Source organism: Lactuca saligna, chromosome 2 (genome assembly GCF_052625555.1).
Source record: "Lactuca saligna cultivar CGN05327 chromosome 2, ASM5262555v1, whole genome shotgun sequence".
In the NCBI taxonomy this organism is placed as follows: domain Eukaryota; kingdom Viridiplantae; phylum Streptophyta; class Magnoliopsida; order Asterales; family Asteraceae; genus Lactuca; species Lactuca saligna.
This window is the reverse complement of record NC_136418.1, coordinates 120,336,397-120,480,575: the sequence shown is the minus strand read 5'-3', so window position 1 is coordinate 120,480,575 and position 144,179 is coordinate 120,336,397. Positions and strand designations below refer to the sequence as shown.

Below are 144,179 nucleotides of genomic sequence, written 5' to 3'. Positions count from 1 at the left end.
TTCTATGTGACTTTCACTGATGATTATAGCAGATATGGGTATATCTACTTAATCAAACACAAGTAAGAGACCTTTGAAAAGTTAAAAGAGTTTAAACAAGAAGTGGAGAATTAGTTGGGCAGGAAAATCAAGATGCTTCGATCCGATCGAGGAGGAGAGTACCTAAGTCTTGAATTCCACTACTACCTCAAGGAATGCAGAACCGTTTCGCAATTGACGCCACTTAGGACACCATAGTTGAATGATGTGTCCGAGAGACATAATCGAACCTTGCTAGAAATGGTTCGTTCCATGATGAGTCGTGCTTCACTACCTATCTCATTCTAGGGGTATGCCTTAGACACTGCCGCCCATATCCTTAACTTAGTCCCAACAAAGAAGGTTGCCAAAACACCTCACGACATGTGGACAGGGAAAGCTCCCTCGTTGGCACATATCAAGGTTTGGGGTTGTGAGGATTTCGTAAGATGAGAGACTCACGACAAGCTCGATCCTCGTAGTGAGCGGTGTATTTTCATCTACTTCCCGCAGAGCCAAGGGGAAAGTGGGAGGAAAATCGATCTTGAAGTGCTTCAATAGTCGAGAGATGAAGGAACCTCTAACACTAGCGCTTAACCCGAGGAGGAAACTCCGATTGAACCGATTGACAAATCCTTACCTCTTAGACATTCCATTAGAGTTAGTGTTCTGCATGTGTTGTATGGTTTTCATATAACAAGTGAGGGTGATAAGTTTATTAGTCATATTACACTAGTAAATTTGGATGAGCCTAATAGCTACAAGGAAGCCATGGCAGGCCCAGAGTCTGCCAAATGGAAAGAGGCTATGGATGGAGAGATCCAGTCCATGAATGACAACCAAGTTTGGAAATTGGTTGACAATGTGCTAGGTCGTAAGACGGTTGGGTGCAAGTTGATCTTCAAGAAGAAGACCGAAATGGATGGGAAAGTACACACCTATATGGCGCGATTGGTTGCGAAGGGTTTTACTCAAACTCCCGGAGTTGACTATGATGAGACCTTCTCACCAGTTGCGAAGATAAAGTCTATTAGGGTGATCCTAGCCATTGCTGCATTTCATGACTATGAGATATGGCAAATGGATGTCAAAACCACTTTCCTTAATGGGAAGTTGGCTGAGGATGTTTACATGAGTCAGCCAGAGGGTTTTATCGATGCGAAGCACCCCAATAGAGTGTGTAAGCTTGAGAAGTCCATTTATGGATTGAAACAAACATATCGCAGATGGAATCTTTGTTTCGATGAGAAAGTCAAAGAGTTTGGTTTTCTGCGAAGCGAGGATAAATCATATGTATATGTCAAATCCATTGGGAGTATATTTAGCTTCCTCATATTGTATGTCGATGACATACTACTCATAAGAAACGACATCCCGACGCTGCACGAAGTCAAGTCCTGGCTTGGGAAGTGTTTCGCTACGAAGGACCTCGGAGAGGCTGCCTATATTTTGGGAATAAGGATAGTGAGAAACAGAAGTAAAACACTAATAGAACTTAGTTAGAATACTTACTTGGACAAGGTACTAAAGTGGTTTAGTATGGAGAATTCTAAGAAGGGGGAGTTACCAATCCAAAGTAATGTCAAGTTAAGTAAGACTCAAAGCCCGAGTACCAAAGACGAGATAGCTTAGATGAGCCGAGTACCTTACGCTTCTGCAGTTGCCTCGATCATATATGTGATGACTTGTACTCACCCTGATGTGGCCTTCTCTTTGAGAATGGTCAGCAGATATCAAGGGAACCCTGGCAAAGCACACTGGACCGCAGTCAAGAATATTCTTAAGTACCTTCGGAGGACCAAGGAATGGTTTCTAGTCCTCGGTAGGAGTGATGACTTAAGGGTGCGAGGGTATAGTGATTCTAGTTTTCAAATCGACAGAGACAACTACCGTTCGCAATTGGTTTGGGTCTTTACTCTGAATGGAGGAGCAGTGACTTGGAAAAGATCCAAGCAGGAGACCGTAACTTATTCAACGTGCGAATTAGAGTACATTGCAGCGAGAAAACTATAAAAGGAGGTGATATGGTTGAAGAACTTCATTGGAGACCTTGGCGGTGTGCCAGCCATAAAGGAGCCAATTGAAATTTTCTATGATAATGAAGGAGCGGTTGCCTTAACCAAGGAACCGAAGGATCATGGCATATCTCGACATATCGATAGGAAATATCATTTTATTCGACATCGGGTGGAAGAGGGAATCCTCATAGTGAAGAGGGTATCGTCAGAGGATAACCCAGCAGAGCCCCTTACGAAGGGACTGAGTAGGGTTAACCAGTTTCAGCACGCTAGGTGCATCGGGCTGAAGGATGATATTAGTTTAGATTAGATAGATTTGAAACGTGTAATAGATAAATATATTTGACATTTGATGATTAAATAAAGGAGCATTATTTATAAGTAAAGTTACTGTATTATGCTAATTGTTTAGCTATTGTTTCACTTTGCATGTTTGTTTCACTTTGCATGTTTTGACTTCCTGAATAATAAGATTATTCGAAATTTCCACAGTCACTCATAATTTGGGAGTAGGTAAGAAAGAAGATTTCCATGAATTGGTTTCTACATTGTCTAAAGTGTATTAGACATAGCAAAGGTTTGCTGCAACATTCATGGGTGCTTATGAATATGATTTGAGGATTGGATTAAACTCGCGCTTGCTGGCATCACTTCTTGGAATTTATCATGATTGATTGCAAGACGATAATATCATATAGTCTTAAGACCTAGATATATGGTTTATTATTTTCAAGTTGGTTGTGCATTGATAATGTGTAAATGCATTAGTAACTTGATGTTATAAAACACATTGTTGTGCATGATTTGATGAGTGAATGGTAAATGCATATAAGTCGAAGTTTATCTGTTCCTCTTATCCTAAGAGGGTATAAGTGATATCTGGGCTCCTCGATGATTTGGTTTGACTTATGTATCGGGACCAGTCAGGACTGAATTTATGTTCAATTAAGTTCTATGTCAGACCAATCAGAGATCGAGAAACAAACTGTTGCACAATAAGTATGACTATGTTCCATGTAATTGTCCACATGATATCTAGAACGGAGAACTATACGATCCCTTATCTAAAGGACATGTTACAGATAAGATCAGAGTTCGAGAGCGTCTTTGAGAGCTACGATTGAAAATCAGATTGTACTTACACTATAGTTACTAGACTTATCCAAGTGGTAGACTGTTGGATTAGTGTCTAAGCCCGTAACTATATTTAGTATGTACCTGACTCGATTGTGGATGGTCCTTTTGGGTTGCTTTCACCAAAGCAAAATTGATAGGATGATTTAAGGAGAAATAGAGGTTATTATGGTTTATTAATATATTATATGAATAATATATTAAAGGAGAAATCATATAGTTTAATTAATATTAGACAAGAATTAATTATGTGGCTAAAAGATATTAATTAAATAAAGGGGACTAGAACTGTCAATTGTGTGATAGTTGAATATTGGGCTGACAAGCCTTATGGATTAGGAATGGACGAAATTAAGGATGTATCCATCTTAATTGCGGCCATAAAGGCCCTATTCCAGAAGGTTCCTTGGACTGCTTAAGGCCTAAGCTGTCCATTAGGGTTTTGACTGAAACCCTAGCAACACAAGTACAAATAGACCACTAGGACATTAGTTTTCGGCCACTAGAATCCCTAGAAGAGTTCATAGCCGAAATTGTGCCTCCTCCCCTCTCTCCAATATCATTCTATTGCTTGTGGTGTTTGTAATCCATTAGAGGAGTGACATTTGTGACTTTAAGCTCAAGAAAAGAAGATTCAAGCCATTCTTGAAGAGGTAATCATCTAGATCTGATTTTATATGATAATTTCGAAATATGTATTCTAGATCTAGGGTTCATAAGTCTTGGATGAATTGCATGTACAATAAAGAAACCTAGATCCAAGCTTTAAGGTTTGCATGAGCACATAGGATGTTATTTTGTATAAAACCCATCAGATTATTCACAATTTCCAGTTTATTGTAGTGAGAGGATTTTATGATTCAGCAACCCGAGTGTGGTTTATTTATCTTCAGACTGAGGTGAGTTTCCATCACTGTACTAGTGGGTCGAAGGCACCAATGTCAGCCCACTGAATTTACATGTAACGTCCTAAAAATAGTAGTACCTTTTTTCTTTTCAAAGTTTTTCAAGCCATTCATTAACTGTTCAAAATCAACACCAAGTGATAATATACAAAACATCAGATGAAAAATATATCAAATGTGGAAATCATGAGGGGAGGATGTTGTGCCATCAAGTCGGGCCCTTCCGTTTCGAACTGGAAGTACCTAAAACCATCAACATAAACTGTAAGCATAAAACTTAGTGAGTTCCCCAAAGTACCACATACCAAACACACAATTAGGATTAAACTTGGGGTATAAACCAACCAGATATACACATATGGTCCCCGCCCTAGGGCCTCACTCTGGCTGTATTTCAACCCGAACAACACATATGGGCCCAACCCTGGGGTCTATCTCAACCCAATCATACTGTAGTGGGCCCCGCCTTGGGGTATATTTCAACCCAAACATAATATAGTGGGCCCCATCTTAAGGTATATTTCAACCTAGCAAACAATCACATACAAACCACATAATACTATCATCCCAAGTAACATAATAATGGGCCGACATTGGTGCCTTCGACCCATGAATACAGTGAGAAAACTCACCTCGCAAACAGATAGGCAACAAAATAGCACTCTTGTAACATCATGAATCTTAGGTACAAATTTAATTAATTTAAATTCATGTTTTCAGAGTAAGTCAACGAGTTGGAGGCCCCAACTCGCCGAGTAGAGGGATAAATGGCCGTTTTATTTTTAGAGTCTACTCGACGAGTTGGTGGGCCCCAACTCAACGAGTAGGAGTTGAGTGTGAAAACACTAATTTTTAGGGTTTGTGTTTATTTAAAGGACCTTAAGCCTTCATTTCCACCTCCCTGATCATTTTGACACACTGAGAGAAACGCTAAACAAGTTGTAGTAGTTGTAAAAGATAAAGTAAGGCTAAGATTTTGTGTTCTAGTGCATTTTTGAAAGGGGATTGAAGAGAAACTAAGGCTTGGAACGAGGAGAAGCCTTTGGATCTGGTGTTCTTTTAGTGCTAGCTTCTTTTTGGAGGTAAAAAGCTTTCACCTCGATCATTGTTTAGTTAGATCTCATCATTAGGTAGTTTAGGGCCACTTCCATCCTTTCTTTAGGCCCTTAAGTTGTTTGAGCTTTCCATGGAGTTAAGAATTCAGATCTAGACAATATGGGGTCCCTTGGTCCTAAAGATTCAATCTTTATTAAGCTATTGCCTAGCCTTCATGCATCAAACCCTCTATAGAGCTTGTCTTGGCATTTTAAGCCCTAGATGTCATGTATGGACGTAAAGCTTGCAGCTTTACGTGATACTTCAGCCTTAGAAGGCTATATCTAGAGTATGAGGCTTTATTTATGCTTAAAAAAGTCTAAATGAGAGAATTGACTGAAGGGACTCGACGAGTTGATGAGCCAACTCGACGAGTTGGCTAGGGTTTTCCCCGATAGTTTGGACACGCTACAACTCGGCGAGTTGATGAGACAACTCGACTAGTTGAGTTGGATTTTTCCGATACTTCAAAGAGAACAAAGGAAGTCGATGAGTCACATAGGTGCACTCGACAAGTTGGGTCAACATGGACTGTTGACTCGAGTGTTGACTTCCGTTGACTTGTAGGGTTTGGTTAAGACATGAGTTATGGAGACCATTGAGGGGTAAAATAGTCTTTCAGCCTTTTCGAGAGTTAGAGACGGGGTTAGCCTAACTTTTTAGAGTTGTGGTTATAAAGCGTTAATTAGAGATGATTATATTATGTAGGCGGAGTCTAGATTGTTCGTGGGGTACTAGATCTACTTGTTTACTTATGAGGTGAGTCTTATCACAGTACTTACCTGAGTGCTAGTACTATGTGACCGAAGGGTCTTATTTGAGTTATCGACCGCAGGATCCTATGTGCTTATACTGAGTTATGTGATACTACGCATTTTGTCTATGTGATTTATTCTATATTATTCTGCGCCTTACTGAGTTAGGACTGGAGGGTCCAACCGAGTTGTGAGACCAGAGTGTCTTTGCTGAGATATAGGACTGGAGGGTCCAACCTGAGTTGTGAGACTAGAGGGTCTTCACTGAGACACATGACCGGAGGGTCCACACCGAGCCTTGAGACCGGAAGGTCCTCACCGAGACGCATGACCGAAGGGTACATGCCGAGCTATAGCCATCAGAGGTTTATTATTTGTATATGTGGTATTTTGGGGAACTCACTAAGGTTCGTGCTTACCGTGTTGTGTAATATGTGTTTCAGGTACTTCTCAGGATCGCGGGAAGGCGTCGGCTTGATTGTACACACCAGTAAGATATTATGTTTTTGAGGATTCTAGGATATTATCAAAATGTGCTAACTTGTGTTTTGACAAATTATACATCTTGTGGTTTTGATAAATGTGATATTGGGTTTTATGTGATATTAAAAAATTAAAATTTTATTTGAAAATTTACAGTGTTACAAGTTGGTATCAGAGCCTTGGCTTGAGGGATTTGGATGTACTCTCGGGTCTGTCTGGACTCAAACTGAGGATTTGAGAAAACTTTCTAAAAAGAAATGATTTTTCTAAAATGAGTAAGAGTTTAAAGCGAAAACGAGACATAATAGTGTGTACAATCAGCTAGAGCTCGAGCGGTGATTTCCCAAAATACCATTACTTGTTTACATTATGAGATATTAGAGCTGTATTTTTTAATTAGGATCTTAGGAGGAGGACTTGGCGAGAGGGGGGAATATAGGTTGGTGTGGAAGGTAGTAATTGGCCCGTACTACTGAAAGCACCAGATCTGTATGTGACCCAAGTAAAAATCATAGGATGCTAAGGAGCATGTAGGGGTAGGTAACCGAGTGTGTGTATGTGTGTGTTTGTGTTTTTGTGCTAGTCTCTGATGATTTTGTGTTTGCGTTTCAGAGACACTATGGTGGTTACCCGCAATAACCCCAGGGGCAGTGGTACCAGTGACGAGGAGATTCGCAGGATCATCGCGGAGGAGGTGGCTGCAACTATCAGAGAGGTTGTACCTGAGATGTTCGGGTCTATAAAGGCCACACTGATTGAGACATTTGACAAGCGATATGCTGCTGTCACGGAGGCTACTACTGTCACAACCACCGCGGCCGTAGTTGCTGCTAGGCCATAAGGGGTGACTCGTTGTTGTTCCTGGAGTTCAGCAACACGAAGCCACCTGAGTTTGATGGACCCAGGACCCATCGCTTCCATGAGATGGATCTCCGACATTGAGGGGTGTTTCTATACATGTTCAATCCCGGAGCATTTGAGAGTTCGGTTTGCACTTAACCAACTTCGCTTGCAAGCGAAGGACTGCTGGAAGTTTGTGACGACTGACTTTACCCCTGCAGATCATGCTGCAGTGACTTGGGAGAGGTATACCCAACTCTTTAGAGATAAGTATGTTCCCCCGGTGGAGAGGGAATGTTTGGCCCAAGAGTTTCTGTCTCTCAAGAAGAAGTCAGAAACTATGATAGATATTACGTGGATGTTGTTGGGTTATGAGCATTCTAACACTCCTAAGTGTACATGCAACCCTAAATACCTTGGATCTATGTTTTCTCTATTATACATGCAAATATGAACATCCAAGGTATTATCCTAATCTAGCATACAAAATAATGGATATAACAAGATAGAATACATACCTCTTTGATAGTGCTTGTCTTCATGAAGCTTGAGTGCTTAGTGCCTCAAGTGTGACACCTCAAATGGTTCACACAACACCAAATACACTTGGAATAACTTGAGAGGATTCTACACTTCATAAAATCGGTTAGCCCTCTCTAGAATAATCTAGTGACCGATTTTGGGAAGAATAATATCTTTATATAGTGTTACAATTAGGGTAAACCCTAATTGTCATGACTTTCCATTTCCTTGGATCCATGGGTTCAAATACACCATGGAGCATCCATGGAGCATCATATGGGTTTTGGCCCAACTAGATAATCCATGGAGCATTAGCCCACTATATAAGTATGGATGATTTACACAATCAACCCATATATTTAATTAGTCTTCTTTTGATCACTTAATTAATCCTAGATTAATTCTTGATCAATACTAATTAAATAATCTTATTATTCTTATTATTAATATACTAGAACTTATAATATATTAATAACCATAAGTGTCTTATTTCTCTCATTATAGTCTATCCAAGTGCATGATGCCATGCAACCCAAATGGACCATGCCGGGTCGGGTCAAGTCTTACCAATTATAGTTATGGACTTAGACATTAATCCAACAGTCTCCCACTTGGATAATTCTAAAACTATTATTGCGTATGACTTCAGGAACCAACTAGCAATCGTAGCTCTCAAAAGCTTCTGTCGAACTCTGACCTTGTAGATGAACTCTGATCTTTGTCAACGACTTGTCCATTAGATAAGGGATCATATATTCCTCCATTCTAGATATCATATGGACTGAGACATGGATTATAATCATTCTCTCTGTCCATTAGTTGTTTCCCGATTTCCGATTTATGACGACTGACTAATTGAACAAATCAAATCAGTCCTGGCCCGGCCGAGCACTTCCATTTGTCATCATCAAATCATCGAGGGGCCCACAGATATCGCTTTCATCCCGAAGGTAAAAGGAATGGATAAACTTCGACTCATATGGCTTGTTCTACTACTTGTTGAATCATACATAAAGACACGTTTTATAGCACCGAGTTACCAAATGCAGTTTCGTGCAATTAATGTACAACCAACTCATAGTAACAACTCATATCTCTAGGTTTGAAGAATATAAGATATTATCGTCTCATGATCACTCGTGATAAAATCCATGAAGTGATTCCAATGAGCGCGGGTTGAATCCAATACTCAGAACTTATGAGCACTCATGAGTGTTGTAGCCATTTGTCCAACAACTTAGACCTCTACAAGCCAACTCATGACAGTCTTAATTCATATCTACTTCCAACATATGACCGACTGTGGATGGTTTGAATAACTTAGTCATTCCGGAAGAATAACCTAGTTTATTCGGTAAGTCAAAACATGCAAAGTGAAACACAATAATAATTGAATCCAATATGGTCTCAGAACTTATGAATATAAATAAAACTCCTTTTATTTATCACCATATGATTACACATTATTCATTGTATATTGTTTCAGCTATCAACATTATTCTTGAATTTGAAACAATAGTTGTCCCATGCTCCAAGCATGCACACTATGTTTTCTAAACAATAGTCATGCCATACACCAAGTATGCATACTATGTTTGTCTATGATCTTTATTTTGTGAACTAGATCAAATGAACATAACTTCAATGATTCTCTTTTCACACTCCCAAATCCTTACTGCAAATGCAAGAATTCCAAATTCATGTCATTTACTGAAATCTGTTAGATTCTAAACTTATATGCATCGATCCTCTTGTAATGATTATGCACAAAGTCAGAAAGACTTAACAACAATCATTACAGAGCATTCCAAAGGAGATCAAGTCCTTGGAACCATCCTTCTTGCATTAAGTTTCCTTAATCTTACACAGATTGAAAAATCTAACTTTGAAACATTTCCAGATTCCATTTCGACTATCACTTCTGAACAAGAGTTGCCTCCTTACAGATTATGTCAACATGGTCCTTCCAGAATTATCACTATACTTCCAATTGTCCTTGAGCAACCAATCTTTGGTAAACCTTAGATTGTCCTCGACAATTGTTTAATCCTTTTTAGTTATATCCAGTTCTAAACCTTTTCCATTCTTAACGCCCCAGGCATTCGGAAAATTTTAGAAAGGATGAATATAGCACATGTAACCGATCCTATATCCGAAGTATATGGGACACGATTCATGATGTCTCACATAAAGACTAAACCAGTCTTTTGCTATAACATTTCCATTTCAATTTGCCAAGTTCTCATAATTCAGATTAAGAAAAGGTATGCCATAATCATAATCGAATTTAAGAACACAAATAATGGACCCATATACAGAATTTCCTTATGTTGAGCCATTCCAACATGAAATTCATATATATCCTTGACTAAATGATTAAAACCTCATGATCTAAGCTTATAGATTTGAGATGAAGTATAATTTCCTCTCCCTTAATTATAGCAAAACAACTTTTTCCTAGTTGAAACCTTTTTGTTTTCTATAATTAACATTGCTAGCTTGCAATACTTATCGTAATTATCATGCTCCCACTAACATGATGATTATTAGCATAACACTTATGCTCCCACTAGCTTTGACATATACTCAGAAAGCTCGACTTCTAGAAATCAATACTTTATTGACTTTCTTACCAAAGTTCAGATTTCTGATACTAGATTGTTTTGATAAGACTTTATCAAAAACATACACCTTCCTTAAATAGCTTGTGGGTGTGTCAAAACAATTTTAAGAACTATGAAAAGGGATGCCGTAATCATAGTCTTGATCGTTTTGACCTTTGCCATTTCTCACAAGTCCAAGTTAGTGTGCCGGTAAACCACACACGCTCCACTAACGACTTTGAGATCACAATTGCTATCTAGCTAAAATCTACTTAGTGGAAGTGTTTCCTCACCATCATTTTCATGAATCGGAGAGAAACCTTATGACACTTAGATTTAATGGTGTATGAGTTCCTATCCATGTGAATTGTCAAAACGATAGTCACAAGACAAGGATAATGACAAATCCAAACTCATATGGACTGAACTCAATCTTAATTTCTTGCCACCTGGCAGCTCAAGGGCCTACCATTGCTTCCAAGTTGTTGTGCAACACATTGAGAACTCTAAGAACTCATATGCGAAGCCAACTTTAACTAGAATGGGCACAGAATATGTCAACACGATAGGTTATAAACCTCAAGTCGTGTGCTAGTGAAGAACTTCAGGTTTCATTCTTGATTAGTTCTTGAGAATTTCAAGACCTTTAAGACTCCCACTGTCCTCTTGACCTATAAGACTTCCTTGTCAAACATCAAAGAGATAGTGTGGATTCTAATCAAGACAAACACTTCACACAATTGGCCGAAGTTGGTCTTTGTTTTATCCAAAACATCACAACTTACCAATTTCAAATGTACAAGAGTAGAAAACTTTTACTCTTACATTTGTCAAGTGTTTTAAACCTTATTTAAGACATGTCACTCATATTACAATCTTGGAGTATGACTCTAAGACTTGTATTGAAACGAAGTATGACTCATCTTCTTGATTTAACCATTTCAACAATTCAAGATCCCTTCTTCTTAGTCATAAGAATGAACTAAGACTTCCTTAGAGAACTAATTTTGATATGGTTTCTTAATCATTAAGATGATCACAAAACTGATACTAAAGTACTCTCCCATCTTTTCAGATTTGAGAAACTTTTATACTTCTGCCTAATTTGATTCTTCTTATCCGCTCTGCCTTACATTGGAACCTTTTCCAATGTCTCAGAGTTACACTTAAGCTTGTAAGTATAATCATATTTACTGAGCTTTAGTAAACTATGACGAATAGCCTTATATCTTTTGTGGTGGACTTAATCAGTGCACATGACAATGTGCTCGATCCCTTAGTCCATTACTTGACTCACACATCCATGTGAACAAGTAATTAGTCTTAATTTTTCCAATACTTGAAAGTTCTCATTCATCATGCTATACAACTTGCATGATTCCAAGTCCCGGTCCAATTGAGACTTGGGTGATGAGAATCTTTCCTTATTTGGTAAATTTAGACATTACCACAAATGAAGGAATCAATTTCATACTTCCACTCTTGCTATTCATGGAATCATATAAGCAACAATTTTTCCTCAAATGCCATTGTAAGGATATTTTAAAATAAATAAAATCAAAAATTTTCTTTTATTTTAAAACTATGCGGAAAAAATTATCCTTACAATCCATATGAAAACTTGTTGTTATCTATTCCTAAACAATATCTCATAACTCCTAAGAAGTAGCTCAAGAATCCGATTTTTCAAACTACGCGATAGAAATCCATCTATGCGATCAGATTCAGCATATTCTTTCTTTAAGTTCCTTTACTTTTTTTTGATTCTTAAAACATTACCATGTGACCCAGTCACAACATGTATCAGGAATCTCAGAATAGAAACTTAACAGAGTTAGATTTGTGGACTTTTACCTGAAGTAGAGTCAATCTTATTGACTTTAACATCCTTAGGTAAATTAGGCAGCTTCGCAACTAATGACCCTTTCTTTGGCAATATAAACATATGGACCCTTTGATAATGGTACACAGGACTATTACAGACTTAGCTTTTCTCTTTACCATTTGTTCAACCGAGTTGACTATGGCCGATCCCTTTCCATTGGGAAGAGAATGCTTTTTCTGTATTTCCAGTGTCACCATTGTCAATGTCCATAAAGTTTCAGGAAGTTGATCTTAACAATAGATAAGATCATTAAGGGTCTTGTCATAGTCTATTTCATAGGTGTCCCAAAGGAACTCACTATGTGACTTAGAAAGTGATTGAACCACCAACTTTCTCAAGACTTTGACACCCAACTCTCCCGGCTTGTCAATATGTGACTACATCTCCAAGATGTGACCACACCAAGACCTTGCCTTGCCAATAGGGCTCGAGTGACTTTAAAATTTTAAAGAACTTGTGGGGTAGGGAGAATAATTGGAGGAGGAGAGAGAAGTATGATATCCATGGGACATCATCTTCATTAGGAAAGCTTGTTTCAAGAGATTTGGAAAGATCATAAATGTCTAATTCAGACATGTTATGGAAGATATTCAAGATAGTTGATCTTTGAGTCCTTAATATGACACCCAATATGAAATATTAAGGCTAGGACCCAACAAATTATTTTATAACTTGGAAGAGGTATGCCGTAATCCAAGCTATAAAACAATTTGAAGGTAGGTGAATGACGATTCACCAATTTACACCAAGATAAACGAAATGTATTATTAGGTTTTAATTGGTTTTTGAAACTCCTAGATCTTTTGAGATTCATTGAACTGTTCAATGGCATGTTTCAATCTCGAGTGTGCCCTTCAAGTTTTGTGACTGGGATGCCGAGGATCACAAAACAAGGTGTGAAGTAACCATGCAAATTACTTGGTACCCTTAAGTGTTTACCCCTCAATCGATGTGCCGGTTAACCACACACGCTCCATCGATACTATGATAAACATTAAGTTACCCTTTGCCTACCTTGTTAAATACGAGTTAGTGTGCCGGTTAACCACACACGCTCCACTAACCGACTTAAACAAAGTGCAAAGTGTAATTTCATGGATTAGCACCTTATTCACATTTTCCTAAGTAACTAAGATTGGGAATTATTAAGAGTTTAGTTACTTAGTATTTATCATTAATACTTTTAATGAAGGGAGAATTATAGTCCTATCAAACCCGTTCGGCTAACGACCCTCCACCAGTCAAGCAAGCGGTGGGTGAGAGTGGACACCCATTAAGTTGCCATTTTATAGGCAACAACCTTATACCCACCTTATAGACCGGCTTCGTGAATGAGGCGTACTAGCGGTAAGACCGACTTTACTCTTATACATGTATATATTATTAACTTATAATATTATAAAGTATAAGGGTTGAATTTTAACTTTTAAAATTCTAAGGGCTAACTTGGAATTAAAGTATTCATAAGAGAAAACTTTAAAAATTCCAAAACTTGAGGACAAGTTTTGAAACTATTCAAAACTAATTAATTCCATAACTTATGTATTTAAAGTAGTTTTAATCCAAAAACTCTTCAAGTTCCATAACTTGTGGACAAATTATGGAAGACTTTAAACTAATAAAGAATTAATTTTTTCTTTATTTTATAACTTATGGAATTAATTAAGGTTACATATTTTATTTATTTATTTATTAATGAAGTGACTCTTGAACCTCCATAACTTAAGGACAAGACTCTTCATCTTTTTGTAACCTTTGCCAACTTTATGAGTTTTATGAGTCTTTAATGTGACTCTTCATGTAACTTAAGGATAAGTTACACAAACACATTTTATACTCAACTCTTAGATTAATTTGGATTGAAAACAACTTTTTTCACTCAACTTTTCTATTAATCTAAGCAACTCATAAGAACAAGATAATTCAAATCAAACTTTTTCATGTAATTAGTCTAACCTTTAAACTAATACAAAACATGAATCTATTGACAATTATCTTGAAAATGGATTAGCATGAACATTACCACATTTAAAAACAAGTTTATAAGTTCAAAAAACAACTTAGGGTAATGTTCCTAGTCCATTTCTAGCCAAAAACCTAGAAAATATGCTGTCTGGGGTCCAACTCGTCAAGTGCATGAACACAACTCGGCGAGTTGGATGCATTTTGCCTTGGACTCGTCGAGTCCCTTCATGGACTCGGCGAGTCAGCTGGGCTGACAGCATCAAAACTCGATTTTTCAGCTTCTATTGCAGGTATAACAAGAAAACAAGCCTAGGCTCTGATACCACTGTTGGGTTATGAGCATTCTAACACTCCTAAGTGTACATGCAACCCTAAATACCTTGGATCTATGTTTTCTCTATTATACATGCAAATATGAACATCCAAGGTATTATCCTAATCTAGCATACAAAATAATGGATATAACAAGATAGAATACATACCTCTTTCATAGTGCTTGTCTTCATGAAGCTTGAGTGCTTAGTGCCTCAAGTGTGACACCTCAAATGGTTCACACAACACCAAATACACTTGGAATAACTTGAGAGGATTCTACACTTCATAAAATCGGTTAGCCCTCTCTAGAATAATCTAGTGACCGATTTTGGGAAGAATAATATCTTTATATAGTGTTACAATTAGGGTAAACCCTAATTGTCATGACTTTCCATTTCCTTGGATCCATGGGTTCAAATACACCATGGAGCATCATATGGGTTTTGGCCCAACTAGATAATCCATGGAGCATTAGCCCACTATATAAGTATGGATGATTTACACAATCAACCCATATATTTAATTAGTCTTCTTTTGATCACTTAATTAATCCTAGATTAATTCTTGATCAATACTAATTAAATAATCTTATTATTCTTATTATTAATATACTAGAACTTATAATATATTAATAACCATAAGTGTCTTATTTCTCTCATTATAGTCTATCCAAGTGCATGATGCCATGCAACCCAAATGGACCATGCCGGGTCGGGTCAAGTCTTACCAATTATAGTTATGGACTTAGACATTAATCCAACAGATGTTTCATGAGAGGGCGTTGTTCTGCCCTGAGCATGTGTCTACTGAGCATGCACGTGTGAGCTGGTATTTGAGCATCTTAAGGAGAAGTATCTGGGAGTTCATGGCAAACTCGTCTTATCAGACATTGGCTGAGTTGCGGACCAATGCCCTCAAGAGAGAGATTGAGCTAGAGATTCAGACTAGGGAGGAGGGAGAACAGCATGGGAGGGATAGGAGACCATTGCAGTCACAACCGACGACAAAGCAAGCTAAGCCCACTGATTTGAGAGCTGGAGGACAGAAGGATCGCACTTGTGGAAGTGCGGAAAGACTCATGATGGGTCTTTTCAAGCAGGGATTTGCTACAAATGCGGCAAGTAGGGGCATATAGCGAGGGACTGCCCCAAGGGATTTTCGGTTTGCTTTCACTGCAACCAAACGGCCCAACGGTAGGTCGAGTGTCCTCAGCTCACTCAAGGATCAGCCCAGGCTTCTGCTCCTGCTGCTTTACGTGTTGTTGATGATCGGCTGGGGAAGGCCGAGCCTCCGAGGGCTCTTGGGACAGCATTTTAGTTGACTACAGAGGAGGTTCGTATAGCCCTGATGTTGTTGTTGGTATGTATCTCCTTATTTATGTTATTTTGAGATTTGTTTATGCTTATATTTTGTTGTATATAGGTACTTTTCTTATGAGTTTTATGTCTACCTTGGTGTTATTTGACTTGGGTGTGAGTCGATCTTTCGTGTCTTTATCCTTTAGTCATCCCATTAGTGTCAGACATGAGGCGTTGAGTCGACCACTGAAGGTTTCTATAGCCGATGAGCATGTGGTTTTTCCTACTGATGTATTTTCAGGGATGTGTATTAGAGATTTTTGGTGTTGAGTTCCCGATAGATCTGGTGCCGATAGCGATGGGTGATGTTTGTGGCATAGTGGGAACGAATTGGTTGAGCCAGTTTGGAGCTGTGATTGACTGTGAGCATCAGATGGTGACAATACGAGACCCTAATGGGAGAGTACTTACGGTGTATGGCGAGGGGACTAGATCTAGATCATCTTTCTACTCTGCACTAGGACGAGGCAAAGTTTACGGCAGGGATGCATGGGTGTCACACCCCCGAACCAGACGGCGGAAATGTCCGGGGGCTGTCGTGACTCAATTGAATACCATTACAATGAATATACATGAAACATAACATCATACATCACCAAGCATTGGAATAATACAACTGGTAACGTTTACATCCATTACATTGTCTCAAAATATTACATCCCCAAAATCAATTGTTCATTGTTACTTAATCAACCGCAAAACAATCATAGAGTACAGTCCTTTCTTCACTTATCTGTTACCTGAAAATACAAGTATTTTGGAAAAATGTCAATATATGAAATGTTGGTGAGTTCATAAATAATGTTTGAAATCCAATGTTTGTATTGTTTTGAAAACCGCCAGAAAATCCGATATTTTCTGAAAATAGTATAGCGTAAAAAAATATACGTGAAGATCCGTGAGTATGCTTGTTTGTTTTCTATACATGTAAGCGTACGAGTTGTGAAATTCGGCATGTAGTTCGTAAGTGTACTAGTTGAAAACCCTAGGAAAACCCGACGTTTTCCTATCACTTTGCTTTAGTTAGTTTATGTGTTATTGTTTCGTTACGTTAGAGATATTCGTTGAGCTCCGGAGGCATTGAGTATACAGTGAGTGGTGAATTGTTGTAATGTCCGTTAATGAAAACGTCCAGTCGACAACCATACTAGCGATTCCTTAGGTGTCACTCGCACTTATTCACACAACTCAATCCTCCTGGACTTGTGTAGTCCCACGACCGAAGAGAAAAAGAGAAGGTGCAAAACCCTCGGTATTTCCCTACGTCGTTCAAGACCATTGCAATTGCGAAGGGCCCGAAGCCCAACCCGCAATCATGAGTTCCCAACTTTACTAGCAGCACCGAAGGACCCTTGGGGACCAGCAGCACGTTTGCCATTGAAAGTCCTTTTACACGCGGTTAAGTCGTATTAGACCCAACTACATGTAAGCAAGTATCCTTTGGGCCTAAAGATCATGTCATCGGGCTAGCTAGGCTCAACAAGCATGATTTGCAACTTTTGGGCCTAAGGAATGTACGTCGACGTATTGAGTAATTCCACGAGAGTATAGAGTTCCGAGAGTTTCATATGTGTATTGAGCGTTGTAGTGTTAGTAGTTTTGGATTTGTTATTGATTCGAGACCGAATCAATTCGTATAACAACGATTTTTGGTATTGTTATGTATTGTGTCGGTAGTCGCGGTGCTAATATTCGATCAAGTTGTGTGTATTGAATTAGCCTTGAAAGTTTTCTGTTTTCAGCCCCTCATTGTTTGTAAAATTTACTTTTTCAACCCTCTAATTAAATAACTTTCCGGTTTGGTCCTTAAATCATTTTTCTTGACATTTTAATACCAACAATTATTGAAATTAATATTTTTCAGTATATTTTTCATTGAAAACAGTTTAAGTCCCTGAAATTGCAGTTTTCTCGGTAATAACCCCTCTTTTTCGCAGTTTTTACAATTTTGGCCCCAATTGGAAAAATTTTGCAACTTTGGTCCTTTTTAAATTTGAAAAGCATTTTAAACCTTTGAAAAGTACTTGTAACACTAGTAGTCCACTGTTTTACAGAAAAACACAGTTTTGGCCCTCCAAAACAGAAAATTTCGCATAATGGGCCCTATTGGGCCGAAATTGTCATTTTTAGCCCATTAAGCTTGAAATTTATGTTTTTAATCCTTCAAAAGAGTATATTTTCAGAAAATATATTATGGAAACTGTTTTGACTCATCTCACCCATCAGATTTCGAAATATTTCATTTTGGGCCCTTCAACTTTGTATTTTTAACATTTATGTCAAAAAAATGAGTTTTTAGCCCAAAGTATGTATTGTTAAGCCACTTAGCTATTTTTCTTGGTATACTTTGTATGTAGTAGTATGTTTTATGTTAGTATCATTTAACATAAAGTATATCTCAGTTTTTAGTGATTTATGACTAGATCCAACATCATAATCATACCAAACACACATATAAGCATAGAAATCATACAAAGCATACACATAATGATAGATCTACACCTTTGCTTGTATTCTCCCCCACAAAAACTTATAAAAACCGAAAATAAGGGGGTATGAAGCTCACCTTTGGATGTTGATTCGGTTTTTGAAGAAAGGATGGGAGAAAGCTTGGTGATTTTTTACCCTAGCACCCTTTGATGATGAATTCGGGTTTTTGGAGTTCTAAGACACAAGTTTATGATTTAATGAGAGTTAAGAAGAGATTTTTGAAAATAAGGAAGAGTCCAAAGCATGGATCCAAGCATTAACTTACCTTAGATGAAGAGTTTGTGGAAATATCCTCTTGAAAGCCTCCTAATTTTCGAGATTTTTGAGTGGAGAGGAAGGATGTGTTCTTGAGTATTCTAGAGAGAATTTGTGAGATATTTGTGTATGTGTGAGTGTGTTTCAGCTGAGAGTGAGTGAGAGAAGAGAGAAATAGACCCTTGAGGTGATATGCATGGAAACATGGAACATTTTGCATAGAGATCCTTTGGTTAATTGTGAGGTGGCATGCAAATAGTCAACACTTCTCCATTTCTTCTTGGACTTGGGCCTTGGGCCAAGAATGTGAAAGGAAAAAGAAAAGTTGGGCTTCAATGCCCTCAAGCCCATGTAAAGGTTGAGTTAGATGAGTTTTTAACCTAAAAAAATATAATATGATTTTTATACTTTGTTGGGCTAGTTTAGGTTAATCACGGATCAAAGCTTTTAATTCATTTCATTCTAGGCCCAACATGGCCCAAAATATTGAAATAAATAAATGTGGGTCCAATTAGAGCCCATATAAGGGTTCTAAGCCCATGATAGTCAAATTGGAGGCTTATTGGTCCATTTGGGTCCAATAAGGAAGTCCCAGTCCAAAATGGACTTAAACGAGAACTTCTAGGGTTTCCAATTTCTTGATGACCATTTGTAGTACTCGTACGATGTATTTGTTTGAAGTTTTTGATGTCATAATAATAGGTATCACACATGCTCTTAAGTTTTTGATTCAACCTTTACTTGAGTTTAGTGATTACAAGACACAAAATTTCTAGTTGTGACAATGGGTTTTTGGCATATGTGATGGATACTAGAGTTGCCACTGAGAGATTGACTTCTATCTCCGATGTTCCAGTAGTGTGTGAGTTCCCGAATGTTTTCCCCGAGAAATTGTTGGGTGTGCCTCCTGAGAAGCAGGTGGAGTTTTGGATCGATTTGATTATGGGTGCAACACTTATTGCCAAGTCACCTTATCGCCTTGCACCGCCCGAGATTCTGGAGTTATCCTCGCAGCTCCAGGAGCTGTTGGGAAGGTTTTTATTAGACCGAGTAGCTCATTATGGGTAGCAACCATTCTTTTTGTGAAGAAAAATAATGGTTCACACCGGATGTGCATCGACTACCGGAAGTTGAACAAACTGACGGTTAAGAACTGTTATCCACTACTGAGGATCGGCGATTTATTCGATCAGTTGCAGGCATCGTCTTGGTTTTCCAAGATTGATTTGAGATCTGGGTATCATCAGATGAGAGTTTCCAAGGAGGATATCCAAAAGACGGCCTTTAGGACTCGTTACGGGAACTACGAGTTTGTGGTGATGCCTTTCGGGCTCACCAACACGCCAACATCATTCATGGACTTCATGAACCGAGTGTGCATGCCCATGTTGGACAGGTCGTTGATCGTGTTCATTGATGACATTTTGGTATACTCAAGGTCTAGGGACAAGCACGATGAGCATCTACGGGAGATTCTTGGAGTATTAAGGATGGAGAGGCTTTATGCCAAATTCTCCAACTGTGATTTCTGGTTACGAGAGGTCTAGTTCTTAGGACACCTCATTAACCAGAACAGGATTTTGGTCGACACGACCAAGATTGAGGTAGTCATGCGATGGGGGGTACCGAGATCCCCATCTGAGATCATGAGTTTTTTGGTCTGGCAGGCTACTATTGGAGTTTTATTGGATATTTCTCCAAAATTGTCGTTACTCTCACCAGATTAACAGGAAAGGTGTTACTTTTGTTTGGGGACCCGAGCAGCAGGCTTCATTCGAGTCTCTTCGCCATAGATTGTGCGAAGCTCCATTGTTAGACCTTCCTGAGGGAGTGGAGGACTTCGTAGTCTACTATGATGCATCTATATCATGGATGGATGTTTTGTTGACGCAAAGGGGACACGTGATAGCATATGTGTTAAGGCAGTTGAATCATCATGAGACGAGGTATCCTACCCATGATTTGGAGCTGGTGGTGGTGGTTTTCGCCCTCAAGATTTGGCACCACTATCTTTATGGTGTTCGTTGTACCATATACATGGACCATAAGAGACTGAAGTACCTCACGGATCAACCCAACCTAAATATGAGACAGATGAGGTGGTTGGATGTAGTGAAAGACTATGACTCTGAGATTTTGTGCGACATCCCCATTTTCACGGCCATAAAAGACCGATTTTGTTTATGCTTTATAAAAATCAGAGTACCTTTTTAATAAAAATGTTGCGGAATTTGTTCCCAAAAAAACATGATAAATACGTTATCAAAGCATTTTCGAAGAAATGTATTTTCCATTTTATAACATTTGGGATGTCATCGTCAATACAGAAACATAAGCATAAATAGAACTTGCATTCATTTACAATAGTGATCTACATCTTTTTTAAATCCCTCAGTGTAAATTAGCTTCATATCGACACCTATGATACAAATAAGCTTGAGTGGGTCAGGGTGGGAAATCTGGTGAGTACATAGGGATTTCAACCCACAATAATATAATTATTATGTTAAACATCAAACAATCAACCCAATCACCCATCCCCATTATCTTCTTTACTCTTAAGGATCTACCCTAAGATTCAGCTATTCCTCGTTTATTCATTCCTAAAGAGTATCTTAAGGAATCGGCACTAAGTCTGCATAGTCGCCAGTGTTTATCCTGTTTATTGATAGTATTGTTTTCGAGAGTCCACTCGTAATACCTGTCAATGGGTTCTAAGAGTACACCGGGTGAACACATCGTTCACAACACCTACAAGTTGCGAGCATGCTAGTGTTCCACTAGACTATCTATAATAGTCCGTGGTTGTCATCCATACTCTGCTAGATGAAGGGGCCATCGCTAGGGTCATCATTTGGCTCATCGTTTTGGCTCATCGCTTAGGTTATCACTTCACACCATATTTTATCACTCATATATCATCGCTCATCATTCCTCTCAGCTTTCATCACTCATCATTTATCTCATCTTTCATCACTCATCATTTATCTCACCTCTAATCTATCCATGTTTTACCCAACACATTTTGTAGATATACAATACATATACAATTTAGATCATTTAAAACATGTATAAAACGTTTCATCCAGCTTAGACAACAAGTATTCAGGCAGTATACACACATAACACGTAATTTATATAAAATACTTCACATCTATGTGTAAGATGAAAGTAACTATGCACTCACTTGTTAAAGTGATGATACCAAACACGGGCAGCGCTTCGCTTTTAGCGATTCTATTTTCCTTCGACAAAACCTAGCATTATTATCACTAAGTTTTAGTCTAATATTTATTGTGACTAATTATTAGTCTAGGACCATATAGGAGGTAGGGTCCGTTTGGTATGCGAAGTATATTGTTTGAAAATATCACTCTAAACACTTTACTAAATCACAGCCTAGACATCATTCCCGTAAGTAGATCAATCAGTATAACGACTTTGAATCACTGATAAATATTATTTCTAGGTTCATAATAACGATATTATATTTAAATATAAGCTATATTTAACATATGGTAGGCTTATTTCACTTACAGCGGGTTTTATTAAAAATTGGGCTCTGCTGGAGCAGTGCTTCTGAGCCGAAAAGCTCTTTTTCTCGGAGCCTTCGTGCGCTCCGGGGCTTTCTCCTAGCCCTAGGGAAGTTTCCTAGGCTTTAGGGGGGAGGGGGGTTAGGGAGTCTAGAGAGAAGTTATAGAGAGAAAGAAAGCCTTATGGTGTGAAGAAAATATGAAGAGTTCATCTCTTATTTATATGGGTTTTCTCGTAGAGTAGGCCCTAAGTTTCGTCTGTATCTTCCGTGTATGAGCTCCGTTTTCTACGTTCTTTATATCCAAACGTTGGTATTTATGAGTACTACAACTTTCATTTAGATGTCTTCGGCTATTTCTCATTCTATCTCAGATTCACAAAATTGTATCGAATTTATCGTGCTCGAAGAGTAGGGACCAAGTTTCGTGCATATCTTTAACATACGAGCTCTATTATCGACGTTCTTTATATCCACACATTGGTATTTATGATTACAACAACTTTTATTTAGAATCCATTGGTTAATTCTCATTTTATCTCATATTTACAAATATGTATTGAATTTGCCGTCCTTGAAGAGTAAAGACTAAGTTTCATCCATATCTTTCTCATACGAGCTCCATTTTCGACTATCATTTTATCGTTGAGCTCCTATTAATGAGATCTTAAATTATCTTTTAGTCTATTTTGGTTAAAAATCGACCGATCTAAAATTCGAATTTCAGGCTATGCAATCCTATGCTAAATCTTAGAAAAATCTTAACTTCCTCATATGAAGTCAGATTTGGACTTCCTTTTTATGCACATTCTCAGTTTAACATATACTCTGACTTTCATTTAGATCGCTAAGGCTAGAAAGTATTTTATCGTAAATTCACTTTTTACGATTCCCGGTGTCGTGCCGGTTTTGCCGTAAAACTTCGACGGGTCATAACTTCTTCGTTATAACTCGGATTTCAGCGTACTTTATATGCATGGAAACCTTGTGACATATAATATAACTTGGTTAAGATTATTTTTTCTAAATAATGTTCTATTAAAAAGTCATTTTTGATGCTTATCGTCTCTAAATTGACTAGCCCGAATCTGTAGGCGTTACAATTATCTCCCCCTTAGGATGATTACGTCCTGGAATCATCAACAAAACATAGATTGTATAATGACTCCATACGTTATATCTTCATCCTAGGTAATAATCGTAACTTCTATATTCTTTCGAATCAGTATGTATCTCTTAGACTTATTGACTGCAAGCAATACTCGATCGTGCACCCACTCTCTATCTCACGTTAGTCTTCCAATCATGACCTTCGAATCACAATCTCAATTCCTTATTGGATACTCCTTCTTCTTAAATAACTTAATATAGCTTCTTTGATTATGACCATTGACTATTGGGTCATGTTCTAATGACCTCCCATCGCATGATGCGACGTTTAGACTCGGGTCTTTTAGAGTCAAATTCTAGAACATAGTATACCTTCCTTCATGTTCTAATGTGATATAATCACATTCTCGCATATAGTACTTCTCGATACAATCTTCTTACTTTAACAACAATCGCAGTACTTCTACCGATCGCTTCGTTTATCCTTTATTTCAACCTTTTGTCTTAAGTCAGACGCTACATCGATCTTGGTTCTCTGAACCATGTTACCCATCTTAGTCGGACTCGACATCATATGACCACTAGGGTCGGAATAATAATCATCTTCTTAGTCATTAGCAAAATGATGGTAACGACATACATGAACAAAACAGAATCAATTACTAGCGCCTTGGTAACCTTGTGACTTTCCCTGATCCAAGTGTGAGTCATGTGCTTCCGGTAGTATAGGCCTCTACTACCATTCACACCTACTCATACCCGTCCCAAGTATTGTCCTATAGTTTTCCACGTTACTATCACAAAAACAATTTTAACACATACAAATGTGTCCAAACAATCATATAATCTTCCCTAGACTCTACTAGGACTTCTTGCATGTGTATCTCCAATCATCAATTCAGCTTCAACTTGGTTGGTGATGGAAATGTCAGATGATGGGATAACTTCATGGATTATACCAAAAATCTTTCTTTATGCTAATCGAAAGTGTACTTCTCTTGTACTAGACGTATTATTTATTGGATGCATTCTAAAGGTAAGATATCACTCTTACGATATCTTCTGATAGGTACCATTCAGTATTGTAAGCCTTCTCATTTCCTCCATTTACTCAATTCATTACGAGTCTTCACCATGATGTTCTGCACACCAAAGCATTCGTTTGGTGTGTCGAGACAAGAATATAGACAGAGGAAGTATTAGACACGTATTCCTCCTTATTACTTCGAAAAATTACATGCCAATTCTAATATCGTAATTAAACGTTTAGAAATCTGAACACATAAAATTTCCAGATCCGATCAGCAATTGACCAAAGATCCGATCGGCAACTGACCAAAGATCCGATCAAGCAATAGCATAAAGTATCATAAATCATTTAGCACAAAAAAGCATTTTAGGCATCTTCCTTAATTAAGCTATTGCTTGTTTCTATTCAGGTGTACTTCCTAAAATATATTGGACACACTCCTCACGGTTATTTCTTAGCATCCTAAGTTTAAGTCTAGAAACAAATCCTTATTCCTAGTTTGCTTAAACTAATGCCTTGATACCAACTGTGACATCCCCATTTTCACGGCCAGAAAAGACCAACTTTGTTTATGCTTTATAAAAATCAGAGTACCTTTTTAATAAAAATGTTGCGAAATTTGTTCCCAGAAAAACATGATAAATATGTTATCAAAGCATTTCCGAAGAAATGTATTTTTATCTATTTTATAACATTTGGGAAGTCATCGTTAATACAAAAACATAAGCATAAACAGAACTTACATTCATTTACACAAGTCATCTACATCTCTTTTAAATCCCTCAGTGTAAAGTAGCTTCATATCGACACCTGTGATACAAATAAGCTTGAGTGGGTTTGGTTGGGAAACCTGGTGAGTACATCGGGTTTTCAACCCACAATAAAATAATTATTATGTTAAACATCAAACAATCAACCCAATTACCCATCCCCATTATCTTCTTTACTCTTAAGGATCTACCCTAAGATTCAACTATTCCTCATTCATTCATTCCTAAGGAGTATCCTAAGAAATAGACACTAAGTCTTCATATCCGCTAGGGTTTATCTCGTTTATTAACAATATCGTTTTCAACACTCCACTCGTAATACCTGTCAGAGGGTTTTTAGAGTACATCGGGTGAACACATCGTTCCCAACATCTACAGGTTGCGAGTATGCTAGTGTTTCACCAGACTGTCTAAAATAGTCTGCGGTTGTCATCCATACTCTCCTAGATGACGAGACCATCACTTGGATCATCATTTGGCTCATCATTTTGGCTCATCGCTTTGGCCCATCATTTTGGCTCATCGCTTTGTCTCATCGCTTAGGTCATTGCTTCGTACCATATTTTATCACTCATATATCATCACTCATCATTCATCTCATCTTTCATCACTCATCATTATCTCATCTTTCATCACTCATCATTTATCTCACCTTTAATCTACCCATGTTTCACCCATCACATTTTCTAGATATAAAATACATATACAGTTTAGATCATTTAAAACACGTATAAAACGTTTCATCCAGCATAGACAGCAAGTATTCAGACAACATACACACATAGCATGTAATTTATATAAAATACTTCATATCTATGTGTAAGATAAAAGTACATATGCACTCACTTGTTAAAGTGATGATTCCAAACTCGAGCAACGCTTCGCTTTTAACGATTCTATTTTCTATCCATGAAACCTAGCATTATTATCGTTAAGTTTTAGTCTAATCTTTATTGCGACTAATTATTAGTCTAGATTCATCATTAACTCAAAGTCTACTTTCATGATCTATCAAGTAAGGAACAACCACGTATGATCATATCGGAGGTAGGGTCCATTTGGTATACGAAGTATATTATTTGGAAATCTCACTTTAAACACTTCACTAAATCACAGCCTAAACATCATTCTCGTAAGTAGATTAATCAGTATAACGACTTTGAATCACTGATAAATATTATTTCTAGGTTCATAATAACGATATTATATTTAATTATAAGCTATATTTAAAGTATGGTAGGCTTATTTTATTTACAACGGGTTTCATTAAAAACTGGGCTCCGCTGGAGCAAAGCTTCTGAGCCTAAAAGCTCTTTTTTCTCGGAGCCTTCGTGCGCTCTGGGGCTTTCTTCTAGAACTAGGGAAGTTTCCTACGCTTTAGGGGGGGGGGGTTAGGGAGTCTACAGAGAAGTTAGAGAGAGAAAGAAAGCCTTATGGTGTGAAGAAAATATGAAGAGTTCATCTCTTATTTATAGGGGTTTTCTCGTAGAGTAGGCCCTAAGTTTCGTTTGTATCTTCCGTGTACGAGCTCTGTTTTCTACGTTCTTTATATCCAAACATTGGTATTTATGAGTAATACAACTTTCATTTAGATGTCGTCGGCTAATTCTCATTCTATCTCAGATTCACAAAATTGTATCGAATTTATCGCGCTCGAAGAGTAGGGACCAAGTTTTGTGCATATCTTTAACATACGAGCTCTATTCTCGACCTTCTTTATATCCATGTGTTGTTATTTATGAGTACTACAACTTTAATTTAGACTCCATTGGCTAATTCTCATTCTATCTCATATTTACAAATATGTATCGAATTCGACGCGCTTGAAGAGAAAGGACTAAGTTTCATCGATATATTTCGCATACGAGCTCCGTTTTTTACTGTCATTTTATTGTTGAGCTCCTATTAAGGAGATCTTAAATTCTCGTTTAGACTAGTTTGGTTAAAAATCGACCGATCTAAAATTCGAATTTCGGGCTGTGCACTGCTATGCTAAATCTTAGAAAAATCTTAATTTCCTCATACGAAGTCAGATTTGGACTTTATTTTTATGCACACTCTCAGTTTAACATATACTATGACTTTCATTTAGATCGCTAAGGCTAGAAAGTATTTTATCGTAAATTCACTTTTCACGATTCCCGGTGTCATGTCGGTTTTGCCGTAAAACTTCGACGGGTCATAACTTCTTCGTTATAACTCGGATTTCAGCATTCTTTATATGTACGGAACCCTCGTGACATATAATATAACTTGGTTAAGATTATTTTTTCTAAATAATGTTCTATTAAAAAGTCATTTTTGATGCTTATCATCTCTAAATTGACTAGCTCGAATCTGCAGGCGTTACATTTTGTATCATCCTGGCAAGGCTAATGTGGTAGCCGATGCCCTAAGTCGTAGAGCAGTTAGTGCTCTGATCCGATATGTGTGAATGAGGATGATGGTGATGACTCTAGTCTTAGATACCATCCGAGAGGCCTAGGTGGTGGCTTTGTGACCAGAGAACCGTAAGAGAGAGCGGGTGATCGGACAGATTTCTGAGTTTGAGTCGCATAGTCGGGAGCTTATAACCTTCCATGGGAGGATATGGGTGCCATATACGGGTGGAGCTCGTCCTATTTTGATGGAGGAGGCCCATAGGTCGATTTTCTTGATCCATCTGAGGGCCACCAAGATGTATTTGGACTTAAAAATGGATTATCGGTGACCCTAATGAAGAGAGATGTGGCATGGATAGTTGAGAGATGCTTGACATGTCATTACGTCAAGGCGGAGCGTCAACATCCTCATGGCCAGTTGCAGCCTTTATAGATTCCCCTGTGGAAGTGGGAACATATTTCCATGGGTTTTATCACCAAATTACCGAGGACCGCACGAGGTGTCGATGCGATATGGGTGATTGTAGATTGGTTGATGAAGAATGCTCACTTTCTGGCTATCAGTGAGAGCTCTTCTGCGGAGAAATTGGCCGAGATCTAAGTTCGAGAGGTGGTGGCATGACATGGGGTGCCACCATCGATAGTGTCAGATCGAGATGTGCATTTCACTTCCAAGTTCCAGAAGAAATTTCATGATGAGTTGGGTACCTGGTTGCATTTCAGTACCGCATATCGCCCACAGACAAACGGGCAGAATGAGCGAATGATTTAAACGCTCGAGGACATGCTACGTGCATGTTTTATGGACTTCGGTGGAAGTTGGGACACTTACTTGCCCTTGGCTGAGTTTTCGTACAACAACAACCATCACTCCAGTATCGATATGCCCCCTTTTGAGCTTTTATATGGGAGGAGGTGTCAGACTCCCATCTGTTGGGGAGAGGTAGGGCAGAGAGTGATAGGGAGCTAAGATAGTGCTCAAGATGACAGAGTCACCAAAAGAGTTACGCATACCGATGGCATTCAGAGCTAGAGTTCCAGATCGGGGATTTTGTCCTCCTGAAGGTATCCCCGTGGAAAGGGGTGATTCGGTTCAGGAAGCGGGGCAAGCTAGGCCCTAGATACATCAGTCCATTCTGAGTGATTGCCCGAGTGGGTAAGGTATCTTATCGGTTAGAGCTACCTGTAGAGTTGAGCCATAATCATAACACCTTCCATGTGTCCCAACTGAGGAAGTGTGTCGCCAATGAGACGACAATGGTCCGTTTAAAGGGCATTCAAATTTATGATTGCATAAAATACATTGATAAGCCGATAGCGATCTTGGATAGGAAAGTGAAGGTCTTGAGGAATAAAGAGGTTCCCTTGGTTCAGGTTCAATGGCAACATCGGAAGGGATCCGAGTGGACTTGGGACCCGGAGTCCGAGATGCGGGAGCAGTACCCAAAGTTGTTTACGGGGGATGACTTCGAGGGTGTAGTTTGATTCCAGTAGTGGAGAATTGTAACATCCTGACTCCGAGGTACAAATTTAATTAATTTATATTCATGTTGTCAGAGCAACTCGACGAGTTGGAGGCCCCAACTCGCCGAGTAGAGGGATAAATGGTTGTGTGATTTTTAGAGTCTGCTCGACGAGTTGGTGGACCCCAACTCGACGAGTAGGAGCTAAGTGTGAAAACCATAATTTTCAGGGTTTGTGTTTTATTTAGTTGACCTTAACCCTTCATTTCCGCCTCCCTGATCATTTTGACACACTGAGAGAAACTCTAAACAAGTTGTAGTCGTTATGTGTGTGTGTGTGTGAGAGAGAGAGAGAGAGAGTGAGTGAGAGAAAGAGAGAAAGAGAGAATAAAGGCTAAGATTTTGTGTTCTAGTGCATTTTTGAAAGGGGATTGAAGAGAAAAAAGGCTTGGAAGGAGAAGAAGACTCTAGATCTGGTGTTCTTTCAGTACTAGCTACTTTTTATAGGTAAAAAGCTTCCACCTCGATCATTGTTTAGTTAGATCTCATCATTAGGTAGTTTAGGGCCATTTCCATCCTTTCTTTGGGTCCTTAAGTTGTTTGAGCTTTCCATGGAGTTGAGACTTCAGATCTAGACAATATGGGGTCCCTTGGGCCTAAAGATTCAAGCTTTATTAAGCTATTGCCCAGGCTTCATGCATCAAACCCTCTATAGAGTTTGCTATGGCATTTTGAGCCCTAGATGCCATGCACGAACGTAAAGCTTGCAGCTTTATGTGATACTTCAGCCTTAGAAGGCTAGATCTAGAGTATGAGACCTTAGTTATGCTTAAAAACATCTGAATGAGAGAATGGACTGAAGGGACTCGACGAGTTGATGAGCCAACTCGACGAGTTGGCTAGGGTTTTCCCCGATAGTTTGGACGCGCTACAACTTAGCGGGTTGATGAGACAACTTGATGAGTTGATTTGGATTTTCCCGATACTTCAGAGAGAACAAAGGAACTTGACGAGTTGCATAAGTGCACTTGACGAGTAGGGTCAACATGGACCATTGACTTCCATTGACTTTTAGGGTTTGGTCAAGACATGAGTTATGGAGACCATGGAGGGGTAAAATAGTCTTTCACCCTTTCCGAGAGTGAGAGAAGGGGTTAGCCTAACTTTTTAGAGTTGTGGTTATAAAGTGTTAATTAGAGATGATTATATTATGCAGGCGGATTCTAGACTGTTTGTGGGGTACTAGATCTACTTGCTTAGCTACGAGGTGAGTCTTCTCACTATATTTACCTGAGTGCTAATATTGTGTGACCGGAGGGTCTTATTTCAGTTATCGACTAGAGGGTCCTATGTGCTTATACTGAGTTATGTGATATTATGCATTTTGTCTTTGTTATTTATGCTATATTATTCTATGCCTTACTGAGTTAGGACCGGAGGGTCTAACCGAGTTGTGAGACCGGAGGGTCTTCACTGAGATACAGTACTAGAGGGTCCAACCCAAGTTGTAAGACCGAAGGGTCTTCACTGAGACACATGACCGGAGGGTCCACACCTAGTCGTAAGACCGGAGGGTCCTCATCGAGACGCATGACCGGAGGGTCCATGCCAAGCTATTACCATGAGAGGCTTATTATTTGTGTATGTGGTATTTTATAGAACTCACTAAGCTTTGTGCTTACCGTGTTGTGTGATATGTGTTTTAGGTACTTATCAGGATCTCGGGAAGGCACCGGCTTAATTGTACACAACAGTTAGAGATTATGTTTTTGAGGATTCTAGGATATTATCAAATATTTGTTGACTTATGTATTGAGAAATTATACATCTTGTGGTTTTGAGAAATGTGATATTGGGTTTTTTGTGATTTTAAAAAATGAAAATTTTATTTGAAAATTTACAGTGTTACAACTCTACTCCGAGATCAACGCTACCAATAACCTTAATAAATTCCAAGACACAAAACTCAGCATATAGGTCAAAATACTAAAATACCCCTAGGTCAAACCCTATAAAATTTGGTCAAAGTCAACCGAGTCAACCAGACTGACTCAGTGAGGACGCAAGGCGTACTACATAGTTGACCGAGGATCAGGGAGTTGACCTCGTATGTGCAGCATACCCCTCGGTACGCCCAACGTATGCATCTGCTCACCACCTTTCCTATTAAGTGTTTAATTCCTTAAGCACTCACGTCTAAAATTCAGATAAAGAAGATGTTCTTAACCATAAAGTTTTCAACTTTATGGTTTAGCATGCCTATTAAGACCTTAACTCCAAAACCCTATTCTTTTAACCCATTAAGACAATCTAACACACACATGGAGAGAAACTAATGACCAAAAACACAACTTTATGACTTAACACCCCTCAAAACCTCTAAAAGGAAAACTCAAATGCCTTGGAGTACCTTCTACTCACAAAGACCAAGTTTGGGACAAAAAGGGGAACAACTTTGAGCTAAAACTAGATCCATAGGATTTCTACACCAAGGTTGAAGCTTTTTGTTTACCTCCACAAGGTGCACAAGAGGAACAAGATGTTGGATCCAAAGTCTTGAGTGAAACACCATAACCTCAATGCTTTTCCTTATACTCCAAAATCTTTAAATTGCACCAAAATGGCTCTACAAGCTTCACCTAATGCACTAACACTCTGTATGGTTGCGAAATGAGGAAGGATGTTGAAGATAAGAAGGTGCATGTGTCCATAAATGTGTTTAAATAGGGTCCAAACCCTAAAATTTTAGGTTTGCACCCTGGCTGTGTATGCCCTGTGTACCAACGTACACGTAGCATACTAATACGAACCCAGGTACGCCCTGCGTACGAAAGTGTACGCCCCGCTTACCCAAGTTGACTCTGAAATTACAAAATTGCTACTAGCGACTAATCTTGCAAATAAAGCACGATTCAAGGGTTAAAACGAATATCTAAATAATTAGACGTTACATTACGTGTAGAGGTTAACGTTTGTCTTTGTGACAATTTTCTGCTATGTCTGTATATGCATGTGATCTCTGTGACTCTTGTTGTTATGATTGTATGCTAGTTGTATGGGATGAAATAGACCTGATATCGGTAGAAAGAGACTGAAGGGGGTGAAATAGACCCGATACCGATTGAAAGAGACCGAAGGGGAGAAATATACCCTATACCGGTTGAAAAAGACCAAAGGGGGTGAAATAGACTCAGTGTCGGTTGAAAGAGACCAAAGGAGGTGAAATATAGCTAGTACCGGTTGAAAGAGACCGAACGGGGTGAAATAGACTCAATTATGTTTTGAATGTTATGCATGTATGGTATGGGGTATTTTGGGGAAGCTCACTAAGCTTTGTGCTTATGATTTTCAGTTTATGTTTCAAGTACTTTCAGCTTGAAAAGGAAGGGCCCGACTTGATCTCACTGCATCCGCCCATATATTCCGTATTATGTGATTTTGGGATTTTGTACTTCGATGTTATTTCACTATGATACACTCTTGGTTGTTTTGACATGATTATTGGATATTTTTGAATGAACTAAAAACAAAATTTTTATCTGCAATTTTAGGATGTTACACCCTAAGCCCTACAGTTCCTTCACATACCTCTTAAGACGAATCTATTATCCCCAAATATTCTTACACTTTCATCGTACCAAATCCAAATGCTAAAAGCTTCACAGGATCATTTACACCATATTTATCTATGTTTTCTTAGGTTTTCACCGAGCCAAATTTAAGATATGTAGAGGGATGATGACCAAAGATATTCATTGATAGTGGTGGGTGTAGGTGAGGAGGTGATGTGGTGGGGTGGGGTGCAATGGAGGAGGTGAGATGATGGGTGCATAAGAGAAGGTGAGGGAGTATGGGTGTAATGTGGTGTAACCGGATGTCCGACAAGATGTTGTCATATATAGTCGGTGCTAGGAGGCTTTAAAGATGTCAGCGCCAAAAGGAAGGAGATATAACTAGCGTCGGTTACGAAGAGAGGAGTGGTGATCATCGATAGGGACAAAAAAGATGAACTTGTGGAGATAGACCTAACGATGGTGGATTGCATTGATTAGTCCAGATGCTTTCTCACATAGCATTATGCTAAGTTACCATGTAATATATGTTTGGTATCATTCTTGTTTGATTACCCTAATTTTTCTCATAATAGTTGTGTATAGCGTTTTCAACTCCTCTTTGTTTAAGAAGTATTGTTATATGCAAACTATTGTCAGTAAAATTATGAGAAAAGTAATAACATTTTCATAAACACATGCAAATATATCCATTCAAGAAACTCTAGTTAATAAAATAATCCATTTTGAATTTATTACGTGAGAAAAAAGATAAAGTTGTTAACAGTTGGTGCTCATACACTTGATCAACAAGTTACAAAGTAAGAACTTGTAAAGATAGTCATACTTCACGATTATCCAATTAATATGATGGAGCATGTTGGATTTAAAGGTTAATTTTCTTAACTCAGGTAACCCATTTTCAAGTGTGTTTTCTTACATATCATTGTGAGGCTATCATGGAGATTTATAAGAGTGGGAAAAATAAGATGAAAAAAAGGTTTTTAATGTGCATCAAGGCAGAATTGCAATGACAAGTAACATGTAGACAATCGACAACCAAAAAAGGTTACATGATAGAAACCACACATTATAACGACGCCTCATGGATTTTAGTGGAATAAAACTAAATATGTAAGTTACTAGTTTCTATTTTTATATTGTATATAGCTATCACTGATTATTTGTATAGTAAGTAAATTTCTTACATCATATTGATTATGATTAGTTGGTTTTTGATTTTAAACAGATAAAATATGTTTAATTTTCATATTTGTAGAATATAATATGGTCAAAAAGTTTCTTTTTCCATGTCTTTAATCTTTATAAAGAAAATTATTTGTTTTTTAAAATACACATATAAAAGATATCAATAGTGTTTGTGTTGGTACTGGTGTTGGAGACGGTGGAGATGGTGGTGGAGGTGGCAAACGTCTTGATGGTGGGGGAGGTGGTGATTGTGGCGCCAACAGTAGAAGTGGCGGCTATGGTTGTGGGCAGCGGTAGTGTGGCAACAATAGTGACAACATTGATGGTAACAAAAAATCATATATGGTTAGAACTTAATAAACATATTCCAAAATCAAAAGCTATCATTTGGAAAAAGTTGTCAAAAAAAAACTTTTTTATATCTTTTTCCTTTTGAAAAACTAACATTTTTTATAATGTCTTTCTACATACAAAAAAAAAAAAAAAAAAAAAAACTTTTTGCCAAGAAAACAAACACCACCTAAAACAGTAACAAAAGAGTTGATGAATCCGCAAGACTTAAGATGAACCTTATTTGATATTATTTACGGTAAGGAATACCGAAATGAAATGAAACAAATTAAAAGTTAACTTATGATTTAATAAGGTGTTGTTTGTTTTTTGGAAAAAAAACCTCTTCAAACCTCTTACTGCTGCGTGGTGCAGCACACGCGCAGCACTTTTTATCTCGCAGCTGTTTGTTTTTTAGAAGTCTTCTGAGTCAAAAACCTCTGCACAGGCTCTGTTTGGCGCAACACTTGTACTGCCTCTTCTAACCTCTTCCAACCTCTTCTTTTTCTTTTTTATTGCTGAAAATTTGATTATATGTTATTAAAATCGTATTTCACATTTTTTTTCCGTTTTTTTTTTTTGTTTATTCTTATTGAATTTATTTTTCATTTTTTATATTCAATAATGATAATTTCTTGATGAAATATCATTATTTTTTACTAAAATATCTTTATTTTTTGTTGAAATATCATTCTTTTTACTGAAATATCATTAATTTTTACCGAAATATTATACATTATTAACTTTTACGTATTAAAAAGCTATTCTCGGTTTATAAAATTAGTTTATTTTAATTTTTTAATATATGCAGCAGTATGCAGATGTTAAAAAAACAAACACGCTTCTTATTATAATCTGCAGCCGTTTGGTCCACCTTTTCTACTGCAGAGGGTTGTAGAGGTGGTCCGCAGACTTCATGAATTTTTACTTCAGAAAATCAAACAGCACATAAAAGAATACAAATCCAATACATAGATTTTGTGGATAGTCCTAATTTGTTTGTTAGTAACACTTCGTATCATACAAGTCCAAAAAAGATGACATATTACATGACATCCCTTTCCTATATAAATTGTAATAAACTTAGAAAATACATTAATGATAACCACAAATACATCTACTCCTAAAACCAATACAACGATGGTCAATTATAAAGTTGAAGGAGTCTTGATTTACTTAAATTGAATTTCCAATTGTTAGAACTTAAGTTAGCAATCCCAATTCCCAAGTGACCATGTGACTCCTCTACTTGCGACTATAATATTAGAAAACAAATAAAAAACAAAAGATAAAAATAAATAAATAAAGTCAATGCCATTCCAATCTCAATTACATTTGCAATTAAAACGGTCACATGCCACAAATTAGGTTTCATGTGGGTGTTTTATTCTAATCAACCAATCATTAATGCCACTTCTATTTGCTAATCTCCATAAACTAAATTGTACCTCAAAAGTACTTAACATATCTTATAAAATACTCAAAAAAGTCAATGCACTTCCCAATCCCCTTTTGCACATTTGTTTTCATCATTTACCTCTTCTCCTTGTTCATAATTACATTTACTATCCATAGTATCATCCATCTAAAAAGTAAAAACATCTTTGATCTTGACATATAAAATGTAGGTAATCTTTGATATATGAATAAAATAATCTCGTTTGGTTGTCATATCGGAATAGAATGGAGGATTATGATAAATTGTGATTAATTCTCCAAATAATATTGTTTGTTTGTTTGTTTGTCACATATAAAATAATGTATTATTTTTATTTATATAATATTTAATAACAATAATACTCTTAAAAAAAATAACTTCAGTCAAATTATTTTTTTCTTATTTTTCAAAAAAAAACTACATGTATTATAATTCAATTTCAAGATTTCATGGCATTTTATCTTACTATATATTGTTGTTGGAAACATCTTAAAGTGAATAAAAAATACCCTTAATTATTTGAAATATATATATATATATATATATATATATATATATATATATATATATATATATATATATATATATATATATATATATTTCAAATGACATGAAATATGTTAATATTTAATCTATTTATCAATATATTTATATTTAATTAAAGATTATTTTTACAAAATATTTTTTCCCTTTATTTATCAATTTAATTATTTAACTTTCTAATTATACATATCATACAAGATGTTTGAAGAACAAATACCATTGACCTTTCCTTCCAACCAATAGAATATAATACCTCATTCAATTACCTTCTTCGTTCCACCACTTTGTCCATTTCATTTTCAATTACCAATCTTTTCATATTATCAATAAAATATCATAAGATAATAGTAGGCTTCAAGCTTTAAACTTTTTAGGGTTTCTTGCAACTTACATACACTTTCTTGATTCATATTTATATAATACAACTTGAAACCACAAACACAAATCCTGTTTACAATCTTTCACTCTATACTTTCAAGTATAATGAGTCAACTTTATAGTTGCCTTTTTCATCACTCTTCCCACAGAATACGATTCTCTATTAACATGAAGCATGTGAAAAAAGGAGGCAAAACATATTTTATTTAACATTAACAACTTGTCATATGGTTAAACGCTTTAACTGCCATTACAGTTTTCTCTCTCATAAATTCTTTATATAAAGGTGTCATTCCCCACTTCCATCTTCATCCCTCCTCAAAACTCCCTCACAACTTATCTTTTTTCAGTTCTAAAAATGGGGTTTCTTGAAATCTTATTAGTTCTAACAATCACCACCATTGCAACACTACCACTAGCTAGCGGCATAGGTGGTGGTGGGTGGTCTAACGCCCATGCCACCTTCTATGGTGGTGCCGATGCTTCGGGTACAATGGGTAAGAAAAAGTTTTCACCTTTTTAAAGATTTCTGAATTATCTTTTATATCTTTTATCATATATATACTGATGTTTATATCTACATATGTGTAGGTGGAGCATGTGGGTTTGGAAATTTATATAGTCAAGGATATGGTACAAATACAGCTGCATTAAGTACTGCTTTATTCAACAATGGACTTGCATGTGGAGCGTGTTTTGAGATCAAATGTGTAAATGATAAAAGATGGTGTCTTCCAGGGTCCATTATTGTCACAGCTACAAACTTCTGTCCTCCAAATAGCGCACTTCCAAACAACAATGGAGGGTGGTGTAATCCTCCACAACAACACTTCGATCTTGCTCAACCGATTTTCTTGAAAATTGGTCAATACAAAGCTGGAATTATTCCCGTTCAATATAGAAGGTAATCTTTCCTCCTTTCATGACATATAACATACAAAAAAAAAAACATAAAGTTGACATTTTTATGTATCGAATTTGATAGGGTTGCTTGCAAGAAGAGAGGTGGAATGAGGTTTACAATCAATGGTCATTCGTATTTCAATTTGGTGTTGTTGACAAATGTTGGTGGTGCGGGTGATGTTGTGGCGGTGTCTATTAAGGGGTCTAGAAGCAATACATGGCAACCAATGTCGAGAAATTGGGGGCAAAATTGGCAAAGTGGTGCGAATCTTGATGGACAAGCTTTATCTTTTAAGGTTACAACAAGTGATGGAAGAACAGTCGTTTCTACGAATGCGGCTCCTGCAGGTTGGAGTTTCGGACAGACTTATGCTGGTAAACAGTTTAAGTCTGTCGGTCTTTAACTCCAAATTTTTAACTTGATAATTAAGTTAAAATACTTTTTTTTTGTTTTATGTGATTTATAGTTATAAGATTAAAGTATGGTATACTGATATACTATAGTAACTAATGTAATATAGTTATAAGATAGGCGAAACTCTATGGGCCCATTTTAAAGGGCCCATAATTGATGTCTAAACTAAACTCCAGGAAATCGGACGGTTTACAAAGATTTCCTGGAGTGTTTTTAGACAGCCCTGAAAAGAACATCAACAAGGGTTGGTGGACTAATGTGGCATTGTCTTTTTTTAGTATGTGTAATGCTCAAAGTTAAAGTTGTTATGTGTGTTCTTTTTTTGGAGGTCAAATGTGGTGTCAAAGATTCCTCAATGTATGTTTTGTTACTTGAAATGAAATGAGAATAACATTTAATGTTTGTCGATTTGCTTGTGCTGAATTGGTTGAGGTGTTAAAGATTTGTTCGTTAAAGCAATACAAAATACAGGCAACTAATTAACAGTTAATGAAATGACAGAAGAGGAAATTTTGATAGATGTAGCTATTAAACAGGTTCTAACATGAAGAATGAACAAGAGAAGAGACCTAATTCGCGAATAAACTAAAAAAAAAAAAAAAAAAAAAACTTTAATTTGTAAGAGAAGAAACCTAATCTACAACTGCGAGATCCAATTTCAATTTTTCACAATAAAATAACCTAAATGTAAAACTTATCTTATGATTAAGAGGATTGAAATCCCGCGAAGCCATCATCGCCCAATCGCACATGAACTGCGGGGATCGGAAAGCGGGCAATCTTCATCGTGATTACCGAGGGGATTCCGGCGGAGAATGGTGGGGTAGGCGAGTGAAAGGGGAAAATTAGACCGGAGGCTCCTTCAACCAGCAAATACCATGCGGATGGTTGGCTGCTTCCGTCGTACCTCTCCCTCACTACCATCGACACCGCCGCCGTCGTCCCTTTTCCGGTACCGCTCAGATAAGATCAAGTAGCGTTAAAACCTTTGCTACTAGGGTTTTGGCTTCCTTTCGAAAACCGGGAAGCGGGCTTTCAAGTTTCATCGACAGAGTTTCACTTAGCTCTTCATTTTCCGTGAGATGACACTTTACTATCTCAAAAATAGCATGTTTGCACTTTAGGCCCTGAAACTTTACACAACTTTCAAAAACTATGAATAGTTTAACAAAAATGTCATTCTATTTAGAGCGAACACTTTTATGTTACTAATAATTTCGAGCATGTATATATTGGTGTCAAATCATAGGGTACACATGGAGTTATATAGTTAGATATGCGTATTTATAGTTGAAAGACCAACACTAAGCGTACATTATACTTTTCGTGTTTGTCGTAACATCCATATCAATCTTATTATGTTTCACACAAAATTATATAGATCTGACATACCGGCTTCACATGATACTTAATAACATGTTAATCTAAGGATATGTGTGTTAGTACTTACAAGATTATTGCTAACTTTATCTTCATAGTCTATTTTTGAAATCCATTCACTGAATTTTTTTTTCAAACATGCATTTTCTTCTTGTCAGTAGCATTAGGCCGTTTTTCATTTTTTGAATTTGACGTACGATTTATCAAGTTACTAAAACATTTGTCGATGGACTTTACAATATTACTTTTGTTTATGTATACGTCTGATATGGGGTAAGGTATCATAACTTGATGAGTCAATACATGATGGTAAGGATGGGCTAATGATTGAAGAGTACAAATTTATGTATGAGACTAATCATTTCTTCATTTTAAAAGTATATGAGCCTATGAGGATGTTGTCTAGTACATTTGAGCTATTAAATTCATGATTTGAGGTAGCAATTGTAACACCTATTGCATGAGATTATTTGAAATAACCTTTAATAAAATCCTTTAAATAATTTTATAGTTTTAGTTTATGTCATAATATCACATACACACCATACACACCGAGTCTTGACTTGACACCATCCATAACATTCGAATTTTGGTATGTTTCCTTTTTAGCCCCATAATGTAAAATCTTTATCATTTTGGTCCCTAGCTAGTACATGAGGCGTCCTTTATGAGTACGCTCAGCATACTAACATATTTCTGGAACGTGGGAATCATCCACGTACGTGGGGCGTACGTGGAATACGTATGGCGTACATAATGTATGGAAAAACCCTAATTTTTAGGGTTTATGCTCTATTTAAGCATCTTATAACACACTTGGCCCCTTTATTGATCAGCCTCTACTCCCTATAACCTACGATCGAAACCCTAGCCTCCCATAATGTGTTTTTGAGCTTTGGAAGTGATTTTGTGTTGTTTTGTGTGCATTGAAGGAGGTGGTGCTTAGTAACCAAGCTTTGGTTGGACTTGAGGTTGTAGATCCGAAATCGTCATCAAGTTTGCTAGCTCGAGAAGGTATAAAGTTCTTATCTTGGAACCTCTTTGTGTTAGATTGATATTAAGGCTTGTTTTTTAGCTTATTATGGTCTTTTGGGGTTCTCTTTGGGAGTTTGAGTCCCTTCGTGAGCTAGAAATAATGTCTTGGATTTTTAAATATGGTTGAGAAAAAAGAACATGAAATGGGTGATCCAAGATGAGTTTACTAATGGGCAAAAGGTTTTTGGTTAAATTTGGGATGACAAGAACATCACACAATAATATTTTATTTGAAACTAATTAATTACCCATATGAGAAACATATAGTTTTTCACCATTACTAAAGGTTACATACATATTACCCAAGTAAGGAGTTGAGTGAGTGACATTCTATTATGAATGAGGCATATATGTAGTTGCTCCAGAATCAACATACCAATCTAGATGACATGTATAACATGTCATTGAGAGTGGAAGGTTTGTGCCAAGTTTTCATAGAGGTTTAAGCATTAGACACATAGGTATGAAGATTGGGACAAGATGAGGCATAGTGACCATTGGTTTGACACAATTGACAATAAGGAGGTTGACAACCCCCACAACCTTTTCCAGCATTCATGTTGCCTCTACCACCACCACAAAAATTTTGTTGGCGACCCCAGTAGGTGGTGGAATGAGTTTGCTGAGATATAAACGTAACATGGGGAGTGGGAGATCCATTAAGAGATTGTAAGAACATCTCATGGTTCTAAGCTTGAGATAACAAATCTCTAAATATTTAGCGATGGTTTGGAAGTCTGAATAGCAGTGGAGAAAGTTTCAAAAGCGGCTCATAAATTGTAGAGAGACCAATGGAGTTTATCCATCTCATCAACATGTTGTCCAACAGCTAAAAGTTTATCATAAATTCCCTTGAATTTACAACAATAGTTAGAGACCGATAGCGTACCTTTTGACATTTTTCTTACTGATTCACGAAGAGAATGAATGATTTTTCAACAATGGAGCTGATATATGCAGTTTCGAGGGTAATCCAAATCTGCTTGGCGGTGGGAAGACCAAGAACTTTAGAAGTCGCTTCTCTTATGAGAGAACAATAAAGAATTATAACAACTTTCTGATCAAGATTGTTCCATGTTGAGAGAAAAGATTTGGAGTGGGATTGTCTTCAACGAGGATGGTATCAGGGATGCTGAAGTAGTACCATCAATGTGAAGCATGAGTTTCTGATAAGAAAATAAAGGAAGCATTTGATTCTTCCATAGGACATAATTCGTGGAACACAATTTAATGGGAATCATGTGATGGTGAGTGTTCATGGTAAAAGGTGCCATCGAATGAGGAAGACGTCATAATGGAAAGGTACCAGTAAAAAAGTAGTGGTGGTTTTTAGGGTTGAGAAATGAGCGATTTGAGGGAGGAAAATAATTAGACCGATACCGTATATAATTAAATGAAATTAACCACACATAACATTGTGTTTTTTGGTATCTGTTTATAATAATAATAGTTATATATTACAAAGGTTAATCTCCTATTAATATGGAGAAGGATTATATATATATATATATATATATATATATATATATATATATATATATATATATATATATATATATATATATATGAATAACTCGTAATTATCTAATAGTATATAATGCCATATTGAGAAAAAGATCAACGTCTATGAAACAAAGCCTGCAACCATGTTCGATAATCCAAAATGGGACGAAGTGTTGGGGTTGAAGTTTGATGTTCCTCTTTCTCCGTACGAGAGTCCATAATTCCATATTAATGATTTTTTAAATGGTATCTTGGCTCTGCAAAATTACTTATCTATACGTATAAAGACCTTGAGTGTTCCTACATTCTTGAAAGTGTGTTCTCCCATGGAAAAAAGGTTGGAGACCTGATAATATCAATGAAATTTTTAGAATATGGTAAAGTTCTAGAGGATATGGCTTCTACTTCAACACAGACATCCACAATGGAGAACCAGAACATCTGTGACTACACTATAAAACTCAGTTCAATAAAAGAAATAGACTGCAAATATATTTTGTAGAAAAAGTTAAAATTCAAATCAAATGATGACATCATTCCACAAATAATGAATATTAGAGAGTAGCATTTTCAGAGATTTGGTGAAGAATTTTTAACTCATGTGATCTCTTTGTATGTGCTCTTCATCTTCACATGTGATCTCTTTTAAAATGGTGGCTTCGTTGTTATCAAAGGTATGTAGTTGAGTCTTAAAAGTTTCTTGTACAGAGCTAGTGATTAATTAGTATATACATTAGGGTGATATGAAATTAACATCTGACATGTAGTGGAATGTGAGTTCTCCACCTCATTTCCTGTTCCTTGTTTGGTTGTGGGATTAGGGCAGATCCACACAATCAACTGTCCGTTCGATATTGGTTTATATATAGCTAGTATTAACTAAGTTGTCATAGAAGGAACCGGTATTATCATATTCTTACTAAGAAAATATAGGATTTTTTGTAGGAACATATTCATTTCAACTTAAAGGACTATTATAGTTACTCTGTAAGTACCTAGTGAATACGTCAGGGTTATATACAATGAGGATCTGACAAACAGTGGGATGTGTGCCTTCCACCTCATTTCCTGTTCCATGTTTGGTTGTGGGCTTCGGGTAGAACCACACAATCGACTGTCTGTTCAATCTGGATTGTATATAACATGTATACACTAAGTACTCGTAGAATGAACTAGTATGAGACATTATACTTAACAATGATAACATCAGGAAATATAGGATTTCCTGAGGAAAACTCCATGTTTTATAAAGAACAAAGAAACTATTTTCTAAACAAAACACTTATGAACTCACCAACTTTAATGTTGACAATTAGTAGACAGGTACACGCCAGGGTTCCTAGAAGACGGAGCATAGTAGCTTCGAGTCTTTAGTTTGCTTCTTACTGTTGGAGTCAGTCATATATGATTCGAATACAATGTAAACGTTTTAATATTAATACAATGGTTGTTGTTGATTTGATTGCTATTATTCAATCGTTGTGATACTGTACATGACGTCCTCCGTCCCCGAGCATTTCCGTAGTTTCAGTTTGGGGGTGTGACAAATTGGTATCAGAGCATTATTTATAGTGAACTTAGTATATCACCCTATAAATGATATACAACTATAAATACATAGGGGCCGAAGTGCTCTGACTAAAAGTACACTTTTAAAATATAAGTATTTTACGAGAAATATACGAACAAGCACACATACTAAGAACAAGTATCACAAGAAGAACAAAACAAAAATATTTAGATGTTGGACACTACAGTCAAACCTAGGCAGTTATGTAATCATATCTGGGATAAATATAGCCTGATCAACTATATTTATTTGAGATACAAAAAACATGTGTTTGGGAGTGATAGATGTGTTGCAACGAGTCCAAAACTTACCAACCCTATATACAAAGGATCTCTAGAACAAAACATAAAGTAAAAATACTATAGGAGTATTTTATGGTACTATAAGATAACACCAAGTCTGAAAACTTACCTGGTCCATTACCAAGAAACTTTAGAAACAATCATACAATTAAAATACTATAGGAGTATTTTAAGTACTATAACTAACATATGTAAAAACTAAAAGACCCTTGCTGACAGGTCTATAATTGTGAAGTGTATGCTTCTAGAGTTATATATAATTGGGATCTTGTAAACTTAGAATTTGTGATATTCTCTCTACTACATGTTCCTTGTTTGGTTGCGGTTTTGGAGTAGGATCACATATTCGAATGTCTATTTGATCTTGGTTATATACAACTTGTATACACTGCGCAATTATAGGCAAACTTGGTAAGGATCTCTCCATAAAAATAAAATATTGTTTTATTTAAATCTCAAAGGATTCTTTTGACATACAGATTCTCACATGAACAACATAGATAGATATAGCCACTCCACTACAACATTCAACGGAAGACACAAGGAAGAATTGATAAGGAGGATTCCGAGAAGGAATCATTCGTGGATCATGCGAGAAGGCAAAGCACCTTAAGTGTCATACTAGGAACTAATAAACTTGTTATAACCTAGTGAGTTAGTGATTAAACTGCTCACACTATCTGTTAGGCATATTGCCTTTTTCATAACAACTAGTAACAGTAAATTGGGTCACAAAACTTCACTAAGAAGGTGGTCACTATCAAACAAATTCATAAGTCTATTTTGCATAGACCTCTGTTATGAATTGTTTTCAGAACACTATAAAAGTAGGAACATAACTCACTCAGAACTAAGATAACTTGGATTCAAATAGCACTCCACTTGTAACCACAACTAAAAGCTTACCCGTGACAACCCAAAATTTCTGTCTTGTACAACCATTCAATTCAGTCAAAGTTAGACTTGGTTCTGCTAACTTTTAGTACTGTTCAGAGTTTGTTTGAGCATTCTGAGCCTAATACCCTCTATAAGGATGGCTAAAAAATATATTCTATAGTTCAGTATGCTACATAAAGCCGGAACTCCAAGGATTGGAGTTTACGGTAATAAACTAGAGTTTACGGCCATAAACTCAAGGCTGGCTGTAAACTCTTGGTTGGCCGAGAACTCCCACTATATATATGATACTTAGCCATTTTTCCAACACTTTTACCATTTCCAAGAGAATAAATCGGGTTTTTCTATCAACCATCATCAAGAATCTTCACTTTTCTTCCAAAAATGTAAGTGTTTTATCCCTTGTCTAGTTGATACACCTTCTTATCTAAAAATACCCCTTGATTCAATCCACTAACTTCATCTTTTGGGGTTAGATCTTCAAGATCTTCAAGAACACCAAGAACACATTTGTGTTTTGGTCCAAAATCGCCCTTTTAAGCTCCTATATCGTAAGTATTACTTCCTTATACTCGATATCTAGTTGAATCACATGCTAAAAACTTTTGAAATCGTCCATTCCCAAGAACAAGAGGTATTTACGGCCAAGAGCATCTCCATTGGCCGTAAACCCTAGTTAGAGGTGCATATGAGCCTTAAACTCTTCCTAAGGCTTGGACATGAGGCTAGAACCCTTCCTTGCGGTTTGTAAGACCTTAAAACACCCCCATTGACACTTTTCATCATGAGTTTACGGCCGTAAGCTCCTTGGCCGTAAACACATGTAGCAGTGAACACTTGGCCATAAACTCCAAGTGTGACCGTAAACTCACCTTATACACAATCCTTTTTAATTTTTACCTCTCCATTAAAGTGTACCCTTGTCCCTAAGGTGTTTCCCTTAATTGATTAGTTGGATAAACACTAATTTTATACATATATGTGTCATTATACGCTAAATAGGATCCGTGTGTTCTCAAGTCTTCACCTGACACTTAGCATCCTATACCACTCTTTCATCCGAACCACTCACTACAGGTGAGTTCATACCCCCTTAATCTACCTTTTAAATGATTTTTAATGCTTTTAGGGGGGGGGGGAATACAAGTTAAATCATTTAAATCATTATAGTTATTATATCAATCACATATGATTAATAACAAGAGCAAATAGATAGATTTCTTATACTTTCAAATTGTGATATCCAACATCTATTTTAAAACACCTTTATCAAATTCTTTTCATTCTAAAACTATTTATTCAAACCCTTTTAACTTATATATTGTCAAAAATCATGTCTATATTGATATAGTTGTATAAGTAAGGTTGAAAGGACTTAGGACTGATGACTCGCTTTATTTCTTGTTCCTTGTTTGGTTGTGGACTTAAAGTATCCGGTTGTTTTCCGAGTGTCGTTTGAACCTTTGTTATATGTCGTGTATATGTATATAGATATAAAAAATTCTATTCCAACTCAATACATACGCAGCCATCCAAACAACATTACTAGTAAGCTGTAATATGTATAGTTTATGAGATTACTACTTACTATTACTAGTACAATGAAAGATACAAGAGTCAGTTCGTTTATGAGGCTATACAAACTTACTATAATGAGAATCAGAAAGAACATACTATAATGAGAAACTAAGAGAACATACAATATACTATAGAAGAGAATATACTATATAAACACTAGAATACGATAACCAGAATGTGAAATACTACTTCATGATACAACAGTACATTGTTTTATCACATTATAACCAGAGTCTCCTGGAGGGAGAGCGGGCATCGTGTGTATAGATCTATACGGGACAGACACTCCCACACCACGACTGCTAGCTACAGTCCCAGCCGGTAAGGCCAAAGGGTGACAAAATGTCACCTCGCTATTTTATGACACCGGAAGGTCATCAGGTATTCAGCCGTCAATCAATATGGTTACAAACTAATTCACATCTAAACCTTTAATTAACCAATTAGGCTATAAAGGCAATAAGACTCCCCAAGGAGTATAGTGCATTTAATACGACATTGAGTCTTCATTTATTCACTGTATAGTTAGTATATCACTACTGAGATAAAACGTTATGTTTTCCTAATAGATGATAGTAATAAATGGGTGAAAACATACTCTTACTCAGTAATAATGTACTAGTATATTTTTCCATACTATTACAAGTACATATGCAAACATTACATTTTATACAAAAACAAACATGAAAAACAGTCGAACTTCGGGTAGAAGACTACTTTATTTATAAGCAGGAAATATAGGATTTTCTGGGAAAACTTTACAAACTTTTCAAGGTTTTAATATAAACATTTCGAGGTTTTAACTACTAAATGACACTAAATACTTATGAACTCACCAACATTTAATGATGATACTCTATTTCAAAATAACTTTTATTCTCAGGGAACCAGTAAGATAGGTACACCCATGCATCTTTTGAAGGACGGAGTGGATCCAAGACTCATCTTTACTTTGATTGTACATTTTTGGTGTCATTTAAAACTTACAAAAGAACACACATGTATTTAACTATTCTATTAATGAAATGGATGTTGTTGCTTGTTTTTACTATTATGCATTGTTATGATACTGTGCATGACGTCTTTCACCCCCGAATGTTTCCGCCAATTCGGTTTGGGGGTGTGTCATTACCCTTGTTTGATCTTTTAAACCTAATGGCAAAAAGATGCCACCGATCTTGAGCAAAAACAACAGCTGAAGACATACGAAGTAAACTACACCACACACGATCTTGATCTAGGAGCAGTTGTGTTTGCTCTGAAGATCTGGAGACCCTACCTGTATGGTACAAGAAGCACTATCTTTATAAACCACAAGATCCTTTAACACATATTCAACCAGAAGTAACTCAATATGAGGCAACGACGGTTGGTCAAGCTACTCAATGACTACGAATTTGGAATTCGTTATCATATGGGTAAATCCAACGTAGTAGCTGACGCCCTAAGTCGGAAAGAATACTCTGGTTGTAGAGTCAAATCGTTGACTATGACTATCCATTCACACTTGTCCACACAAATTAAGGAGGCCCAACTCGAAGCCTTGAAACCTGAAAATGTGGCGGGTGAATCCCTAAGAGGGATGGATAAGAATTTGGAAGTCAAGGATGACGGAGCCTATTATCTCATGGACCGGATCTGGACTCCGAAACATGGTGGCTTCAGAGACTAGGTCATGACCGAAGCACACAACACTCGATATTCCGTCCACCTAGGTTCAGATAAGTTGTATCTGGATCTTAAAAAGTTATATTGGTCGCCTAACATGAAAGCAGAGATTGCTACCTTCGTGAGTAAATGCTTGACTTGCGCCAAGGTCAAGGTTGAATACCAAAAACCCTCAGGTTTACTACAGCAACCAGAGATATCGGAATGGAAGTGGGAGTAGATCACCATGGAATTCATAACCACGTTGCCCAAGACAACGGGTGGTCTCGATACCATATGGGTGATCATTGACAGGTTAACAAAGTCAGCACACTTCCTTCCCATCAAAGAGACTGACAAGATGGAGAAACTCACAAGAACATACATTAGGGAGATCGTACGACTGCATGGTGTTCCTATATTCATTATCCCCAATAGAGATAGTAGATTTACTTCGAGGTTCTGGCAGTTGCTACAAATTTCCCTAGGAATGAGGCTGGACATGAGCACAGCCTACCATCCATACACCGACGGACAAAATGAGAGAATTATGCAAACCTTGGAAGATATGTTGTGAGCCTGTGTGATCGACTTTGGGAATGCATGGGATACTCATTTAACCCTTGTAGAATTTTCCTACAACAATAGTTATCATACGAGCATAAAGGTTGCTCCATTCGAATCCCTCTATGGCCGAAAATGCAGATCCCCTCTATATTGGGTTGAGGTGGGTGACACACATTTAGCTAAAGGACGAATCCCTGACAACACTCTCACAGGTCCGGAAATCATTCGGGAAACGACAGAGAAGATCGTTCAGATTCGTGAATGATTGAAAGCCTCTAGAGATCGATAGAAAAAGCTACGCAGGCAAGCGAAGGAAACCTTTGGAATTCCAGGTGGGAGACCGCGTTCTTTTGAAAGTCTCACCCTGAAAGGGCTTGATACGCTTCGGAAAGCGTGGAAAGCTAAATCCAAGATACATAGGGCCTTTAGAGATTCTCGCTAGAATCGGCCCTGTAGCTTACAAACTCAACCTACCCCACGAACTTAGTACCATACATTCTACTATCCACGTCTCGAACTTGAAAAAGTGCCTATCCGACGAGACTCTTGTAATCCCAATCGACGAGATCAAGATCAATGAGAACCTCAACTTCGTGGAAGAACCGATAGAGATCATGGACCGTGAGGTCAAGAGAACGAAGAAAAGCCATATCCCGATAGTGAAGGTTCGTTGGAATGCCAAGCGAGGACCTGAATTCACTTAGGAGTGCGAGGATCAAATGAAACTGAAATATCCTCATCTTTTTGCTTAGTTATTTGTAACTACTTAATTCTTTAAACTCTAACTTCGGGATGAAATTCTCTCTAACGGGAGGATGATGTTGTTGGATATAGTGTCTAAGTCCATAACTGTATTTGGTATGTACTTGACCCGACCCGACATGGTCCATTTGGGTTGCATGGCATTGCAATACTTGGATAGACAAAATGAGAAAAATGAAACTTATGGTTATTAATTTTATAAGTTCTAATATATTAATAATAGTATTATTTAATTAGTGTTGATCAAAAATTGACTTAGAGTTAATTTGGAGATCAATATGAGACTAATTAAATATATAGGGTCAATCACGTCAATCATCTATTCTATCATAGTGGGCTAATGATCCATGGTTTATGAAGTTGGGCTATAACCCATTAGGAGCTCCATGGATAGTCCATGGGAGTTACAAACCCATGGATCATTATAAATGAAGAGTCATGACAATTAAGGGCATTCATGTGTAAACCCTAATTGTGACAACACTATAAAAGGGACCCTATGGCTAGCAAAATCGGATACTAGTTGATTCTAAGAGGGCATAACTGATTTTGAGTGATAGTGACATTCTCTCAAGTTATTCCCATTCTTGTGGTGTTGTGTGAAGTATTTGAGGCACAACATTTGGGGTGTTAGGCTCACAAAGTCATCAAGGAATTCAAGCAACAAGAAATGTATGTACTTCTACTAGTTTTTATATTACATGTTCCCCATGCCATGCTAGTTAGAAAGTAAACCATGGAAAATCAAATTTGCATGTATTTTAGAGAAAACATAGATCCAAGGTTTATAGGGTTGCATGTACACCATAGGAGTGTTAGAATGCTCAAAACCCATGTGGTATCAGAGTCTAGGCTTGTTTTCTTGATACTTGATGCAAACTTGTTGAAAAAGCTAAAAAAATCTGCCATCTGCAGCATGAACTCGCCGAGTCCATGGGGGGACTCGACGAGTCCATATGAAAATTCATCCTACTCGTCGAGTAGGTTCTTGCACTCGACGAGTAGGAGCCCCCGGATGCAGATTTTCGAGTTTTGTTGCTGGAAATGGGCTGGAATCATTACCCCAAACTGTTTGACTTGTAAAATCTGTTTTTCAATGTGGTAATGAATATATTAATCCATTTCAAATGACTATAATCAAATTTCAAGTTTTATATGTGTTAATATGATTTCTTGAAGTTGTTTGATATGAATATTTGTTCTTATGAGTTTTAGACGATCATAGGAATTGTTTGTAACTTGTATGGTTGATTAATTCATGATCTTAATGCTCAATGATGGTTTCCATAACTTGTCCTCAAGTTATGGATAACCAAAAGTCACTTCATTAAAATTTTCATTAAAGAATAAAAGGTTTCATAAAATGAAGAGTCTTCATTTTTATGAACCATTAAACTCATAAGTTAGAAACTGAAGAGTCTTGAAATGGTTTAAAAAACTTGCCCTCAAGTTTTGGAATTTTGTAAAGTCTTACACTTTAATACTTTAATTCCAAAATTAAACCTTAGAATTTTAAAAGTTTTAAATTCAACCCTTATACTATTATTATAATTTTAATTATATAGATATGTATAAGAATATATCAGTCTTACCATTAGTAGGCCTCATTCACGAAGCCGGTCTATAAGGGGGGTATAAGTTTATTTCCTATAAAATGGAGGTTTAATGGGTGTCCACTCTCACCCATCGCTTCCTTGACTGGTGGAGGGTCGTTAGCCGAAAAGGTAGGATAAGACCTTAATCCTCATTAAAAGTATAATGAAATTATAAAGTAATTATACATTATTAATTCCCAATCTTAGTTACTTTAGGAAAATGTGAAATAGGTGCTAACCCGTGAAATTACACTTTGTACCTTACCAAGTCGTTAATGGAGTGTGTGTGGTCAACCGACACACTAATAAGGACTAGTAAGAGTGGAAAAGGGTAACTTGACTTTATTATAGATCGGTGGAGCGTGTGTGGTTAACCGGCACATCGATTAGGTAATATAGTTAAGGGTACCAAGTCAATTTGCATGGTTCTTCACACCTTGTTTGTGATCCTTGGCATCCCAGTCACAAACTTGAGAGGGCACAATCGAGATTCAAACATGCCATTGAAAAGTTCAATGTATCTCAAAAGATCTAGGAGTTTCAAATCCAATAAAACCTAATAATAAAATATTTCCTTTTTATGGTGGAAATTGGTAAATCGTCATTTACCTACCTTCAAATATTTTATAGCTTGGATTACGGCATCCCTCTTCCAACTATAAATAGTTTGATGGATGCTAGCCTTAATATTTCATTTGGGTGACTTATTAAGGACTCTTTATCTAATAAAACTTGTCTTTCTTTCTTTCATATGTCTTCGAACAATGTTGTTGGCTCAAACCCTACAAGCTCCTTTTCCCTTATGAACTTGTGTAGGAAAGTCACTTTTGATGGATCCAACTTTAATGAATGGATCAGAAACATCAGAATGATTACCTGCTATGAGGACAAGGAGTATGTCCTCGATAGGGAGCTTAAGGTTGTGAATGAAGCCACTGCTACTCCTGAAGAGTTTGCGGAGTTTGTTGCACATGAGAAGGATGCTACTAAAGTGTCCTGCATCATGTTGGCTACCATGACTCCCGAACTTCAAAAATCTTATGAAGATTTCTACCCCTATGAGATGCACCAGGATCTGATGGATAGGTACCATTAGAGTGCGCATCAGGAGAGGTATGAAATCATCTCCTCCATGATAACATCCAAAATGAATGATGGTGAACCCATCACCGATCACTTGCAGAAGATGCAAAGGTTCGTTGACTGGTTTCTAAAGCTCAATGTTGACTTCCCTGAGGACATGGCGATTGATATCATTCTCCATTCCTTACCTCCAAGTTATGATCAGTTTCATATGACTTATTATATGAACAAGGAGGAAGTCACACTTAGCAAACTTTAACGACTCTTAAGGATAGCTGAAAATGGCCTTAAGGGTAAAGCGGTTGTTACTTCTACTCCTTCAATAACTCCTGTTCTGTCATTTGGGCAGGGAAAGGGGAAGAAGAGTAAAACCCCTTCGAAGGGTACCAAGGTAAAGTCCCTTGATGTTTCCTCTTCAAGTGGGACAAAGAAAGGTCCCATCACTCCTTCTTCAAACCTAAAGGAAGCACAATGCTTCTATTAACAAGAAAAGGGGCATTGGAAGCGAAGTTGCTCCAAATACTTGCAAGTTGTAAAGGATGGGAAAGTTAAACCTACCCATGCAGGTATTTATACAATATTTTCTAATAACTCATCTAATGATAATTCTTGGGTGCTCACAGGTTGTGGTATTCACATTTGTACTGATTTGTAGGGCCTAAGAAGAAGTGAGCAAGTAGAGCACGGGAAGATAAACTTAGTCATGGGCAACATGAAAGCATCACCTATTACCAAGATAGGAGTTTATTCTTTATTGCTTAATAATGGGTTAATGTTAGATTTGAATAAATGTTGTTACTCGCCTGAAATGGCGAGAAATATTATTTCCTTTCATGTCTTGTACAAACAAGGGTTTACATTTTCGTTTGATAATAATAATGGTGCTATTAATGCTTATCGCGATGATGTATTTTACTTTAAAGCATTACCTTATGATGGTGTATATAAAGATGTGAATGTTGTAGACAATCTAGGGAATAATTTGTTGTATATTGATTCTTCAAATAGCTTGGATAAAGCATCTTTGTGGCATTGTCTTCTTGGACATGTCATCAAGAAGCGCATATGCCAACTCCAAAAGGCTGGAGTCTTGGAATTGTTTGACCTAAAGTCAGATGATAGTTGCAAGTCTTGTTTACTTGGAGAAATTACAAAATCACCCTTCACAGGTACTTGTGATAGGGGTGAAGGTTTGTTGGACCTCGTACACACAAATGTGTGTAGGCCCTTCAAAGTGGTTACAAGGGATGCTAATCTCTATTATGTGACTTTTACTAATGATTATAGCAGATATGGATATATATACTTGATCAAGAATAAGTCAGAAACCTTTGAAAAATTCAAAGACTTTAAGTAGGAAGTTGAGAATCAATTGGCGAGGAACATCAAGATGCTCCGATATGATCGGGGAGGAGAGTATCTTAGCATTGAGTTCCTTGACTATCTTAAGGAATGTGAGATTGTCTCACAATTGACACCTCCTAGGAAACCACAACTGAATAGTGTGGCTGAGAGGTGCAATCGAACCTTGTTAGACATGGTTCGTTCCATGATGAGTCGAGCTTCATTACCAATCTCATTCTGGGGGTATGCCTTAGAGACTGCTGCCTATATCCTTAATCTAGTCCCTACTAAAAGGGTTGCCAAAACACCTCACAAGATGTGGACTGGGAAAGTTCCTAATCTAGACCACATCAAGATTTTGGGTTGCGAAGCTTTCGTGAGGTGTAAGACTCATGACAACCTTGAACCTCGAAGTGAGAGGTATATTTTCATCGGCTACCCACAGAGATCCTTTGGTTACCTCTTTTACAGACCCAGTGATAAGGTGGTCTTTGTAGCAAGAAGATGAGTCTTTCATGAGAGAGAATTTATAAGCCAAGGGGACAATGGGAGGCAAATTGACCTTGAAGAGATTCAAGAGTCAAGTGGTGAAGGAACCTCAAATACTACCGGACAACCTAAGGAGGAAACTCCAGTTGAGCCGATAGATGAGTCTGTAACCCCAAGGCGCTCCACAAGAGTTAGGAACACACTTGATTTTTATTATGGTTATCATATCACTACTGAAGGTGATACATTTATCAGTGATAGTACAATAATATATTTAGATGAACTTAATAATTATAAAGAAGCCATGGTAGGCCCTGAGTCTGCAAAATGGAAGGAGGCTATGGACAACGAGATTCAGTCCATGTATGACAATCAAGTTTGGAACTTGGTTGACAATGTACCAGGTCCTAAGACAGTTGGGTGCAAGTGGATCTTCAAGAAGAATACCGACATGGATGGGAAGGTACACACATACAAAGCGCAAATGGTAGCGAAGGGCTTTACTCAAACTCCGAGAGTTGACTATGATGAGACCTTATCACCAGTAGCGAAGACTAAGTCTATTAGGGTGGTGTTGGCCATAGCTGCATTTCATGATTATGAAATATGGAAAATGGATGTCAAAACCGCTTTCCTTAATGGAAAGTTGGCTGAGGATGTTTACATGGCTCAGCCAGAGGGTTTTGTCAATGCAAAATATCCTAATAGAGTGTGTAAACTTGAGAAATCCATTTATGGATTAAAGCAAGCATCTCGCAGATGGAATCTTTTCTTTGATGAGAAAGTTAAAGAGTTTGGCTTTTCGAGGAGCGAGGATGAGTCCTGTGTATATGTTAGGGCCAGTGGGAGCATAGTTAGCTTTTTGGTGTTGTATGTGGATGACATACTACTCATAGGAAATGACATCCCAACCTTGCAGGAGGTTAAGTCCTGGCTTGGGAAGTGTTTTTCTATGAAGGACCTTGGAGAAGCTGCCTATATCCTAGGAATAAGGATATTGAGAGACAAGAGTAAGAGACTAATTGGACTTAATCAAAGTACCTACTTGGATAAGGTGCTGAAGAGGTTCAGCATGCAAGAATCCAAGAAAGGGGAATTACCTATCCAGAGTAATGCCAAGCTGAGTAAGACCCATAGTCCGAGTATAGAGGTTGAGATAGCATAGATGAGTCATATACCATATGCTTCCGTTGTGGGCTCCATCATGTATGCTATGACTTGTACTCGCCCTGATGTGGCCTTTGCTTTGAGCATGGTCAATAGATATCAAGGGAACCCTTTCAAGGCTCAATGGACTGCGGTAAAGAACATTCTTAAGTATCTACGGAGGACTAAGGATTGGGTCCTTACTCTTGGTGGTAGTAATGACTTGAGAGTGGAAGGATATAGCGATGCTAGCTTTCAGACTGATAGGGATAATTTTCCGCTCTCAGTCAGTCTGGGTCTTTATCCTAAATGGAAGGGCAATTACTTGGAAAAGTTCCAAGCAGGAGACAGTAGATGATTCTACTTGTGAATCAGAGTACATAGCAGCAAGTGAAGCAGCAAAGGAGGTTATATGGCTAAAGAACTTCATCGGAGACCTTGGAGTTGTACTAGCTATAAAGGAGCCAAAGAAAAATTTTCTGTGACAGCGAAAGTGTGTTTGCTTTAGCTAAGGAACCAAGAGATCACAAAAGATCTAGGCACATTGATAGAAAATACCATTTATCAGACATCGAATAGAAGAAGGACTCCTCGTGGCAAAGAGGGTATCATTGGATGAGAACCCATCAGATCCCCTCATGAAGGGACTAAGTAGGGTTAAGAATCTACAGCATGCGAGGCGCATAGGACTGAAGGATGATATTAGTTTTAATAATTAGATAGTTTTCTGAAACTTGTAAAATGTAATTGACATTTGATGATTAAATAAAAGTTGTTATTTATTTATGAGTAAGTGTTACTATCTTATGTTAATCGTTTACTATGGTTTCAAGTTTGCATGTTTTGACTTCCTGAATAATTATGTTATTATTCGAACTCTCCATAGTCAATCATACTTTGGAAGTAGGTATTTATTTAAGATTGTCATGAATTGGCTTGTATGATTTGTCTAATGTGCATTAGACATAACAATGGTTGCTACATCATTCATGAGTACTCATAAGGCCTGAGTATTGGATTCAACACACGCTCACTTGCATCACTTCATGGAATTTATCTCGAGTGATCGTGAGATGGTAATATCATGCAAATCTTCAAACCTAGAGATATGGTTTGTTGACTATGAGTTGGTTATCGATTGATTGTACAAAAACACATTGGTAACTCGATGTTATAAAACATTCTTTTGTGCATAATTCAACAAGTAGTCAGTACAAGCATATGAGTCGAGGTTTATCTGTTCCTTCTAGAAATAGAAGCAATATCTGGGCACCTCGATGATTTGGTTTTGAATTATGTACCGGGCCCGGTCAGAACCTAATTGATGTGTTCAATTTAGTTCTATGTCAAAACAAATCAGAGATCGAGAAACAAATGTTGGACAATAAGTAAGACCATGTTCCATGTGTTTGTCCGGATGATATCTTGAGAGCAGGGGATAATATGATCACTTATCTTAAATGGCATATCATTATCATCTCAGTTCTGAGAGACTTTGAAAGAGCTACGATTTCTAGTCAGATTCTAAAGTCATATCTAAAAATATAGTTATTACGCTTATCCAAGTAGGATACTGTTGGATATAGTGTCTAAGTCCATAACTGGTTTTTGTATGTACTTGACCCGACCCAACATGGTCCATTTGGGTTGCATGGCATTGCAATACTTAGATGGAAAAAAATGAGAGAAAGGACACTTATGGTTATTAATATATTATAAGTTCTAATATATTAATAATAGTATTATTTAATTAGTGTTGATCAAGAATTAACTTGGAGTTAATTTGGTGATCAATATGAGACTAATTAAATATATAGGGTTGATTTTGTCAATCATCTATTCTATTATAGCGGGCTAATGATCCATGGTTTATGAAGTTGGGCTATAACCCATTAGGAGCTCCATGATAGTCCATGGGAGTTACAAACCCATGGATCATTAGAAATGAAGAGTCATGACATTAAGGGCATTCATGTGTAAACCCTAATTGTTACAACACTATAAAAGGGACCCTATGGCTAGCAAAATCAGATACTAGTTGATTCTAAGAGGGAATAACCGATTTTGAGTGATAGTGACATTCTCTCAAGTTCCAAGTCTTGTGGTGTTGTGTGAAGCATTTGAGGCACAGCATTTAGGGTGCTAGGCTCACAAAGTCATCAAGGAATTCAAGCAACAAGAAAGGTATGTACTTCTACTAGTTTTTATATTACATGTTCCCCATGCCATGCTCGTTAGGAAGTAAACCTTGGAAAATCAAATTTGCATGTATTTTAGAGAAAACATAGATCCAAGTTTTATAGGGTTGCATGTACACCATAGAAGTGTTAGAATGCTCAAAAACCATTAGATGTGACAACCCGAAATTTCTGTCTTGTACAACCATTCAATTCAGTCAAAGTCAGACTTGGTTCTGCTAACTTTTAGCACTGTTTGGAGTCTGTTTGATCATTCTGAGCCTAGTACCCTCCATAAGGAATGCTAAGAAGTATATTATATAGTTCATTACATTGCATAAAGCCGGAAAACTCCAAGGATTGGAGTTTACGGCCGTAAACTCAAGGGTGGACGTAAACTCTTGGTTGGCCGAGAACTCCCCCTATATATATGATACTTAGCCATTTTTCCAACACTTTTACCATTTCCAAGCCAAAAAATCAGGGTTTTCTCTCAGCCATCATCAAGAATCTTCACTTTTCTTCCAAAAATGTAAGTGTTTTATCCCTTTTCTAGTTGATAGACCTTTTTATCTAACAATACCCCTTGATTCAATCCACTAACTTCATCTTTTGGGGTTAGATCTTCAAGATCTTCAAGATCTTCAAGAACACCAAGAACACATTTGTGTTTTGGTCCAAAATCACCCTTTTAGGCTCCTATATCGTAAGTATTACTTCCCTATACTCGATATCTAGTTGAATCACATGCTAAACACTTTTGAAATCATCCATTCCCAAGAACAAGAGGTGTTTACGGCCAAGAGCATCTCCATTGGCCGTAAACCGTAGTTAGAGGTGCATTGAGCCTTAAACTCTTCCTAAGGCTTGGACTTGAGGCTAGAACCCTTCCTTGCGGTTTGTATGACCTTAAAACACCCCCATTGACACTTTTCATCATGATTTTACGGTCGTAAGCTCCTTGGGCGTAAGCTCATTGGCCGTAAACACATGTAGCCGTGAACACTTGGCCGTAAACTCCAAGTGTAGTCGTAAAGTCACCTTATACACAATCCTTTGTGATTTTTACCTTTCCATTCAAGTGTACCCTAGTCCCTAAGGTGTTTCCCTTATTGATTAGTTGGATAAACACTAATTTTATACATATATGTGTCATTATATGCTAAATAGGATCTGTGTGTACTCAAGTCTTCATCTGACACTTAGCATCCTATACCACTCTTTCATCCGAACCACTCACTACAGGTGAGTTCATACCCCCTTAATCTACCTTTTAAATGATTTTTAATGCTTTTAAGGGGGGGGGGGGGGAATAGAAGTTAAATCATTATAGTTATTATATCAATCACATGTGATTAATAATAGAGCAAACATATAGATTTCTTATACTTTCAAATTGTAATATCAAACATCTATTTCAAAACACCTTTATCAAATTATTTTCATACTAAAACTATTTATTCAAACCCTTTTAAATTATATATTATCAAAAATCATGTCTATATAGATATAGTTGTATAAATAAGGTTGAAAGGACTTAGGACTGATGACTCGCTTTATTTCATGTTCCTTGTTTGGTTGTGGACTTAAAGTATCCGGTTGTTTGTCCTAGTGTCGTTTGAACCTTAGTTATATATTGTGTATATGTATATAGATATAAAAACTTCTATTCTAGCTCAATACATATGCAGTCATCCAAACAACATTACTAGTAAACTATAATAGGTATAGTTTAAGAGATTACTACTTACTATTATTAGTACAATGAAACATACAAGAGTCAATTCGTTTATGAGGCAATACAAACTTACTATTATGAGAATCCGAAAGAACATACTATGAGGAGAAACTAAGAGCACATACACTATACTATACAAGAGAATATACTATATAAACACTAGAATAAGATAACCAAAATCTGAAATACTACTTCATGATACAACAATACATTGTTTTATCACATTGTAACCAGAGTCTCCTGGAGGGAGAGCGGGCATCGTGTGTATAGATCTATACGGGACAGACACTCCCACACCTTGAATGCTAGCTACAGTCCCAGCCGGTAAGGCCAAGGGGTGACAAAATGTCACCTCACTATTTTATGACACCGGAAGGTCATCAGGTATTCAGCTGTCAATCAGTATGGTTACAAACTAATTCACATATAAACCTTTAATTAACCAATTAGGTATTAAAGTCAATAAAACTCCCCAAGGAGTATAGTACATTTAATACGACATTGAGTCTTCATTAATTCACTGTATAGTCAGTACTATCACTACTGAGATAAAACGTTATGTTTTCCTAATAAATGATAGTGATAAATGGGAGAAAACATACTCTTACTCAATAACAAAGTACTAGTATATTTTTCCATACTATTACAAGTACATATGCAAACATTACATTTATACAAAAACAAACATGAAAACAGTCGAACTTCGGGTAGAAGACTACTTTATTAATAAGCAGGAAATATAGGATTTTTGGGGAAAACTTTACAAACTTTTCAAAGTTTTAATACAAACATTTCGAGGTTTTAACTACTAAATGACACTAAATACTTATGAACTCACCAACATTTTATGCTGATACTCTATTTCAAAATAACTTGTATTCTCAGGGAACCAGTAAGACAGGTACACCCATGCATCTTTTGAAGGACGGAGTGGATCCAAGACTCGTCTTTACTTTGATTGTACATTTTTGGTGTCATTTAAACCTTACAAAAGAACACACGTGTATTTAACTATTCTATTAATGCAATGGATGTTTTTGATTGTTTTTACTATTATGCATTGTTATGATAATGTACATGACGTCCTTCACCCTCGAATGTTTTCGCCAATTCGGTTTTGGGGGTGTGACATTACCCTCGTTTCATCTTTTAAACCTAATAGCAGAAAGATGCCACCGAAGAAGTCGAATAGACACAAAAAAATGCACCACCGCCACCACCTCCACAGTATGATCCGATTGTCTTTCAGGCTGCTGTAACATCCGAAGTGGCAACTTCCATGACACAAATCCACGCAAGTGATGCCAGCGGACCAAGTAGTGGTAGTAACAACTCTAACCACGGGGAAATTTGTAGATACCCAAGGGAGTGTTCGTACAAAGACTTCATGACTTGTGGACCCAAATCCTTCGATGGAAGTGGGGGGTCATCGCCCTAATGCTATGGTTCGAGAAAACAAAGTCGATCTTTGAGATATGCGCGTGCCCAAAAGGGAGAAAAGTGAAGTTTACTGCCTGCACCTTCTATGACAGAGCCCTTACATGGTGGAATAGCCATGTCAAGTCACTAACCCTACCAATGAAAAACGTGATGGGTTGGGAAAATATAAAAGAGATGATGCTGAAAGAGTACTACCCGAGGGGCGAGATACAAAAGCTAGAGCAAGAACTGTGGAACCTTACCATGGCACTATGCCCTGGAATGGTTACCCCGGAGAGCAGGAAGGTAGAGAAATACATTTGGGGACTACCTCCTCCAATCCAAGGAAACGTGATAGCTATGAAACCCCTTACGTTCGACAGTGCCAAATGCTTAGCTCGAATGCTGGTGGACCATGGAGTCCGTCAAGGCATAATGACCCCCGTTTCGGAATCATCTAAGGCGAGTAACACTAAGCAGAGATTCGGGAGCAAGAAGAAAATACAGTCGACACAAGAACCCTCAAATGGACAACAAATAGTTGCGGTTCATGCTGCCACGAAACCAACCACTCCAGCACCCGGTAGTCGATATGCTGGAACCCTCCCGAAATGTAATAAGTGCAATCTCCATGACACCGGAGGGTGTCGGAAGATGTATTGCAAGAACTGTCTCAGGAGGGGACACACTATCCATTTCTGCAGGGCACCGACACAACCAATCTCTCAGGTCCCATACAACGGAGTAAGCCATGCCTGTTACGAGTGTGGCAAAACGGGACACTACAGGAGAGATTGTCCATTGACCAGAAACCCCGACGAAGAGGGAAGAGTGTTGATGATCACCATAGGAGAGTCTATCCCGGAACCACTTAAGAACAATGATACGTTCTCCTAATAAAAATATGTTTAAAACTTACATTTTTACAAAACGATTACCAACTAAATCCTAACCACAAATTACCTCCTCGTCCAAACAACGTACACCGTTCATATACAATTAAGTATCCTTACAAGTAAGCTATAATGGCTTAGTGTAAACATTAGGGTCACATATAATTAAGAACCTATAGGCCTATGTTTTAAAACCCAGGTTTTTTGTTGACCCAGTGTGATGATCGGTTCACAGGTCAACCGGTTCAACCCGATTTATGGTCTTTTTTTATTTTTATATATTTTTATTTTTCTGCATAATGCATAAACATATAAAACCAATAATTTGATGTCCATAAAGTTTAAACATTGAAGAAACCGCAAACGACTCGTTGTTTTGGCATTCGCTACTTGTATCCAACTATCAAAGCCCTGTTAAAACGGGTCAATCCGGTTTTAACCGGTTTAACATAAGCTATCGAACCGCGGTTTAAGGAAAACCCGACCGGTTCAATCTGGTCCGTATTTTTACAAAAAACCGTTCTCAATTGACCTGCCTTCTACTTTGGTTCACGGTCCAACCGGTTGAATCGGCCGAGTCGGCCCGAGTTTTAAAAAATTACTATGGGCTTAGAGTGCGTGATTCCGCCTTATTTCCTGTTCCTTGTCTGATTGTGGATTTAGGGTAGAGTCACTCAGTCTATTGTCTTCTCGGTCTTAATTATATATGACTTGTAGACAACGAGCGATTATAAATGGACCTAGTGAGGATAATAATATTAAGTATCCATACCATCCATCGGAACAATTCTATGGTTAGTACTCGCATAATGCAGTACAAAATGTTCACAGTAGTAATAACAAGGTTAAAACAGAAAGCACTACAAACGTACACACAGATGTACTGTCGTTCTAACAAACACTCCTTCTGAACCAACTTAACACGTGTTCCGACGATGTCATCCGACCTAGATTGGCTTGGTCCTCGCCATACCAATCACGTGTATTACCGAATGACCCTTCACCTTGACCGACCAACTAACGAGACTCTCTTCACTCTTAACCGCAAACCCGACACCGAACCTCAGAATCGTCTCTCGCTTCAAACCTCCGAAGTACTCATGCGAAGAGTATTATATCTTTCCGTAACCTTCCCGAAGTATTCCCAGCAGACCTTTTAGGAATACCATATATGCAGCAAGTCAAGTTCAAGCACAGAGGCTAGGGACGGATACGGTTAGCCTATCACTGTTAAGTGTATACGCGATGGGTGGTATATAATTAAGATTCTACGGAATTAGGATGTGTGTTTCTGCCCTATCTCTTGTATCTTGTTTGATTGTGGACTTAGGGCAGAGTCACCCATCCGACCATCTTATCAATCTTAATTATATACGACTTGTATACGCGAGGCGATGACGGATAAACTGGGTATGATTCCTACACTGAAATTTAGGACAAAAGCTTCCCAGAACTATGAGTGGACATCCTACCAGTTGTATAAACATAAACCAGTAAGCCAAACCCACTTACTTTCTACCGATCAGAACATCAAACCCAAAAGTGAAGATCCGTTGGAATGTCAAGCGAGGATCAGAATTCAGTTGGGAACAAGAAGATCATGTGGAATCGAAATACTCACCTCTTTTCCTAGTTCCGAGTAACCATTTAGGACTCAAATTTCAGGACGAAATTCCCTCTAACGGGGGGATGATGTCACAACTCCAAATTTTAGACCTGACATGGTCTAAACCCTAATCTAGCTCAAGTAAATCTACATTGCACTCCTTGTTGCATTGTAGCCTATATAACCATTAGGGCTTGTTTATAAGCTAAATAACTAAGCCTAGATTGAAACCTAAGTTAAGTTAGGAAGGTATAATCCAACATTTGGCTAAAGATCAAGGTTTAAAACATAAATAATACACATTAGATGTGTTCACAGTGCAAAAAGTAATCCATAAGCTAGGTTCACGGTCATGGAACCTTCTAAACTTGTGTTTATGGCCAAAGTGAAAAAGGGAAATGTAGTTCACGGATTAGAGAGTCCTTTTATTTATTGTTCACGGCTTAAAAATCAAGAAACAAGGTGTTCACGGCAATGTTGTGACCATGGACATCAACCAAGGCCCAAATTGGACCATAAACCCCAAGGCCCAAGCCCATGTTAAACCGTAAACACCCCTATATATGTGTGTATTCAGCCGTAAACAAATCATTTCTCACATTTTCTTCCGTGAACCCTCCAATTTTGCTCTCAACTATCATCCGTGAACCTTCATAAATTCATGAGTTTCCTACCCAAATCTTCATAAATTTCCAAGAACATTCAACCATCTTCATATCATCTTTAAATCTTCATCACAATTCAATATCCAACCGTGAACATCCAAAGCCTCCAACCGTAAGCACCATTGTCAACCGTAAACCCCATTTTCCAACATTTCCATTTATTCCAAATTAATTCTTGTAAGTATTCTTTACTTACTTAATTAATTAACACTTGATTTAAATTAATATTATTATTAATTTAAATGTGACGTCAAACATAATTATTCTAGGGTAACGTTATTACCGCGTACGCTTACCTGGTGATCGTCTCTACAACTAGCTAATTCCAGCTAACGCACATTGAATGTGAGTTCATACCCCCATATTTTTCCAAGATTTTTATTGTATTTTTTTTTTTTTGGGGGGGGGGGGGGGAATACAAGTTAAACACAAGTAATCTTGTGTTTAAAAATATAATTTTGTTTATTATATTTTCTTATTGTTAACATGCATTTGAACGCGAAACTTATTAAACACGACAAACATTGTTACTATTAGACTTACGAACAATTTACAAAACACGTTAAGACTCAACTATTTTACAAGCACATATTTTAACACGGAAACAAAACTATAAACTATTTTAAGTATAGTTTATGGAACGAACGAACTATTTTTACAAAGTTACATGTTATTAACAAAAAGGGGTTTTCATTGTATTATTCATGAATTCGTTGAGGGAACCAATTTGTGAGACATGTCTTCGAGTACTTATCTAAGTACCAAGGGAAGTCTATCCTTAGGAACCATAGTCTCCTGGAGGGATAGTGTGGGTTTGTGTATAGATCTATATAGGACTAACAATCCCGCACACTGACTATTAGCTACAGTCGTTCTGGGTGACAAACGTCATTAACGTTTACGACATTCGAAGTACGTCATAGGTTTAACGTCAATCATCATGGTTATAAGAACTCACATGGATAAAACAACGAATCGTTCACGTAATAATATACTAATCAAACAGTCATCAGGGTTAATAACTATGTGATTATTTAGTATATACATTAGGGTGATATGAAATTAACATCCGACATGCATTGGGATGTGTGGTTTCCGCCTCATTTCCTATTCCTTGTATGGTTGTGGGCTTAGGGCAGAATCACCCAATCGACTGTTTGTTTGATCTAGATTTCTTTAACTCGTATGTACTAAGTGATCACAGGAGGGTATTAACGTCACTCCCAGTTTACAAAACAAACACGTTTTCGGCCAAAATGTTTTTGATTACTAATAAAGCTACACTTTAACAACTTAAGTATGGGGAAATACTTGTACTTTTTAGTTTCGGAATACTAGAGACAACAACTCACTATTTTGGAAAATATAGGATTTTCCAGGACAAACATCAGTACTTTACAAACAAACGGATTACCATTCAGTTATCGAATAACTATGGTTAATTCTATAATTCCTTAGTTTATGCATCCATGTTATGTATGAAGAATATCCGATAGAATGTAGAATGTGTGTTTTCCGCCTCATTTCCTGTTCCTTGTTTGGTTGTGGGCTTAGGGCAGATCCACACAATCAATTGTCCGTTCGATATTGGTTTATACATAGCTAGTATTAGCTAAGTGGTCATAGAAGGATCCGGTATTATCATATTCTTACTAAGAAAATATAGGATTTTCTGAAGGAACATATTCATTTCAACTTAAAGGACTATTACAGTTACTCTGTAAGTACCTAGTGAATACGTCAGGGTTATATACAATAAGGATGTAAAAAACAGTGGGATGTGTGCCTTCCGCCTCATTTCCTGTTCCTTGTTTGGTTTTGGGCTTGGGCCAGAACCACACAATCGACTGTCTGTTCGATCTGGATTTTATATAACTTTTATACACTAAGTACTCGTAGAATGAACTAGTATAAGACATTATACTTAACAATCATTACATCAGGAAATATAGGAATTCCTGGGGAAAACTTCATGTTTTACAAAGAACAAAGAACCCGTTTTCTAAACAAAACACTTATGAACTCACCAACTTTAATGTTGACACTTTTTCAAACCACTTGTATTCTCAGGACACTAGTAGACAGGTACACGCCAGGGTTCCTAGAAGACGGAGCATAGTAGCTTCGAGTCTTTACCTTGCTTCTTACTTTTGGAGTCAGTAATATAAGATTCAAATAAAATGTAAACATTTTAATATTAATACAATGGTTGTTGTTGTTTTATTGCTACTATTCAATTGTTGTGATACTATACATGACGTTCTCCGCCCGCGAGCATTTCCGCCGTTCAAGTTTGGGGATGTGACAAAGAACACTTAAAATTACCACAAAATTACTCATTTTAGAAAGAAGGTTTCAAAACAGAGATATAAACATAGGTATTCCCATGTAGTAGTTTTGTATGATGTAAAAACAATCTATTTCAAACAAGTGAGGGTATGCATATTTTTAAATGCAAATTCGAGGGAGAACATATAGCAGTGAGATATTGAGTTTTGGTTGAGATACAATTTTTTTGTATAATATTCATTTTGAAATTGCATAAAATTTCAACTTCTTATAGCCTAACGTTATTAGGTGTTGACATGGTGTTCTCAAGCCCAAGTAGTTGAGGGTTAAGTTCTAGGTAAAAAGTTGAAAAAATGATATAATTTAAGAGTAGATTAGAATGTGTATGTCGTTCTTACTGCTTCAAAGTTTTTGAGCTTACATCTTAAAGCTTAAACCACATTAAGTAGAGAAAACAAATACTTGATTGCATTAAAAAATGAATTCAATGCTAAAATTATTGAACTTTCAACTATTAATCAATCAATTAAAGTGGTTTTGTAAGTTATGATACTTAGTGGATATTTATGCATTAATCCCAAGGTAAATGTTCAAACTCATGTAATGTGAGGATCTAGGGTTTGGGACGAGCTTCAAAATCCAAAAAATGATGAACCCATGATGGTTAGATGTTGGATTTTGTTTTTTCCAGCATGAGAACTCATATACTTTATAGAATCAAACCCTAATTTATTAATGTGGAGTTTAGTGGGATATGGAGGTTTAGAACTTCATCCATGGTGGAAGACCTCATATGAATGGAATTTGGAGTGTTTGTAGGCTTGGGTTTGTTATTCTCTATCTTGGAATCAAATATCAATATGAATCAATCACCTTACATTAAGAATTATATACATTTAAGTCCACCATTAGTGTTGGATTTGAGAATTTAGGACTTTCATAAACAAATTGACCACATTGACTCCTCTCACCGCCACCTACTGGACTATCACTACTTGTCGGGCCACCACCATCTTGGCAAAACTTTCATTTTTGTCAGGCCACCACCATCTTGGAGGAGCTTTCATTTTGGTGGAGCACCACCATATCATCTTCATCTGTTTTCATGACAAACAACTTCTCGCCGGATCTGGAAAACGAAGAAGGGCGACGTTAGGGTTTGATTCTTGTGAAGACTTTGTAAACATGAGGATGGTGACGATGGAGGCTTGGCGATGGGAATCTGGATATGACGAATAACACATATAGACAATGATAACCGACGTTGTAACTCAAAAACCCTAGTATTATCCAATGTTGTAACTTGAAGAACACGACAAAAACCTAACACTATCCAGCTCAGACTTCGCCGCTGCCGCCGATTTCGCCACCACCTTCGCATATAAGAAACCTTATCTCACGACTTCACGTTTTTAGGTATACAAATTTGTTGTTCGTCGGGGGGATTCTGTAGCTCATAGTTCAACACTTCATCGAAGAAGGAGCGAGAGGAAGCCAACATTGTAACCCAGATCTATACGTTGTTGTTAGCGTTGCCATGTCGCCGCCACATCTACAAACTCGTTATGTTTGCAAAACTCCAATGGTTGGTGATGAGTCGGTAGGGGTAGGGCAGCACAAGTGATTCCCCAGAGGGTGTTAGCAGATCTCCGATGTTTGCAAATCGTCGCCGCCGGATCGTTCTAGATCTCCGATGACTGCTGCGGCGATCATTCGATGGTGAGGATGACAAAGATAAAGATAAAGATGATATATGTTTTAAAGATAAGGGTTAAATAGGTAGGGTGGTTTCGTTTAGTCTTTTTCTTTTTAAATTAGGAAAATGTTAAAAAAAATAATAAAATGGAAAAAGAAAATACCAATGGCAAGTCTGTTATTTAGATATTAAAAAAAACAAAAAAAAAGATAAAACGGCAACAAAAAAAAACTTGTTTTGGACCAATGATGCTAATTCAAAATGTTTTCAATCAACATAACAATTCTCCATTTTTGTAAATTTGTTTTATCCAAAGAACATGGATCACTTTTGAAAAAGAGAAGTAGTTGCATATTTGTATTCAAGTGTTGAGGGGCGGAAGTTTACGATTTAAAATAGTTGCTTACTTGACCACTATATCGTCCTCACTCGTTTTCGCCCTAACCCCAAATCTGACTCCAAATCTGCAGTTAAATCCAGTTTTTCATCATTTCATGAACCCTAATTCATATCGGAATATCCTTCAGGTAATGTAGATTGCATTTTTTTTTTTTTTTTGTCTTTTTTTTTTTTCCCAATCAATCGACACATAAACATGTACCTGCATTTCGCCATCTAATTCAAAATGTTGCATTTCTTTTCCAGTTCATCCCATTTCCACAAGATCACTTCAACTCATGAACTTGCGTTGAATTTATCTCATTGGTATTTTAGTAAAAACCAAGTAGTCCTTGTTAGGGCACAATGTTCTGAATTCATATTGAAGCTATTCAAATATCATGTTTATCTAAACCTGCTCATCTTACTGTTTTTTCATGTATGAAAACCTTGCTCATCTTACCAATTTATGATAGCGATTGTCGAAGTTTGCTGCTTTAGCGTATATTCAAAATCCCTTTTACAAGTTACTGGTATCCGTCTTTAGTTATACCTAATTTAGGAACAATAGAGGCTAAACAAATCAATCTTTACGCAATTCATAGCATTTAGTTTAGTTCTTGAGTGAAAATGACAATGATTGGCTACTGAGATCCCAACTGAAAACTTTATTTTCTTTGCAGAATGGCAGAGCCAGTATCTAGGTCAAAAACATCTAATAACAACCAAACTGATCTCTTCCCTTTTCCTGGTTTTACAATCAACAACAAAACTGATGTTGAAGATCATACTCCTCTCACCAAGATTCCATATGCTTCTGCTATGAAACATCCTGATTCTGCTAAAGAAAGCTCGAGTAGTGCTACTACAAAAACCCCTCCAGTTGAGCCATCTGTATCCCCTGAAATCCAATCCAGCTTGTATCGATCTGTTCATGTTTCAGGAGCTGCACCTTCTACATGTTATGCTGCTGGACATGTGATTTCTGGTGTCACTGACAGAAGAAAATGCAAAGCTAGAGGGATTCTTTCAGCTGGAAGAAGTAAACCCCCTGAACATGACATTTTTGAAAAAACTAGTCCTTCTTTGATGATTCCTTTTCCTACTGAAGCTTCAATTAGTTGGCATTTATCACCAATTTATGTACACAACAATGACAATGACAATGATGATGATGATGATGATGATGATGATGATGTTGGAAAAGGCGATTACTCAAAAGGGTTGTCTTCAGTTTCTCCTCATGATACACCACAAGAAGAGAGAATATTGTCATTGGATTTCAATGGAGAATGTTCTCCATTTTCAGCTGAAATTTTGAGTAGTGGGAATGTTATGCAAACTCCAAACTCAGATTCAAGCTTTGAAGGTGTTCAATTGAAGTATAAGTTTGAATCTGAATTTGATCAGGTGAAAGAGAAAGATGTTCTTGAACATGAAAGGTTAACTCCTAAAGGTAACTTATCACCATGGGACCCACCTAGGTCAAGTTCTGAGTTTTCAGATCTATCCCCACTTTCCAATCCTGCAAACACTAGTCATGAGTCATGGATTTCCAACTCAACTTTGTCAGAATCACAGATGCGTGTATCTTGGAGAGATGAAGTCACTTTTGATAAAGATGATTTAGATTGCTGTAGATTGTTGTCAGATGAAGAAATTGATGAGAATGGATTGCTGAAGTCTCCTAAGTTGTTTGAGCATCATGGAAAGGAGAAAGAAAGTTTGTTTCCTACTCGAATCAATCCTTGTGAGGAGTCTATATGCACTGATGATGGTGGATTGACTATATCTGTTGACTCAGACTGGAGTCTACACTACAAAAAACCAGTCATTTGAGCTTTAATGGTTGCCTTCGATTTTTATGTTCTTAATTATTTACATATCATCTTTTTAGAATATTAGCATATTGTATTTTCACCAACATTGATAAACAAGAATGAATTGCTTCAAAAATGTAAACAAAGTCAAGTTTCATTTGATCATTTCGACATTTCCCTCTTCGGTTATTTCCAAAATACAAGAAACAACATAGTGTAAAGATCTAAAAACTACATATCAAGAAACTTAAGTAATATACATGGTACATAATACATACACATTCACAGTTTACAAATCTATAGGAAAAGTAGGATCGAGGTCAGTGATAGGAAACAAAGTTGTTGTCTTATTGATATTGTAAGCTCGAGTTTCATCATGAAGAAGAAGATGATCCGTCTAAATTTAAATTTGATCTCCAATCAAGATTTTCTTCGGTATAATCTTTATGTAATTCTTCCGGAGGGATAAAACAGTCCATTGACAATCCAGGGACATTGAATGCCAAGTCATCAATTGTCCACTTCTCCTCCATCCTAGTGATAACGGGTCCCGCCCTCAAGTTATCCCCAAATCTTGTGATGATCACATCTGATTGACCCGAATGTGCGATCATTACACCTTCAGTGAGTCTATAGTCTTCAATTTTTGTTGCCATGTAGGTTTCCCAATACATAGGGAATGAACCAGGGGTTTGAACCCTAGTTAAGTAAGAGTCTTCTAAGTGCACTAGTAAACCGTTCTTTTGGCTAAAATAACCAAACATTACATGCTTGATCATTTCTGCTGTGTTGTCACTTCGGTCTGCCAGGTCAACATCATCTGCTGATATTTTTAAAACGAAGCAATCCACGTCACCAATTTGTTTTTCTCCCATGTATTGTGCTAGGGAGAATACACCTGCCACAGCCATAGGATCTAAGCCCTACGAGTTAACCAAAAAAACATGATTAATTTCATCTTTGATATAAGTTTTGGACCTTCGTGACCAAAGCTAATAGTCCAGGGACTAAAGTCGTATTAAGCAAAAGTGCAAGGAGCTAACATGAAATTTATACTTATTGCATGACTCATAGTCGAAAAGATAACTACTTAAGTTCTAGTACATCTTAATTTAAAAGATTAGCAAACTTTAGGGACTAAATCTGTTAATTGTGTAAGTATGCTTACCATCCTCATACATTGAACTTAATTTAAGAGATTGGTAAACTCTAGGGACTGAAGCTGTTAATTCGATAAGTTGGCGGACCATCATAGTCATTAAGCATTAATTTAAGAGGTTGGTAAACTTTAGGGACTTCATAATATATTGAAACTTTAAGAGATTGGTAAAGCTCAGGGACTGGATCTGTCAATCTGTAAGTATGTGGACCATCCTTGGACATTGAAAATTAATGCACGAGATTTGGAAAAAATTTAGGGACCAAATCTGTTAATTTTATAAGTATGGACCATCCTAAGATATTGATATATTAAGTTGATCCGACGACAACGAGAACCGTTTGGAAAAGAAAAGGTTGTTGAAGAATATTGATGTACCTTACAAAATGGGAAAATGACATATCATACCCACCAAAGTGGGCCACTTGCTAAAGCTGTTTCCCACTTTCCGAATTGCATATTAAAATATCTAGTTACACCATAACTGAAAAACCTGACTAGTCTTAGACTTATATTGATTCAATCCTAATCTGATTCGGTTCCATTAAATTAAAGATATTTTTAATGGAACCAAATTAAAAAAAAACCCGAATTTTATAAAATTTAGAGACGAGAATTGAACAAAATATAAAATGATTTTGTTTTTCGATTTTATCTATTCGAATTGATTTTTGCAAATCCCTAGGAATTATGTTAATAAAAGATGAGGGTCCCATAGTGACATTTCCCATTATTAGTAAAAGAAAAAAAAATTCCAACAATACTCAAACAACAAACATTTTTCGATTTTTTCTAATAATAAAATTTTGACGTTATGCTTATTTAACGCGTTTTATGTCGTCATCGGATATATATATATATATATATATATATATATATATATATATATATATATATATATATATATATATATATATATATATATATATATATTTGCTTTTTAAGGCATGAACTTTAGTGTTTGTTAAATAAATTTTCATCATGATTATTTATCATTTTCATCTCATAAAGAATTTGTAAAAATATTATTAAATTATATTCTTGCCTGAAGAGCACGGCGGAGAGGACGAACACCACCTTTGGCGGCATGAGAGCCTAACCACGGTGTATGCCGCCAAGCAACATTACCATCACTTCCGGCGACCACCTTATTTCCGCCAACAGCAAGCTCAATTAGCCACTTATTTGGCACCATTTGCCACATAACAAAGCAACCCTTTTGTGGCACTCCGATGTTACTAATGGTATTGGTGGTGGATCCATTTGGGCTGAGCTCCTCCACCATGGCCATGGTAACTTTTCCGGTGGCATACATGTTCCTTACTGTTCCTTCAAGTTTCCGGCAACCGGTGGCCGCCGTGAAATGTTGTATTATGTATTGTGCCGATGATGAGACCTTGTAAAACAAAAAGAATTAGAATGTCAAACTGATTTTTCCTATAAGTTCTGAATGGATAAAGTGGTAACTGAATAGATAATGATATATGTCAAGATAAAGTCTTTTATGCATAAATGTTTTTTTTCTCTAACTGTTTAAATGAGACTAAATAATTATACTGCCGTTACATTCCAATAAATGTTGTATAATATTTATCATTTTTAACGTAAGAGAAATTAAAGGGTTAAGACAAAAAAGAAAAAAGTTGAAGAGTAAAAAATGTGAAAAAATGCAAAGGGGTTGGTGTCCTCTAATACATTAAGTATTAGAATAAAAAATGGAAAAAGTTGAAGAGTAAAAAATGTCAAAGGGATAAACTGTTAGTGTCTTAATGCATTAAGCTATGTTTTTTTACTTACCTATTAAGTTATTATGATCAAATTAAGTATGTAAAAAGAAACAACTATATATAGTTACCAAAAAAAATCAAGATTACGTATTTAACACATTAGGGTTATTAAGTAACAAAAGAAACAACCCTAAATACTTTTAGTTTAGTTTGGTTTTTTCAAGTTTGTTTTCTACTTTTAAATTTGTATAGTCTTAGTTTTGTTTAGCAAAAATAAAATAGTTTATTTAGTTTTGTTTAGCAAAAACAAAATAGTTTATTGTAATTTATTGTTTGATAAAATCATAAAACTAGTTTATTTTATCTTATAATTTATCTTATAAGCTAATTTTTGATAAGCTACTTCATATTATTTTACATTGCAATTTAGTTTATTAATAATTTTTACCAAATATTATTAATTTATAAACTAATTAATCAGTTATGAGTTAGTTTTTCAATTAAAAATAGTTTTTACAGCTTAATTTCTTATTAGATTTCTTCATTAATATAAATACCACTCGCTTAAAAAAATAATACCCTGAAAAGTCAAAATGACTTGAATGTTGGTTGAAAAGTTAGGTTAAAAATTTATGTAGTTTTTTGGTTCATTTAATAAGGCACATATATTGACATTGACCGGTGGCCAGATGCAAAAAAACAAAAATGGTAGGGGTCTGAATTGCATTTATTAATACTTTACACAACCTCTTTCTCTCTCTATGTATATATATAACATTAGACTTTTAAGCCATGTCCAAAAATTGACTTCAAAGTTACCCTTTCTATTTATTTTCTTTAAACTTGCACATTTTAATTCTAATTTAAGATTCGGTAAGATCATCAAGATGAAGAAAATCTTTTTATATCTCATGCTTTTTCTATTGAACTTCGAATAAATTATGAGCACAAAAAGTGAAATGAAAGAACCAACCTCCCATAAAAAGAGGATCAAGATTCCTAGTCCATGATGATCAACAAAGTTTTCTAGTTTTCTTTTTCACCCAAGTATCATTTTATTTAACAAAACATGGTACTTGGTTCAATCATTGTGTTTAATTTTGTATAATATTAAGAAAAGATTACAGTTCATATAAAATTAATGATTTTTAGATAAATTATGAAAATGTAACAAAATAAGTTCTTTGTAATCAACTTTTTTTTTGTCTAACATTGTTTGTTTTTACAAAATAGGCTTTTTTTTTCCTATTAGATAATTAATTATTATACAAAATCAGTCGCCATTTATCAAAAAAAAAAAAAAAAAAAAAAAAAAAAAAAAAAAAAAGAGAAACGTCAAGATTTGTTTAGTTATAAATATCTAATATATAATATCCCAACACCTAAAAATGATTAATTGCATGTGGAAGAATAATAATTTAGGAAGATATATGCAAAGACTATAGAAGTTTACTTTCAAAGCTCAAAAGTCACTACAAAAGAATCATGGTTCCATAGAAAAATGCAACACCAGCAATACCAAACATTAAAAAAAAACGTTATAAACTTTATTTAAACAAATCTAAGAAAAAGATAATGTGAAAACATGGGATACATGAATAAAACATAACATATGATAATATTATTTAAACATAAATTACTTACACAAGAAGAAAATAGTTTTAAATTTTTACGAAATAAACCGAAAGTAGAGATTCGCATAACAAGACACGGTTAATTTGTCCGAACATGCATCCGTAAGAAGACATATATTCAAGAAATATTAATTGCGTAGCTAGATGATAATAACACAATCTTAGAAGAAGATCTAAACATTCTTTACTTTTTGCAAAACAATATTCTAGAAAATTAGAAAAAGAGAAATCAAACATCAAAACGAAGGGATCATACAAAGTTATAAACGATAAATATATTGGTTAATTTTATATGAACATGCATTAGATACCTGAGAAAAAGGTATTTTGGGAGGGAGGAGGGAGACAGGAACAAGAGGGCAACCCAAAACACTTAGAAGAATGTTATGATACTTGATGGATTTGTGTTTATTGGCCAAAAAGATATGAGTTTTGAGCCAATTACGCCATGTTTGAGCTTTCTTGGATGATGAGGACCATATGCTATGATGCTTGTACTCTCCATCTTCATCTACATCAATGGGTTCTTCTAATAGTGTTGCCAAAGGCATCCTCCTGCTATTACTATTACTCATCTCTCTCTCTCTCTCTCTCTCTCTCTCTCTCTCTCTCTCTCTCTCTCTCTCTCTCTCTCTCTCTCTCTCTCTCTCTCTCTCTCTCTTCTCTTTCTTTCTCTCTCTTGAATTGAATTGAAGATGCCTCAAAGTAGAGACCATCACTTAAATGCATCTCACCACTCCCTTTCCATTCCTTTGTGCACGTGCATCTCATCCCCCCTCACTCATAAATCATTTTAGTGAAAAGAATGAGGTTATTGTTTAATAGTATAGTTTTTATATTATATTTAATGTATAATAGTATCGTTTTGCATATTATTATTATTGTTATTATTATATAAGTTTTAATCTGTTATTTCCCTTATCTAAATGGGCCATTGAGTGTCTGGATTACGTGACACATGATATTCGTTCAGGTTAGGATAGTGTGGCTCAATTGGGTTGTCTGAAATCAATCTTTTCGGGATTTAAACAAAAAAATTGAACAAAAAAATGTTGGTGGACAAGAACATAACCAATTATATTTATCGAACATGTTTCAACCTACTATCATATTTTTAATGATATGTTGCCGAAAGAAAAGTTCTTAGATTTTATCAAGTGTTGTAAATATCTTGTTATTACGAGGTCTCTTTTGTATGTTGACAAGAGAAAGCATTGACAATCATGTATCATGTTTTTCAGTCCTGTTGTGTGTTTTAATTAAATTAATATGCATGTGTCGTCAAATTGCCAAGGGAAAAGACTAACTATTTATTATTTGTATTAAGTAACATGATTAAAATTGGACAAACGTTTTCTAGTTGATATGGGTTCGAGGATGTATGTGCATGATTAATAAATCATACATTTTAATCATGCAAATGAAGAAAGTACATAAGCTTTGGCGTTTTTATCTATTTTTGGCAATTTAATTGAAGTGAATTAGTCTTATAAATATCACATGTTTGGTTTTAGTGGCAACTAATCATTAACTTGTCAATTAACAAAAAGAAAACAAGAAAATGCATCTAGATAATTAGATAAACAACTTTTTGCAATTTTAAATTCTTAAACAATTGGTATAGGTTATCGGATCGGACAATTAGGATTGATAATCAAGTTAAAAATTTTAAAACAACAAAGATTTTGAATTTATATATCATATAAGATATTTTAGTTGACATGAAGTGATTTTTTTTGGAAAGAAACCTTCCTTAATGAGGGTTTCTATGTGCCAGCTTTCGCACCGACTAATCTTCCGCTACGAATATAAGGTTATCATTTATCATTTATGTTTTAAAATCATTGTAGAAGAACCTTTATGATCACATGGACTGAGTAGTGAATTTCTATTACGTTAAATGTAATCTCTTAGGTCATTTATAAATTAAAGCTATTGGATAAGAGTATTTGGGTTGTTGACTAGTACATCTGGACAATCTATGGTACATGATTTCGACAAAACGAAATGAATATGAGGATCTCTTTTGATACATGTGAAAAAATTGTACTCTTGTTACAATAATACATGTATGAATAGACAATCACCGAACAAAATGCAAATGACTATGTTGTTGATTTAAGTTTACATTATTTCTTTTAATGTTATTTCACTAAAGACCATTTTAAATATTTAATTAAAGGTTAGATAGTTTCATTAAACTACATAGGACGTTTATACTATAGTTTCCATGATACTTATTGTATACAAGTATATATATATATATATATATATATATATATATATATATATATATATATATATATATATATATATATATATATATATATATATATATATATATACTTATTAAAATGTCCAATTTTAACAACATATTTTACAAGTGATTGTGGATTATTATTTAAAAGATAGTTCCACCTTTTGTTAAAGACACAATGTAACTTTTCAATTTTGATGGAATATGAATATCGTTGGTGTTAATAATAAGTTCTATTGGTTTTGATAAGAAAAAAGTAAAAAGCAGGAACTTTTTGATATAAATTCGAGTTTATGGGTGTACTAGAAAAGGCACAACACCTCCCATATGCACATGCCCCACTCTAAGGACAAAATATGAAAATTAAGTAATACTATAAGGACTATTTTTGTAAATTGCTCAAAAACGACTTTTAGGATGCCTAGGAGACACACTCCAGAAGGAGAGTGACAAGAAAAAAAATAATTAAAATAATGATATTTCTAGGGGATGTCTATGGTTTCAATATCAAATCGAAATTGACCAAAACATGAAACCTATAAACCAAATCGATATTAGGAATGCGTTCTGGTTTAGTTTGGGTTTTTCAAGTATAGAACTGGTACGACCGAATTATAGGGGCTGTTTGTTTTAGCAGTGAAATAACTGATTTAGATTATGGAACCAGAAACCCATGGGGTTGTTTGGTATTTATATTTAAATGTAGGGGTTGTTTGGTCAAATGCATCAATATTGTGACATTCTTGAGGAAATACCGAAATAGACACAATAATCGCACATAATAGAGTTGGAGCATATTTAATTGTGATCGTTTAACAATAGGTTTGGAAGAGGGGTATAAGTCACATAAAGCAAAGAAATAAAACAAAGGGTTTGTACTTGGATGAAGTCGTAATCGATAAGGGGAATAAATAGAATGACTTTTAAAATTATTGTTCTGGTTCCAAGTCGAAAATATCCAATAACGAATGGGTCCAAACCGAAATAACCAATAATCGAAAATTAGGGTCTGAAAGAACCGATAATCGAACTAAAAGTTGTAGCTTGGTTTCGGTTCCTATTCCGATTTGTTTTTCGGTCAAAACACTTATAATCCGTGTTTAATTAATCGTAAATTTGTTAATATTTAAATGATTTTATCCTTACTGTTAATAAATAATTCAAAAAAAGAATAAAAACAAAAAACAATTTCTTTAAACACGTGTTGTGTTGTCGACATGTAATTGTTCATCAGGAATACTTGATACTAACAATTCATGGAATATTATTTAAAAAATACAAAATTACATAAATGGTTCATGAATTTTTTAAAATTATTAGTTTTTGTCCCTAACTTTTTTAGTTGCATGGATGGTTTCAGTGATTTTAATTTCTTAAGGATGTTTAGTTAAACTTTTAAAATAACTTCTGATTTTTCTTTTAGAAAAAGTCAAAAAGATGTATGAGAAGATGAAAATGACTTTTGAAAATGATTTTTTCAATAAAGTAAATTTGGTCTTTTTGAAAAATCAGGAAATCATGATTTTTCTAACTTTTCAACAGTGTTAAACATTAAAATTACTTTTATATCTCCATGCTCCCCAATAAATATGTAAACATGTTATTTTTAGTCATTTTGCATGTAAAAATTAAACCAAATACTTTAAATTTTGATTTTTTACTCTTCAAAAGCTAATCCAAACACATTTTAAAAAACAACTTTTGTAAAAAATCCTTTTACTAAAAAACTTTTACCACACAAAAACTACCCCAAACACCCTCTAAATCCTTAACCCATATAAAATGATGTTTATACCTTTTTATTTATCTTTATTTAATTGTTTGGAGACATATAATAATTATATATTAAACTTAAAAATCAGTTGGGCCCACTACCCTCACTCTTTCCCATCTAACCCCAACCTTCCCCTCCTTTTATTGACAATCAAATGTTTTCTCAATCCCATTTCAATTGGTCCTTCGATGAATCGATTCCTTCAACCCCGAATTGACGCCTTAATCTAACCGTCACTTTCAACCTCTGATGGATCGATTTGTCTGAACGTTATTTTTACCCTCTAACCGCTTCTTTCCTCTGATTGATGTCAATAATATCCACTCTTTTTCCATCACTAATGCCTCCTCCCACCACTGATAATACTCTTTTGGCCACCTCTCATGTTCTCTTTGCCTTCCGCTTCCGCTGATATGAGAACAAATGAAATTGTTACATTTATATGTATTTATTTGTATGTCTGGATGTTTAGACATCTGTTTAAAGACATATCACAATAAAGGATAATGAAATTGTCGGTGACCATGATGAAGAAGACGGAAATGAAGGTTGGGTGGGGGTGGCTCACAACGGTGAAAGGATGAGTGGTGTTGTTGATGTTCATGGTAACCAATTATGTAATTTCACTTAGTTCTAATATAAATTGCATTTTAAAAAAAAATATAAAAGTCTTTTTGCATGAGTCAGACACCAAACAGGCAAAAAATTCAAACCATTAGGATTATCCACCAATAATTAAAATGTTGGACTAAATACAAAAATTCAGCAATACTCTAAGGACTATTTTTGTAATCTTGATTTTAAAATGACCTTTAGAATGCATGCGAGGCACCTCAAGAAAGAGAATGTTAGAAAAAAAAATATTAAAATAATAATAATTTTACTGTTAATCAAGTTGTTAAATGTTAGTATTTATAACTACAACAATTTTTTTTATCATGAGAGACTAAAATGGTTTCAGTGGGAATTGATAACTTACAAAAAAGAAAAAAATGAAATTTTACTATAATAAAAATAAATAAACAATATTTACGGCATGCAATTGTTAACGAGCTTTCATGATGGATATCGCCATATCGGGTTCACTGTAAAGTAAACATCATGGTCAAGATCCACGAGTGACAACACTTCGTTTAAAAAGAATGAGTGATTGAACTTTTGGAACATTGTTTATGAGTATATTATATAAAACGTAAATATTATATTTAACAAAAATGAACACTTAAAGACAAAATAAAATAAATGACTGCTATGTTAGAAATACTCGGGAAACTACATATGAAAAGATAAAACTTGAACTTTTTGATTTTATTTTATTTTATTTATTATTTTTTTTAAGTTATTAGGATATAGTTTTAACCATATGGATATGTTGAATTGAACAAATAAAATGTGTTTTTTCCTAACATATATGACTTGTCACTCGTGTAAAATCATGTATGATTAGAAACTATAGCATTTGTTTGGATGAAAATTTATGTCAGACTTTATACATCGACTGTATAAGTCTTGCTTAAACAATATAACTTTTTAACTGATAAGGGTTGATAAGGGTTAATGTTATAAAAACCATCAAGTTTCCAGGTTTTTGTTGGTTTTATTCAAAGTTGAAATTTATATCCGGTTTTATCCAAACATTTTCGAAAAAATGTTCGGTTTTACCCTTTTACCGGTGATAACAGGTTTTCCAGGTTATCATTATATTAAATTCACAAAAAAACCCTTAAGTTTACCATTTTTTGTGTTTTATCCTTAAGTTTATAATTTTTTTACACTTTTACCCTAAGTATATTTTTTAATAATATACATATTTATATGATTTTTCTGCTTGAATACGTATAAAATGAAAAAAATACATATGGTAAAAGTGTAAAAAAAAATTATAAACTTAAGGATAAAAACGTAAAAAAACTGTAAACTTAAGGGTTTTTTTGCGAAGTTAATATAATGGTAACCTGTTATCACCGGTAAAAGGGTAAAACCGACCATTTTTTGGAAAATATTAGGGTAAAAACGGACATAAAATTCAACTTTAGGTAAAGCCGATAAAACCCTGAAAACTTGAGGGTTTTTATGACATTAACCCACTGAATAATTCAAGATTTTCCACAGGAACATGCAACATCAATTTAAAGGTTAAATATTCTTATTGAGTAATACAATAAATCATTTATTGTAAATATTCTTATTGAGTAATACGATAAATCATTTATTCTAAATCTGAATTTATTGTATGTATAGGTGGTGTGTGAGTGGGAATGGGAAAAGGGTGCTTTTAAGGAAGGCAAGGAAGTAAGGCAATGTGTCTTCATCCAAATACCATTTGTGTAATTATGCCCATTTTTGGTGTTGGTTGTTCGCTTCAAAATTCTCTTTTCACTTCACTCTTCTATATTTTATTCGGTTTTTCTTTATTCTTCATTTTCAAACTTCATATATATATATATATATATATATATATATATATATATATATATATATATATATATATATATATATATATATATATATATATATATATATATATATATATATATATATATATATAGAGAGAGAGAGAGAGAGAGAGAGAGAGAGAGAGAGTAAAAATAAAATAGAGATCTCGAGATTCAACATCAGCCACGTATTTCACATTTGCCGCAATAACCTTCCGGCATACAGACACAGTAGGTCTGATATAATCATAAATGATTACTCAACGCCACTCATTCCTTTATCTCCTCCACCACCCCCACCACCATAACCGCCATACGTTACTTATTCCACCACTATCTTTGTTACCACCACTTTTTCTGCCACCAACTATCATAATCATATATGATTGCTCAGTTTGTGAAAAGACATATATGTATAATCATTTATGATTAGGCATATATGTGTAAACATGCATAGTCATATATGATTAAACCTCTCTGTCATATAATCATTTATGATTAGGCATAGTCCGTTGTTGCCGGTACGTTGGAGCGTTAGAGCGGCAAGTAAGAAATACATGGTTGAGGTTAAATCTCAAGAACTCTATTTTTTTTTTTAATCTCAAGGGAACCATCCCCTATATATATATATATATATATATATATATATATATATATATATATATATATATATATATATATATATATATATATATATATATATATATATATATATATATGGAAAAGTTCAATAGAGAACCGTTATTAATTAAGGAACCAAGGAACCAATCCAATGCTTCGTAATTTAAAGCGATCAATGACAAAAGGAAGGGTTGTAAAATTTTATAATGGACGCACATCTATCGGATTATAACAAAACTCAATTTATTTTTTTTCATTCAAATTTTTTTTACAGCAAAGTTTTTTATCGGAATAAAAAACGAATATACCGTTGTTCACGATTTTCGTCCTCTTTCCATAGATATTCATGATGATATATATAAAAACGAACTTTTTTTTTTTCGAAAAAAACACATTTAATTTTTGTTAGTTTTTTCAATATTTAAGTTTATTTTTATAAAAAAAAAACTAGTTATACCAAAAATATTAATTTTTTGTACTCTATTAATAAACATCAACACCGATTAAAAAAAACCCTCGAACAGTATAGATTCACACTGTGAATCTAAACTGTAAACATTTTAATTTTTAGCATTCACAACATGAAAAATCTCGAATAGTTCAGATTCACATTATAAATCTGAATTACCATTATGCACATTGTAAATCTGAGAAGGTTCACAACAAAAAACATCGATCAATGTAGATTTACACTGTGAATCTAAACTGTAAGTATTTCAAATTTTAACATTTACAATATGAAAAAACTCCGATCAGTTCAGATTCACACTGTGAATCCGACTTATTTATTATTATGCACACTGTGAATCTGAGGAGATTCATAATGTGAATATGAACAGGTTTACAATATGAATCTGAACTGAAATAGTTATTATTATTATTATTATTATTATTATTATTATTATTATTATTATTATTATTATTTTAACATGAACATGAATTTAAGTTGAAAATGTACAAAAATATGAATTTTGATATATTTGTTATTTTTTTTTCTATAAAAAAATAGACATTAACTTTTTTCATCAAAGAAAATAAAGTGAGTTTTTTGGAAAAAAAAGGTAATTTTTTATATATAATTATGAATCTCTATAAAAAGATGATGAAAAATCATGAACAACGGTATATTCGGTTTTTTTCCGATATAAAACATGACCTAAAAAAAGTTTTAAACGAAAAAAAGTGGTGAATTTTTTTGTAAAGGGTGGATTTTTTGGTATAATCTGATGTGTGTGCGTCTAATGTAAAAGTGTATATCTATTTCCTTGGCCGTTGATCGTTATGATTTCCGACGCTCATGATTGGTTCCTTGGTTAATTATTGGTTTAATTATGGTTATATATATATATATATATATATATATATATATATATATATATATATATATATATATATATATATATATATATAGTCAAGATCAAATAAGAAGGAAATTTTTAGTAGGAAGGTAAGAACTTTTTTTTCTACATATTTTTTTCGCGAACAAACAAAATGAATCATTAGATGATTCATTTGTAAGATGATTCACAAGAAAAAATTCTCAAAAAAACATCTCGATGATTCATTTATACAATGATTTTGTTGTTATTCACTAAAATTATCATAAAAATGAATTTTTTTTTAATTTACTTAAAAATGAATCATAAAAATGTTTTTTTGAGAATTTTTTCTTGTGAATCATCTTACAAATGAATCATCTAGTGATTCATTTATTTTGTTCGTCAAAAAAATATGTAGAAAAAAAAACTTCTTACCTTTCTACCAAAAAAAATTTCTTACCGGATATATATATATATATATATATATATATATATATATATATATATATATATATATATATATATATATATATATATATTAAAGTGGAGCAAGAAAACGAAAGTACTAAAAATGATCGTTAACTCCATGTTAAGAGAAGAAGCTTTCCATTATTAGTTACAAAGCATATAAATGATCGTTCACATTGTCAAAATACTACACAAAGAAATTGCAACATGTGGTGCACGCTCGCAACCTGAGGAATATATAATATACTGTTGTATAAGGGCCTTAAACCTGCCGTACCAATTTTTAGTTAGGCATGCCATACCCTTCGGCCGGTGTTCCATGATAAATAAAATGGACATGATTTATTTACTAATATGGTAAATTGGACACATTGTAACCAACTAAAATGTTTTTGAAGGGAAAAAACCTGGTAAATAGGAAAAAAGAGCAACACCACTCCAAGTTTCCAGGGTCATATGTGTAAAGTGATGTTCAATCAGAAAGGGTATAAAAAGATGGCTTAAACGATAAATATGATAAAAACAATCATAAAAAAATAAGTTCATTTTACATATTTACCCTTGTTCTTGTCGCCTAATAGCTAGTTGATTTGGTTAAAACTCCCTAAGGCCTCATTTGACTTATTACCTAATGATCAAGATGAAGGATTTATACCTAGATTCAAATTAGTGGATTATTGGGTGTATGCTATAACTTAAGAACAAATCACAACAATTCTAAAAGTTTACATGGATTGGAATCGAGAAATCCAGAGTTAATATGTAACTTAGTAAATCCCAAAATAAGGTGTCATTCAATAACTAATCAAAAAAGATTATTTGTTTTCTAATAACGATTTCCAATTTTTATTACACATCGTATTATCCAGTACTATTTTTTTTTTATCTATCAGGGAATGGTAAAAACTTAAATTAATGAGAAAATGAATGAATTTTTAAAATATACATAACATGAAATTGGCTATCATCTTATCAATTTCAAGCTTTTTGGCATATCTTTTAGACGGATGTCATCCAATCTCTCTTCTCGTGTTTACACACGTTTTACAAACGTAGCCATATGATAATTAAAAATAGTAATATTTATGAAAGATTGAAATATAAAAAAAATTATCAACAGAGTGAAGTTCCTACCTTCGGTCTCTTAATTTTATGATTTTTGTACGAGTAGCTCGCCTTTCCCATCTCATTAATTTGTTTCTTCATAAGTCGGTCAAACTACTTTACTCCACCACAAAAAAAAACCACAATATGCATAGAGATTATATAGGAACTCTTTTATCACGATAGAAAAATACAACACAAATATAATTCATATGAGGTAAAGGAGAGGCCGCTTCTTACTGTGACAAGACATATGTTGTCCGTAAATATATTTGTTTAACTAAGGCGAGTAATTATACTAAGGTTGAACATAAGAAACATCTTTACCATATAATCCTACTTTTTTTTTCTATTATACCATTGCATTTCATAGTTCTCTCATATTAGGGCATTACACTTTGTAAAATTACCTAAATATAACATCGTACTTTGAATTTATGTATTATTAAAACGTTGTGCTTTGAAAAGTGTACGTAATAACAATATATATATATATATATATATATATATATATATACTAGGTTAAAACCCGTGGAAACCACGGATAAAAAAGAAAAACATTGATAATTTAAAATGATAGTAAAAAAATAAAAAAGTATTAAATTACAAAGATAAAAGTTTTATTTATTAGTATATAATGATTAGTTAAATTTAATATATACATTGTTGTGGATACTTATCTACCTTTTGTTAAATTATAGGTAAATATGTTTTACTATACTATGAGTAAATATGACATTTATAAAAAAATATGTATAAAAGAAATAAATTAGAGCAACACGGTACCAATAACTATCTATCTAGTTATTATTAACTATGAATAAGTAATTGTGTAAAGTTTTAATTGTTATTTTAAAAAATAAACGCCAATGATGAAACATATAAATTTTGTAGAGTAATTTATTGTGTTAAATAAAAATTGTAAAGGTACTAATGATTGAAATATATATATATATATATATATATATATATATATATATATATATATATATATATATATATATATATATATATATATATATATATATATATATATTGAAAATTATTTAAAAATGAAATGATAACTAAATACGTGTAAAAAAAAAGTAAACATGACTCATGTTGGTATTCTTTACAAGTATAGGGACTAAATTTAAATGTTAGACGTGAAATTGGATTAAAGATTTACACAAAGATCCAACTCATTTTTAATATAGATAAAGTAAATACCTCTACAAAGATCTAACTCATCGCTCTTTGGTTCAAAAGAAAATTGGTGCACAAGAAGTACGTTGTGTTGTGATTACCGATTAAAAAGGATGTGTTGCAATTACCGATTAAGTTGGAGGGATTTTTGGGATATATTGAACCGATTATGAAGCTGCAATTATAACAGGTAAAACAAATTAGGGTTTTATTTTTGGTGAATATGGAAATCGATTGGGGTTGAAGAGTTTCCAACGGTAATTTGTTAGTAATTAACGTATGATTGTAGTGCATCATTATATATATATATATATATATATATATATATATATATATATATATATATATATATATATATATATATATATATATATTCAAATGTTTTTGACAAATATTGTGTGTCTGTGTGCACCAATAAGAATTAAGGAAATAATCAATTATTAAATAAATCATTTAAGAGTATTATAGTAATCTTGGCATACTTAAATATGGTAGATAATTAATATATTCTTTATTATTCCTTTAAATATGGGATGCAGTCAAAATCTGGTGAAAAAAAACCCTAGCCGATCACGTCTACAGCGATTTATCCTCCCTCTCGTTTTCTCAGCATTGGTCCCTGCTATTCAGCGGGGTTTCGGAGGTTTTGGGCTACCGTAGAAAGGGAGATGTGCTAGAGGTTTATCGATCATTCACGTATCAACAGCAGCAACGACTAGCGATTTTGTGAAGTGTTCGATCCTGCTATTCTATTCTTTTCTATTATGCTAATCAGGTAAGTAGACGATTAATTGAATACTTGAGTTGAATTATCAGTTGGTAATTAAATGTCGAAATCAGAATGTCGATTACTGAGTAAATGAGTTGAATTATCAGTTTGTAATTGAATATCAATTATCATTATCAGATACATAAATCACTAATAAGAATTTCCATTATCACTTTCTAATTGAATACTTGAGTTATATTAAACAATTAGGGCGTGTTTGGCTCACCGATTCTAAAGGAATGTGGTGGAATTGGAATCTAAATTTCTCTAAAAATGACGTTTGGATGAATAAAAGTGAAGGGAATGGAATTTCCAAAATTTCCATCAGATTCGGCATCCACGTGAATTGCTGTTAGAATATATTGATTTGAAGATTACATTTTGTTAGAGTAAATTACATTTTTTTAATCTTTACTATATTCTATCAAAATTTATACTTCGAAGATTACATTCTATTAGAATAAGTTACAATTTTTTAATGTTTGTTATATTCTATCAGAATTACAACCCACATTGCCAATTTAAAATATTGTATGCATTCTGCCAAAATTTAAAATGGCATATATATATTCTGTCAGAATAATGGTAGTGCAGTAATGGTAATTGCACTTTAGAGTTAATGATTCTTTCAGAATTTGTATTTGCCTTTTTTGTAATAGATTTGCTATGATATTTTTCCACAGAATGAACAGGTTCAGTAAAGTCATTCTTAAAAAATACAATATTTTTTTAACCATTCTTAGTTTTTGTTGCATTTTTTATAGGAATTGTGTAACACCCAAAGTTTGGAAAGCCAAGAAAAGAAAGAAAACCCCAATTTTAAGGGAAGACTCGGCGAGTCCGTGCGGGATCCGGGTCGAGGAGTAAGTGACCGACTCGGCGAGTCGGCCAAGGTGACTCGGCGACTCTGGTCTTAACGAGGAAAAACCCTAATCCCGGGAGTTGTATCCTATTTAAAGGGTGTTATGTCCCTCCCTCAGCCCCCATATCACCCTAGAGAACCTGTAAACCCTTGATTTCGTGAGGGCTTCCATCAATTGAGAGAAATAGCTTGGAGGAAGGAAACTTTGGGAAAGGAACTTGAAGATCAAGAAGGTTGCTTCACAGGAGGAGGTGTAGATCCAAGATCTATCTCAGTTGTGTTCATCTTGGAGGTAACAAGCTGCTATTTTCCCTCCTTTACACCTAGATCTATGTGTGTGTTTTGGGCATTCTTGGCATAAGAGTAACCATTCGAGCTATAGGTTCAGATCTGAGGTTGCTACCTCAGATCCATGCTTATTTTGGTCTAAAATCCCGTAAAGTATCAGCTCTTGGTATATTGGTGGAGCATGGTTGTCATAAACCCTAGTTTATGGTGTATTTTGCCTAGATCTCCTTCTCTACACGTAAAGTTTGCAACTTTACGTGAGGAATAGGCTTGGGAAGGGTAGATCTACAGTTTGGATTCCATGCATGACTCAAAAGTCCTCTGCATGTAAAGGGATTTGAATGGACTCGACGAGTAGCATGAAGGTGTGGAGCAACTCGACGAGTGGGATGAACAACTCGTCGAGTCAGATGAAGATTGCCTTGTACTCGGCGAGTCTGTTCTTGGACTCGGCGAGTCAGGTTGCGAAACCCCAAACCCTTCGAGTTAAGACTCGAATCAGTGAGTCGGGTGGAGACTCAGTGAGTTGGACAGGTTAGGACTCAGAAATCGGTAGACTCGGTGAGTCATGGACTAACTCGGCGAGTCGAGACGCGAATGGAAGGAATCTGAACATTTTGAACTCGATGAGTCAGTAAGGTGACTCGGCGAGTAGGGTTGACCTGGAAGGTTGACTTTGACTAGGGTTGACTTGGTTGTCTTTCGGAGGTCAGTTAGACTCAATATTTCTTTGATATTTGTAGTTCGGGGAGCAAGGGGAGCAGGAGTTCAGTGAGTTGCCGGGCAGCAGCTAGTGAGATCATCAGCAAGTTCAGCCAGTGCAGGTGAGTTTCGCTTTGTGTGAATAGGTCTAAGGCCACAATGTCGGCCCATGTAGTTATGAGTAGAAGACCCGGGGGTTAGCCCTAGGCATAGTATGCTAGTATGATATTCAGGACGAGGTCCAGTAATAGCGGGCGGGTGCCCAAGGATTTGTTTATATGATAAATTATACTTGTTGTCTGTGTGATAAATGTATGTGCCTGGTCGGGAGGTGAATGTGGGCGAGGTCCCGTATCTCACCAATAGCAGAGTGTGGATGGGGTTCCATATCTCATTAGTAGCAGAACAGGGGCGAGGCCCAAACTAGAATAGGAGTGAGAGTGGGTTGGGCCGTATCTCACTACCATTAGGGGCGTGGATAGGGTTCCATGACTCATCAGTAGCAGGACATGGGCGAGGCCCAGGATAGGCGAGGCCTTAGGACAGAACCAGTTGCATGTGTTTAGTTATGTGTGGTGATATGTTTATGTGTTATTATTTGTTGGTGGACGAGGCCCTGTGACAGGCGAGGCCTAAGTAAAACAGATATGTATCCGAGCGGGGCTCAAAGCCAGGCGGGGCTGTTGTAGCAGACGAGGCCCGAGGTAGGGGCGACGCCCAAGATAGTGGGCGTGGCTCAGTATGTGCAGTATGTGGTTATGCATGGTATGTGGTAGGGTGGGGAACTCACTAAGCTTCGTGCTTATGGTTTTCAGTTTTGGTTTCAGGTACTTCCGGTAGCGGAGGGAAGAGCTCGGGGTGATCGCATGGCACACACCATAGATTAGACAACCTGGGAATGTTTACTCTAATAATGAACATGTGTTTTGAAAACTTATACTCATATTATGTTTTGGAATGATGACTTTGCTTTAAGTAATGTTTTATTAAAAGAAATTTTTGGTCTTAAATTTTGGGTCGTTACAAGTTGGTATCAGAGCCTTGGTTTGAGGGATTCGGACATGCTCTCGGGTGTGTCTGAACTCAAACTGAGGATTTGGTATGGGAGTTTTCAAAACGAAAAGGCAGTTTTGTAAAAAGAGAGTTTTGAGAAAGAAAACGGTTTTAGAAAAGTAAAAAGAATTCAGAAAGAAAAGAACTTTGAAAAGAGAAAAGAGGTGTGGTGCATGCAATCAACCTAGCTCAAGTAAGTACCCCAAAATACTCATACAAGTCTATGTTTTGATTACCAGTTAATAGAACAGCATGCTAGATTAGGATTGAGGATCTAGGGATGATGCCTTATGTGCATATTATATGTGCTTTTGATCTGCATGATAGTGCTGAATAGATAGTAGCAGGATAGCCTGTTTAGGTTATGCCTGAGTTTATGAGTTGTGTTGCATGCTAGTTCAGATTCTTGCTATGTGGATATGATTTCTTGAGTATGTTATTGTTAGATTTTCCCTTTGTCTGAATGCTGCTTGCTTTGTGCATTGTGGGATTTTGAGTGATGGGAGTTAGCTATTAGGTGGATACGGTACGTCACATGTGATCAGGGTTGAATAATCTCAGAGTGTTGGGTTTGGTCCTATTGCGCAGCTCTTGTTTGAGTCCAACCGTTGTAGGAACGAGTCCTCTACTTGAAGGATTATATGAGCCTCGTCACATGTGATGGTATCCAGGTGATGGCTAATTGGCATCACAAGGAGACCTTCAGCAGCTGAGGGCTGGTTTGAGTTGAGTCAGAGGTTTCCCTAGGGTAAGCCTAGGATGAGGTAGTGCTGGGAGCAGTAGTAGTAGAAAAGGGACCTGGTGGAGTCAAAGCAGTTCTTGAGGAAAGTACGGATAGATGTAGAAGGTAGTATGGGCCCGTACTACAGAAAGAAGAGGATCCGTACTCGATTCGGGAAAGGCCAAGACAAGACCGGGAGCCTGGTAGTGAGTATGTTTGGTCTCGCAGCAGTGAGGAGTATTCTGATGATGGTTATGTTATATGTTTTAGTATGGTGACATTGCGAGAGGGACCAGCGGGCGGATCAGGCGCCAGAGAGGGATTGGGCTCGGGTTCAGGGGCCGAGCAACTCGATGAGCGGATGAGAGGGTTGATATCAGCCGAGGTTACGCGTAGTATTCTAGCTCAGACTCCTGTGATCTTTGGCACGATCAAGGAGGGTATATTGGAGATTTTGGATGAAAGGCTAGGAGCCTTCCGTACTGAGATGATGGCTTTGTTGGGAGCGCGTACCTTGACATTTCGGGAGTTTAGGGCTTGCGGGGCACCAGATTATCATGGGGCTAGGGACCCCATCGCTAGCAGCAGATGTTTGGATGATGTTGCCAACGCGTTCCGTACGAGCCGGTGTCCTGAGGAGGACAAGGTCAGACTCGCTTCTTGTCTTCTGAAGGACAGAGCAAGGGATTGGTGGGAAGAGATTGGTCATGCTTTGGGTCATGATGCCGCGTTGGACGCGATGAATTGGAGCGATTTCTCAGCTAGGTTCAGGGCGGAGTTTTCGCCGATTATTGAGGTGCAGCAGTTGGCCGGGGTGTTTCAGGATTTGACGCAGACCACTGAGACTGTGGCGGAGATCACCTCCAAGTTCAGGGAGAGAGACCTTCTTGTTCCGCAGTATGTCGCGGATGAGGAGATGAAGAAGGCCCGATATCACGAGATGCTGAGGGATGACATCAGGGAGTTCGTGAGTAGGTCCGGTTGTAAGACGCTGGAAAATATGATTTCTCGGGCCAGGGAGAGGGAAATTGATTTGGAGCAGATCCGGAAGAGGAAGCCGGATGAGGTTCAGGTAGCCGCGAGTTCGGGCAAAAGGCCCAAGGGATCGGATTTGAGATCGAGGGATTATCAGGACCGCAGTCGATGCGGAAAGTGTGGGAGGGCGCACGGGGGCGCGTGCAGGAGTGGTAGTGGTGGTGAGTCTGGCTGCTTCAGGTGCGGTCAGACTTGTCATTTTAGTAGAGATTGTACTGTCACCATCACTCAGGGATCAGGCTTGATACGTTTTCACTGCAATCAGCGGGGCCACAAGATGGCCCATTGCCCCAGTTTGTTTTCAGCAGGACGGGTGATGGCACCTGCCCCTGCAACCTTGAAGATCACAGACGGCCGTCAGGGCCGTGCAGAGGCGCTTGCTGTAGGAGGCAGGGTTTTTCAGATGGCTACCTTGGAGATGCGAGCAGCACCGGACGTTGCAGGTATGCAATTTTTGTTTTCAGTTCTTTTGTTTGTGCATGATGTTATATTGTTATGGTTTCTGCATCATTATCAGTATGAGCATTTCATTTTGAGCGGTTTGATTGTGATCGGGTTATATGCCATCTGCATACCTTGGATATTTGGTTAGTAGTTAAGGGATGAGTTCTATTGGAGAAGGTTACTTAAGGTGCAGTAACTGTAGTATGCCTTGGAGGGACTTGGTATGTCTCGCTAGTATGGTAGGATTCAGTCAGTTGATCGTGGGGTGCGCGACACCAAATGGTAGTAGAAAGAATGCCTAGTGGATAATGGCGACGATGACCCGTACGGGGAGTAGCGGGAGTAATAGATTGGGTGAGGAAAGGGTCTTCATTGTGGCAGAGGGAATAGATGGTTATGGAGCATTGCCTTGGGGAGGCAAGGAAACCGCGCAAGGAAAGAAGGGGTGAACCCCTATGGGGTCAGTGCAGTATTTGGAGACTACCAGAAAGATTGTCGGCTGAGTAAGTTGTGTTTCCAGGATGTTTAGGTTCAGGATGCACCCAAGATTATTATCTGTAAGGATTGACATTAGTCTGAATGACTGAGCGGAAGGCCAACGAAGGTAGGTAGCTGGTGTTAGAATGAATGGTGGGGTATTGGAGGCAGATTGCAGGCGGTGGATCATAGCAAACTTCGAGGATGAAGTTTAGTTTAAGTGGGCGAGAGTTGTAACACCCAAACTTTGGAAAGCCAAGAAAAGAAAGAAAACCTCAATTTTAAGGGGAGACTCGGCGAGTCCAAGGAGGGACTCGGCGAGTCCGAGCGGGATCTGGGTCAAGGAGTAAGTGACCGACTCGGCGAGTCGGCCAAGGTGACTCGGTGACTCTGGTCTGAACGAGGAAAAACCCTAATCCCGGGAGTTGTATCTTATTTAAAGGGTGTTATGTCCCTCCCTCAGCCCCCATATCACCCTAGAGAACCTGTAAACCCTTGATTTCGTGAGGGCTTCCATCAATTGAGAGAAATAGCTTGGAGGAAGGAAACTTTGGGAAAGGAACTTGAAGATCAAGAAGGTTGCTTCACAGGAGGAGGTGTAGATCCAAGATCTATTTCAGTTGTGTTCATCTTGGAGGTAACAAGCTGTTATTTTCCCTCCTTTACACCTAGATCTATGTGTGTGTTTTGGGCATTCTTGGCATAAGAGTAACCAGTCGAGCTATGGGTTCAGATCTGAGGTTGCTACCTCAGATCCATGCTTATTTTGGTCTAAAATCCCGTAAAGTATCAGCTTTTGGTATATTGGTAGAGCATGGTTGTCATAAACCCTAGTTTATGGTGTATTTTGCCTAGATCTCCTTCTCTACACGCAAAGTTTGCAACTTTACGTGAGGAATAGGCTTGGGAAGGGTAGATCTACAGTTTGGAGTCCATGCATGACTCAAAATCCCTCTACATGTAAAGGGATTTGAATGGACTCGGCGAGTCCTTTGAATGGTCTCGGCGAGTAGCATGAAGGTGTGGAGCAACTCGACGAGTGGGATGAACAACTCATCGAGTCAGATGAAGATTGCCTTGTACTCGGCGAGTCAGGTTGCGAAACCCCAAACCCTTCGAGTTGAGACTCGAATCAGTGAGTTGGGTGGAGACTCAGTGAGTTGGACAGGTTAGGACTCAAAAATTGGTAGACTCAGCGAGTCGAGACGCAAATGGAAGGAATCTAAACATTTTGAACTCGGTGAGTCAGTAGGGTGACTCAGAGAGTAGGGTTGACCTGGAAGGTTGACTTTGACCAGGGTTGACTTGTTTGTCTTTCGGGGGTCAGTTAGACTCAGTATTGCTTTGATATTTGTAGTTCAGGGAGCAAGGGGAGCAGGAGTTCAGTGAGTTGTTGGGCAGCAGCTAGTGAGATCATCAGCAAGTTCAGCTAGTGCAGGTGAGTTTCCCTTTGTGTGAATGGGTCTAAGGCCACAATGCTGACCCATGTAGTTAGGAGTAGAAGACCCGGGGGTTAGCCCTAGACACAGTATGCTAGTATGATATTCAAGACGAGGTCCAGTAATAGCGGGCGGGTGCCCAAGGATTTGTTTATATGATAGATTATACTTGTTGTCTGTGTGATACATGTATGTGCCTGGTTGGGAGGTGAATTTGGGCGAGGTCCCGTATCTCACCAATAGAAGAGTGTGGATGGGGTTCCATATCTCATTAGTAGCAAAACAGGGGCGAGGCCCAAACTAGAACATGGGTGAGAGTGGGCTGGGCCGTATCTCATTACCATAGGGGCGTGGACGGGGTTCCATGACTCATTAGTAGCAGGACATGGGCGAGGCCCAGGATAGGCGAGGCCTTAGGACAGAACCAGTTGCATGTGTTTAGTTATGTGTGGTGATATGTTTATGTGTTATTATTTGTTGGCGGGCGAGGCCCTGTGACAGGCGAGGCCTAAGTAAAACAAATCTGTATCCGAGCGGGGCTCGAAGCCAGGCGGGGCCTGGAGCGGCGGGGCCGTTGTAGCGGGCGAGGCCCGAGGTAGGGGGCGAGGCCCAAGATAGTGGGCATGGCCCAGTATGTGCAGTATGTGGTTATGCATGGTATGTGGTAGGGTGGGGAACTCACTAAGCTTCAAGCTTACAGTTTTTAGTTTTGGTTTCAGGTACTTCTGTTAGCGGAGGGAAGAGCTCGGGGTGATCGCATGGCACACACCATAGATTAGACTACCTGGGAATGTTTACTCTAATAATGAACATGTGTTTTGAAAACTTATACTCATATTATGTTTTGGAATGATGACTTTACTTTAAGTAATTTTTTATTAAAAGAAATTTTTGGTCTTAAATTTTCGGTCGTTACAAATTGATTGAAGAATGGTTTGAAGACATGATAGGAAATGCTTGAAGAATGAATCAAAGATTGATCACACTCACATTTTAAGAATCTTGTTATGTTTTAAAGAATTACACTTGTTATTCTTTCAGAAGTTTGTTATTATTCAAGAATGTTCTTTGTATCATAGTCATGCAATGTAATTATTTGATATATTATTAGTGCAAGAAGACATGTATTCTTTATAAAATGTTAGTGTTGATAATATGTTCTATAATTCTTTAAGCATGTTAATATATATATATATATATATATATATATATATATATATATATATAAATATTGAATATAATCATATTCTGCATGAATAAAATCAAAAATATGTTTACTAGTTTATGGTTGATTTTTATGTCATTCTAACAGAATGAAATTAGATATTATTAAAAATTATATTTGAATTAAACTTAAAAAATTCATATTTTTAAAAATAAGGGTATTAATTATCCCTTAAAATCAGGAAATTTCCTTTTTTAATATAGGTTAATTGACCAAAATACCCTTACGTTGAAATTTTTGTAATTATATGGTACATGTTACCCTATTTTAATATCATAGACCCTCAGATCAAGATCAGTGATTCTATTCCATCCGTTGGTCCAGATTTGTGCTTACGGGCACACAATAGATGTCAAGAACATTTGAACCTAGCCCTATATATATATATATATATATATATATATATATATATATATATATATATATATATATATATATATATATATATATATAAAATCCATTATTGTAATGGAAAGAAATGAAAGTAGCATGCTATAATACACAAGTAAATGAAAGTACATTGCTATTTTTTACATTTACACTTTTCTTTTAACTGAATAATTGAATGTATGTAGACAATGGTGGATCAAAGATTTGTTTCATTAGAGCCACAACGCTACTAAAATTTGAGGCATTATTAGTGGATAAAAATTTGTCGAAGGTACCAACGAATAGGAATTAACATAGTAAATACATAAACATGTAAATAAAACTTAAATAGTAATAAATGTTTGTTATTTTATTGCATACAAAAAAACATTTAATGAAATTAATAATACATGAATAATATGATTAAAATGAACCCTTACTGGTATGTGATGATAAGTGATGGCAGGTGTTCAAATTTTTATGATATTCAAACAAATTCTTCTTAATATTGGCACAACCCCTTTAAATTTTCAAAAACCTATACATGATGTATCAAAACCTTTCTTTTTAACATTTACATTGGATTATCACTAACATAGAAACCGTATGGGGCCAATTATAAATAAACAAAAGCTTTTAGCCTGTCACATAGTATACAAATTAAAAACTTTGGTGTTCGGGGCATTGGATCTCATTCCTTAACGCTTGCATCCACAACTGTATGTAAAGGGTCATGTAATCTTGACAACCAATAAAATGTGATTTCAATAGTGAACTACATGGTTGTGGTTGTGCAAAGCCAATTATAACACAAACCAGTAAGCAATTATAGATATTGATGCAAGTAATTCACATTTACTTGTTTGGATTCATTGACCGATCACATGTTCTTACCTTCCTTTTGTGACAACCCGAAATTTTCATTCGTACATACCCTAAAGTCAAGAACTTCAATTAAAAGTCAATTGCATTCTGATAATTGTTAGCCAATTTAAAGTCCGTTTGAGTGTTTTTAGTATTTATTCTTCAAACGAACGAATGAAAGGAAGTACTGTCTCAGGTCTTGGAGTAGCAAACCCACACATAGCACCCTAATAAAGTGCTCACGGCCAAAATTTTGGAGTTTGGGCCGTAAACTCTCAAGTGGCCATGAACTCATGCCTTAGGCATGAGTTTACTCCCTAATTCCTTCATTTCTCACTTCCACTCTCAAGAACACTCCCCATTCTCTCTCAAGTAGCATCCCGTTCTTCACCCGATATTCTGAAAACATAAGTGTTTCTCGACTTGATTTGTTGTTATAACCTAGCATCTAATTGTTATACATCATTTCATCCATTCATTATTTATTTTCACTTAGATCTTCAAGTGTTCTTCAAAACACCAAGAACACACACTAGTGTTCTTGGACCTTAAACACCCAATCAAGCTTCTATCTTGTAAGGACATTTTCCCTAACTTCTTTTGTGCTTAATATGAACATGTTTACATTTGAAAATCACCAAGAAACATAAGATCAAAGAAGTTTACGGCCAAAGGATGTTCTTGGGCCGTAAACCATTCTAAATGGGGTCAAATGGACCCTAGTCCCTTCTTAAGCCTTGGATGCTAGCCTTGATCCTTCCTAGAAGTGTTTAAGACCTTAAACAACAATCAAAAAATGTCCCCATAAGAGTTTACAGCCGTAAACACATAGGATATGGTCCTTAGACCGTAAACTCTACAAAGTAGTGATATTGTGCCCCTAATGCTTTCCTAAGGCTTGGACTTGATCATTGGATGCTCAATCATGACTTATAAGACCTCAAAACACAAAATGGCACTTAGTACCATGAGTTTATGGCCATAAACTCATCGGGAAATGACCATGGGCCGTAAACTCCATAAGGAGTGGTCCCTGGGCCATAAACTCCAATGCCATGCCATACAACCCTTAGATGCAACCCTTTGGTACCTATAACACTTGAATCAAAGTGTTTCCATGTCCTAGGGTGTCTTAAATTGGTTAATTAGTTTTTAAATGACTAATTAGATACCTATATGTTTTATTATATGTTAACTAGGATCATTGTTTGTTTTCAAGTCTTCACTTGACAACTAGCACCTTGTCTGACACTTCCGTACAAACTACTCACTACAGGTGAGTTTATACCCCTTAATTAACCTTTGAAATGTTTTTAAATGCTTTTATGAGGGGGAATACAAGTTGAACCATGTTAGTTATTAGATCAATCACATGTGATTAATAACTAGCATACAAATGGACTTACCATACTTTAAACTGTTTTACCAAACAAATGATTTCAAACTGTTTATCAAACTATTTTTACATGTCAAACTATTTATCAAATTCACTTTTGTATACTAAATCTTTCTTTTTTACAGTTTTGAAACTTATATATTGTTAAAACCATGTCTACTACATATATAGTTATATAAATAAGGTTTGAAGGACTTAGGACCGATAAACCACTTTACTTCCTGTTCCTTGTTTGGCTGTGGACTTAAAGTACCCGGTTGTTTGTCTAAGTTTCGTTGAATCCTTACTTATATATTATGTATATATGTATAGATATAAAGAATTTTATCTCAGTTCAATACATTCAGTCATACAAACAAGTCTACTAATAAACTATAATAGGTATAGTTTAGGGTTATACTACTTACTACTTCTAGTCCAATGAAGCATACAAGAGTCAGTTCATTCATGAGTCATTACTTACTACTATGAGAACTTATACAACTATTCTATGAGGAGAACTTATACAACTATACTATGATGAGAACTTATACAACTATACTATGATGAGAACTTATACAACTATACTATGATGAGAACATATACAACTATACTATGATTAGAAACAATACATTCATTACACAAGTACATACATTACGTATACGAGTATACTATAACATAAATGTGATCCACTGTATCGGAGCATGCCTTCATAGTAATGGCCCGAGTTGTAACCAGAATCTCTTGGAGGGAGAGCGTGAGTTTGCGTGTAGATCTATACTAGATTGACTATCCTACACCTTACTGCTAGCTACAGTGGAACCGACAGATTTTCAGGTGCCAAATGTCATACCTTTTAACGAATTACATTGTCGTGTTCATAGTCGATAGTATGGTACAATTAATCACATAATACCTTGATATAAATCCGGTTTAAGGTAGCTAGTACAACAGTAGTTCCTATAATACAACACTACAATACTACATTAATTTACCCTTTACATTTATTTAGTGATCACTTCACTTAAACGTTAATGTACAAACTATATATTTTGATAATGATAGTTACACTTGGGAAAATTATACACTTTTACAAGAAACAAACATACAAAACAGTTGTGCCTTGGTAGAAGGCTACTTTTAGTAGAAAATATAGGATTTTCTAGGAGTTACAAAATTTTACAAACACTTACAAACATATACATAATTTTACTACAAACGTTTACAAACTCGTACTTCAAACACTGTTTCAAACATTTTCATACAAACATAGGCACTAAATACTTATGAACTTACTAGCTTTAATGCTGATAAACTCTTTCAAAATAACTTGTATTCTTAGGTCATCAGTAGACATGTACCAATGCCAGCTTTTAAGAAGATGGAGCGCATACAAGACTCATCTTATATTTTGATTCATATTTTGGTGTCTTATATACTATAGAACACACTTGTATTAAAATTATATATTTAATGCGATGGATTATGTTGTTTAATTATTTACTCTGTGTTATGATACTTTACATGACGTCCTCCGCCCCAGAACGTTTCCGCCGTTCTTGGTTTTGGGGTGTGACACCTTTGTCTCTGAGGGCTTGGTATGGAACCATAACTTAGTAAAATCAAGAAAAAGGTGAAGGAGAAACATATCAAATATATCATATGTAGGGGTTTTTACATGAAATTTTCTCATCCCATAGATGATTACATTTAACAACATTAGTCAAGACAATTTCTTTGCTCAGTACCCTGCATCTTTTAGCTGCATTGGAACCTTTTTTACTTTCTCTCCCTATGTTATTAAGGATTCATTTATTTATTATCATTTGAGATGAAAACTTTGTTGGAATAGTGTCTAAGGCTACAACTATATTTAGTAAGTACTTGACCCGATTGAGCATGGTCCTTTTGGGTTGCCTTCACCATAGCAACTTGACAGGATGATTTATAATGAGAGAAGAAATAATATTGATATATTATGAGAATAATATAAGGAATAATAATATTGTTATTTGGTTAATATAAGTCATAAATTAATTAGGAATTAATTTGGCGAGTTAAAGAGATTAATTGAATAAAGGGGTATAAACTGTCAATTGTATGATAGTAGTATTTTGAGTAGTAACTCCTTAGGGATAAGGGGTGGACGGATTTTAGGGTTTGGATAAACCTACAAATCGTCCAAAGGCTTATCAATAAGGAGATTGGATTGCTTAGAGCCTAAGTTATCCAATTAAGGTTTTAAGGGTGATACCATAGGAGGCTCACTAGTATAAATACACCCATAGGGGCGAGGAAATCGGCACCCTTGGTATTAGAGGAGCCCTGGCCGATTTCTCACCCTCTTCCATCTCTCTCAAATCATACTCTTGCTAGTTGGTGTTTGTAAGCCATTAGAGGAGTGACATTTGTGACTCTAAGCTCCAAGGACAAGAAGATTCAAGCAAGTAATTCAAGGTATTCTTTTAGATCTGATTTCTTGTGTTATTATACTAGATTTATCAATCAAAGTCTTCGATACATTGCATGTTCAATTAGAGAAACCTAGATCCAAGCATTAGGTTTTGTATGTGCACATAGGAATGTTCTTATGGCCAAAACCCAACAGTGGTATTAGAGACTTGATTGGTTTCTATTGAATTGATGCATTGGTTGCTTGATTATTGATTGCAAAATTCGATTTTTGTCCATCTTCCTGATGAACTCGGCGAGTCCCATAGTGAACTCGGCGAGTCCATTGTGGTACTCGGCGAGTTCGAGCGTCAGGAAGAGCTAATTACGAGATTTCTTGTTGTTTATCTTAAGGAAACTTGCCTTTATCTTAATGGGTCAATATAAATCCGATTTTATCATATATATGAGTATATCCTTTACCTAATTCAAGATAATTACCAATTAATTGAATAATAATTTCCTTATGTGATAATTGATTAATTATTTTAATTAAATTGATAAATTGTTTTGCAAGAAACATAAAATATGGATAATTATGAGATTAAATGGTTAATTTAAATTATTTGTTATTTGATCCCTTGTGTTTTGAAAAGCTTAAAACTAATCCTCAAGTTTTGAAATTTAGTTTTGTGATTAAACGTTTAATTTGGACAATTTAAATTTCAAACCCTAGAATTTTACAAGTTTAAAATTCAACCCTATACTCTATATGATTACAAGCTTAATATATATATATATATATATATATATATATATATATATATATATATATATATATATATATATATATATATATATATGTATGTATAATTAAAATGCTAGTCTTACTGTTAGTAGGCCTCATTCACGAAGCTGGTCTATAAGGTGGGTATAAGGTTGCTGCCTATAAAATGGCGCTTAATGGGTGTACATTCACACCCACCGCTTGCTTGATCGGTGGAGGGTCGTTAGCCGAACGGGTAGGATAAGGCAACTCCATCTCCTCGTTAAAAGTATAATATTAAATACAAAGTAACTACATGTTTTTCAAAAATTCCCAATCCTAGTTACTTTAGGAAAAGTGAATTGGTGCAATCCCATGAAATTACACTTTTCACCCTTGCTAAGAAGTTAGTGGAGCGTGTGTGGTTTACCGGCACACTAATTGGTTCCAAGCATAGGTGGCAAAGGGTGATTCATTGTTTATCATAGTTTGGTGGAGCGTGTGTGGTTTACCGGCACATCGAATAGGTGATCGTTACAATGAAGGCACCGTGTAGATTTGCATGGTTATTCACACCCACTTTGTGATCCTCGGCATTCCAGTAACAAACAAAAGGGGCATATCGAGATTTAAACATGTCATTGAAAATTTCAATGAATCTCATCGAAACCTAGGAATTCTCAATGCGTTTAAAACTTAAAGGTAATGTTTTCATGGTGGAGAATTAGTGAATCATCATTCACTTACCTTCAAATTGTTTGCATGTTGGATTACGGCATCCCTTTTCTAATATGTAAATAATGTTGTTGGATCCTAGCCCTAATTTTTCTTATTGGGTGATAATTAGGGATTCAAATTCTAATCAATCTTTATCCTGTCTATTTACAGATGTCGAACGCGAACAACGTTGCTGCTAGTTCATTCACATTGATGAGCCTTTGCCAAAAGGTGACTTTCGATGGAACAAACTTTAGCGAATGGATAAGATACATTTGCACAATTTCTCGCTACGAGGACAAGGAGTATGTCCTCGATGAAAAGCTCGAAAAGATCAATCCAGAATTCGCTACTCCGAATGAAATCACCGCTTTTGAAACTCATGAGTGTGATGCAACGAAAGTTCATTGCATCATGATAGCCACTATGAACTCCAAATTCCAAAAGTCCTATGAGGACATGTATCCGTACAAAATGCGTCAAGACTTATTGGAGAGATACCATCAAAACGCAAGGCAGGAGCGTTACGAGATCTTCACTAACATGATATCTGCTAAAATGGGACATGGAGAATCTCTAACCGTACACTTGAAAAAGATGCAAAGGTATGTCGATCATCTTCGCAAGTTGAATGTCGACTTTGGTGAAGATTTGGCTATCGACATGGTATTTCATTCCTTGCCTACGTGTTACAACCAATTTAGGATGACCTACCACATGAACAAGGAAGAGGTCACCCTAAGTAAGCTCCAAGGTCTCCTAAGGGTTGCTGAGAGCAACCTCAAGGACAAGTTTGTTGCACCAACTCCCAATCCACCCGTTGCTCCTGTTTTGGCTATTAGGCAAGGAAGGGGCAAGAAGAGGAAGGCTCCGTCTAAGAGCCAACGCAAGGGAAAGTCCCGAGATGGTTCCTCTTCTAGTGGGACCAAAGTTGATCCTGATAAGTCCAACTCTAACCCAAAGGAGGCAGAGTGCCACCATTGCCACAAAATAGGGCATTGGAAGAGAAGCTGCCCAGAATACCTGCAAGCTATCAAGGAAGGAAAGATCAAGCCATCTTTCGTAGGTATTTACACAATTAAATCTAATGATTCATCTCATGCTATTTCTTGGGTCCTCGATACCGGATGTGGTTACCACATTTGTTATGAATTGCAGGGACTAAGAAGTAATAGGGATGTGGAGCATGGAAGAATAAATCTAATCATGGGGAATAGAAGATCGTCGCTTGTGACCAAGATTGGAGTGTATTCTTTAGTGCTTAGTAATGGATTATGTTTAGATTTAGATAATTGTTACTACTCACCAGAAATGGCAAGAAACATCATTTCGTTTCATGGTTTGTTTAGATAAGGATTTAGATTTTCTTTTAATAATGAGAATGGTTCTATTTATGCTTATCTAAATGGTGTCTTATATTTTGAAGCAATGCCATGTAATGGAATTTATGAAACTGTTATGATTGTAGATAACCTAGGAAATGATGTTTTATGCATGGATTCTTCCAATAGTATGGATAGAGCATCCTTGTGGCATTATCGTCTTGGACATGTCAACATGAAGTGCATAGCCCAACTCCAAAAGGATGGAGTGTTGGAGTCATTCGACCTTAGGGAAGATGATATATGCGAATCTTGTTTACTTGGAAAGATGACCAAGTCACCCTTCACTAGCACTTGTGAAAGGGGTGAGGATTTATTGGACCTCATACCTACCGATGTGTGTGGATCCTTTAGATCAACCACAAAGGATGGGAACCGCTTCTATGTGACTTTTACCGATGACTATAGTAGATATGGGTATATTTACTTAATCAAGCAAAAGTCAGAAACGTTTGAAAAGTTCAAAGAGTTCAAAAATGAAGTGGAGAATCAATTGGGCAGGAAAATCAAGATGCTTCGATCCGATCGAGGAGGAGAGTACCCAAGTCTTGAATTCCACGACTATCTCAAAGAATGCGGAATAGTTTCGCAATTGACGCCACCTAGGACACCACAATTGAATGGTGTGGCAGAAAGGCGTAATCGAACCTTGTTAGACATGGTTCGTTCTATGATGAGTCGTGCTTCACTATCTATCTCATTCTGGGGGTATGCCTTAGAGACTGCCCCCATATCCTTAACCGATTCCGTACTAAGAAGGTTGCCAAAACACCTCACGAGATGTGGACAAGGAAAGCTCCCTCGTTAGCACATATCAAGGTTTGGGGTTGCGAGGCTTTCGTAAGACGAGATACTCACGACAAGCTCGGACCTCGTAGTGAGCGATGTATTTTCATCGGCTACCCGCAGAATTCCTTTGGATATCTCTTCTATAGACCGAGTGACAATGTTGTCTTCGTTGCAAGGAGAGGGGTTTTCTGAGAGCGAGAACTCATAAGCCAAGGAGACATTGGGAGGCAAATCGAGCTTGAAGAGATTCAAGAATCAATTGATGAAGAAACCTCTACCGCTGGCAATCAACCCGAGGAGGAAACTTCGGTTGAACCGATTGACCAGTCCTTACCTCTTAGGCGTTCCAAAAGAGTTAGAGTTCAACCCTAGTTATATGGTTTTCATATTACTACCGAAGGGGACACATATATTAGTGATAGTACACTAATAAATCTAGATGAAACTAATAGCTTTAAGGAAGCCATGGCAGGCCCAGAGTCTGCAAAATGGAAAGAGGCAATGGACAACGAGATCCAATCCATGTATGACAACCAAGTTTGGAATTTGGTTGATAATGTGCCCGGACGTAAGACCATTGGGTGTAAATGGATCTTCAAGAAGAAGACCAATGTGGATGGAAACGTACACACATATAAGGTGCGATTGGTTGCGAAGGGCTTTACTCAAACTCCCGGAGTTGACTATGATGAGACCTTCTCAGCAGTTGCGAAGATAAAGTCTATTAGAGTAATGCTAGATATTGCCGCATTTCATGATTATGAGATTTGGCAAATGGATGTCAAGACCGCTTTCCTTAACGGGAAGTTGGCTGAGGATGTTTACATGGCTCAGCCAGAGGGTTTTGTTGATCCGAAGCATCCAAATAGAGTGTGTAAGCTTGAGAAGTCCCTTTATGGACTTAAGCAAGTGTCTCGCAGATGGAATCTTTGCTTCGATGAGAAAGTCAAAGAGTTTGGATTTGTACGAAGTGAAGATAAATCATGTGTATATGTCAAAGCCAGTGGGAGCATAGGTAGCTTTCTCATTTTTTATGTCGATGACATACTGCTCATAGGAAACAACATCCCGACTCTGCAGGAGGTTAAGTCCTGGCTCGAAGTGCTTCGCTATGAAGGACCTCGGAGAGGCTTCCTATATTTTGGGAATAAGGATAGTGAGAGAATGAAGTAAGAAACTAATAGGACTTAGTCAGAATACTTACTTAGATAAAATACTAAAACGTTTTAGTTTTGAAAATTCGAAGAAGGGAGAATTACCGATACAAAGTAAGGCCAAGTTGAGTAAGACTCAAAGTCCGAGTACCGAAGTCGAGATAGAAGAGATGAGCCGAGTACCTTACACTTCCGTAGTTGGCTCAATCATGTATGCTATGACTTGTACTCGCGCTGATGTAGCCTTTGCTTTGAGCATGGTTAGTAGATATCAAGGGAACCCTGGCAGAGCCCGTTGGATTGCGGTCAAGAATATCCTTAAGTACCTTCGGAGGACCAAGGAATGGTTTTTAGTCCTCGAGGGGAGTGATGACTTGAAGGTGTGAGGGTATAGTGACGCCAGCTTTCAAACCGACAGGGACAACTTTCGTTCGCAGTCGGGATGAGTCTTTACTCTTAATGGAGGAGCAGTAACTTGGAAGAGTTCCAAGCAGGAAACCATAGCTGATTCAACGTGTGAATCAGAGTACATTGCATCGAGCGAAGCGTCAAAGGAGGCAATATGGATGAAGAACTTCATTGGTGATCTTGGAGTTGTGCCTACCATAAAGGAGCCTATGGAAATTTTCTGTGATAATGAAGGAGCGGTTGCCTTGACCAAGGAACCAAGGGATCATGGTAGATCTCGTCATATCGACATAAAATATCATTTCATTAGACATCGAGTAGAAGAAGGACACCTCATGGTGAGGAGGATATCATCAGAAGATAACCCAACAGATCCGCTTACGAAGGGATTGAGTAGGGTTAAGCATTTGCAGCATGCTAGGAGTATTGGGCTGAGAGATGATATTAGATTAGATTAGATAATTTTAGAAACTTATAATAGATAAATGTAATTTAACATTTGATGAATAAATAAAGGAGTATTATTTATAAGTAAAGTTACTATCCTATGTTAAATGTTTAACTATTGTTTCACTTTGCATGTTTTAACTTCCTGAATAATTGAGTTTATTTGGAATAATCAAATTATTCAAACGATCCACAATCGTTCATATGTTGGAAGTAGGTATGAATAAAGATTGTCATGAATTGGTGTGTAGATTGTCTAAATGGTATTAGACATAGCAAAAGTTTGCTGCAACGTTCATGAGTGCTTATGAACTAGATTTGAGCATTGGAACAAACCCGCGCTTGCTGGAATCACCTTATGGAATTTGACGAAAAAGGTTGATCGCAAGATGATAATATCATATGGTCTTAAAACCTAGATATATGTTTTGTTATTTGTTAATTGGTTGTACATTGATAATGCGAAACTGCATCAGTAAATTGATGTTATAAAACACGTTATTGTGTATAGTTGATTGATGAATAAGTAAATGCATATAAGTCTAAGTTTATCTGTTACTTTTATCCTAAGAGGGTAAAAGCGATATCTCAGCCGCTCGATGATTTAACTTGACTTATGTGTCGGGCCTGGTCAGAACTAAATTGATGTGTTCGATTGAGTTCTATGTCGAATAAATCTGAGATCGAGAAACCAAATGCTAGACAATTGGTTCCATAGAATTGTCTGCATGATATCTAAACAGAGGATTGTATGATCCCTTATCTAAAGGACAAAATTGATAAGATCAGAGTTTGACAGCGTCTTTGAGAGCTACGTTTGCTAATCGGTATATATAGTTACTAGACTTATCCAAGTGGGAGACTGTTGGAATAGTGTCTAAGGCTGCAACTATATTTGGTAAGTACTTGACCCGATTGAGCATGGTCCTTTTGGGTTGCCTTCACCATAGCAACTTGACAGGATGATTTATAATGAGAGAAGAAATATTATTGATATATTATGAGAATAATATAAGGAATAATAATATTGTTATTTGATTAATATAATTCATAAATTAATTAGGAATTAATTTGGGGACTTAAAGAGATTAACTGAATAAAGGCGTATAAAGTATCAATTGTATGATAGTAGTATTTTGAGCAGTAACTCCTTAGGGATAAGGGGTGGACGGATTTTAGGGTTTGGATAAACCTAAAAATCGTCCAAAGGCTTATCAATAAGGAGATTGGATTGCTTAGAGCCTAAGTTATCCAATTAGGTTTTAAGGGTGAAACCCTAGGAGGCTCACTAGTATAAATACACCCATAGGGGTGAGGAAATCGGCACCCTTGGAATTAGAGGAGCCCTGGCCGATTTCTCACCCTCTTGCATCTCTCTCAAATCATCCTCTTGCTATTTGGTGTTTGTAAGCCATTAGAGGAGTGACATGTGTGACTCTAATCTCCATGGACAAGAAGATTCAAGCTAGTAATTCAAGGTATTCTTTTAGGTCTGATTTCTTGTGTTATTATACTAGATTTATCAAACAAAGTCTTGGATACATTGCATGTTCAGTTAGAGAAACCTAGATCCAAGCATTAGGGTTTGTATGTGCACATAGGAATGTTCTTATGGCCAAAACCCAACAAACTTTTCATTAGAACCATCCATCTAAAGTCCAAACCTTCCATGTAGATTCAACTTCAAAATAGTGAATAACAAATCTTAACCAAATGAATTTCTTTATACTAAAGATATAGTGTACCTTTATTTATGATTGTTTGCACATATAAAGTATATATGAGAAAAACACTATCATTTGATTACCTAGGGGTTTAGTAGTGTTTATGTATGCATTTAGTTACACAAGAAGGAAAAGAGTAACATTAAAGCAGGTTGGAGAGAAAGGGATGAAGTGATCTGATAAAGATCTTAGGAGAGATAGGGTTGTTGAACAGAGTATGTTAGGAGTGAAAAGCATGTAGGTAATTAATTAGTTTTTAATACATGTTAACTTGCAGAAAAACAAACCCTCTTTTGCATCAATTGTGACACTCAAACCTCAAATATGGACTATTACAAAGTAACCTGAAATTAGGAAATCCTACTATATCATGGTGATAACTTGGTGGGTTGTAAAACACGGAACAAAAAAATACAATTATTATAATGAATCAAACATAAAGATATATGTATTTACCTCGGATGGCATAAAAATTTGAGGAAAAGCCGCTTCCATATGCTCTTTGGTCATAACCATCTTCAGTTACTCCGTATCTTTCTTTCTGGTACATCAAATTTTGCTTTGAGAAGTTTCAGTTTCACCCATTGCGTTGGGTGATTGAAGGCAACAAGGTTGGGTTTGCTTCTTCAAGAGGGGGGAAAGAGAGACTAAACAAAAACCTCACAAATTAGAGAGGTCTTCCTACTCCCCTGCAAATATCGTTACCAAATTAGCTTAACTTGGCTTCAATGGCAACTCACATAACCTATATTTCAAAAATGAAATGAAAACTAAACAATACAAACCTATCTTATAAAAACAATAAATCAAACATATGAACTTATACAGACCTTAAATAGAGAATATAGATAGAGCCGACATGGCGTATAAATGAAATCGGAGAGGGTGACTCAGCCGCATTCAACCAGGTGTGGCAATAAATAAATAGGCAAAAAATGAACTGAAATTATTTAATTTTGAAATCTCCAACATCAGCGTGAGGTCAGGATGAGCTGAAGCAAGCAAGCAACTGAATTGGTTTTCCGAAGAGGATGATGATGGATTTTCAGAAGCTTATGTGCAAAACCAAAAAAACAATTGCTGTTTTAAATAAAGAGCAGACAGATACCTACTTGCGATTGGGAAAGAGAAATAAAAATTCAAAATTAGGTTTTGTATACATAGAGAAGCTTCAAGGTAGATGTGACGATTGGAAATAGAGGCGGTGAAAAGTGCACGATCATGAGAATCTCACAAACTCATATTAACAAATAAGTTATGTCGGCTCCTAGATATGATGTTTTGGAATCGTGGAAAAAAGACGAAGAAGAAGAAATTATGTGGGTACCTATTTTAGTGTTTTTTCACTTTAAAGTAGGATGGCGAGTCGCCTGCAATCAAGGAGAGATGTTGATTAAAGGAGATCCAATAGTGGCAAGCAACATCGGGAGAAACAACTCTGCTAACAAGGAAAACCCACCATCAAGTCTTCTTCATCATCGTTATGTCAAGCTGACCGGAAGCAAGCAGGATGGCAGCACCCAAAGGACGTCGTTTGTTCAATCCCAGTATTTGAAGCTGAAAGGAGTTTAAGCATGCAAACAGGGAAATTTCTGGTAAACGTGGACAGGTTAACGGTGCACAAAAGGGTTTCACATATTGGTATCTGACATATATATATATATATATATATATATATATATATATATATATATATATATATATATATATATATATATATAGAGAGAGAGAGAGAGAGAGAGAGAGATGAAAACTCTTTGGAGAACCAATATTAGAATGAAAGCTTGATAACTACTTTTTTCACCAATTTTTTTCAAAATCAACACCACCACACCACCTTAGGACATAAATTAGGCAAATCACACCATAAAAATTGAAAAGAATAATATATATGTTTCGTTATATATAATATCCATGTATGTTCAAATGTGTATATATGCACATTTATAGTTTTCATTGTTTTTTCGTATTTGTTGACCTACGACAAGCCTACAAAGTGCCCTAGAAAAGGTGTGGTAGTGTTGATTTTGAAAAAAATTTGGACGGGCAAAATGTTTTCAAGTTCTTGCATATAAGTTCCTAAAATAAATCACACACATACACATCCACACACACACACACACACACACACACATATATATATATATATATATATATATCTTTACTATCTTATAAAAGAAATCTAACTATTTCTAAAAATAGATTGATTATAATAATAATATTTTTTTAAGACGTCCAAATGATGAAGCTGATAGTACAACTAGCCATTAATAAAATAATATTAAATTTTAACCACATTTTGAATTCAAATATTTATCATCAAATCTCCTTATATTTCTCAGCAATTTGATATGGTTCCCTCAAATCCCGGATTAATTCAAATTTTGAACCTTTTCGATATCCTTAAATTTAGCATGTTAATTTAAATATCCCTCCAATCGCAGATACCTCTTTGTTCCCTCGTCTGCTATAAAGCCCACCGTCTAGGAATAAAAAATGACTTCATCTCCCAAATAACACCATAGTTTGATTATTTTGTCTTCGACATGTACTTTCTTTTGTAACATAACATTTTTGTAGAGGAAACATATCACCGAAAAAATTTACACACCCTGCCGCTTTGCTCGGGTACGTTGCTAGTATATATATATATATATATATATATATATATATATATATATATATATATATATATATGAGTTGTTGAAATTAGTTCTCGTAGTTCTAATCGAATTTTATGTTCCTACCGGATCTGGACCCTGTGTGTGTGTGTGTATATATATATATATATATATGTGTGTGTGTGTGTGTGTTGTGTATAAAAGAGGTTTTTAGGTATTGATTATGTGATCGGATCTTTTCATATTCTATTTTGTTATTGATTATCCAATCTAGGGTTACAAATGGTCTTAAAATTCTTACAATACTTGTGAATTTTTTTTGACCTCTATAAATTATGTCTAAAATAAAATTTTATCAAAAAAAAAATAAATTTAAGGATAAAACAAAACAAAATAAATAAATTTAAAAACAAGTGATAAATAATAATTATAAAATTAATATAAAATAAGTAAGGATTATTCGGGTCAAAATTTAATAAAAAACAAAAGTTAGTAAATTAGATATAACTTTAATATTTAAGTAAGTTTGGAATTGACTTATCTTCATGGGACATTATATGGAGGGACTAAGACTAAAACATAATGGTAATATAGTTGGTTATAATGCTAATATAGTTAGTTAGGCATTATTAAACATTATGTTAGAAGTTAAAACGTTCAGGGTTTAATGTGTAAATTTGGAAATAGGGATGCCAACGAGGTCAAACAGGGTCGAAATCCTCTTTCAAACCGATCCTTGAATTCTACATTTCATCTCCATGGGTCTAGCCCCCCGAATTTCAATATCACCCCTTTACCCAATTTCCCCCTAATCTCCCATTAACCATTTTTGGTTCGAAATCCCCATTTTAACCTTATTTAGCATATTTTTTTCACTTGTTTATTTCATTTAACCTTACAACATTACACTAATTATTCATAGACAAAACATATATATATATATATATATATATATATATATATATATATATATATATATATATATATATATATATATATATATATATATATATATTACCAAATGGTTATTCAAACTTCAATATTTTTTTTTTTATATAAATATAATAGTTAAATACAGGGTAATAATTATGGGCCCCATGAGGCATTTGGGACGGAGCGCCCTACCACTCTCCCAAAAATAAACAGGTTAAAACATTCCCCCACCTCCGCCCTTGAACCCTAAACACATTGTAAAAACACCCCCGTACCAAAAAAGTGTCCCGTCGGGGTTGGGTTCCAATGAGGGTTTTTGACATCCCTATTTAGAAAGAATATAACTAGTTACACTCTCTTATTCTTCCCCAAACCATTCAAAGAGGTTTAGAGAGAGAAATAAAGGATTCCATGGATATTTGAGGAGGAAAGAAGTGATCTAGTGAGTAAAATCGAAGTGTGTTGAAGTAAGGAAGCTAGAAGCTCATTAAGAGGTATTTGTTGAGTTAAAACTCATCTTGTCCTCCTCTAGGATCGATCTTGGATTTGGAAATTCTCCTAAATTCTGAAAACCATAGAATTCAATATCTTTTCTAGAGTGTTTAAAGTCTATCTGTACTAATTGATTCCCAAACTCCATAAAGATTCTCATTTCTAGGGTTTACTATGGAGTTTTTAGGATTTTATGTAGTTTTAAGCTCCATCCATAGGAGAATCACGATGATATAATGTCCCTAAAAGTTAGAGTAAAATTTTCATTTTGAATTAAAACAAAACCATACAATTAACATTCCATTAAAAGATCCTCATAGTATAAAATGTAGTTTCAACAAAACATCAGAGTAATCACAAAATAGTTAGTGTGGAATGTCTAGTGGATGCAATGCAATCATGATGTGATCTTCCATTTCCTACTAGAAGTACCTGAAACTATCTAAACTTAAAACTATAAGGAAAAAGCCTAGTGAGTTTCCTAAAATACCAAATACCATATCGAGTCTTGCCCAAAAAATATATAAACAGGCCTCACCCACAGGTTTCACCCAATAAACATATAAACAGCCTTGCCCAATAAACATAATAATGAGCCTCGCCTAATATACATACAATCAACCATGTGAGAGTCATAAAGACAACATGTATCAATATTGTACATAATATAGTGAGAATACTTACCTCACAGACAATCAAACAATCAACACAACTCGCAGGATGTGACAATTGGTACAACAACACCTAAATAAGTGATTAAAGGTCAAAACTGCAATGTCCCAAAAACCATAGTAAAAAATCATTTTAAAGGAAATAAACATCGTTTTCCATAAAACCATAAGTCATCAAATCATTGTTTTGCCACATGCAATGTTGTAAAACTCGCCAAGTTAGCCAATTACTTGGCCCTTTACCGAGGTGAGTTACAGAATCTGAATACTCTCCGATCAGCCCCTTACTGGAGCGAGCAGTGTTGTAAAACTCGGCCAACTCGGTGATTAATATGTATTATATACTTAATGATTTATTATTTAACACACACATATGATTATTACTACACATATATATCTTAAATTTTCAGTAATTATTCACGAAGTGAGACCATTGTGTGTTTTTTAGTTTTTGTGTATTAACATGTATCTAATTTTGTTATATATTTCAATCAAATTTTGGTTTTAACTTATGATTTTGACATATATAATTTCCCTAAAAATATTTCGACATGACTTATCTAATCCGAGTACTCCCCGAGTACTCGCTACTTGGTAGTCATCCGAACAGGTACTGATTAGCGAGTTCTACAACCATGACCACATGAAATTAAACAGAGTATCAAAATCATGACATCTCTCAAAACATAATGGCCAATGGATGATGTGAAAAGTCACGACTTCGCCTTGCCCCGACCCTCAGAAGTACCTTAAATATTTAAATCCATAACTGTAAGTCAAAGCTTAGCATGCTTCCCAAAATACCCCGCACAACAATACACATACAATGTATGCACACAAGGTCTACGGAACAAGGTTGGATCGCCATCCGGAGCCAACATCATCCATGTTGGGTCGCTCCCCTTGGGCATATAATATGAACTAGACCGACCGGGTCTCTTGGCCTACAACACACATGTGGACCGCCTCAACCTAACTACAAATGTCGACATATGCAAATAACAATAATAAGAAAACACAAGTAATCATAATAGGTCTACTAGTCTAACAGATCACTACAACATATCAACATCCTAATATAGAAAGGATATATACGGTAGTACAAAGTATAGAGAGAAAACTCACCTCACAAACGAAAGCAGAAATCCTTACAACTCGTTATGCGTAATAAACTGGTATCACACCTACCGAGACAATGATAAATTCTCAATCTAAGGTCTGAACCCTAAAGTTTGACCTTAAAAGAAACTTCTTCAAAATGTCAATGATCTAAAGTCAACAGTCAAGTCACCACGTCGTGGCCAACACCATGGTCACGTTGTGGTGGCTAAATGCCAAAATAGTCGTGAAATCCCTCACCACCACAACGTGGCAGTAATATTGACATGTCATGTGAAACATCCCAAAAATAAAGGTAAAATTTTCATTTTTAAAACCCAACCAAAAACCATAATTGTTTACAAAACATTATTCTTAAAAGCAATAATCACAAATCATAGTATCTCTAGAATCCAACAAAATAAAACCATAAGGATCTTGACAGTCACGCCTTTGCTTTCTCATGATCATCTGAAGTACTTGAAACATGAAAATTAAACCATAAGCCAACACTTAATGAGTTCCCTCAAAGTACCACACACAACCAACACAAATAAAAACATGTATATATGAGCCTTCAGCCTGAATGACCGCCTCGCAGGGCCTATAGTTTATCTGGATCACTCTCTGGGCCTTCAGCTTGATTGGACTGCCTCACAGGCCTTCAGTCTATCTAGACTCCCCCGAGTATCTTGGAATTCAGTACAAAGCAGGACCGCCTCAAACCAAAAAACTATAACATGCTGACATGTATATAATAACAAATAACAATTAATAACCAACAACACATGTAATCATATATATTTACCAATCTAACAAATACTCAGTAAACATATGTATTTATATAGATGTACCAGTCTAACACATACTTAGCATAACATCAATCCAATATATCAAGGCAAAAGAACGCCCTCTCATGGAACATCCTTATGATCTCAATCAAAGTTTATGTCTTCTGCTTGAGAAACAGGAACTCTTGGGCTAATCGTTCCCTCTCCATCAGGGGAACATACTCATCTCGGAACAGCTGTGTAAACCTCTCTCATATCACTACAGCATGATCTGCAGGAATAAAACTGGCAGTCATGAACTTCTACCAGTCCTTCGCTCCCAAGTGAAGCTAGTTCAGTGCAAACCAAACTCTCAGGTGCTCGGGGCATGAACATGTGTAAAAACACCCCTCAATGTCGGAGATCCATCTCATAGAAGCAATAAGATCCTGTGTCCCATCAACATCTGTTGGATTTGTGTTGTTGAACTCCCATAGCAACAATGAGTCACCTCCATGTGGCCTAGCAGCGGCGATGGCTGCGGAGGTTGTAGTAGCAGCAGCCTCAGTAACAGCAGCATATCGCTCGTTGAATGTCTCAATCATTGTGGTCTCAATAGATCCAAACATCTTTGGTATCACCTCCTTAATGGCTGCGGCCACCTCCTCCGCAATGATCCTACAAATCTCCTCATCACTGGTCCAACTACTCCCAGGGTTGTGGCGTGTACCCGCCATAATGTCTCTGAAACTTAACATGAAAATCATCAGAGATTAGCTCGAGTATACTCACACTCAATTACCTGTTCCTACATGCTCTTTAGCATCCTAAGGATTCTTACTTGGGTTGTATACAAATTCGGTCCTTTCAGTAGTACGGGCCAAATACTACATTCCACACCAACCTGTAGTCACCCAAGTCCTCTTCCTAGGATCCCAATTCACAAGCAATCTATCTCTCACGAATATCAGACTACTCCCTTAGTAGACCCCTCATATGCTCATCTAGGTGTCTCTCCCAGATTATCCCTCAACTCAGAACTCTTTGTACGTGATTCCTGTTAGATACTCCTACTCAGCACATACTCAAGGAAAATAACATATAACATCGATCAATAATATCTCCTAGGCTAAGGCATCACAAATCAGGCAACTCTAACCGTAAAATATGAAATACCTAGTCTATCCTCTAGCATGCATCCCTACTATCTCATGAATATCTCATAACACAAATAAGTAAGGGTATTTTGGGAAATCACCATTCGGGCTCTGGCTGATTGTACACACTGCTCCAACTCGTTTTTCTCTTAAAACTATTTCTTGTTTTAGAAAAATCATTTCTTTTGAAAATTCTTCTCAAATCCTTAGTTTGAGTTCAGACACACCCGAAGGTACATCCGAATCCCTCAAACCAAGGCTATGATACCAGCTTGTAACACCATAAATTTTTGAAACAAAATTTTCGTTTTAAAAATCACGTAGTTCTCATAAAAACAATTAACAAAAACCCAAAGTGTCAAATGATCAAAAAAACATCTCCATAATTGTTTGAATAAAAATCCAGGATCCTCAAAAACATAACTCCATCCTGTGTGTACAATCAAGCTAGCGCCTTCCTGCGATCCTGAGAATTAAATGAAACACATATCACATAGCACTGTAAACACATAGCTTAGTGAGTTCCCCAAAATAACACACATATCTTATTAGCCTCTCATGGCTATATCTCGAATAAGACCCTCCGATTAATATGTCTTAGTGGAACCCTCTGGTCCCACAACTCGGGTGGACCCTCCGGTCCTAACTCAGTAAAGCTTAGAATAATACACAACATAAATCACAAAGACATAATGCATGATATCACAATACTCAATGTAAACATAAAAGACCCTCCGGTCACACAAAGTTACCACTCGTGGTACGTGTAGTGAGAAGACTCACCTTGTAAGCAAGCAAATAAACCTCATATAGGAATCACCGGTCCAGCCTCCGCCTAACACATATGATAATTATCTCTAATTAATAAATGACCCTATAAAAAGCTAGGCTAAACCCTCTACAGACTCACAGAACGATAAAAGACCATTTTACCGCTCCATGGACTCTATAGTCCACAACTTGACCAAACCCTAAAAGTCAACAAAAGTCATCTGCAACCCCTTTACGCTGGGCGTACTACCTCGCCATGCATGCATCAGGGACCGTCGACTCTATGTTGCACGTATTAGGAGTACGCTTAGCGTATGTCCTAGACTTGCTTTCCCCACTCCTTTGGACTCCTTAAAGGCTCATACTAATTAAAGTTTGTGACTTTAAGCCTTTTCATGGTTGAGCAAGTCCCAATCACAAAAACTCTCACTCTTCACTCCTAAAAATTCTCATATCTCATGCATGGGGTGGTTTAATGTCCAAACCGTCATTTTTATGAATCCTCTCCACTAGAAACACTTAAAGGGACATATATTAGGCTCTGGAGTTCAACAACTCATAAGCATTCAAGCTTTAGGATCAAAAACCCTAAAATGGACAATAATATGTACAAATAAAAAAGGATGAGAAAGCTCTGAGCTTTATACCTTCAAATGATGCTTTAACCACAAAAAAGCTCAGATCCAACGCCTGGACTCCAACTCTATTCTCTTCAATGCTCCTTCTTTACTCAAAGAATTCCACAACAACACTTAGAAGCTCACAAATGGTCACTCAAGCTCAAGGGATGGAAATTAGGGTTTCGAGAGGGTTAAGGGTTGGAAATGGTGGCCAGAAATGAGGCCATCATGTTCCTTAAATAGGGACACACCCCTCAATTAGGATTTTCACTCCGAGACTAGTATGCCCAGCGTACTAGGTGGCCTCCATGTCTAAATCACATATATGAGTACGTTGAGCGTACACATGCATACCCTCGCGTACTCAACTACCACCTTTTCTCAAATAAAGGGCCAAACTTGACAATTACAATAAAACAAAGGTTAATGAGATAATTATCTCTAATTAATAAATGACCGTCAAAGAAGCTAGGCTATACCCTATACAAAATCATATAAGGATAAAAGACCATTTTACCCTTCCATGGCCTCTATATCCCATAATTCGACCAAACCCTAAAAGTCAACAAAAGTCAATTGCAGCGGGTACGGTGGGCGTACAACCCCTTTACGTTGGGCGTACTAGCTCGCTATGCATGCATTAGGGATCCTCGACGCTACAGTGCGCGTACTGGGAGTATGTGCGGCGTACATCCCAGACTTTCTTTCCCACTCCTTTGGTCTTAATCCATTAAGACCATTGCCATACTCCCATATCTGGACTCCGTAGTGCTCTCTCATCTATGCATCGGGTTCCCAGGTCCATTCGGAACCCTTTTGACACTGCCACTAGAGCTTGACCAAAGATACCACCTTGTTGTGCAAGGCCTTTGTCTTCTTATCCAAAATTGCCACTGGTCTTTCAACATAGTTCAGGCATCATCAATGTGAATATCATCCAAAAGCACCACTGCTGAATCATCGACCACACAATTTAGAAGCTGAGAAACATGAAAGGCATTGTGAATCTGGCTAAGCTCCTTCGGCAAATCTAAACGATAGGCTACCTTGCCAACCCTAGAAATCACATGAAATGGCCCAATGAACTGGGGACCCAACGTTCCCCTCTTCCTAGAGTGTATTACACCTTTCTAGGGTGATACCTTCAGTAAAACCTTGTCGCTGACCTGGAACTCCAACTATGATCAATGTTTGTTAACATAACTCTTCTGCCAACTCTATGTTGTCTGCAACCTCTGCCTGATCTGCCGAATAAGCTCGGTCATCTGAAGAAGTACATCGGTCTTCCCTATGACCCTGTGACCGACCTCTCCGCAACAAACTGGGGTACAACACTTCCTCCCATAGAGAAGCTCAAACATCGGTACCTTGATATGGATTGATAGTTGTTGTTGTAAGAAAAATCAATTATGGGAAGGTAGGAGTCCTAACTCCCATCAAAATCTATGAAACAAGCTATCAGCATATCCTTAAGTGTCTGAATGGTCTTCTCAATCTGGCCGTTGGTCTGCAGATGATAAGCAGTGCTAAAACTAATTCTCATACCCAGTTCCTCGTGGAACCTCTTTCAAAATCGAGAAGTGAACCGAACATCCTTATCTGATACAATAGAAATGGGAACACCATGCCGGGCAACGATCTCATGGACATCAACATGGACCAATTTCTTGACCGAGGAGCTCTCCTGAATAGCTAGAAAGGGGGCACTCTTGGTAAGATGATTCACTATGAACCAAATCACATCAAACCCCTTAGCTGTTTGAGGTAACTTGGTGATGAAATCCATGGTGATATGTTCCTATTTCCATATGGGAACTTCCAAAGGCTGAATCTTTCCATGCGGCCTCTGGTGCTCGGCCTTGAACATCTGATAAGTCAAGCACATCTTAACATACCCGGTTGTCTCCTTCACACATGACCGCCAATAACTCATTTGTAAATCCTAATACATCTTGGTGGCTCTAGGGTTTATCGAAAATATGGAATTTTGTGCCTCCACCATCATAGTCAGTTTGATCCCACAAAAATCCGATACCTAAATCCAACCACACCAGGTCAATAATCCATGATTATCTGTACTTATCAATCTCATCCCTAATTTGCTTCTGCTTCCAGTTCTCCTTCTTGACTCCCTCGTCCTAAGCTTCCCTAATCAAATCCAGAAGTGGCGAATTGATTGAAATCTTCATACATAAGCTTCCAACCAAAGAACTAGCCGAATTACGGCTTATAGCATTAACGACCACATTCACTTTTACTAGAGATAAAAAAAATCCCGTAATTATAATTCTTGACCACGTCAAGCCATTTGTGCTGTCTCATATTTAGATTTGACTAACTCATGAGATACCTCAAACTCTTGTGATACATGTAAATGGTACATTGGACCCTATATAGATAATGCCGCCAAATCTTGAGTGCAAACACCATCGTCCCTAACTCTAGATCATGCATTGGATATCGCACCTCGTACGGCTTCAACTGTCGAGAAGCATAAGCAATAACCCTCCCTTGCTGCATAAGAACAACCCCCAACCCAATGATAGATGCATCGCAATATACAAAAAAAATCTCAACACCCTCAGGAACTGGGGCCTCACATACTTCTACCTCAAAGTCTCAAATGCAGCATGCTGCTCAGGCCCCCAGTGAAAATCCACACACTTCTTTGTCAGATGAGGGACGGGTACATCAACCATAGAGAAATCCTGAATAAATCTCTGTCAGATGGTCTTGGAATAGACTAGGATGTCATCTAGAAAAACAATAACTGATCGATCGAGCATCGGCCTGCATACCCGATTCATCAATTCCATAAACATTGTAGGCACATTGGTGAGCCCAAATAGCATCATCACGAACTCGTAATGACCATAACGAGTACAAAATGTGATCTTCTTCATGTCATCCTCTCTCACCCTTACCTGATGATACCCCGACCTCAGATCAATCTTAGAGAACCAAGATGCACCCTACAGCTGATCGAAGAGATCATAAATATGTGGAAGTGGGTAACAATTCTTCACCGTTAACTTGCTCAACTCTAGATAATCAATACACATGCGATGAGACCCATCCATCTTCTTCACAAAAAAGATTGGAGCTCCCCATGGCGAACTGCTCGGTCTGATAAACTGGTTGCCCAACAGCTCCTGAAGTTAACCCCCGCCCCCACCAAAAAGGCTCCGAAACAAACTAAAAGGTGTGTGTCACACTCACGAAGGACTACCAGTGATATACTGGAGGAAGGTGGGGACGACGTCAAGTCTGCATGGACTTTATGGGCTGGGCCACACACGTGCTACAATGGCAATTACAATGGGAAGCAAGGCTATAAGGCGGAGTGAATATGGAAAGATTGCCTCAGTTCAGATTGTTCTCTGCGACTCAGGAACATGAAGTTGGAATTGCTAGTAATCGCGTATCAGCATGCCACGATGAATATGTACCTGGGCCCTATACACACCGCTTGTCACACCTTGGGAATAGGTTTCGCCCGAAGCATCAGACTAATAATCACCCATGACTTCTGTGTACCACTAGTGCTACAAAGGCTTTTGGTGGTCTTATTGGTGCATACGACAGTGGGATCTTTGACTGGGGTGAAGTCATAACAAGGTGGCCGTAAGGGAACCTATGGCTGGATTGAATCCTTCGCGATGGAAATTCCCTTCAAGGTGCTTGCTTCCATTGGTGGCGGGCAGGCGAAGGGTCCAAAGGACATGTAGCCGGGGGCGAGTCAGAAAATCCAAGAATTCCATTTTCCCATTCATTAGCCAGAAGGAATTAGTACCCACTAGCTTCATTCGAAGAATGAACAAGAAAAAACTTACTGTTTAGGTAGGATAGATCGATGTGGTCCAATGGCTAAAGCTCTGCCAGCTTCTTGTAGACTTACTTTAGGCTCCAAGTTCTTTTTTTATGGTGAAATTATTCTTCGCCACCAGTGGCAACAAAGTTATTGGTAATTAGTAAGGGGAAGAAAGATCTCCACTCATTTCATTCATTTAGTGCCTGTGGTGAGGCGCGACCTACAAAAAACGAAGGGGGAAAGCTTGCTTTTCTTGCTGTAGCCCTACCACAGTCCAAGGGGTTTCCCTCTTTCGCCTATATCGAATTCTGCTACTGCTTCTTCGAATCAAAGAAATGACATCTATCCTTTATCTTTCTCCTATGGTTCCCAATATTCATGGGATTTCCTCTAAATCCTTTCTCTTTAGTGACTCAAACAAAGAACCTTAGCGGATGGATGAAAGAAGTAACTGAAAGCAAGGATAACATCTTCTTCATCCCATCTAGGTATAGGGATAGATTGAATATTCTAGCGGTTAGTTGAAAATATATACAATAATAAGAAGAGACTGATTGATATAACATCTCACTAATCCTGTATCTCTGGTAGTGCTAATGGGTATGATGCCTTAGCAATCAGGGTCACACCAGGGACCAAATCGATTCTGAACTCAACCTGCCTCTTAGGAGGCACACCTAGAAATTCTTCCGAAAACGTATCTGGAAACTCCCTGACTATCGGTACATGTAAAATTGAAACCTCCTTCCTGACCCTAGTGCCAACCACATATGTAAGGTAACCCATGCACTTATGCTGTAAATACTGTCGAGCCCTAGTAGTAGAACAAAAAGATGATCCAACTTTGGTACCCTCTCCATAGATAATCAGTTATCCCCCACTTGGGGTTTGAACTACCACCTACTGACCCTCACAATCAATCATCGCACCAAACTTGCTCAACCAGTCCACCCCTATAATCATGCATTCTTCCCCCATGGGGATAGGGATCAGGTCAATCGAGTAAGACACCCTGAAAATCTCCAAAACAAAACCCCAATAAATGTTTGATGCTGAAATCCCATGTTTGTTGGCGATAGAAACTCACAATGGACACTCAAACTCTCCAAGAGTCATATCAAAACTCTACTGAAAGACTAAGACACAAATGACCGATTCACACCCGACTCAAAAAGCACAAGAGCAGGCAAAGAGTTCATTAAGATGGTACCTAGTAGAATCATAAACATAAGCATACCATAAAAATAATTGACATAATAATAATTGAGAAAAATACCAGTAATGACGTCCGGTCCCACCTTGGCCTCCTCCACTGTGAGATGGAAAGAATGTCCTCGAGACCTCAGGGGATCCACCCAACCCTGGTTTCCATTCATGATCCTCAAAGTATTTGGGTTTGGAACCTGCACCAGCCTGGCAATAAGCAAGGGACATTAGGCCTTCACATGGCTCACCCGATCACAATGGTAACAAATCCTGATACCTGGTACTGGGGCCTGCTGGTGATAATCCCTCACATAGTGCCCCTTCTTTCCAAACTTGTGGCATCCAGAAGAAGAAGATTGAAAAATACCCTCATGAACCTTGCCACACTTGCCACAAGTGTGGCCCTTCTGGCCTCCTAAAATTGAATCAACGGGCTTGAATTGCTTCGCTGCAGGCTAGAACTGAACCATAGCCTGATGATGCTCCCTCGTCTGGGTCTCTATCTCAATCTCTCGCCTCCTTGTGGTATCCTGAAGCTCAGTGAGGGTACTGTATTTTTGGGTAGACACAAACTGCCAGATATCCATCTTAAGCATCCTCAAGTACCATGTCATCCGGGCCTAATCCGCAGCAGCATACCCAGGACCGAAAAGATCCCTCTCCGTGAACATCTTAGTGGTCCCCGTTAATGTCTCAGTCTTTTGCCTCAAGTCCAAGTACTCCTGATTCAACCTCTCTATCTCCACCAAGAGAACATACCTCATGCAAAACATTTCTTATAACTGCTCCCAGGCCACAACAGTCCTCTGCTTAGGATTGTAGGAACCAGACACTATGTTCCACCAATCCTTCTTGCTGAATCAAAGGAGGTTTACAGTGCACTTGAAATTCTGGTCATTCGGGCAGGAACATGTGAAGAAACAACCCTCTTATCAAACAAGCACATCATCGCCCCAATCGAGTCCTTGACCCATCAAACTCCAAGGGCTTTGTGTAGCTGAAGTCCCGATACTGGAATGATATCCCTACTTGAATCCCTACAATAATAACAGTCTTGGTAGGTGCAACAATAACAACCTTAGTCACGGTCGCGTACCACTCATCAAACAGCTTGATCATAACGGTCTTGATAGACCCAAAAACCTCAGGTGTGGAACCCCGAACCGTAACATCCGAAATCCTGGTATATTTCTTTTTGTTTAAATTCAAGTTTTTTTGTCAAGAAAACCCTCCCATCATACACTGGGCATACACACTTGTACGCTAAGCGTACGAGGGCGCACATTCATCAAGCACTGAAGCCTCGAACGTGGGGTGTATGGGGCAGTACACAGGGCGTACACTGCTTGGATGGAAAACCCCTTTTGGTCTTGTGCCCCATTCAAATCGTCTTATAACCTTTGGATCTCATTTCTATCAGCCTCCTTTGCCTCGCAACATCCCTAGAAACCCTAATAGCCATTGGAAGTGATTTTGAGCTTGGAGTGTTAAGAGGAAGCCATTTTGGGTGTGTTTGCAAGGAGAAGAGCTTGTGGTAAAATTCTTGGACGTGGTGAAGCTTCTAGATCTAGTATTTCCTTCATCTTAGGTAGCTTCTAGAGGTATAGAGTCCATACCTTGCCCATTAATTGTTTAGCTCTTATTTTTTACTTGTTTTGGTCTCTTTTTGGTCCCTTTTTAAAGGTCTTGATGTGTCAAGACCATTTGTGATGCCAAAGTTGTAGATCTAGATGTTTAGTGGCCTCTTCTAGCTTAAAGGTTAAAACTTTATGGTGTTTGTGACCTCCATGGAAGCATTAAGTCATTTATTAAGTTCTCTTGGATACACATATATCTATATTCACTCTCTTGAGAGTGGCTAAGCATTTGTCATCTGACCAGATGCTCACATACTCACTCATGAAACTTTCACGTACTCTGTTATCACTCGTGCATGCTAATCATACATAACACTAGATCCTATAGATAGTTGAATACTTGATTCTACCCTAAGCCCACAACCAAACAAAGAACATGGAATAAGGCTATACAAAACATTCTCATGCTATAGAATCTTAGTTATCTACAACTATGATGCACATACTAAGCAACTACAATAATGATGTCAATTTCATCTAACATATCTAAAGTTCTCCTAGGCTATCAGTCATCATACATCAGACAATTCTATCATGCAATTCCTGAAGATACCTAGCCTATCACTAGCATGCAGTTCTATTATAAACATTATTACATATAACAGTGTAGGTATCTTGGGGTATACTTTTCTTGCTCTGGCTGATCGTACACATCTCGTCCTTCCTTGGTTAATTTTGAAAACAATTTTGAAAACTTTTACAGATCCTTAGTTTGAGTTTGGATTCACATGAATGCCCATCCAATTCTCTCAAATCAGGGATTTGATACCAACTTGAAACATTCCAAAGATCAAGGTGAAATTTTTATTTTTAAAATCTAAGCAAAAACCATAGTTTTTTTTACAAAAAATTGTTCTCAAAAGTAATAATGATAAATGAGAGCATATCCAGAATCCAACAACACAAAACTAGAAGGATGTGCAAGATCACGCCTTTTCTTTTACCATGATCATCTGAAGTACCTAAAATATGAAAATTAAACAGTAAGTCAACGCTTAATGAGTTCCCTAAAAGTACCACACATAACCAATACAAATAACAACATGCTTATATCAGCCTTCAGCCTGACTGGCCACCTCGCAGTATCTGGACCGCTCTTCTGGCCTTCGGCCTGACTAGATCGCCTTGCAGGCCTTCAGTCTATCTGGACCCCCCAAGTATCTTGGACTTTAGCACAAAGCAGGACCGCATCAACCAAAAAAACTATAACATGCTGATATATATACAATAACAATCTATAACCAGCAACACATGTAATCATACAGATTTACCAATCTAACACATATTAAAAAACACAGGTATTTATACAGATGTACCAGTCTAACACATACTCGTTATAACATCAATCTAATATATCAGGATATAAAATTCAATGGGCCAGCCTTGGTGCATTTGACTTGAAAGTACAAAGAGTAAAACACACCTCACTATCTGACAAAATAGATGAACAACACATTGCTCTGAATACGAACTCTACCGATCACCTTTACATCATATAGTGAGAAAATCTCAATCTACAAGTCAAAATACCCAAAATACCCCTAGGTCAAACTTGCTGAAGGTCAAAGGTCAAAAAATCAACCAAGTCAGCTTAGGTTGAGTAGGCCCAGCATACTCATCATGTACCCATGGCGTACTAACTCATCCAAAACATAGCTCCAAGGTAGTACTCAGCATGTACGCACAACGTACTCAAAAGTACACCCATCGTACTCGGCAGATGGCAACTTTCTCATTATGTCCTTATTCTCTTAAGTCCTTTCGGCCAAAGCCTAGATCTAGTCCCCAAATAACGTTCTAATTCATAAAGCATCCAACTTTATGATCTTGCATGTCTATTAGGTGCTCAACACCAAAACCCTAACTTAACACAAGGTTCTAAACAACTAAAGAGCATACATGGAGGGATATGAACAATCAAGATTCCATTTTTATAGATCTAGACACTCTAAAACGTCCAAAAGGATAACTCATTTTGTCTAGAGTAGTCCGTACTCACTTAGACCAAGAATATGGACTATAAGCACAAAACTTAAGATCTAACAAGATCCAAACCAAATAAACATCAAGGTTTGGACTTTATACCTCCAAATGCTCTTTGAGGGAAAGATGCTTCTAGATCTAGACAATATTGAGCTTCCAAGGTGAATCCACTTCCTTCTTCCTCCTTCAAGAGCACCAACAACACACCCTCAGTCTATCTTACTCAGTCCACATACACTCATACCATAATAATTGTTGAACTGCCATGATTTTACACTCCCCACGTAAAACGCAACGCTCCTCAGGTCGAATCTGTTCCTTATTTGTCCACACCTTACCCAAAATGTGAAATACCATCCAATATAACTAAATAAATAACTTTAACTATTTAAAGAAACATTGAAATAAATAACCGACACAAGGTAATAAATATTGAATAAAATGGACTGTTATCCTTGATGCACAACTAACCTAATAAAGCACCAAAACTTGGAGGAAAATCCCAAAATCACCCAAAATGTTGTTAGAGTCCCAATCGAATCGTTCCTAATTACTAATACCAAAGACGTGACATCCTAAACTGAATTATGTGTAGGCTTGAGGACACACGTCCACGATTAATAACAACATTTCAACATCCGCACTTTCAAAATCCAAAGACAATCGTCAAACTCAATCCTGCTAGAGCTCATAATTTCGTAATTAAACCACCAAAGGTACACAAAACCAAAACCCTAGATATATCACTGACAAACTTGATTAAGGGATGATGCGACAATTACACCTTCAACTATTACTGCTCAGAGACCCTTGAACGACCCTCAGATGCTGACGAGGAATCGAAGGACTAATTGATCGGAAATGGATTGACTACCAAACGGAATGCCCCCATGCATTGTTGAACAAATTCCACTCGAAGATATACATATCAAACTTTGAAGCTGATCGGAAGACTCGTATTAAGGGCTCGGGAGTATTCTAAATACGAGATGAGGGCCAGTTGGCATGCCAAACTCGTATTGAGGGCTTGAGGGTATCCCAGTCCGATGATTGAATATGTGCATTATATATCGGCATGCCAACCTGGGGTATTCCATCCTGAGGATGACTGGACCCGAAGGTTGACTAGGCTGGGTATTCCAATCTGATGGTTGGTTGGACCCGACATGCTCTTGTATATGTTATTTGTTTGTATGTTGGTACTTTAGGTAACTCACTAAGCTTTGGCTTACTATTTTTAGTTATTTTTTCATGTACTTTTGATGATTGCAGGAAGGCAAAGGCGTGACGATAAACATCCACTGTTTTATTTACTTTTGGTATGTGGGATACTCTGATATGGAACAACACTTTGAAAACAATGCTTTTGTAAAGATTCTATGATTTGGGGTTGTTTTAAAAAAGTTTACATTTCTTGTGATTTTTATGGATGTTATAGACCTTCCATTGCATGATGCAACAGATAGCAAACTACACTCTTGCCTCTACAAAACATACATTAATACTGAATACACCTTTGATATTGTGTTAACAAACTATTCTTTCCTCCTTTGGACAAGGGGAATGACTTACAACTACATCATAGCATGTATCATCTTTATCTATTGGTTGCTCAGCTCTAACAAAGGTTGCAATACTTTTGTCAATCACCTCGATCACCTCCTTAAATTTCCCGACTAAAGTTGGACACTACACGAGACATGCTTCTATGAACCAATCAACTTACTTATGCATATTTATATTATTCGGACTTGATCCTTCATGACCACTTGGGTCTGAACCAAAAATAATTTCCTAGTCATCACCATAACATAGGTAATAATAGAAACTGACAAAACAACTCCAATATTAGTGCCTTAGTAACCTTGTGAGTCTTCCTGGTCCAAGTATGAATCATGTGCTTCCGGTAGTATAGGCTTATACTACCATTCACACCTATTCATACTCATCCCAAGAATTGTCTCGTAGTTCCCAAGTCACCACACATAATAACCATAGAGCAATTTAACACACATAAGTATGTCCAAAAAAGCACATACAATAATTTTCCGTGACCCGACTAGGATTTTCTCTTCTTTATTAAGCATCTTAACAATACCCACGTGCTTTACTGAGCACATATTAAAGTTTCCTAGACACCTCTTTAAGGATTCTTCTCACGCATATGCTCGATCTAGCATATCCTAATGCTTTTTCTTAGTTCTCTAAGAATTCTACTTCCAAACTCTTCGTATTCCTTCTAGTATAGTCCCCCGTTTGTAGGGTATACTATATCTGAATGAACTCTGGTGGTATGGAGACAAATGCTCTTCAATTATTTGTAACACCTTTCGACACATGCAAATTATCATGCATATCATTCTATCTCCTTACTTTATTATGATTTACTTTATAGGAGTTAATCCTAGAAAGTCCGTCTCTCAGTTGTATATCTTTCACGTTTACTTCATTAGAGTCAATCCTAAGAAGTCCGTATTCAGCATGTTCCACTAGCTTTATCTTGGTTCCTTGTCATCCCTGACACCAACATCTTCACTTGTGCAATACTATGTATGTACTGCCACTTTATCTAAACATTCTAAAATTACTTAAACAAGTAAATTCATTATCACTTCACAAACCAATGGCTATTTTCACCATCCTATTCTTGTATGTTAAAATCAGCTTAACACACTATGGAATTCTTGTAAAGATGTGATAGAAGTTAACTGTCACTCAGTATATTAAATACCAAGTCATAACATCATGTATATGGTACAAATCAACTCTTAACACACCACTGGAACTGTATACTACATCATAAAGATTGATAAGGTCTCGACCTACTGAATTTGGGAACTCTGTCAGCCTCAATCTTTTTGTCTTTCTTGAATTATCTGAATTCTTCATAGCATCTCACATAACTTCAACTTCGATATCGTTGAGTTATTTATCATCATCTTTAGTACTTCTAAATTTGTAATAAATCACTGCTTCGATCTAGTCGGCGGCAGAATTGCCAGGTGGCAGGACAACTTTATTGATCACGCTAAAGTTTTATTGTCTCGCTAATTGAAAATATACTTTACGTGTACTATATTCCTCAAAGGTACTATTATTTTATCAAACGTACTCTAAAGGTACAATAACACTTTATAGGTATTGATACATTATTTACAAAGTTATCGATGTTAACTATCATAAGTCTCCTTATCTCCTTAAAAAGTTACATGCTAGTTCTAATACATTAATTAAATGTTTAGAATCTTGTACACATGAAATTTCCTCTTTCCAAATTTCTTTAATTAATAGCAATCTTGGTAGGAAACTTAAGGCATGATATAATACATATCATTTAGCACATATTATCACATAAGGCATTACTCATAAAGTATGCTAGTGCACCTAATAGCAAGTAAGGTATACAACCTAAATCATGCTATAAAATAAAATTGTTACCGCATAATATTAATTAAGTTATACACCTTAAAATATTCTAGTGTTTGTGTCTATATAATATTAATTTAGGTATATAACCTAAAATATACTAGACACGCCTGTCACAATCATCGCTTAATCTTTAAATTTAAGTCTAGAAATAATCATTATTCCTAGTTCCCTGAAACTAATGCTCTGACACAAACTATGACATCCCTTATTTTTTAGAACCAAAAAAACTTTTCTTAATGCTTTAAAAATCACAATATCCTTGGTCATGGAAAATCTCAGTACAATAAAACATTTTGCGGAAACTGACTTGTTTTATTTAAAATATCTTCAGTAAAGATGTTGTTTCAAAATACAATACCCTAAGGATATCATAATCAATACACAACATATGTTACAATGTAAATACCTAATGTTCTTGAACACTATTGCAGGTTGTCTCTTAATCACTTAGCATCCTAATCTTGTTCCAATAACTTTATCCCTGTTACTAGTGATTTATATAACTTGAATGGGTCAGATTGGGAAACCTAGTAAGACACATAGGTTTTTCAATCACATAGTATTATTGTAACATCCCATATCCAGGTATTCATTTTTGAGGTTTAGCTATTTTATATTTATTATTTTAGCCTGGCCACAACGCAACATTAGGGGTGCCACGGCGTGGCACTCGTTAACTGAGAAACATGCATCCTCGATCAGCCATGACATGTTTTCTATGGTGTTGCAACCATTTTGGTCCTAAAACCATAATTTCAGGATTGGTATCCTATTTAAGGTCACTATATCCTAGGGTTGCCTTATTTTGCAGCCTCCACCCTCTGAGACCGAACCTCATCCAAACCTTAGCCTCTATTTGTGTGTTTTGAGTGCTTAAGATCCATTTTGTGATGGTTGAAGGAAAAAGGAGCCCTTGGTGTTGTTTGTGAGTGTGGTTTCAGCTTAGATCCATCATCTTCATCTTATTTCTGACTCATTGGAGGTAAAAAAAGTCTCTACCTTTCTCATTGTTTTTCTAGATCAAGTTTTAGATCATTTTATGAACTTTAGGTCTCAAATCTTCTTGTTCTTGAAGTTTGAGTGAACTCCAGAAACCTTGAGTGCATTGTTAGCTTCTTGACCTTAGGGTTGGTTGGACAGATGGCTTGCAAGGCTTATAGAGTGAGACCATGCCTTGGTGTTGACATTACGAACTTTGAAATTGAGATCCTGTCTTACTCGGATTTCCTAATGGATAAAGTTGGAAAATTTATCCATCAATACCTTGAGGGAAACTACATCTAAGCTTTAGAGCTTATGAGATTGAGGAATAATAACTAAATACATTAAGTTATTGGTGCCTAGTGTCTACGACGTGGCTACCTGTTGCCACAACGTGGCTAATGGGTGGTCACGGTGTGGGAATTGACTGATTACCTGATTGTTTTGTCTTAGAGTGCCCAAGATGTGACTTATAGATGGCCACAATGTGGAGACCTATCAAAGTTGACTTTGATTGTTGACTTTTTGACCATCATTGACTTTTAGTCAATTTGGGGGTTGTAGAGTGTAGACTTAGTGGGTAATTCTTTATCGTTGAATAACGGTTCCATAGTACCTGTCTTCATCGTGTGGGAGTTGTTGCGTTTTAGCTGCTATCTACGAGGTGAGTTTCTCACTATAATCGTGGGTCAAAGGCACCAATAGCGACCCATTAGATTATGTTATGTATCCTTGTGTATAAGATGTTGGTATGCTGCAGTGATTTGTTGTGTCTGATTATATGTACTAGTTGGTTAATTGTTCAAGTGCATATGTCAATGATGTGTGTAAAACTCACTTAGTTTTAATCCTACTTTAATTATAATATAACACACAAAAGGCAGTGAACCTATCAATTGTGGTATAGCTAAATAAGCAGGGTATCGAACACAGGGAACTGCAAATTAAATTAAAAACTAATTCTATCTCAGTTGATTAAGAAGTAAGGGTTTTTCTCTAGTTTTACAAGACTAGAAACTTACTAACTATAACTAATTTAAGACTAGAAAATAACAATTTAACTAGATTCAATAATTGGAAAGGAACTTCTGTTTAGTTCAACTCGGTTAACTCTATGGTTGATTTCAAGGTAATAGTGCAATGGATTAATTCTTTCGTTGGTTACCGATTCAAGTGATTAGGTTCATGTTCACTACCCTAATCCTTAGCAAATAAACTAACTCAAACAGTGGCAATTTGCTTAATTTAATTATATTTACTAGATTAATTATTTGGGTTAAGTTAGACTTGCAATAGCTAATTAATTTATTATTCTTAATTAACCTCTTGTTTGATGGTCATCTTACAAGCTTGCACATGAATTTACTCAATTTCCTTATTAATTCTAGTTTCATATTCATTAATCCTAGACATATGGTATAGTGGTCACATATCATATGAGGTCAATAATCAATAGATGTTCATGCTAATCAATTATCTTCCTATTAACAGAAAATTAATTATTATTCATACACAAGGTTCTTTAGCAAGCTAAAATAACAAAAATTCACCAACTTGGAATTAATCCTACCAATCAATCAAACCATATTGTCAACTTTGTATCCCCAAACAGAAGTCTAAAGATTTTAGTTCATAATTAAAGTAAATAACAGCAAACAAACAAGTTCAAGTTGCTTAATCATATTGACAAAACAAAAGAATAAGTAGAATGATGAAATTGTGCCTTAATTACTTCCGGAATTGAATTCTAGCTTTCTTTGTCGACTTCTAGGGTTCTTCTGGCTTCTTTATCGCAGCAAAGCACTTTTGAAACTTCCCAAAATTCTCCCTTATCGATCTGTGGAGTTATCTTTAAATAAGCGATCCGACTCTTCGAGTCAAGTGGTGACTCGTCGAGTCCCTCTGACATTCTCCGTATTGTGATAACTATCTGGAATTCCGAATCATTATCCTTCTGATTCCTCGACCGGACTCATCGAGTCCAGGCTCGACTGGCCGAGTAGAAGCCATTTTTAGGTGTTTTTCTTCTTCATTCCACTCTCGAGCTCCTAACCGCTTCTCCTGCTTCCTTTTGCCTCCGAGCTTTATCTTTGGACTGAAAAACATAATTTAACACTTTTAAGTACCTTTTGTCCATAATATGCGATAATTTAGCTAATATATGAATAAAAAACTATACTAAATTCACACTAAATATGCACATATCAAAATACCCCACACTTGACTTTTGCTTGCCCCTAAGCAAAACTGAATTTTAACACATTAGAATTATGTATGACAACTCCAATCTAACCCAACCATTATGCCAAGACCGCAACGCATGCATTTGTGTCTAAAATTTTTCCTAAAGAACCCCCCATACTCCAAATACTCACAATCCTCATAAACATTCGCCCACTCACCCCGAACTATGCTCATTTTATGCAACCCTCCGAATCCATCCTCAGAAAACCTCTTTACCCTCAAGGTATTTTTAATTGAGCAACCCAAGCATACATATTCTAGAATTACAACTTTTCGATACCACTATGGAACTCTTTGAATTCTTCACTTTCTTAATAATTTGATCTTTGATATCTTTGAATTCGCCAACTTGTATTGACTTTTGGTATCTTCAACTTTTTGGATTTCTTGGAATTTTGATCTTTAGATCTTCACTTCATTTGCTCCAAAATTATTACAACTTTTCTAGTAATTCTCTCTTTTTTTTTACATGTATACCTCACTTTTGTCACTCAAATCCCTACATGCTTAAGCAGGGGCGCTCAATCTCAACCTTTATTGGCTAATGATAAAAATTTTCCTGGATACATTTCAGGTTTAGGCTGCTAAACATATTGCATCCCTCAGGATGAGCAAGGTCTTGTTTTTGTCTTGTGATTTCACTAGAATAAGGAAGCCACAAATGCACTAGAACGTGTATAGGCTCAACTAAACATTTGGGTCTTCATGCAATTATCAACACAATCCTAACATGGAATCCTAATTTTTTACCAAAATTTTCTAAATTAAATCCTAAGTAATACTTTTGGCATGCAATTTTTTTTTAAAATTGACTATTATGTTACCAACCCCCTACCCCACACTTATGTGATGCAATGCCCTCATTGCATATTATGCATAAAAACATAAAAAGAACTAAAGAGGGAATTGGAAAAAACTCCCCTGGGATAGCAGTGGATAGGTTGATCACTCTCATTTAAGCTCCAACTTCAATGAACTTTAGACATGGTAACATCTCATCCATGTCTTGGGTGTTTCGTGTCGTGTGGGTCGCTCCAAATACGCGGAAATCAGTGTAAGATCTTCAAGAATGGATATGGAAGAATAAGTGAGCAAGTGGTACAAGTAGCAACATCAAATCAGCAGTCCGTTGGCATAAAAAATGAACGACTCGTCGAGTCATATGGTGGACTCGTCGAGTACCAGCACGCCTTCTCAGAATTTGTTAAAATACAAGGCGACTCGTCGAGTCAGTTAAGTGCACTCGACGAGTAGGCCACTGAACAAAAAAAACTTGGTATTTTGCAACTGTTTTAGCCTCTAAAAACTTCTCTAACTCTTCCTCACGTTTGGATTCAATTGGTCATACCCCTAGGACCGGACTCGACACTTTGACGTTAAAGTTCCGCTTCCTTGACTCGCTTCCACTCGTGATAACATCCATGCTATAACTCTAAACCATCCTAAGCAAGCAATCCTAATTCAATCCTGAAAAATAACTACAACATACAATCATTAAGCAAAGTAAAATCTCAAACAAGTCATACACACCAAATAAGAATAAAAACAAAACAGAAAATAAAAATTGTTTGATTTAAAACACAAAAAAATCAATATTCTTCCTCCTCATCATCATTGGCTCCACTTCCTCCGGCTCCACTCCGTCTCGCACCAATCACCTCATCCCAAGATGGAATAAATGGATAATTTCCACCATCAATATGTGGGATATTGAAGTGGTCAAAAAGTCGAATATGGGATTGGTTACTAAAGTTCAACCCCCGCGCCATTTGATCCTGCATCTACCTCATCTCCACATTGTACGAATCCATTGGTACGTCTTCATTCTCGACCGGAATCACTGGCGGTTCGTCCTCCACATCCCGCTCTCTTCTTGATCTCACCCTCCTTCCCAGTGCTTCGGGACCAACAACAGGGTCATCATTTGGGATGGCATAATGGCCACCACCATAGTCTTCAATAATCCGTGCTCGTCGGAAAAGAATGGGATTGAACGGAGGTGTAGGGATCAATGTCATGAAGTTCCATGCACCGCCGTTCATCAACCCGAATGAGTTAGCCAATCGGGTGACAAACATCCCACCATTAATACGGGAGGTTTTGCAATCTTTGACCGCACCCTCCGAAAGGTATGACGCTAAACACCAAGGAATGTTGCAAAAGACGTCGGGTGTTATTATGCTCCATAAGTAGAAAACGTCAAGGTTGGAAACCTTGTCATCATCTTTTCTTTGATTGACGGTGGAGGAAATAAGGCGGTGTATGAGGCGGTGAGTTGGGGATCGGATGCTCCCTTCCTGTGCAGACTTTGGGATGTAAAATTTATTTCCAATGGTATTCCACCAGCCCGTACTTGTAACTCCATCGGGGAACACCATATGAGTGTGTGCCAAAAAGGCCTGAAAGATGTTTGTTGAAACCAAGGGCTGATCGTAGATCCCTAGTCGACATGCAAGATCCATCACCGAGCATTGACGATACTCGCCCCCAAGGGGAAAACTAAAGCTTGCCGGGTGATACACATCCACTCCCCCGGTAAAAGATACCGTGGAGAAAAACTCCAAACAAATCTCTAAATAGACCGGCTCTTGTATACGGAAGACCCGGCTCCACCCATCACAGACCATTGTCTCGCCTTCATGTTGGAACTCCTTCAAAAGGTAAGGAGCTAATTCCTCCTCATATCAAACACTTTGCAGCCACTCCCAATCAATCCTGTTTGGCACATATACCTCCTTCTTCTTAATATCAGATAACTTCTTCTTCCATTTCCTCATTGTTGAAGCGGACTCAATTTGCGGGAAGTTTAGCCTTGGAAACTCTCCTTGGTTGGAACTAGAACTTTGTCCCCTTCTGAACATGATTTCTGCAAAACAAATACACAAAACCCAGAAAACACAGAATATAATTAAAAATTGTCTTGTATCTATAACTCGACTGGACTCGTCGAGTCCAGGCCCGACTCGGCGAGTCGCGCAACCTGCACGAGTCGGTCGACGGGTCACTACAAATTGGATCATAAAACCTGTAAATTCTTTCAAGGGTTTTGTCTCAACACTTAGTATTGATGTATTAAGGCCAAAATAAGCATTCAAACAACATAATTCATGAAAAATCAAAACCCTAGAAATTTAATACTTCTCAAAAACGGGTTTTTTCATGAGATTGCTACCATAGATGGCCTTATAATCATGCTCTTAACAGAAAATAGGAAGAAATTTGTTACCTTTTTGGATTGGGCTTGAGAAATTTGAAAGAAACTTGAAGAAGAATGATGAATGCTTGAGAGAGAATGAAAATAGCGGCACCCGACGAGTGTGGTTTGTGAAAACTGATTTTTAGGGTTAAAACCCTACTTACCTAATGTAAAATTAATTTCGAAATTATTATTTTTTCTGTAAATAATACCGACTCGTCGAGTCGTGGTCAGACTCGGCGAGTCTGGTCGCGAAGTCAATTCTTTTCTGAAATCCATGTGGACTCGTCGAGTCGTGGTCAGACTCGGCGAGTCGCTTAAAAATTGCATAATTTTCAAAATTTTGCTGTTTATTGTAAATCATTTCACCCCACACTTAGCTTATGCACACTCTCAAGCAGACATGTCCGATGATTTGGAAGATTAAGATTCAAAAAAAAAAACGAAGGGAAAATAAAAATAAAAAGAAAAAGAAAACTAAAAAGTAAAAGAAAGCAAACTCTATATAACGGGTTGCCTCCCGCCAAGCGCTTCTTTTTGATGAGTCATTAGCTAGACTCCTTCCCATCTACGTTTTGTCATCTTCGAGCATCGGGAACGCACGCCTAGCTTTTTGTGATTTGTACTTGGTCTTGTAAGCGTGGATATTTTTCTTGTAAGCCCTTTTTAATGCATCTCTTTTCCTTTTCACAGCCTCATCTTCAGCTGTTTGGGCTTCCCTTTTCCTTTTTTTCTTCTCTACCCCTTTCTTTTTCACCGTCTCTTGAACCTCCTTCTCTTTAAATTTAATAACTTCACATTTCATAATGGTCCGTGCTCTAGGTTTAGTGGTGAATAGGTGATCAGCTTCCTCCCTCCTTTCCTTTATCTCTTCGTTCGTTCCAGTGCTTAACCCATCTTCAAGATGAACCGTATGAAGACATGCTACATCGGCGTATTGGACTCTCCTTTCCTTTCCTCTTTCTGCTGTTTGTTCTTCTAAAGAATCCTGTATATTATTGAAATCCGAGGTATGTAAAGAACTAGTAACAAGCAGATCTAAGTCGGCCAAGTGTTTGCCCAAATCGACTGGACTCGTCGAGTCCATTAAAGTGACTCGGCGAGTCGGTACGAATTCCATAAAATCTTGGATTTTTTCTGAGTGGGCTCCTTCCAGTAGCTTTTCTAATTCATCCAAGTCCTTGTTAACATCTCCTTCTTCTTCAGAGTGTATCACAAACTTGCTTGGGTCTTCTTTCATCAAACGTGCAAGCTCTTGTTCTAATATCTCATCATCCAATTGGATCATTGAGACTTCGTCAATCTTTTCCTCTTCTTGCTTGATTTCTGGAATAGCTTTAAATGTCACAGCCTCATCACCCACTCTCAATGTCAATGTAGACTCACTTATATCAATTAAAGCACACGCGGTGTTCAAGAAGGATCTCCCCAAAATAATTGGAATTTCGGGGTCTTCTTCCATATCAACAACCACGAAGTCTACTAGGAAAATAAACTTGTCAATTTTTATAAGGAGATCTTCACAAATGCCTTTCGGATGGATTATTGTCTTGTCCGCCAAATGGATCTTCATATTCACCGGTTTTGGTTCTGGTAGATTCAACTTCTTATAGAATGACAAAGGCATCATATTGATGCTTGCCCCTGAGTCAGCTAATGCTCGTGTGAAGACTTTATTACCAAATTAGCACGGAAGCACAATATTTCCTGGATCACCCTTCTTTTTAGGTAGCTCACTCATCAAGACTTCTGCGACTTCAGCCAAATCCTTCCTAGCTGCAAAAAGGCCCTTAAGCAAGTTGAAGTATTTAGGCGTTTGAAGTATTGTTTCCACAAATGGCACATTAACTTGTATAGCGTTAACATGATTCATGAAGGTTCTGTATGCTTCAACTTTTTCTGCAGGCATGGATTTGGTTGGGTATGGCAGTGGAGGCTTATAAGGTTTCGAAGAAATGGCAGGTTTTTCAATTTCACCTGGACTCGTCGAGTCCATTGGAGTGACTCGGCGAGTTGGGTCGGGTTTGGCTGGCTCCGATTCTTCTACCTTTTCTTCCTTCTTCTTGGAGATCCTTAGTGCTTCTGTAAATTTTTCTTCACTGCTGGAGGTTATTACGCTCACGTTCTCCATTCTTGGATTGGGCTCGGTGTTAATCGGAAGTTGGCCCGGTCTTCTTTCATTCACATGATGTGCAAGTTGTCCCAGCTGTTTCTCAATGTTGAGAATGGAAGCTTGCTGATTCCTCAACATGTTTCTGGTTTCTTGCATTGCTACATCGTGATCATTGTGTCTTTTCTCGGACGCGGTTATGAACCTTGTGAGTATATCTTCTAAATTTGCCTTCTTTTCCATCACCGGCTCTTCCTTTTGATAATATCCCCTCTCCCTCTGTTTGTATTTCTCCTCCTTAGCCTTTTTATACTCTTCATATGGGAGCCATTCTTTCTTCGGTTTCCTCTAGTCTTCATCGTATCTATCGCCACTGGAATAGAATACTTGAGCCTTTTTATTTCCATTTTCGTCTCGATCACAATCCTTGGTAAGATGGGGGCCGCCACAATTTTCGCATCCAACCCTAATAGCATGGATTGTTTGATCCATTTTCGTCATTCTTCGGTCTAGGCTATCGAGTTTAGCTATTACCGCCGCCATGCCATCGTTCACCGAGTTCACTGCTCCACGACTCACTTCGTTCCTCGGATTGTGGTATTCTCTAGAATGCTTAGAGAATTCTTCAATTAATTCCTTTATTTCCGGAGGTGGCTTTCGGGTGAGCGGGCCTTGTGAATCGAGTAGTTGTCTCGTGGTGACATTAACTCCATCATAAAAGATGGAGACCTCTTGTTGGCTATTGAGGTCATGGTGCGGGCAATTTCTAAGTAGGCTCTTGTACCTTTCCCAAGCTTCATAAAGAGATTCTCCGGGTTGTTGCTTGAAGTTGGCAATGGCTTTCTTTAGCTTGGCTATCTTGGAAGGTGGGCAGAAATGGTCAATGAACTCTTCTTTCATCTTGGCGCATGTGGTGACCGATCCGGGAGGGAGTGACTTCAACCAATCTTTTGCAGCTCCTTTAAATGTGACTGGAAGCATGCGTAGTAGCTGGATCTCGCGAGGCACATTGGGTACATTGAAGTAATCTGCCACATCATTTACTTCATCCAAGTGCTTATAGGCGTCTTCATGATCTCTCCCGTGAAAAGGGATCTCCTTGAGTTGAGCGAGAATATGGTCCTTTAGTTCAAAAGTAGCGGTAGCGGGAATTGCGGGTTGCACAAGTCCCGGGCCGGTGTCATCACACATCCTCTTCTTCCATTCCCCCATGGGGATTTCATCAATATTAGCCATAACGGTGGCTAAATCGTCTTCAAACTCGGATGTGTGCTCGTGTGTGGGCTCGTTTTCTTCCTCGGTCTCGTAGTCGGTGTCTTTTTGGATCGGGTCTTCGATTGTCAATGATGCACTGGATGCTCCTGATTTGCTGCTCCTTTTCTTGCTAAAAACGGATTTGAGGTTTTTGAGTGGTGAGTTCTTTGAAGAAGCGGTCTCTCCAACGGTTTTGCCTTTGTTTTTTCTTAATGCGCTTTCCGGATCTTCAAGAGGGGGAACCAGAGGCGTATCAGATCCTCGGGTCATGAACCAACTGCAAACAAACAAAAAACGCATAAAAAGAACAAAAGAAAATTAAACCTGATTCACCGTTGTACTCGCCGAATCCGGGCGAATGCACTCGGCGAGTCCAAGTTAAAATCAGGGTTTTTTTTTTTTTTGTTTTTTTTTTACCTAAAAAACAGAAATTAACTTTGTGTAAGATGAATCTTACACAAAGGATCGATTGAATTAGAATTTTAATGCTAATTTTTGAACCGTTCCCCGGCAACGGCGCCAAAAACTTGATGTGTGTAAAACTCACTTAGTTTTAATCCTACTTTAATTATCAAATAACACACAAAAGGCAGTGAACCTATCAATTGTGGTATAGCTAAATAAGCAGGGTATCGAACACAGGGAACGAAAAATTAAATTAAAAACTAATTCTATCTCAGTTGATTAAGAAATAAGGGTTTTGCTCTAGTTTTACAAGACTAGAAAGTTACTAACTATAACTAATTTAAGACTAGAAAATAACAATTTAACTAGATTCAATAATTGGAAAGGAACTTCTGTTTAGTTCAACTCGGTTAACTCTATGGTTAATTTCAAGGTAATAGTGCAATGGATTAATTCTTTCGTTGGTTACCGATTCAAGTGATTAGGTTCATGTTCACTACCCTAATCCTTAGCAAATAAACTAACTTAAACAGTGGCCAATTGCTTAATTTAATTATATTTACTAGATTAATTATTCGGGTTAAGTTAGACTTGCAATAGCTAATTAATTTATTATTCTTAATTAACCTCTTGTTTGATGGTCATCTTACAAGCTTGCACATGAATTTACTCAATTTCCTTATTAATTCTAGTTTCATATTCATTAATCCTAGACATATGGTATAGTGGTCACATATCATATGAGGTCAATAATCAGTAGATGTTCATGCTAATCAATTATCTTCCTATTAACAGAAAATTAATTATTATTCATACACAAGGTTCTTTAGCAAGCTAAAATAACAAAAATTCACCAACTTGGAATTAATCCTACTAATCAATCAAACCATATTGTCAACTTTGTATCCCCAAACAGAAGTCTAAAGATTTTAGTTCATAATTAAAGTAAATAACAAGAAACAAACAAGTTCAAGTTGCTTAATCATATCGACAAAACAAAAGAATAAGTAGAATGATGAAATTGTGCCTTAATTACTTCCGGAATTGAATTCTAGCTTTCTTTGTCGACTTCTAGGGTTCTTCTGGCTTCTTTATCGCAGCAAAGCACTTCTGAAACTTCCCAGAATTCTCCCTTATCGATCTGTGGAGTTATCTTTAAATAAGCGATCCGACTCGTCGAGTCAAGTGGTGACTCGTCGAGTTCCTCTCACATTCTCCGTATTGCGATAACTATCTGGAATTCCGAATCATTATCCTTCTGATTCCTCGACCGGACTCGTCGAGTCCAGGCTCGACTCGCCGAGTAGAAGCCTTTTTTAGGTGTTTTTCTTCTTCATTCCACTCTGGAGCTCCTAACCGCTTCTCCAGCTTCCTTTTGCTTCCGAGCTTTATCTTTGGACTGAAAAACATAATTTAACACTTTTAAGTACCTTTTGTCCATAATATGCGATAATTTAGCTAATATATGAATAAAAAACTATACTAAATACACACTAAATATGCACATATCAGTTAACATAATGTAGTTGGGTTGATGCAGTCCTTCTTTGTGCTGAAGACCAAGATACCTGGTGGGTGGGGGTCCAACTGATATTGTAGGTCCAATGGAGTAGTCCAACTTATGTTGAAGGTGTAGGAGCGGTCCATCTTATTTTTGAAGGCTCGGGTGATAATCCAGCCTTGTGTTACAAGTTTTCTGCCCATGCTTGTATATGTATTGTTGTGTGGGGTATTTTGGGGGAACTTACTAACATTTGGCTTATAGTTGTTGGTTTTCATGTTTCAAGTACATCGATGATATGCAAAAGGTGAAGGCGTGATCATACACATCCTCCTACTGATATATCTTTTGAGTGATTTTGTTACTCTGATTTTATGGATTTAACTTGGAAACAATGTTTCAACTTATGGTCTAGTGGGCATGTTTTATAAAAATGAAAAAAATATGGTTTTGGGGATGTTACAAGTTGGTATCAGAGCCTTGCTATAAGAGAATTAGATAAACACTTGTGTGATTCAAGACTCAAACTATGGAACTATAAAATATTTCACGATTAAATATAAAATAATCAAAGGAGGTGATGTGATGTGTACAATCATATGGACCCAAGGAAGGTTATTCCCCAAGATACCTACACTTATTTATGTATATTGATGATGTGTTAGAATTGCATGCTAGTTGTAGGCTAGGGATCTTCAGGAATTGCATTCTAGAATTGTCTGATTTTTTATATGCTATAGAAACTCACATTATTACTATGGTTTCTTATTGTATGCATCATAGTTATACATAAATAAGATTTTATAGCTTGGGAACATTTGATTTAGCTTATTTCCTCTTCCTAGTTTGGCAGTGGGCTTATGGTAGAATCTGTAATACCCATAAAATTTAAGCCAATTTAAAACTTTTTAAAACATTCATAACCAATAAGTTATTACAATTTATTTTCCAAATAGTTTAATCATCAGAGTATCCCCATAATCAAATCATAAATCATGAGATATGAGGAGCTATACTCGCAGGGCCTACAGCCTATCTGGACCACTCGTTGGGTATGTTGGCCTATAGCACAAAGAAGGACCACAACCCAACTCCCAATCAAACAAACATGTGAACATAAATATCATACGCTAGCATACATATATAACAATCAATCCAATCTAATAGATCATATGGCATAGCAACATCCTATAACCAGGATACCGACCTAACTAGGTCACTAAGCATAAACATAACCTCATCCTAACTACCAGGATGCAGATCTAACAGATCAATAAGCATAGTGTCATCATATCTACTAGGAGGCAGAACTAACAAATCACTAATCCTATCAAACAGTATGCATAATGAGCCTTCATCCGGACTGGACCGCCTCGTAGGCCTTCAGCCTATCTGGGCCTCCCTGGGTATGTTGGCCTTCAACATAAAGCAGTACCACCTCAACCCAAACATACACATACATATGCTGACATACTCATAACACATAATCAATCAACAGGAAGCACATATCATACAGATCATAACAACATACTATAAATACGATGTAATTAATAAACATATCATGCCATAACTAGATACAATCCATAAGGCCCGACCTTGGTGCCTTAGATCCTATTGCTATAGTAATGATAATTCACCTAACACTACTGAAGTCCAGTGGATGAAACTCCAACTGCTGGTTTACAGATTCCCGAACTACCAACATCAAACAACACCTAATTAATAATTGGGTTCCAAGCCCGAGATCGAACTCACACTCCAAAGGACCAAAAGACAAGTAATGGGCCAAAGCCCAGCATATGGCCTAATTTTCCAAATTGGGCCCAAACCTTACATGATCATAATTAAAGGCCCAACTACTTAGTCTAGTCGAAACATTTGGCATTTCCAATGGCCCAATATCATATAATCACCATGGCCCAAAAGTATGGCCCATCTACGACCTAATTTTCCAAATTGGGCCAAAACCCTCATATTGGCCTTACGCTAAAGCCCATTAACTTATTCTAGTCCATTTGCTTGTTCTTGGATGGCCCATTAATAACCCAATTACCAAAGCCAAATAGAAAGACCCAAATAAAGGCCCAAGTGAGATTAGGGTTACGTGTTCCTACTTAACCCATTAAGGGCTTAGTCCATTAAGGACTTAATCCATTAAGTCCATTATTGCCTTAGGTTAATTTACCAATGATTATAATTCCATATTTTAAGTTTAATAATTAATTCTGATGCGGTCCCGATAAGTCCCAAATTAGGGTTTCATGTCATTAGGGTTTTCCAAACCCTAATTAGGGTTTCCAACCCATCTTAGCCCAATAGGCCCAAAACCAAGTTCTTAAGCCCATTAAGGTTTCCTAGGCCCATTAGGGCTTCATTGTTCCCATTAGGGCTTCAAGCATCCCAACAAAATCAAACATGCAAGGCAAAGCAAACCGCCACCTGACACGGCGGCAGGAGGCGGCAGCCACCAGCTCACGGTGGTGGTTATGGATTTTCTATTATTATTCTTTTGGCTTTTTTAGGATTTTTACAATGAACAATCAAAATAAACACATACACACTACACTAAAATAAACATACACACACGCAACCACCCTTATGGTGGCCGGCGGTGGCACCTGGAGGCAGCCACCACCTCACGGTGGTGGTGGTGGTGGTGGCCTTTCTTGTGATTTTCGGCCAAACAACCCACACACAACACTTTCTCACAGCAGCAATACAAATACGTACAAAAACACGCACACATCCAGCTCCAACGGTGGCTAGTGGCGGCTATAAAACGGGGGGGGGGGGGGGGGGTGGGGGTAACATGGCAGTAACAGATCTAGCAGCGACGGTGGTGGCTAAAAGCGGCTGAACTCTCCCCATGTCGATGGCTACCTCGAACGATAGCAACAACAGCAGAGGAACGGAGCTGCTGGGTGTCCTCATCTCCAACAGCAGCACCTGCGACGTTAATGACTAGTGGTTTCGACCTCCACAACAGAGTTGGCGGCTCCAATCATCTCTCTCGATTGTCCCCGACGTCCGGCAGCAAGATGGACACGAGATGGCTATCATTGACAACGAAACAGCAACAACGATGATTTCTTTGATTCCTGCACAAGCATCCATAGGGAAATGGTGACAACGACACCTCCCGGTGGTTTTTCGGCCACACACGACGTCCAGCGATGTAGCAATGGCGATTTTTCAATGGCAGAATTGGCAGGTGACATGGTGGCGATACAGCGGCGCTACCGGTGGCGATCAATCTTGACAGAGCAACTAGGGAAAGAGAAGGAGAATAAGGGGACCTTCATGTGGTCGCTTGAGGCCGCCGCTAATCGGAACAAGGTGGAGTTTGGGTGATGACGGCGCCGGAGACGAAGGGGGGTATAAGGTAGTGGCGGCTGGACGTGTTTAGGGTTAGGGTTTGTGGGTGATGGGAATAGCACATTTAAATACCCCTCCCCATATGAATGTATCCCATGATTACCAAAATGGCCCCTCCTTCCCATACTTCTTTCAAAATAAATCCAATAATTTTCATTTAACCCCTCCTTTAGAAAATCATTACAATTCAAGTCCCGAAATTACCAATCAGCCCCTTAAGCCTTCAATTCCTTTCGCTTTAAGTCCATTAATGACCAAACACACCATTACTTCCAAAATATTTTCAAATTAAATCCGAAACTTCCACTTTAACCCCCAGAGATTCAAATCTCGTCATTTGGCTTCCCGAAACCAACACCCCACTAATTATTATTCGATTTTGGGCTATAATAACATAAAACAATAATAAAATTACTTCTTGGGGTCCCGATTTTATTATTCTAATTATTCTATTTAAAACGGGATGTTACAACTCTCCCCCATTTAAATCGTTTATTATCATTCCTTACACACCAACAACTGGACTACTTGGCTACAAACCTTGAGCAAAACCATAGCCTTTCCAAGGCAACCGTATCCAACCCATGTAGGGTTCTAAAACCTAAAAATATACGAATCCCTTGAAATATGATCACATTTACTAGTTCTAAAACATAAAGTCTCGAGATGGTCTTGCTTCCTGACAGACCTATCATACCAAATCATAATTGTTAAGCACAATCCGCTTGTCTCTCATCTAACTATTCAACTCCTGATATTTGGGGTTCCAATATCTAGATACTTCTCATACGTCTGAAGACCCAATTTGTCAATACCACCCTAAACATAGAAACTGTTTGAACACAGTTCTGCCTGAAGCAGTATGATGCCACATGGTTGCTTTCCAAAATCTATGTAGACCTCCCTGTCTCAATTTGTTCACCAATCATCTGACATACCGGGTTTCAGCCCGATCGCGGAGCTAAAGGACTCCCACATAGTTGCCTCACACCACTTCCGCACGAACTCCTTCCCTGGAACTAGATGCCACTAGTTTTCATGCCACTGCGAGTCTAACAACCTCATGATCCAACTGATCGGATCCATGCGTCGAATCTCGTTGTTACCAAATCCACGACTAAAAGTGATTGCTACATGACCAATGGTAGCCTTACATCACAAACAAAGTTAAGCAATCCATTGCTTCCTTGGTCTTATAATGTAGTGACGTTCCTACAGTATTATGATTGACTTAACCAGATCTAATCCCTATGGGAAACCCAAAAACCAATCTATGGATTTTCATATCCTCACTGCTACACCAGCACTGATGGTTACTAGTATCCCTTCTGCGTCCTAACAACGCGCTCATGCTATCTACCAATCTAGTGAATGTTGCAGCTACACCCACAGACTTACATCACTCCCCATACTACCGGATCACTAGTGAATGCTACGACTACCCCCACAGTCTTACAACACTTCTCGCACTATCCGATCGATAGTGAATGCTATGGCTACCCCCGCAGTCTTACAACACTTCCCATACCGGTCGAACACACGCTCGACCTAACACAC

At 36.9% G+C, this 144,179-nt stretch overlaps 3 protein-coding genes, 1 long non-coding RNA gene and 1 other non-coding gene across 7 annotated transcripts; 3 read left to right on the top strand and 2 right to left on the bottom strand.

Annotated features, from left to right (window-relative positions):
* The first annotated feature begins 36,695 nt into the window (after window positions 1-36,695).
* LOC145031444 (expansin-A10-like) lies at window positions 36,696-38,102 on the top strand. Its single transcript, XM_078979996.1, has 3 exons — window positions 36,696-36,873; window positions 36,968-37,280; window positions 37,362-38,102. The coding sequence occupies exons 1-3, from the start codon at window positions 36,735-36,737 to the stop codon at window positions 37,681-37,683; spliced, it is 774 nt and encodes a 257-aa protein (XP_078836122.1). The 5' UTR covers window positions 36,696-36,734; the 3' UTR covers window positions 37,684-38,102.
* Window positions 38,103-38,189: 87 nt separating this feature from the next.
* Window positions 38,190-41,332, bottom strand: LOC145031445 (uncharacterized). Of its 2 annotated transcripts, none has more exons than XR_013676948.1 (2): window positions 40,999-41,332; window positions 38,190-38,827 (listed from the first exon to the last, which is right to left on the bottom strand). It is a non-coding gene; the product is annotated as an uncharacterized LOC145031445 (long non-coding RNA). The 2 variants fall into 2 exon arrangements; XR_013676947.1 differs by having other exon boundaries at window positions 38,190-38,821.
* A 26,080-nt stretch (window positions 41,333-67,412) lies between these two features.
* Window positions 67,413-69,438, top strand: LOC145031443 (GPI-anchored adhesin-like protein). Of its 2 annotated transcripts, XM_078979995.1 has the most exons (3): window positions 67,413-67,602; window positions 67,721-67,780; window positions 68,137-69,438. In XM_078979995.1, the coding sequence occupies exon 3, from the start codon at window positions 68,138-68,140 to the stop codon at window positions 69,290-69,292; it is 1,155 nt and encodes a 384-aa protein (XP_078836121.1). In that variant the 5' UTR covers window positions 67,413-67,602; window positions 67,721-67,780; window position 68,137; the 3' UTR covers window positions 69,293-69,438. The 2 variants fall into 2 exon arrangements, with proteins under 2 accessions (XP_078836121.1, XP_078836120.1); XM_078979994.1 differs by lacking the exon at window positions 67,721-67,780 and having other exon boundaries at window positions 67,415-67,602.
* Window positions 69,412-74,498, bottom strand: LOC145031442 (lipase (DUF620)). Its single transcript, XM_078979993.1, has 3 exons — window positions 74,105-74,498; window positions 71,478-71,828; window positions 69,412-70,196 (listed from the first exon to the last, which is right to left on the bottom strand). Exons 1-3 carry the CDS (start codon window positions 74,366-74,368, stop codon window positions 69,648-69,650), a joined length of 1,164 nt encoding a protein of 387 aa, XP_078836119.1. The 5' UTR covers window positions 74,369-74,498; the 3' UTR covers window positions 69,412-69,647.
* A 62,334-nt stretch (window positions 74,499-136,832) lies between these two features.
* Window positions 136,833-136,939, top strand: LOC145033236 (small nucleolar RNA R71). Its single transcript, XR_013677469.1, has one exon. It is a non-coding gene; the product is annotated as a small nucleolar RNA R71 (small nucleolar RNA).
* The last annotated feature ends 7,240 nt before the right edge of the window (window positions 136,940-144,179 follow it).

Bases quoted from the DNA above. Each gene is read 5' to 3' on its own strand.
- LOC145031443 (XM_078979995.1), top strand. From the start codon at position 68,138: ATGGCAGAGCCAGTATCTAGGTCAAAAACATCTAATAACAACCAAACT.
- LOC145031444 (XM_078979996.1), top strand. From the start codon at position 36,735: ATGGGGTTTCTTGAAATCTTATTAGTTCTAACAATCACCACCATTGCA. The intron at 36,874-36,967 runs GTAAGAAAAAGT...ACATATGTGTAG, and splicing joins CGATGCTTCGGGTACAATGG to GTGGAGCATGTGGGTTTGGA. The intron at 37,281-37,361 runs GTAATCTTTCCT...CGAATTTGATAG, and splicing joins ATTCCCGTTCAATATAGAAG to GGTTGCTTGCAAGAAGAGAG.
- LOC145031442 (XM_078979993.1), bottom strand. From the start codon at position 74,368: ATGAGTAATAGTAATAGCAGGAGGATGCCTTTGGCAACACTATTAGAA. The intron at 71,829-74,104 runs GTATCTAATGCA...TTGTTTTACAAG, and splicing joins CCAAAATACCTTTTTCTCAG to GTCTCATCATCGGCACAATA. The intron at 70,197-71,477 runs GCAAGAATATAA...GTTAACTCGTAG, and splicing joins CTCTCCGCCGTGCTCTTCAG to GGCTTAGATCCTATGGCTGT.